Consider the following 120260-nt stretch of genomic DNA (forward strand, 5'->3'; position numbering starts at 1 on the left):
AGAATCTTTCAGTGTTGTAACCAGGAAACCCCCAAACTGTCTCTGAATCCTCTAAACTGCAGCCCAGAGCAAGGCACTGACATTGCCCAGGAGCTGTCTGAACTTCTGGACAGATATCGTACCTAGCGGACTGTTGGTCAGACTGACGCATTTCTGGATAGTCAGCTAGGGCGAGTGTATGAGCTTCCTACTGCTGCTGTGACAAATGTCCACCAGCTTGGTGGCTTGAAACAATATAAAGCTATTCTACACTTGTGGAGGTCAAAATTAGTTTCACTGGGATGAAATCAAGGTCACCAGGATCAGGGTCCGTCCAGAAACTCCATATGACCCAGCAATTTCACTTCTGGGTAGATATTCAAAGGAATTGAAAGTGGGTTCTTTAAAAAAATTTTGGCTGGGCTAGGTCTTAGCTGTTGCACACAGACTTTCTCTAGTTATGGTGCATAGGCTTCTTATCATGGTGGCTTCTCTTGTTGCAGAGAACAGGTTCTAGGGCTCACAAATTTCAGTAGTTGTGGTGCAAGGGCTCAAATGCTCCACAGCATGTAGAATCTTCCCAGACCAGGGCTTGAACCCATGTCTCCTGTATTGGCAGGCAGATTCTTAACCACTGAACCACGAGCAAAGTCCTGAAAGCAGGGTCTTTAAAAGATATTTGCATACCCATGTTTAAAGCAGCATTATTCACAATAGCCAACCGGTAGAAGCAACCCAAGTGTGCATCAGTGGATGAATGGATAAACCAAACAAGCTCATCCATACAATGGAATATTATTCAGCCTTGAAAAAGGAAGGAAATTCTGACACATACTATAACAATATGCTGTGTGAAATAAACTACTCACAAAGGACAAATACTGCTACTTAATGGATACAGAGTTTCAGTTTTGCAAGAGAAACAATTCTGAAGATCCTTTACAGAACACTGTGAATATACATTTTTTGTCAGCACTGGAGGTCCTCTAACCACAGAGGCCTAACCACTGGCCCACCAGGGAAATCCCCAGTGTGAACATATTTAACACCCCTGAAGTGTCCACTTAAAAATGGTTAATGTGGTATGATTACAAGGGAAGAAGAAACGTTTGGATGGGAGGTAGCTCTTTTTCATCACAAAATATATTCATCCTACATATAATACATTTCATAAAATTTTATGAAACATTTCATAAAGTTTTTAATAAAAGGCTGAAAAATGCAAAAAATCATGGTTAACATGGTGAATTTTATCTTATGTGTATTTTTCCACGATTTCAAAATTTTTATTTTCACTTTATTATTCATTTATTTTATTTTTGCCAAGCTGCCCACCTTGTAGGATCCTAGTTACCCAATCAGGGATTGAACTCATGCTCCCTGCAATGGAAATGAGAAATCCCAACCACTGGACCACCAGGGAATTACCCCAAATTTTTATTTTAAATGCACTTATTTGCAAGTTAACAAGTTTTGAGAACTGTATACACCTGTGTATCCACCATTGTACTGCAGATATAGAACATGTCCGTCAGCCCCTAAAATTCCTTCTTGTCCCTTCCCAGTCAGTGCTCATCCTCTTCCTTCCCCCAGGCCACCATGACCTGCTTTCCATCAGTATTGACTAGATTTGTCTTTCCTCAAATGCCATATAAACTGAGTCATACAGTGTAGAGTGCTGTAATTTTTTTCTTTTTTAAAAAAATATTTATTTATTTTTGGCTTTAACAGGTCTTAGTTGGGTTTGGTGTTGGGACTCTAGTTGCAGCTCATAGGCGCAGATGCCCTGAAGCATGTGGGGTCTTAGTTCCCTGACCAAGGATTGAACCCGCATCCCCTGCATTGCATGCTAGACTCTTAACTACTGGACCACCAGGGAAATCCCTGAAGTTTGTTTATTTTCATTGCCAGATCATTTACTATTGGCTGGCTGGACTGCCTTCTGTGTATCCAGTCACCTGTTGACAGATGTTTGGCTTGTTTCCAATATGAGACCATGAATGAAGCTGCTATGAACAATCTTTTTATGGATTTAAGCTTTCGCTTCTCTTGGGAAAATACCTGGGAGGGAGTCAGATAGGAGGTGAGGATTAACTTTATAAGAAATTGCCAGTTTTCCAAAGTGGTTGCACCATTTCTGCACCCCCAATGCTCAGCAATGTCTCGAGCCTGCAGTAGCTGGGAGGCGGGTATTTTTTTTAAGATTGATTTATTTGATTTTTGGTTGTGCTGGGTCTTCATTGCTGCACACAGGCTTCTCTAGTTGCGGCAAGCAGGGGCTACTCTTCGTTGAGGTGCTTGGACTTCTCATCACAGACTTCTCATTGCAGAGCACAGGCTTCAGGGTGTGCGGGCTTTAGCACTTGTGGCTCCCAGGCTCTAGAGCACAGGCACAGTAGCTGTGGCGCAGAGGGCCTTAGTTGCCTCGCAGCATGTGGGGGATCTTCTTGAACCAGGCATCAAACCCGTGTCCCCTGCACTTTGCACATGGTTTCTTAACCACTGGACCACCAGGGAAGCCTGTGGATATTTTTGACCCAACAGAGTCTTCAGCAGTTCTAGAATCAGGTGGAGGGGCTTATCTAGAGAAAAGCAGGAGGGCCGGAAGTGAGGGTGGAAACTGAAGCTGATATTGTGGGAAGGCAGGAAGCACGGGTTGACACGTGCCTGATAACACGTGTTTTCACAGGAAGATGAGAGTGGGGGGCTGGGAAGCAGGCAGTAGGGGAGGGAGTCTCTGCTATTTGGAATGGCACTCACCCACTCACCCCGAGACAGATAGAAGGGTGGTTGACTGCACCACAGAGGGAGGTCTGGGGATGACAATACATGGCACTTCAGCAGACCAAGGAGGAGGCTGGTCCCAGAGAGGAGCTGGAGAGAGGAGAGATGATGGAAGAGCAAGTCTCCGTGAACGAGGAGCAATTTCGTTCATTCATTTAATGCAATCATTCTCTCACCCAGAAACATTTCTTGTGCACTTATAATACATCAGACACTGGCGTTACAGTGGAAAACAAGGGCTCAGCAGCAAGGGACATGAAAGAATCTAAAAAGTCTTAGGCTGAGCAGAAGCAGCCACCCACAAAATATCAATAGTATGGACTCTATGAATCCGTTTATATGAAGCTCTAGAAGAGGCAGATAATCAAGCAAATAGAGACAATGTTGATTGTAGAATCTAAGGATGGGTTTTCATTCTAAAACTCAAGCTTTCTGTATGCTTGGTAATGGTCATAATGAAATGTTGGGGTTCAGGCTGTGGATGCTGCCTTCCTGGGGCTCACAGTCTAGCCAGAAGAGGAGGAGATGGTGAGGTGAGATAGAAGGTGGTGAGTCCACATGGGGAGATTAGAGATGGAACATTCTGGAAACATAGTTCCCCACTCCTTGCCCTTCTAGCCGAAGGATGAGGTAGGGCTTGTGCTGGGAAGCAGGGGGTTCAGGGCAGAAGAGAACCCTTGTGGTTACCTTCTTATTCTTTCCCAGTAGGTGTCCCTACCAACAACCCCTGTGCAACCACATGACCTCACTCTCCCGGGCTGAGTCAGCAAGTCAGAGATGACCTTGGAGCCCAGCCAGAGTTTCCTGAATGGAACAGCCCTATCCATCACCCTCCTTTCCAAGGAAGTGACCTTGGGACAGAATAGCCTGTCCTTTCCAATCTCACTCCCTGAAATTCCAGGAAACCCCCAGGAATCCCCGGGGCATAATACAAGATTGGCTGGGGTGTCCGGGGAAGCCCCCAGGCTAGGACAGAACACATGCTCCTCTGGCCCCCTTGGCAGCCCCTTCCCCATCCACCTCACCTTGCCCCCTGCCCAACCCTTGCCTCTCCTATGTCCCCACACCCACTCTCAGATGGCTCAAATGGATGGATTTCCCAGACACAGGCAGAAAGGCCACAGTGCTTGCTTCTCACTCACAGGGTGAGCCTAGGCACGTGACACTGCCTCCCTGAGCCTCAGTTTTTGCATCTGTCAAGTGGGAACAATAATAAAAACACTCATCTCCTTGGGTACTGTGGTTGGTTGAACAATGGACCCCAAAGATGTCCCCATCCTAGTCTCTAAAACTTCTGAATAGGTAACCTTACAGAGTGAAAGAGACTTTGAGGTGAGATTAAGTTAAAGAATGACCCAGATGGGCCCAATGTTATCACAAGAGCCTTTATAAGAGGAAAGCAGGAGGATCAGAGGGGCTTCTCAGGTGGCTCAGTAGGTAAGGAATCTGCCTGCCAATGCAGGAGTCCCAGGAGATGCAGGTTTGATCCCTGGGTCAGGAAATCTCCTGGAGGAGAAAACGGAAACCCTCTCCAGTATTCTTGCCTGGAGAATCCCATGCACAGAGGAGTCTGTTGAGCTACAGTCCATGGGGTCAGAAAGAGTCAGACATGACTGAGAACAGCAGGAGGATCAGAGTTAGAGAAGGAGACGTGACCACCGAGGCAGAGGCAGAGAGTGTGGAAAGATGCTACACTGTTTGGTTCAAAGATGGAGGGACCACAAGCCAAGGAATGTGGTGGGTGGGTGGGTGGGGAGCTGTAGAAGCTGGAAAAGGTAAGAGAATGGATTCTTTCTAGAATGTCAAAAAGGCAGGACTTCCCTCGTGGTTCAGTGTTTAGGACTCTGTGCTTCCACTGCAGAGGGGCCACGGGTTCCATCCTTGGGGGGGTGGGGGTGGCGGGGACTAAGAGCCCCCAGGCCCTACCATGTGGCCAAAAGAGGGAGGGCCGTTCTGTGAGTGCCTTGATTTTAGCCAGTGAGACCTGTGTTAGGCTCTGACCTCCAGAACTGCACGACAATACATGTTGTTTAAAACCAACCGGTTTACAGTAATTCCTCACAGCAGTCATAAGAAACCCATGCGGAGGCGATGCCTGTAAAGCACCCAATGTGTGCCTAGCCCTGAGCCACAGGCTGGGGACCCTGTGGTGACAATAGGCACAGCATCTCTCTGGAATTCATGTTCCAACAGGGTACCATGCAAGGAAAAAGCAAACCAGACTCATTCACATGTTTCAGGGGCGGGGGTGGTGGTGTTTTTCACTCGCTGAGTCATATCCAACTCTTCGAAGTCCCATGGACTGTATGCAGCCTGCCAGTCTCCCCTGTCCTTCAGTATCTCCTGGAGTTTGCTCAAACTCATGTTCATTGAGTCGGTGTTGCCATCCAACCAGCTCATCCTCTGTTGTCCCCTTCTCCTCTTGCACGCAATCCTTCTCAGCATCAGGGTCTTTTCCAATGAGTCAGTTCTTTGCATCAGGTGGCCACAGTATTGGAGCTTCAGCTTCAGCATCAGTCCTTTCAATGAATATCCAGGGTTGATTTCCTTCAGGATTGACTGGTTTGATCTCCCTGCAGTTCAAGGGACTCTCAAGAGGCTTCTCCAAACCACAGTTCAAAAGCATCAATTCTGCAGCGTTCAGTCTTTTTTATGGTCCAACTCTCACGTCTCTACAAGACTAAAAGACTATTGAAGGGCTGAGAGGCTAGGGACCGGAGTAGCCGGGACCACTTCCCTGGGAGAGCAGAGACCTAGAGGATGAGGAACGACAAGCCAAAGGGCTCAAAAACCAGAAAAGCGTGCGGGTGTGGCTGGAGCCGAACAATGTGGGAGCGGTGCGATGGGGAAGGTGCCAGCTGCACAGGGCCCTGCTGGCTGTGGGGAGTTTGGGATTTTGTCTAAGAGCCTTTGCGCTTTGAGTGTGTGTGTTGGGGAGGGCAGCTATTAATAATGGGAGATACGCAACAGCAACGTGTTTCAGGAAATAACGCTAACTAGGGAGAAGGAAATGGCAACCCACTCCAGTGTTCTTGCCTGGAGAATCCCAGGGACGGGGGAGCCTGGTGGGCTGCCGTCTATGGGGTCACACAGAGTCGGACACGACTGAAGTGACTTAGCAGCAGCAGCAGGGCTCCCATTTATGGCGCACTTCTCTCTATGCGGCGGGAGACACCTTTTTTTTTTTTACTGCGCAGAAGGACTTAGGCACACGAAAACCTACGTGGGGGCATTGTGCGTATCCCCGCTTTACAGATGAAGAAACTGAGGTCCGCAGGGGAGGGGGTGGAGCTAGGACTCCGAGGCCTTCTCTCAGCAGCTCTGGGTTGAGGAGAGTCACCTAGTGGGAGGGCGCAGTGACCAGGTGTATCCAGCAGAGGGCAGCACTCCTACTGACAGATCTAGGGAATCTGCCTGCCGAACCTCCAGATGGAGTGGAAAGAACTCACCAAGCTAGACAAGGTTCCTAAGGGCCTGGGGGCCTGGGATCCTACATTTCTGGGTTCCTGAAAGTCAGAACGAGGGTTGTGGAATCCTGGATCTCCTAAAGGCAAGGGGCCTGGGTCCCTGATGATGGAGCCTGGGATTTTCTGTTTTCTCAGCTGCCTAGAGATTTCTGTATCTCTAGGCAGCTGGAAACTATCTGTTGTCTGGTCTGGTCCCCACACAGTTTCCATCCTCTCTGAGAACCATGGGCAATGTCCCAGAGAAATTCCTGAATCTCCCAGTACAAGCCCTGGAATGCTCTCAGGATTCCCAGGATGGGCCAACTCAGCCCGCTGGTCCCAGGGAGTGTGCTGGGGTCTGGAGGGGCTGAAGGGAGTGGGCCTGGGGCCTGGGAGTCTCTCCAGAAGGAAGAATGTGGACAAGTCAAGCTCTGTGTCCCCCTCACCCTGAGCCCCTCTCCAACCCTTCCCTACCCTCCCAACAACACAAAAGAACAAACCCAGCTCCAGACTCCAAGGCTCCAGGAGATAAAAATGCAGAGCCAGCCCCTCCCCATGCCACTCAGGCCTGCCTTCTTCCTGCTGACCTGTCTCCCACCCCCGACCGCCGGGTGACGAGGGGCTACGTGGCTGTGAGTTCAGGGCCCCTCTAGGAAGGGTGCCCAGGTTCCACCCTCAAAAAGCTCTGGATCCCAGGAGAGCTCATATATTGCAGATGGACTGGGGTAAGAGGGATACAGGGGCCTCAGAGGAGGCCCCCTACCTGGCCTTTGCACGCAGGGAGGTTCCTTGCAAACCGTCACTGCAGGCCAGCTTGATGCCCTAGGAGTAGGAGCTGCCAGTGCAAAGGCCCTGAGGTGGAAGTGTGTACCTAGGGAGTGGGGGTGGGGAGAGATGGGGCTAGAGCAGGTTAAAGCCTTTGAACTCCAGGCAGGGGAGCATGGGAGTGGTGGCTGGAAGCAGGGGGAAGATATGGTCATGTGGCTGTCAGAAAAGGGGCTGCTGCCATTTTCCGGGGGGGGGGGGATGGTGATCAGGGTTGAGGTCATGGAAGAGGAGAGACTCTGAAGGAGAAAATGGCAACCCACTCCAATATTCTTGCTGGGATAATCCCATGGACAGAGGAGCCTGGTGGGCTGCAGTCCATGGGGTCACAAAGAGTTGGACACGACTGAAGCGACCAAGCACACACGCATGCCCACAAGAGGAGAGACAAACAGTGAAAAGATAAGGAATGTGGGTGATGGGGGTGGGGAGGAGCAGGTGATGGTGGGCAATGCTGTGCTCAGCCCAGGGCAGGGGCAGCATCCAGGCTCACTCTGATCATCACACCAGCCGACTTGATTTGCTCCAACACACCCTACACCATCCAGCCCAGGGGATCTCCAGGCCTGGGCAGAAGGGGAAGATGGCAGTTTCACAGGGCAGTGTGGGCTCTTCTTTGCACGTGCTGTTCCCTCTGCTGGGAACCCCTCCCCCATCCATGAAGCTGGGGATTCTTATTTCCTGCAGGGGTCCCAGCCCAACCATTACCCACTCTGAGAGCCTTCCTAGATCACTGTTTAAACAGCTCCAGGGTTTCCCTGGTGGCTCAGTGGTAAAGAATCCACCTGACAACGGAGGAGACATGGGTTTGATCCCTGGTCCAGGGAGATCTCACATGCCATGGAGCAGACAAGCCCGTCCACACAACTACTGAGTCTGTGCTTTAGAGCCTGGGAGCTGCAAATACTGAGCCCACGTGCTGCAGCTCCGAAGCCCTCACTCTCTGGAGCCCATGCTCTTCAACTGGAGAAGCCACCGCAAGGAGAAGCTGGTGCACCACAGCAGAGGGTAGCTTCAATTTGCCGCAACTGGAGAAAAGCCTGCACAGCGATGAAGACCCAGTACTGCCAAAAATAAACAATTACACAGCTCCTCTGACACCCCTCCTCCTGTCTCCTTTATGACTCTTCCTGGCATTCATCACCCTCTGACATTTGTCTGTCTCCCCTGCTAGAACGTCAGCTTCAAGGGCAGAGACATTCGTCCGGTTTGTTCATGACATCGGTCCTAAGGGCCCCATTACGGTGTCCAGCGTCTCGCTGAGTGAATGAATGAGTGCATGACAGCAACGGAATAAAAATTCACATTTTAGGGCAAAACAAGACAAACTGAAACATAAAACTTTCCCTCTGCTCTTTGGCCTCCTCCCTCACCCTCTTGTGTGCATCGGGCACCTGCATTATGTGTGAACCTGACCCCCCCCACAATGGTAGAAATAACCTGCTTCACCACAAAGATCAATTTTCTCCTCCTGCACCAGTCCCCGTAAGTCCTTACACAGCAACATCCCTTCTACAGTCTGAAAGGGTCACGATGACCACTCGCCCTGTAGGCACAGACACCTCCAGTGAACTTTATATATGATGCCAATAAATCATTTTGCTTCAAGGTAGAGATGGATGCAGAACAGACTGGTCAGATGACCTGGGGTGAACCTGGGCTGTACCTAATGGATAATACTTTATCCATTACATGGATTATGTATCCATTATATGGTTAATGTACCTAATGGATAAATACTTAAATACCGAAGTATTTAGCTTAAATACTTACTTATGGGAGATCCAACCAGTCCATCCTAAAGGAGATCAGTCCTGGGTGTTCACTGGAAGGACTGATGTTGAAGCTGAAACTCCAATATTTGGTCACCTGATGCGAAGAGCTGAATCATTTGAAAAGATCCCGATGCTGGGAAAGATTGATGGCAGGAGGAGAAGGGGACAACAGAGGATGAGATGGTTGGATGGCATCACCGATTCAATGGACGTGGGTTTGGGTGGACTCTGGGAGTTGGTGATGGACAAGGAGGCCTGGCGTGCTGCAGTACATGGGGTTGCAAAGAGTCGGACACGACTGAGTGACTGAACTGAACTGACTTATTTATGACCTTATTAATGCCACTAGCTACACGACTTGTAGTCTGCCTATTTTACCAGATGATTGTTTCTTGCATTACCAAATGTGTGATCAAGCCTCAGGTAAATTTAAACATGATTAAATGACTTGAAGGACTTGATTAAAGGTACAGTCCTATAAGATCAATGACTGTAATAGTGTGACTCTAGCTAGGGGAAGAAGCAACAAGAGGAAACAATTTCCTGGATCATAACAGGTGAGTAAGACAGGTGGTACAGGGGCTTTTGGCTGCTGTGTGTTTGTTCTTTTTAAAAATATTTTTAAGGAGCTTCCCTGGTGGCTCAGTGGTAAAGAATCCACCTGCCAATGCAGGAGACACAGGTTCGATCCCTGATCTGGGAAGATCCCACATCCCGCAGAGCGGCTAAGCCTGTGCCCCACAACTATTGAACCTGTGCTCTAGGGCCCAGGAGCCACAACTACTGAGTCTTTGAGTCACAGCTATTGAAACCTACACACCCACACTCCACGAGAGAAGCCACCACATTGAGAAACTTGTGAACCGCCATGACAGAGTAGCTCCCGATCTCTGCCACTAGAGAAAAGTCCATGCAGCAGCCAAGACCCAACATAGCCAAAATAAAGACAATTATTTTTAATTCTTTTTGAAATTTATTGTGTCAAGCGGGCTCAGTCGTTGCGGTGAGCGGGCTTAGTTGTCCCATGGCATGTGAGATCTTAGTTCCCAGACCAGGGATTGAACCCATGTCCCCTGTATTGCCAAGTGGAGTCTTAACCACTGGACCACTAGGGAAGTCCCTTTCCGCTGCTGTTAATAGTCCACTAATAGTACATTGAGTGGCTCTGTCATGAAATCCTTGCCTGATCTGTGTGTGTGCTTAGCTGCTTCAGTCGTATCTGACTCTTTGCAACCCCATGGACTGTAGGTCACCAGGCTCCTCTGTCCGTGGGGATTATCCAGGCAAGAAATACTGGAGTGGGTTGCCATGCCTTCCTCCAGGGGATCTTCCTGAAGACCCTGGGATGAGCATTTCTAGTGCCATGGGACAAACTGGTCACAAAATACCTCCCGAACTTGGTCAAAATTAAGACCAAAAGGAAGAGGATTGTAAAACAAAGAATGTTGTGCACTCTCTAGTTCTACAAGAATCAAGTCATTAGCCACTGCAGTCGCTGACCTATGGCAAGAAACCCAGAGTGAAAATCAGAACGAGGCACTTTGTGCTCTAGGAAAATTGACAGCACTGGCCTTCAGATAGCTAGACAGTTCAGGAGACAATTTTATGAACTCAGTTCCTTGTATTTTCCAATCCTTAGGGAAGCACTAAAACCATTAAGGAACATATCTGTTTCTTGTGAATAGCAGCAACCTTCTATCAAGATGAGTGCTCAAATATGAAATAGGAAAAAAATATGTATAACTGAGTCATTGTGCTGTGCAGCGGAAATCAACACAACATTGTAATCAACTACACTTCAATGAAAGTTTTTTAAAAGGTGAGGGACTTCCCTGGTGGTCCAGCAGTTAAGATTCCAGGCTTCTAATGCAGGGGTTGCAAGTTTGATCCCTGGTCAGGGAACTAAGATGCCACGTGCCACATGGCATGACCAAAAGTAAAAATTAAAAAAATTTTAAAAGATGAATGCTCAATTGTATGAACCCCTCTTCTCCAAAATCACATCTATACCAGCATCCCCTTCTATTTCTTTCAAACAGCCCTCAGAGATGAGAGACTGTCTCCTGGGTTATCATCCTCAGGTTGGCTCTAATCAAATTTTCCATTTCTTTCTTAGATTGATTGTTCATGAGTGTTTTCATCGCATGAACACATGATTCACAAGAGATGCACAGGGCTAAGGAGAGAGATGGTGGAAGTAGAAAGGATGGGGAGTGACTTAAGCCAGATGGTGGTACAGAGGTGGAGGGAGAGGTCCTGAGGGTAAACTGAGCGCTGCAGCGGGGAGGAGGGCTGAGACTAGCAGAAGGGCTGCTGGGAAGGGGCCTGCTTCTGTCCATCAAAACCCTCTATTGAAACAGTTCTGCAGAAGACCAGCAGAGGGCGCGCGCGGACGCGCGCGTGTGTGACTGTGTACCTGTGTGTGTGAGGTGCATATCTGTGTTGTGTGTCTCTGTATGTCTGGGTGTTTTGTTTGTGTGTATGATTTCAGTGCATTTATATGTGTGTTTGTGTTTCTGTGTGTGTGATAATGTGTGTGTCTCTGTGTGCTCACTGGGTGTTTATCTTGTATCTGTAGTTGCATTGTACGATGTCTCTTTCTGTGTGTTTACACTGGCTGTGTGTGTGTTGTGTACCTCTGTGCATTTCTGTGTATCTGTATCTGATTGTATCTATGTGTGTGTGTTGTGTGTGTGTGGTTTGGTGGTGTCCTGTGGTCTGTAACTCTGTGTGCGTGTGGTATAGATGCCTCTAGGCTGTGTCGGTGTGTCTGTGGCACATGTGTGGTTTTGTGTTGTGCAGGTATCTGTGGTTGGATTCTGTTGTTTTTCAGTGTGTGTGAGTCTTTGTACGTGTGTTTTGTTTTAGTGTTGTGTCTGTGTGTGTGTGTTGTGTGAGTGTGGTTCATTTGTGTAGTGACTGTTTTGTTTTTATGTTGTATCTGTGTGTGTGTGTGTGTTGTGTGCGTGTGTTTGGTTCATTTGTGTGGTGACCATTGGTCTGTTTGTTTTGTGTTGTGTGTGTGTGTGTTGTGTGGGTGTGTTTGGTTCATTTGTGTAGTGACAGTCAGTCTGTTTTGTTTTTGTGTTGTGTCTGTGTGTGTGTGTGTTGTGTGGGTGTTTGTGGTTCATTTGAGTAGTGGCTGTCGGTCTGTGGTGTGCCTGTGTGATTCTGCAAGTGATGGTGTTGCAATAGACTCTCATGTCCCTGTGTGTCCGCATTGTTGGGGGCCCTACACCCCATGTCCCTCACCCCACTGAGTCACTCGGGACCAACCCCAGTTCTTCAGAATTCCTACTTCCCCACAGCACTGGGGGCCTGCAAGAGGCTATGACGAGACCTGCGGTCCTGCCAGGGAGGTGCTGACTGGCAACCCAGGGCCTCCAGGAGTCCAGTGCCCTCCTCCATAGGGAAAACTGAGACCTATGGGGTCTGTGTGTAAGTCACACGGCCAAGGTCAGGGGAGGCTGCAGGGCCCCTGGCCCCTCTCTGGGATCTGGGGCCTCTGGGAAAGAATGGTGTGGGTTTCCCCTGACTGTGAGAGCATCCACTCATGACTTTGAGGCTGCAAAGCCCCGGGGAGCAACTGGCAGCATGAAACATTTAGACAAAAGGCCAGCAGCAGGATCTGCTTCTCCAGGGGTGGTCTCCTCCGATGCCCCCTCCCCCCTCCCAGGTTTCTGAGTCCTCCGTCTAAACCAGCTCTTCCTCTGCATCGCCCCCACCCTGCTCTCCACCACCTGAAATTGTCCTGTGGATTGATGAATTTTAAACTTTGTTTTTGTGCTGCAGCAGGGATGAACCTTGGGGACCTTCCACTCAGTGAAGTGAGCCAGAGGCTAAAAGAAAAATACTGATTGATTCCACTTCTAGGAGGTCCCTAGAGTAGTCAGATCCATAGGGACAGGAAGTAGAATGGTGGGGCCAGGGGCTGGGGGAGGGGAGTTTGTGTGTAAGGGGGACAGAGTTTCAGTTTGGGAAGGTGAAAACATTCTGGGATGGATGGTGGATAGCGCACCCCAACAATGGACTTAATGCCACTGAAAATGATTAAATGGTACATTTTGTGTCAAATATATTTGTATGTGTAATATAAGCAATATCACATTTGTGTATACTGTATATACAGAATTAAAACCGAAAGTCTTTTCCTCTCTCAAGAGAGCTGGGACTTAATCCTGTCTGCAGTGTGGCACATGGTAGGTGCTCAGTGACTGTTGAATGAATGAAAGAGGTCAGAGTTTATCTGTCCACGGTGGATGGAGAGAAAGAGACGGGAGACAGAGGGAAACAGGAAAAGCCTGAAACCAGTGCTTCTCCACTGGGAACCTGCTACGAAGCAGTAGTCCTCAACTGTGGTGATTCTGTGCCCCTCAGGGGTCATCTGGAGATGCCTGGACATTTTTGGAAGGGAGAGGGGAGGTGCTAGGCAAGTGGCGAGTGGAGGCCAGTGCGCATGCTCAGTCGCTAAGTCGTAGCCGACTCTTTGCGACCCAAGGACTGTAGCCCGGGCACGCTCCACTGTCCATGGGATTTCCCAGGCAAGTATCCTGGAGTGGGTTGCCATTTCCTCCTCCAGCGGATCTTCCCAACCCAGGGATCGAACCCGCGTCTCCTGCATTGGCAGGCAGATTCTTTAACACCAAGGCACCTGGGAAGACCAGAGCAGAGACCACGGACGTTGCTAAATATTCGATAATACACAAGACCGCTCCCCTGCGACAAGGAATCATCTGGCTCCAACGTCAACCAGTGCCGAGAATGAGAAACCCAGCTTTAAAGACATCTCCGCCTGGAAGTCCTCCTGAATTTGACACACCTACTTGCCTCCCCCACCACACACTCACACACCCTTTCCTTGCCCTCCCAGAAACATCAGGAAAAACTGGACAGGCGGGGTGAGCCCTGAGCTGTGCCAGGACGGGGTCCGGGTCAAGGTCGCGAGGTTCCTCCCTTCATCCCAGCTGCTTTGAGTGTCGGGCCCTGTCCCTGGTGCTGAGATTCTGCGTGGGCGTCGCACCGAGGACTGGTTAGTGTTGGGGATGGGAGCCTCGTGGGGGACGAATCGGGGTCCAGGAGGTCCCCATTGCGGCTGGGATCCCGCCTGAGAATTGTTTACGGTCATTGCCTAATCTCTGACCAGTTCCTACGGAGTCCAGATCCAGGAGTGACTACCAGCGGTGTAGGGATGCAGACCCTGAAAGGAGAACCAAAACTTTCGGGTCACAGCCCACATCCGCGTGGTTTCCTGTTTATCCCCTAACGTCAGTGAGGGACGTGGGTTGACACTGCCGAAGGGAAGAGGGAGCAGGCGGTCTGTGATACGGTCCCCCGCCCCCAGAGTCGGGAGGGGGGCTGTGCCCTTCAAACATCCTCTTGCCTAAATTGAGTCTTGGCGGAGACCCAGGACCGCAGTGAGCCCTCCAGCGCCAGTTAGAACACGGAGGACCAGTGGGCACCAGCAGCGATCGGGGATGGGTGCATCCACCTTCAGAGCTGTCAGAAGCTGGGAAACACCAGACTCCATGACAAGCTTCTACTCCAGCCCCAGCCTGTATCCGGGACTCGGTCTTGAGGCCTAGCCACAGCCCTGCAGGACTTCTTCCCAAACTTTCTCCTCCTCTGCCAGTGTCCTCTCTGCCCGGCTGTCCACCCAGACACTCCAGCCGAGACTTGTCATCTTCCATAGCATCTTCTGAGCATCCGTCCCCATCTCTTTCCCATTACCAAGGCCATCTCACCTCAAACCTACCTGCTTCTCTCCATCTAAATAGCTACTGCCCCCGGCCACCTCCTCTGGTTCCTGGACCAGGTGACAGCCCCCACTATTGTCCCCTTTGCCACCTGGCCCCCATGAAAGTCCCCCAGGGTCCCCACTCCCCAGGCTCCCTGCCATCTTTGTCCATCCAGTGGCTCCCTGTGACCTCTCTCTGATGCCCAGATGATAACTCTCTCCCCAACTTAGAGTGTTTCTCCTCTGTCACTCGGCAAACCATGCCAAGGGTTCAGGCCCCCACAATTAGCCCTCATCAAGGTTGCAAGGGACATTTGGGGGCCCAGTATGAGCAGCCTCAGGCCACCAGAGTCATTCACTCAGTAGACAAATGCTGAAGGCTACTCATCCCCAAGCCAGGGATACAGTGTGACAGAGGAGCAAACGCAGTGATTGCTATCTTGCAGTCTGCCGTCCAGGGACATTCCAGCCAGCCCCTTCCTGCTTGGTGGACAGCCTGGCCTAGTCCTGGTTGGGAAGTGGAACACGGTGGGCACAGGTGGACATCTTTCTGAGAGGCAGAGCATCAGGCCTGGGGCGGGAAGGCAGCCCAACCAGGAGTTCAGCACAGGATGTTTCCCCACTGAGAAGCCTTGGGTTAAGGATCAGGAGACACGTTTCAGGGAGGAAGAGCAGGGTGCATGAGATGTCAGGAAGTTCCCTGTCAGTACAAGGCTAGGTGCATGGTGGGGAAGGCTGCAGACTCAGGACCCACACCACCTGGGTTCAAATCCTGGCTCTGCCATTTGTGAGCCGTGTGACCTTGGAAAGTTACTTACCCTCTCTGTGCTTCCCATCTTTCATCCATAAGACAGCATTGGTAACAAAACTGTCTGCCTCATAAGGTGGTTGGTCAGGAACGTGACATTTGTTAATGCCTCTAAGACACAGAGGACTGTGCCCAACATGGGTTGCTACTAAAATAAACCATATATCAAAACTGTCAGTATTTGACGGGAGGGTTATCGCATTATCTCACATATGTTTCTTTTTCACTCTTCCCTCCCTCCCTCCTTCCTTATTTTCCTCTCTCCTCCTTCTCCCTCTCTCCATCTCTCCCTCTTCCCAGCATGACGATTTAGTCATTTTGGGTTCGAATCCTGACTCTATCTCTTAGTTCCTTTGGCACTTTGGGAAGGTGACTTGGTGCCTCAGAACTCAGTTTGTTCTCCTGAGAGATGGAGCTCAACATAGCAGAGACCTGGCCAGGTGGCAGGGAGCTTCAGAGGAGGCCATGCGTGGACTGGGGTTATCCGGGCGGCGAGCCCATAATTAGGTCTGTGAAAATACAAGCAGTGGGTGAATCTAGTTTCAGAAGAAAGTATCTCTCTGGGTTTAAACTCCTCACCACAGCCCGTGGCTTCTGCCAGCCTCTCCCATTGGCCCCAACTGACCAGAAGACAGCGACACGCTCCAGACTCATGTGAGTGCGCAACACATGTGATTGTGCGTCCGTGCCTCTGAGTCTGTGACAGTGTGTGTGTCTGTGTGTGTGTTTGTGTGTGTGTGTCTGTGTGTGGTAGTTGTGGAAAGTGTAAAGGCTTCCTGGAAGAACTGACCTCTGGACTGAGTCTCGAGGAATGGCCAGGAAGAGGACTGCCTATGAAATGGACGGTGGGCAGGGGGGCAGGTGGGGATGGAATTGCCAGGTGTGTGCAGGGACCAGGTTCGGGGAAGTGAAACCCAGTTGACTGGCATGACTGAGCAAGAAAGATGGGCTCGGTGGGTGCATGAGGGTCTGATTGTGCCGGACCCTGGGGAGCTATGGAAGGTTGTAAGCAGGGAAAGGAGTGCTCGTGTTAGAAAGGTAAGCTGGCATAGGACCCCGTCACCCCAGCCCTCAGCAGCACACACACACCAGGAGGTCATGTCTCCCAGGGGTGGAGCCAATAGGTTCCGAGGTCACCCATTCTGGGTTCTAGGTCCAGTCCCACCGCGGTGTGGTGTGGGCAGATTCCTTCCCCTCTGGGTCCCTTAGTTCACCTACTGTGTACCAGCACCTCCAATGCTGCCTCCAGGGGAGCCAGTGCTGCCGCTTGTCCCCAGTTTACAGATGGGCAAACTGAGTCGTTTTTATAGGGAGAAGCCAGGACTCAGCCCCAGATCTGGTCAGCACGGGCTCGCGCACGTCCGGCCACAGGATGGTGACCCCTTTGGCTTCCTCCAGGATGGTGAAAGACCCAGTTTGAACAACAGCCTGTCTGTCCCATTCTCCGTTTCTCTGAGACTCAGAGAGGGGAAGCGACTTGCCCATTGTCACCCAGCAAGGCAGGGCAGCTGGTGGACCCCAGGCTTCTCTGATGGCAGAGCCCATGCTCTTAGCACCTAGTAGGTACTTTAGAGTCAAGAGACTTTTAAAAACGCCTTGGGCACGTCGGAAGAGAAGAAAGCTGAGGCCTGGGTGACAGAGTCTGAACGTCCCAGCAGGAACTGGCACAGAATGGATGCTTGAGATAGCTATCTAAGACCTGAAGACCCACTGTGTGCAGCTGTGCCACAAGCCTTAAGTCTGCTGTTATCTCATTTGGTCCGACCCTGGCTCATGGGTCACCCCATTTTACAGAGGGGAAAACTGAGGCTCAGAAAGATGGAGTCCTGGGCTGAGGTTGCACTGGCGGCAGCAGTAACAATAGCTGATGGTGTTTTCAGTGCTTGCGATGTCCCAAAGCACTTTACACACCCACCTGGAGCAGACCACCCTATGGAGTAGAATACCTTAATTTTGTCACATGGTGGATGAGGAAACTGGTTTTGAGGTCAAGCCACTTGCCAAGATGACTCAGGTGCACACTGGTGGAACACTTGCTCTGCGCCTCACATGTGATGGGCCCCTGGGTGCCCACCTCTGGCTTCAGGCCCCTCACCCTCCACACCAGTTGCATCCCCCAGTTAACTGCAGCATTTATTTCCAGTCATAGACTAAACAAAACCAGCCAATTGTCACTGCCCTCCTCAAGTCCCAGGTGCTGGCCTGTATGAGTAACTAGAGCTTGACATCTAACCCTCAGCCCCTGTTAAAACCCAGATCCCAGCCAGAACTGCCGCCACTGTGCCTGTCAAGTGGGCTGCCTTGACAGGTAGTGAGCAGCCCATCACTGGGAGAATCCAAGCAGCGCTGCCATGGAGGAAAGTTCCTACTCAGGTGAGAGAACTCTCTGAAGCTGACCCTGACCAGGTCAACAACTCTGACCTCCTATCTTCCACCCAGGAGAGGAGCGGGGCTCCAAGGACCCTATTTGGAAAGAATAGTGAATTTTTAGCAAAAGCCCAACAAGGGAAGGGAGGTGAGCCCTGACTGGGGTTCGTGGCACAGAGCCAGGCAGACAAAGGAAGCTTCGGGCCACTCCCTTCCCTGACGCAACACCCTCAAGACCAAAAGAAACCCAGCTCCAGTTGGGGCACGGGGGAGCCTGATAGACCGACAGCCATATGAAGGGGACTCAGAACAAGTGGAACCCAACACAATGACTCCTCACAGCCGGGCTGAGGGGAGGGCACCCGGGCCTGCAATGGGGCAGCAAGGTAGAGTTCTGGGGGAGCCCAGAGTGGGTGAGGGAAGAGCTTGGATTTGGGGGGAACTGAGACCCAGTGTCTGGTGTTTAGGGAATAGGCATGGGGGTGAGGGCTGGGGGTGGGGGCCGGGAAGGAGGACCCAGTCTTCCTGAGATGGAGCTGGGGAGCCAGCACCGGGGGCAGACAGGTAACTGAACCCACACAAGGGAGAAGGGGCATCGGTCGGCCAGTTGGGGGGGGGTCTGTGGAGGGGGGCTGGCTCTTAGCTCCCGGCTCCCAGACCCATCTCTCTGGACAGTGGCCTGGCACCATGTCAGGCTTGCTGGCTGCTGGAACGTGGGCAGAAGGAGCAGCCGTCTTTGGGCTGGACTGGCAGAGGGACAGACTCAGAGATGCAGAGACAGACAAAGATGGGGGGGCTGGCAATTGCTGACAGACATGAGAGCAGCATGTGGGTAAAATGTCCAGAGGAGGCTGGGGGTCCACTGAGACCCTCTGCTTCACTGTGGGCTCTGGACGAGCTCCCACAACTCTGGGTGATGGGAAGACCGGCCAAGCCGGAGCCTAGCCTCACCCTGCACTCCCTGTTGCTCCCCCTGTTCCTGGCAGAATTCACAAAATTTTCCAGAAGGCGGAGGCCATGCTGTTCTAGGGGAACGCAGCTGGCCCTGCTGGCACTGGTGATGACGGCGCTATGGGCTGGGCTGCTGACTCTGCTTCTCTTGTGGCGTGAGGATACCCCTAACCCCCAAGACCCCCATCTCATGTTCCCTCCCAGACCCCCACTCTCAGATCCTGGGGAGCCCAATTTCCCTGATCTCCCCACCTTGGGACACTTCCCACCCCAAACCTCCATCTCCAGCTGGCAGGTGGGGTGTGGATGGATGGGAACACCCGAAATACATCCTTTCTCTCCTCTCCTCTCCCCCATCACCCCCTCTCCCATGCCCCAGACTGGGAAAACACACGAAATCTAAAACAGCTGGAGGAGACTGCCGCCCAGAACGGTATGCAGGGGCCGAGGGGGGAGGCGCGGGGCAGAGTGGGGCAGCAACCAGGCTCTTGTCTTGCTTCTGCCACTGACTGGTGTGGGATGAGGAAGTCTGGGCTCCAGTGTCTCTCCCAGGATCTAAGGGTCGGTCTATGCTAGCCTGAGGAGGTGGGGTGGGGGATGAAAACCCAGAGACTCTTTCAGGGGCGGCTCTGAGCTGATACCTACCTGCTCTGTACCTCAGCTTCCACACCTGTAAAACAGGCATCATGTTAGTGCTAAGAGGCAGGAGAAAAAAAAAGAAAAAGACTTTTGAAGAGCTCAGAACCGAGTCCAGTGAGCTTTTGAGAAATGCCTGCTGCTTTTGCATTTTGTTCTGGGTGGCGGAAGCGTACACAGGTTCACTGGACTCTTGCCTGCACTTTCCTGAGTACGGGCAGACCTCAGACATATCAAGGGTTTGGTTCCAGAATAAAGCCAATGTCACAATAAAGGAAGTCACAGGAATATTTTGGTTTCTCAGTATACATAGAAGTTATGATTGCATGATACTGTGGTCTGTTAAATGTTTAATAACATTAGGTCTAAAGAAAGTGTATATACCTTAATGTCAAAATACCTTCTTGCTCAAAAAATTGCTGATCATCATCTGAGCCTTCAGCGAGTCATAATCTTTTTTGCTGGTGGAGGGTTTTATTCTGAGACGGCAGCAATTTAGTCTCAGCTTCAGTGAAAGTGTTAGTCACTCAGTCGTGTCCGACTCTTTGCAACCCCATGGACTGTAGCCCGCCAAACTCCTCTGTCTATGGAATTCTCCAGGTAAGAACACTGGAATGGGTTGCCATTCCCTTCTCCAGGGGATCTTCCCAACCCAGGGATTGAACCTGGGTCTCCTGCTTCTTCTGCATTGCAGGCAGACTCTTTACCGTCTTTACTCTTCCCACCAGGGAAGCCGGTCTTCAGGTTCCCCTTCTAATTCGAGTTCTCTCGCTGTTCCCTTCACATCTGTAGTGACTTCTTTCATTGAAGTCTTGAACCCCTCTTGAGGGTTGGAATCAACTCCTCCCAAATTCCCGTTAACGTTGATAGCTTGACCTCGTCCTGTGAATCACACCTGATCTTCATGTCGTTTGGAGTGGCGAATCCTTTCCAGGAGGTTTTCAGTGGACTTTGCCCGGATCCATCAGTGGAATCACTATCTGCGGCCGCTTGATGTGCTTAGTCATTCAGTCATGTCCAACTTTTTGTGATCCCTTGGCCTGTAGCCTGCCAGGCTCCTCTGTCCATGGGGATCACCAGGCAAGAATACTGGAGTGGGTTACCATGCCCTCCTTCAGGGGATATTCCCAACCCTCAGGGATCGAACCCAGGTGTCCTGCAAGTGGAGGATTCTTAGCCATCTGGGCCACCAGGGAAGCCTGGCAGCTCTAGTCTTATGAAATGTATTTCTTAAAGAATAAGACTTGAAAGTCAAAATGCCTCCTTGATCTCTGGGCCGCGGCATGGATGCTGGATTAGCAGGCATGAAAACAACGTGAATCTCCTTGTCTGTCTCCATCAGATTCCTTGCGTTACTGGATGCATTGCCAATGCGCAGTCATATTTTGAAAGGAACTTTCTTCTCTAAGCAGTAGGTCTCAACCAGTGGGCTTAAAATACCCAGTAAACCGTGTTGTAAACAGGTGTGCTGTCATCCAGGCTTTGCTGTTCCATTTATAGAGCATGAGCTGAGTAGATTTAGCATACTTCTTAATGGCCCCAGGATTTTCAGAATGTTAAATGAGCACTGGCTTCAACTGAAATTCGCCAGCTGCATTAGCCCCTAACAAGAGAGGGGCTTGGATGCTTTTTAAAAAATTATTTATTTATTGGCTGCTCTGGGTCTTCATTGCTGCATGTCGGCTTTCTCTACTTGTGGAGAATGAAGGCTTTTCTGGTCGTGGGGCTCGGGCTCTAAGGCATGCAAGCTCAGTGGTCGCAGTGGCTTTGTTGCTCTGAGGCGTGTTGGATCTCCCTGGACCAGGGATTGAACTCATGTCCTCTGCATTGGTAGGCTGATTCTTAACCACTGGACCACAGGGACGTTCCATCCTTTGAAGCTTTAATGCCGGGCATTGACTTTTCCTTTCTAGTTATGAAAGATGGCATCTTCCCCCAATACAAGGCTATTTCATCTACAACAGAAATCTCTTGTTTAGTGCAGCCACCTTCGTGAATTAGCTTGATCTTCTGGAGAACTAGCTGAGCTTCTCACCAGCACTGGCTGCTTTCCCTTTCATATTATGGGGGCGGCCTCTTTCCTTAAACCTCATGAACCAACTTCTGCAGGCTGAACACTTTTCTTCTGCAACTTCCTCACCTCTCTCAGCTGTCTTAGAACTGAAGAGACTTAGGGTCTTGCTCTAGATGAGAATTTGTTGTTGTTCAGTCACTATGTCACGTCCGACTCTTTGCAACCTCATGGACTGCAGCACACCAGACTTCCCTGTTCTTCACTATTTCCCAGACTTTGTTCAAATTCAAGTCCATTGAGTCGGTGATGCCATTCAACCATCTCATCCTCTGCCGCCCCCTTCTCCCCCTGCCCTCAATCTTTTCCAGCATCAGGGTCTTTTACAATGAGTCGGCTGTTTGCATAAGGTGGCCAGAGTATTGGAGCTTCAGCTTCAGCATCAGTCCTTCCAATGAATATTTAGGGTTGATTTACTTTAGGATGGACTGGTTTGAGCTCCTTGCAGTCCACGAAACTCTCAAGTCTTTTCCAGCACCACAATTCAAAAGCATCAATTCTATGGCGCTCAGGCTTCTTTGGCTTTGACTTCATGAAATGTTGCGGCTGGTTTGATCTCTCCAGATCACGAAAACTTTCTCAGTATTAGCTGTGAGGCTGTTTCACTTCCACATCATTCGTGTCTTTATTGGAGTAGCATTCTTAATCTCCTCTGAGAACATTTCCTTTGCATTCACCACTCGGCTAACTATTCAGCACAAAAGGCTTAGCTTTTGGTCTGTTTCAGCCTTCCAGGTGCCTTCCTCACTAAACTTCATCACTCCTAGCTTTTAATTTAAAGTGAGTGACATGTGACTCTTCCTTTCACTTGAACACATGGAGGCCACTGTAGGGATATTCATTGACTTCATTTCAGTATTGTTGTGTCTCAGGGAATGGGGAGGCCCCAAAAGAGGGACAGAGATGGGGGAACTGCTGGTCAGTGAAGCAGTCAGAACGCACACAACATTCATCAATTAAGTTCGCCATATATGGGCGTGGTTCCTGGTGCCCTAAAACCATGATCAGAGATCACTAACCACAGACCATCATAACAGATACAGCCAGAATGAAAAAGTTCGAAAAATTGCGAGAGTTACCAAAATGTGACACTGAGACGGGAAGGGAGCAAATGCAGCTGGAAAAATGGCACTCACAGACTTAACAAAGCAGGGTCGCCACAGACCTTTGTCTTGTAAAACATGCGTTAGCTGCCAAGTGAAATAAAACCAGATCTGCTTGTACTCGTGTCCTTGGAATTAAGAACAATTTTTAATCGCTTTTAAATGAAGCAACAGCTGCGGTCATCCAGATGATGTGATGGGGGTCGGTGCACTTTGGCTGGGGGTTGGGGGTGATTCGCCAACCTGCCTTCCTAGCTCGACAGGTCTTTTCTCCCCCTGCTCCAGTCTCTCAGGTGTCCAAGGACTTGGAAAGACACACGGGTGACCAGATGGCCCAGAAATCCCAGGGTGAGCAAGCTGAGCTTGGGGTCTAAGGAGGCTGGATGAACATGTGGACACAGGGCTCCAGCCCTCCATGAGTTGCAAAATGGGCAAGTGACTTTAAAGACTCAGGTGAAGAGACAACGCTGGTGGCAGGGTTGGGGGGTGGAGAGTGGGAGTGAAGGTGTCAGGAAGGGACTACTTGGGGGTGAGTCTGAGAATTTGCTTACCACTGAGCCCCCTCCCCTGCAACCAGCTGCCCAGATAATGCAGGACGTGGAACGAATCCAAGCTGAACAGAAGAGAATGGAATCTCAGGGTGAGAGCTGGGGGCGGGGTGGGGTGAGGCCTTGGGTTCTAGAGCTAAGGGGGGCCTGTGCAGCTCGGGAGCAACATCCCTGACACCAGCCCTGCCCCCCCCCACCACCCCCATCAGAGTCTGAGCTCTCCTGGAACCTGGATGGTATTCGAGCTGACCTGAGTGACCTGAAGTCCCGCGGTGAGCGGCTGGGGAGGAACAGCGGGGTAGGGGGCAGGGAGGTATGCCTGGATCTGTGCCCCGTCCCTCCGCAAATTAAAAACAAACACTTTTGACTCTTCCCCCGCTACCCCTGACCTAACCACTCAAGGCTTGAATGAGATGCGTCAGGCCTTGGATTCACTGGGAAGACTCCAAGAGGAGGTGGGAAAGTTGTGGATCGAGCTACGCGCGTCCAACGGTGAGCAGGCGCCTCTGTGGGGGGTGGGGGAGGGGGCTTGTCGGCGCAAGCAGGAGACCTTGGGTGCGACCAGTTCCAGCCTGCAGTAGAGGTGTGGGCGTGACAGTGCAGATGGGTGTGTGCTTGTGTGTGTGGTTGGACCGACATGGGGACACTTTAGAAAACCCTTTCTGATTCCAGCAGCCCCGCTCCACTGACCTGGGTGGGGGGCTTGCACGCTTTTTCCCCCTCCAGGTAAAGATGTTGAGCATTCACCAAAAATGGGTTCTCTTTACTGATCTCACCTCTGACCATCTCCACTCAGGGGAGGGTTGTGGGTAGGAGGCCCTTAGCCACAGCCCTCCGGGAGGATTGTCTGACCCAGCCACGGGGCAAAAGAGGGAGTAACCTCACAGTGGTGCAGACCAGGGGAACCACGGGGTCTTCCCAGGGGTGACAATGAGAGAGATGATGCTGGCAGTCCCGAGGGTCATACGGGTGATCCCAGCAAGGTGCAGAAAGGGTTCAATTACTGTGCCTGTAACCTGGGGTGGAAACTGGGTGATCCTGCCTGAAGACCCACCCCCTGGCCCCTCTGTACCCTTGATTTTTGGCCTCTGGGAAGCCCCAGCTAGGTCAGAGAAGAGGAAGGATCTCTGCTCTGTGTGGAGGAGTGCTGTCCCCTGGGACCTGGGGTGGCTGTGGGAATCCCAGCAAGAAACCCCGCCGTACCCTCCACCCCCCCCCACTGGAACCTGGATCTCATTTGATCAGACTCCCTCCCCCAAAATCTGGCCCCGTGGCCTGGGTTCTGAGCCCAGCTCGGTGGCTGTCTCTCCATGATCATGTGACCCAGAGCCAGGGCATCATCCCCCAAAGTTATCTTGAAGGACCAGAGATGCCCTCTTCTGTTTTGACGCTGTTCCCCCCAGAGGGCTGACTTCTGGTTACAGTCCGATGTGTGGGAAGTCTCCCCAGGGCTCCTCAGAGTTCGGTGGACCCACGGCTCCTTAGAAAAATTCCACCCAAGATATGGAGCCCTCCATGAATTTCACTCTAAGAAAATCTAATTTAAATAGCGAGAGAGTCAGTCCAATTAGAGTGGGTTTTAACCTTCTAACTGGCAGTGCTGGTGGTGGTGACAGTGGCTGAGAGTTTCCTTGGGGTTGGGGCAAGGGAAGAAAGATCACGGTGGTCCCTACCCAGCCCTCTTCTCCTACCCCACCCCCACCACAGACTCCCCTGACCAACTAGAAGAAAATCATCTCAATTTCCCAGAAAGTCACCAAGAGTGCTGGTTGGGGGGTGATGACCGTGAGGGTGCTGAGGGTTGCTGTGGGGGGCAGCTGTTGGTGGGGATGGTAGCAGGGAAAGTGATGCTGGCGGTCTTGGCCTCCTCGTGCCGTTGGCACTGGAGACTAAGATGTGGCTGGCTTGGCACTGGCCGTGGAGCTGGTGGTGGAGAGATGCTGCTGGCCATTGCGGGTGCCTGTGGTGGGGGTGCTGGTGACCACAATGTTACTGACAGTGGTGGTGGGCGCGCTGATGGTGGTGGCGGCTGAGGTGCTCCTGCCGTGGGGATGGTTTCACATGTACATCAATATGGGAGCTCCAGAGAAGAAGGAGACTTTCTGTTAGGCCCTGGGGTTGATCTGCTTTTCAGCCCAGACCCCAGGAGAGATGCTGCCACCCACCCTGCCTGTGGGACCCATGGCACCCGCCACTGCACTCTCCTCGGTACCCAACACAGCATCCACCTTGGTACCCACGACAACAACATCCACTACAGCACCCACCATGGTGCCCAGCACCACAGCAATTACCACAGAAACCACCACAGTGGCCACCACAGCTGCCCCCCTCAGCCTCTCCTCCACCCCAGGCTCTGTGTGCAACACGTGCCCCGAGGCATGGATCTATTTCCAAAAGAAGTGCTACTACTTCGGGGAGGGAGCCAAGAAATGGATCCAGGCCCGGTACACCTGTGAAGATCTGCACGGGCGGCTGGTTAGCATCCACAGCCCAGAGGAGCAGGTGGGCCTGGGTTCTGCAGGGGAAGTGGCAGATCCCCACCCCGATCTCCTGTGGGGTGAGGGCAGGGGAGCCCAGGCACGGCTCCCCAGCCCTCCAGCCCTATCCTCCCCAGGACTTCCTGGCCAAACGCGCCAACTGGAGGGGCTCCTGGATTGGCCTTCGGGACCTGGACATCGAGGGGGAGTTTATCTGGATGGACAATCAGCCCCTGGACTATAGGTGCAGAGGGGGGGAATGTAGAGGAGGGACCCCTTGGAGGGGAGGGGAAACTTTCTGTGATGGGAGAGGAGGGTTTTGGGGGTTATGTGCCTTAGGGAGCTTCTGGATGGAACCCAAGGGAGATGGTCAGGGTTTGGATTCAGACTAGACTCGGGGGAGGGAGGGTGGTGTCTCCAGGCTGCTGGGAGTTGTGATGGGGATCCAGTGATGGGGTGGGGAGGGCCCAGGGGACCCTTCCTCCTTCCTCACCCTCTGACCTGAAGCCTTCTGCTCCAGCAACTGGCAGCCGGGGGAGCCCAACGACGCGGGCCAGGGTGAGAACTGCGTGATGATGCTGGGCTCTGGGAAGTGGAATGACGCCTTCTGTGGCAGCGAACTGCACGGCTGGGTGTGTGACCGGCTGGCCACGTGCTGAGCGTTGGCCTGCCACCTCGGCCCTGGGTGCCCCTGCCCACCCTCCAGCTGCACCCTCTGCATCACTCCTCCACCTTGAACACGGGAACAGCCTGACCCACAGCAAGACTCTGAGGACCGCAGCAAGCAGAAGCAGCCGACTCATTCCCATGTGCCCACCAACATCCCCGAGGGCCTGTCCCTTGCCTCTCAGCCCAGCGGGCCGTCACCCCTGCCCTGCCCTCAAGTGTTTGGAGTTCCCAATCTGAGAATCCCCTGCCCTCCAGTTTGGAGGCTAGAAGCCTCCTTCCTTTTGGGGCACAGCGCCTGGCAGCCCAGCCTTCCAGGGAGCAGCAGGGAACGCCTGAGACCCCAGCATGCCCTCTCCTGATACAAACCCATATGCTGGCCCAAGAGAACAGAGACCTCAGCTCAGGCAGCCAATGCTCCCCCCACCACCGACCTGTATCAATAGAATGGGGCCATGACGGCCCCTCATGCCCTCTTCTCAGGGCCTTGCTGGCTCTGGTCTCCAGGTGTAGAACATGGATGCTGGGAGTTGTGGAACATGGTGCCCGGGGCCACCTCTGAGTACCAGGAACTGAAGTGGCATGGATAGTTCCCCTGTTTTTTTTTTTTTTCCTACTTCATTATAAGAAGCATTTACTAGGCAGGGCCTGAAGATGAAGACTCGGGTCTGATGGAGCAGAGAACACCCCTAGACACTCAGGAATATAGCAAGGCAAGGCAGTGGACTGCTGTGAACGTAGTTCTCAGTCCAGAATAGGGCCCAGTACAGAAGGCTGGAGAAGCTCATGGGGGAGGTGGACAGGTCACCTGGAGGCCTGTTTGGGTCCTCAGCTGCTGGTCCCACCCCCATGCAGGGTCTGGGAGGCCAGGACAGCACCAACCCCAGGTTTGACCAAGGTCAGCCCCACGCCTCTGGGAGGCCATGGAGGGAGGCAGACCAGGATCTTAGAATACCCCTGGTTAGGCACCTCACCTGCCCACCCCGAGTTTCTCATCTAGAAAAGGAAGAGCCAGACACGCTCATGTGATTCTCGAGCCCACTCGAGAAAGAGGAGAGACCCACAGTGGGCCACCCAGGACCACGCAGAATCCTGAGTCAAGGGCCAGGCTAAGCCCCAGCCACATGTTTGGAGGCTGTGGAGGGTTCCCTGGGGCCCAGAACAGGGTGGGGAACAAAGCTGACCCCTTGAGTGAAACATGGGCTGGAACCCCACCTTGGCTATTTGCTCTCCTTGGCACCACCCCTAGATTTTTCTCTCCCTCAAACCCTTCCTTGGAACTCGGGGCCAGCGCACAGCTGCCTACCCAACCTCTCCTCATTGGAACTCAGGCTTCTGCCTCCGGGCTGCTCAGGTCGACAGGGGGTCACCCTCGCCACCTCTTTCTCTCACCAACCCCCTTCCAAACCCATCAGAAAGAGCCAAGGCCCCAGTCAATCCATATCCAGAATCCCCTCCTGCTTCAGCCTTGGTGCAGGCCCCCTCCTTGTTCAGCCAGGTCTTCCTCTTCACTGACCTAAGAGTCCCAGAAGCTTCCTTCCAGCTCAGGGAAAAGGCCGGAGTCCCGCTGGCTTCTTTCTGATCGTTTGGACCCCTCCTGCAGGCTGAATCTCCCCAGGTTCTCCCCTGCCAGCATCCTCACTGCTCCTTCAACATTTAGGCTAGCTCCCACCACAGGGCCTTTACACATGCTCCTCCCACCTCCCTCCTGTTCAAAAGGACACCTCCTGACTCCCCATCCCTTCTACCCCACTGTGTTTTTGCACCAAAGCCTCTGTTCCTTTCAGCAGGTTGTGTAAGTTACTGATCTGTTTCTAGTGAGCTTGGGCCTTTGTTTTGTTCTCAGCTATGTCCCCAGAGCCTGGCACAGAGTAGGCGCTCAATAAGTATCTGTTGAATTAAACTGACATGTGACTTGCTCTCGGCACCTGCTTCAGGGGGCTGTGAAATGAAGGATGCTGCCTACCTGCCTCACCAAGGATTGGTGCTGGGTTCATCGTCCTCACTCCACTCCCCTCCGTCTGGCAGCTTCAGTCCCGAGCATCCGAAGTCAGAGCCCCTGTAATGGGAACCTGCAGGACCGTGGCTGCTAGTTCGTTCCCTGCATCCTCCCCTTGCCCTTAACAGATACCTGGCCCCATAATCCTTCAGCTTGTCCCAAACCTTCTCCCTTTGTCCCGAGTCCCTATCCTCTGCAGGGAGCAAAAGACCCTGGACTCTCCTCTCCCAGCTCCCAAGCTCTCCAGCATTCTATGGGGACCAACTGTATCTCCTTCCCCCCTGTCCTATTTCCCTAGGGCAGGGGTCCCCAACTTCTGAGATCTAATGCCTGATAATCTGAGGTGGAGCAGGTGTAGTAATCATAAAGTGCACAGTAAACTTAATGTGCTTGAATCATCCCCAAACTCCCCTCTCCCATCCCCCATTCATGGAAAAATTGTCTTCCATGAAACAGGTCTCTGGTGCCCAAAAGGCTGGGGACCACTGCTCTAGGGCATCCTTCATTGTTGGGCTTCTGAATGGAGCTTGTCCCTCTACCCCCACCTCCTGCCCCTCGCTCCTGCAATCTGGCCCCTGCCCCAGTGGGCCCGGAAGCCTGTCTCTCTAGGGTCCCTGAGGACCTCGGGTTGCTCAGCCCAAAGGTGATTCCCGCGGCTCCCTCTGAAATCCAGCTTCCCAGAGCCTCTGGCTCTCCATCCTCCAGGCACCGACACTGCCTCCTCACCCCTAGTTCAGGGCTGCCACCCCAGCTAGCCCTCTCCCAGCTGCCCGGGGCTGCCTCCCCTCCCCACTACACCCCACCCCAATAGCCGTTTCCTGATCATCTGTGCGCGACACAGGGTTGTTTCTTCTGTCGACACCCAGTACCTCCTTGGCAATGTGCTGAGCCTCATCTCTTGCTGGGATGACTGAAGCTGCCCCCCAACCAAGCCTGGCACCCCCACCCCACCCCCATCTCGTATCCCTCTCCAAACAGTCAGTGGAAAAACTGCACCCGCCCTGCCCTTAAATCCTTCTCATAAGCCGTGAGGGGGACGCAAGCAAAAGTGTCAAATTCCCTCTCAAAACACACTTGTTCAGGTCTTGGGGCTGGGAGAGAGAGGAAGTGAAAATTTGAAGAAATTTCCCCCCTCAAAAGTCCAGAAGGGCTTTCCTTGGGCGGGGTGGGGGAAGGAAGGAGTGATCAGGAACCAAGGGTGGTGGGCACAAGGGTGCAATTCACCTGAAGTGTAATTATTGTCCTTTTTGAACAAGGAAGGTGTCCAGGCATGGCTCACATGTTCAGAAATTAACCGCAAACTATTTTAAGCGCCCAGATGATTTTGCAGTGAGCCTGCCCATTTCCCCTCGAGAAGCAAGTCGCTAGGGCCAGGGTTCTCAAAATGGGCCCCCTCCCCGACATCCCCCCCACCACATCCCCCCCCCCCCCCGCCCCACCTTCAGAGTACCAGCAGTTCCTGGGAACTTGTTAGAGATGCAAATCCCCAGCTGGGGCCGAGCTGCAGAACTGGAAACTCTGGGGAGTGGTGGGAGGGGGGCAGCCACCCCAATGTGCACACAGGAATCCCCTGGGGAGTTCGCTAAAATGCAGACTCTGAGTGGTTAGTTTGGGGTGGGCCTGAGCGTCTGCATTTCCGACAGGCTCTCAAGATGTGACACAGACAGAGAAAAGGGGCCTCCCAAGGGCCTCAGTGCGTGAAGAATCCACCTGCAATGTAGGAGAGGTGGGTTTGATCCCTGGGCTGGGAAGATCCCCTAGAGGAGGGCATGGCAACCCATTCTAGTATTCCTGCCTGGAGAATCCCAGGAGGATTCTGTAGCCTGGTGGGGCTACAGTCCATACGGTCACAAAGAGTCAGACACAAAGGAAGTGACTGAGCATGCACGCATGCAAAGAAAGTAGGTTATTAGACACCTAATCCTGCTAGGTGATTGTAGTAGAAAGATATGGGAGACCCCTGTAAATTAATGATTACTCAAGAAAGCAGATTTGCTTAACCACAAAACTAACCAGGCTTGCTTAGCCACATAACCGTGTAACAGAAGCTCGGGACATGACCCAAAACAATAAAACAATGATGACATGAGCCCCATCTCCTGCCCAGAGAGCTCAGTAAGTTAGTGATTCCTGAGACAAGCTCACCGCACACAAGAACAATAATTTGTGGCCCTACCTTGACCACATGGGGACAAGAAAGCTCCCCTGCCCATCCTGGAGGAGCTGACGCTAGAAGCATGACATCCACTCAAGAAAGACAAAGGAGGTCTTCTCCCCTTCCATACTTTTCCTTTGATTATAAACTGTAGTCCAGTTAAATTCTCAGGGTGCGGCATTTCTCACCTGCCTGCTTGTAAAGCCTTGCTAGTGTCTTGTTCTAATCAATCATTTCTTATCTCTTCGCCACTCACTGAATTCTCTTCTTTGCTGAGACATAAAGGGTTATGGTACCAGAGCCCTTCAGAGGCCCCAAGATGACACCCAATTGGTTTCAAATGCTGATGCCAAGGCCCAGGACCACACTGGGAGTAGCAAGCGTCTAAAAAAAAGTGTGTGGGGGGGGGAGAGCTGACAAACAACTGCCTTCTGCTTGTTTTCTAGGCACACAGCTGCATCCACTCCTCCACTACTGCTGCCCACCCCTATGGGTGCAAAGCAACCAGAGAGAGGCTGGGGGGGGTGGCAACTGCTCACTCTCTGGCCTTTTACATAAAGTAAAGCCAGCCCCTGGTCTAAAGGACTCTCCCTCAGCCTGACCCCTGCCCGAACCCTAATAACCACATCCCCACACCTCTTCTACAGATGGATGGCCTCCAGCTGTGATTCCAGAAAGTGCCAGCATTCCCCCTACCCCACCCCAGCCAAACCAGCAGGGGGCTTCCCTGGTGGCTCAGCTGGTAAAGAATCTGCCTGCAATGAGGGAGACCTGGGTTGATCTCTGAGTTGGGAAGATCCCCTGGAGAAGGAAAAGGCTACCCACTCCAGTTTTCTGGCCTGGAGAATTCCATGGACTGTATAGTCCATGGGGGTGGCAAAGAGTCGGGACTCGACTGAGTGACTTTCACTTTTGGAGCCAAACCAGCAGCTCCCTGGGCCTGGTTTCTCTGCCCTCTGCCCCACCCCCGCATCCCGCCCCACTTCCCCCAATCCCCAAGCTAGGTCAAATCTGCCCCACCCCACTTCTCCACTGTATTAGGCCTCTGGCCACCCTCAGCAGCCTGAGGCAAGGGTTTGGTCACGGCGGGGTTTGTTTAGTTTGGCAGGGCCCTGTGTGGCTTGCAGGACCTCAGTTCCCCAACCACACTCTCTGCAGTGAAAGTGCTGAGTCTCAACCACTGGACTGACCGGGAAGCCCCGGTCTGGGTGTTGAGGGATCTCCGAGGCCCTCAAACAAGACACAAGACACACCTGGGGAGGGGGCTGTCTGCATCCTTTATCTTGGGGGGATCAGCGGCCCTCCAGGGCCCGGTCTCGGGCTATGACCGCCTCCTCGAACTTGATCATCAGCGTGGTGCCCTTGTGCCAGTGCGCCGTGACCTTGGCGGGAAAGCCGCTGTGCGTGAGCACCGCCTCCACGATGCCCGCGGTGAAGCTGGCACAGTTGAGCGTGCTGTTCTCCTTGGGCACGGAGATGTAGGTGTTGATGAGCGGCTCGCGCTCGATGATGTAGAAGGTGCGGGCGTCGTCGTTGGCCTGCTCCAGCTTGTCGGCCTCCTTGCCGAAGAGCGCCTTCCACACGGCGCCCTTAACGAAGAGCAGGGCGCCCAGAACCTTGGTTTCGCGCCTGGCGCCCTTTTCGCGAGCCACCAGTGCATCCAGGACGCGGGCGCCCACCTGGCGGCCCAGCGCGGCCAGGCGCGCCTGCAGCTCCGCCACGGAGAAGACGCGGCTCTGGCAGTGCTGAACCAGCTCGGAGAAGAGCAGGGCAAAGGCACTCAGGCTCACCTCGGTGCGTGGCCGGGCCAGCGCGCGTTCCAGCAGCGCCGACTTCCCACGCGTGAAGCGTGCCTCCATGCCGCCGCCCTGCAGGAAGAAACGTGGGTGTCAGAGGCGGGAAGGAGACCCCCTCCCAACCACCTCCCGTGTGTATGCCATCGCTGATTTCCCATGTGGGAAGAGATGAGAAGGAAAGGAGAATCCACCTGCGCATAAAGCATACCTCCCTTATGAGGCTTATACCCTTGGCCAGGAGAGGGCCTGGGAGGGAGGCCAGTGGAGGGCTTCCCTAGTGGCTCAGATGGTAGACTCTGCCCACAACGTGGGAGACCTGGGCTCGCTCCCTGAGGCGGGAAGATTCCCTAGAGAAAGGAATGGCAACCCACTCTAGTATTCTTGCCTGGAGAATCCCATGGACAGAGGAGCCTGGCTGGCTACCATCCATGGGGTCGCAGAGTCACGACACGACTGAGCAAGTAACACTTCCATTCTCTGGGGGAGAGGGAAGGTGGGAGGAGAGATACCCAGAAGGAGGCACTGGAAACCACCCCAGCCCATGAGTTCCAGGGGATCTTTGTGCATTAAAAGCATCGTCCTGAATCCTTCAAGCCGGTGCCAGTAACAAGACGTGTTCGTGGGGAGGGGGCGGGGCACCAGACCAAGGGCAAGGAGGGGACGAGGGTGAGGGGCCGTGAAAGGACACGGCAGCAATCCTCCCCCACCTCAGGCGCTCCAGCAGCAACAGCGCTGACTTTCCAGGGTGAAGTCAGAAGAGAGAAGTAAGGCGTGTGGCGAGACCCAGGGCTAGGAGGGTTTGGGGCCTTGGGGAACAAGCAAGGCACATGGAGCGAGCCAGAAGAGGATGCTGGCAACCTTTCTAAACCCGCACCCTCGGGCACACCGAATTTGTCAGGCACGAAGCATGCCTCTTGCAGTGGACCCGCGTTGGTAAAAAGGCTGGGGAGGCGGCCAGGGAAGGCGCTGAAAGCACCCTCGTGCTTAGAAAACTAGCTGCACTGTGGGAAACAAGACGGAGGGGGCGGACTGTCGGACCCGGGGTGTTAGCCCGAGCCAGGAGGGGGCGCCGCGATCCTCCCACTCCAGAGCGAGAAGCCGTCGGTGGCGGGAGAGACCCGGAAGTGGGGCTGTGGGGAGAAAACCCCTAGGGGATGCTGAGACAAACGCACTGTGGATCTGCGATGAGAACGGCCGCGGATGGGGGATGTCAAGGGCTCGGAGACACACACACACACACCCCACCGTCAGGAGGGGTAGCTGAGAGCCCCGACCCCCCACTACGCAGGGACGGGACCAGAGGCCGGAAGGGTCCCAACTAGGGTCAGGGTGGAGGATGGAGAGAGCACCGGAAGGAATTTTAGGAACTCCGGGACGTCCCTGCCCCGCTGCGCAGCCGCCTACATGGGGAGGGCCCAGCGCGCGAGATGGGAGGGAGAGCGCAGAAACCCCGCCACCCGGCTGCCAGGGGGTTGGGGAGCTAAGCCACGGGAAGACCGGGCTCCCGTGACCTCGGCGCGGGCCCGGGGAGGAGCCCACCCTCCTCGCGGCCCCCACCCCCGGCGGATGGGACGAGGTGGGGGAAGACCGGGGACCGCGAACACCGAGACCCTGGCCCAGGACCCAAAGACCCGCGGGGAGGGGGTCGGGAAACGGACGCGGCCCGAGCCGGTGAGGGGTCGTGGCGGGCGGGGTCTCACCCGGACCTGCGGCCGCCGACTTGGTCGAGCTGCTCTACGGCGCCGTAAAAGGGGGCGTGCGCAGGCGCAGCGACGGGACGGGCGTGTGGGCAGGGCGCGCGAGGCGATTCCGGAGAGCGGCCGCAGGGGGGCGCGCGTGCCCGTGGAACCCGACTTAAGGGCGCAGGTACTCGGGCCGGGGCCTCGCTGGCTTTGGTTGGCCCACAGTCAAGGGGACAGGGGCATGGGTCATCCCCTGCTCAGGAATGCTCGTCTGATGATAAACACGGGTCTCTATGTCAAGCACATGTGCGTCTGCTCGTCTCGGGGCACACGTACGCTCACCGTCCGGACAAACATGTCCATGTGCATGCCCGTGGGCACAAGTTCTCTGAGGGGACGTACTCTCATGAATACATGCTTTGTGGACAGATAACATGCTGGAGCACAGTACCGTGCTCAGGGGCTCATATGTCCGTAAAGCCATGCACACTTAGGGAGACATTAATGTCAATATCTTGATTCTCTGCGCACCGATGTCTAACAGAAGCACGGAGACTACGTTTTGAGGAGAAAAGAAAAAGGAATTTTATTTTTGCCAGCCAAAGAGGGAACGCAGCTGCCTGTAGCCTCAAGACCATTCCCCAGCCCCCAACCCCATCCCCGGCTCTGGGGAATCAGGAGAAGTCTAATAGGTGGGGCTTCAAGTCCGGGGGTGCGGGTTGGTGGCAAGGATCAAAATGGTGAAAGTCTTGCGTTTCTCTTCTTCCTGCATTATTTCAAAACAGTCATAGCTAGTGTCAGGTGGCTCAGAAGGTAAAGAATCCGCCTGCAATGCCAGAGACCTGGGTTCAATCCCTGGGTTGGGAAGATCTGGAGGAGGGCATGTCAACCCACTCCAGTATTCTTGCCTGGAGAATCCCATGGACAGAGGAGCCTAGAGGGCTACAGTCCATGGGGTCGCAAAGAATCGGACATGACTGAGCTACTAAGTACACAGTATCAGGCAACCCAGTAATTGGGTCCGTTGCTCTCCTGGTTATTGATCCGCAACCTTCTTTCTGAAATGCAGAGTGCTGCAAGGGGTGATTTGCTACAAGGGGGTGTAAAACACCAGGAACAGGATGTAGTTCACACAGAATTACAGTGATAGGCATCAGATGTAATTCACAGAATCAGAGAGCATTAGAGGTTAGCCTTGTGAAGGACAGAGTTACAGACACTACAGATTAGTACATTTAAAATAAAGTTAAGATCAGTTAACTCTTTCAGGCCCGTTTATGCTACTTTTCTAGTCTGTTCATTGTTCCCTTTATTTTCCTTGTTATCAGAAGAAAACTTTCATTTCTGTTTTGGTCCAAGAGCATTGGACCTCTCAGTCCATAAACACTTAGGGGCACAGGGATTCAGTCACCCCTGGGTACAGGTTCATGGACACACAGGGATCCACTGGGTGCCTTGGTTCTCACACCCCCTCCTGCCCCCAGGGCTCCTGGCATCAGGTCCACATGTTCCCCACATGACCTTTCCCATTCTCCAAGTCTGCACACTTACAGACCCTCCCCTCCCAGGTCCCAAAGCCCCCAGCCGCACCAAACAGACTGGAAAGCCATGTGGTTTCCCTTTGGTCTTTATCATCATGAATCAAAAAATGTGGGTGCAGAAACAAAGGGACGCATGCGGGGACTGCTCTGAACACCCTTGGCGGCGTAATCAGGCATGCTCGTGTTGACACGCACCTGTTCACACCAGCATAGTGCGACAGGACACTCATCCACAATTACAGTGATACCTTCCCATGGCGTACCCGCCACCCCACCCCCTCACACCTCCATCACACAACACCCAGCAGGACACATGCGTGTGTTTACGCTGGTGGTGAAATGGGCGCCTGCAACACGTGTCACCGACACCCACACCTAGAGTGACATGCCTCTGTGGTCCCCACAGCTGCACACAGTGACATGAATCACACTCACGCCACGCCACAGCCCACACGTGTGTGCCTGTGTACAGTGAACTGGAAGCACACCACACTCACCATCATCATTCACCCCTAACGCCTTCCTGTGTGACACATTGAAATACCCACCCTCCTCGAAGAGCTTACCCTGACACACGCACGCACGCTCACACATGCAACTCCACAACACTCATTCGCAAGACGTGACTTTCTACATGTGGGATGAAGGGCAGCTTCAGACCAGCGTGGGTCCCCATGTTCCATCTTCACTAAGAAGTGCTGTCTTTCCTCCACGGTGCAGCCAGGGCTGTGAGACTTTCTCACTCACTGAGGTGTGGGACCTGCAGAGTAGGGGCGGGGGTGAAGGATGGAGATCCGAGATCAGACAGATCCCATTCTTGGGAGAGAACCTGGAGCTAAATCCAGGGGCTCCCCTCATTTGCTGCCCCTGGCTCCAGCTTACTTGGTTTTGATGTCTTCAGCATATTGAGGATTTCCTGTAATGTTTTCTTGACTTCGTCTATGTTTGGGACTGGAGTGGTGGGGAGACAGGAAAAAGCTGAGATGGGACACTCTTAGCTTTATTGGAAGCCTTTTCCCTGCCCGACCCCCAACCCGAAAAAGATGCCACACAATCCCAAAATACTTGGAGTTCCCAGCAGCATACATATACTCCCTGAGTGGCTCGTGGTGTGTTTGTGGGGGGTGACATCCATCACCCCTCCAAACCGTGTGCTCAGGGAGGGCAGGATCCCTGCTGTTCCCTCCCCAGATTCCCCGGGACCCAGCCCAATACTGGGCACGGAGGCATGTCCGCCCCAGGGAGGTCTGCCAGGGCACCTGTGGCCAGCTGCCTCCGTTTCAGGTTCCCTTCCTGGATGCTTCTCATGACTGTGTCAATGCTCCGCTTGGCTGCCATGACGCTCTGATTCACGCTGCCCCACTGAGTCTTCTGCTTTTCCTGGTGCTCTTGCACTGAAGTGGAGACTAAGGGTGTGGACTGGACTTGTCAGTGTCACCTTCGCTCCCCCTACTCCCCCAACCCCGACCCAGCTCTTCCCCTCACCGTTCCAGAGCTCCTCTTTCAAGACCATCAGCTCCCTGGACATCTCAGAATCTGTTCAGGATGTGGGGGGGAGGGGCGGGCAAGAAAACCTTAGAAAAACTAGAATCACCTGAGTTCTGCAGTTGGGAGCAACACTGGACCTCCCCAGCTTCTGGGGACCCCTCCACACTGCCCCCAGCCCCTTCCTCCGCCAACAGAAAGAAACACGCCACTCACTCTTCACCAGGACCACAGCTAAGAGGACCACGCAGGACAGAGTCAAGAAGGTGTTCAGACTCATCATGGCTTTAGGCAACCAGTGGTGTCCCTGGGCAGTGTCCGAGGGTGGCCTGGACTCGGCTGGCACTGGGATAGAGGTAGGACAGCTCATCTCCAGGGCCCATCACTGCTGCTCAGCCCATCGGCACTGACTCTAACACCACTGACAGTTCTTCGCCTACTGTTCTCAATACCATCAGCAGCTGTGGCCATCAAACACGCTGCCACCAGCAGGCACCCCAGCCAGCACCACCAGCAGCTGTCCCTAGCACTGTCCCCACGATGCCCTCTTATGGTCCCCATCACCAGCATCAAGGTTTGTCCCTGCCAGCACTGTCCCTATCCACAGGTCATCAGGACCTCATCAATACTTTCATCAGCTCTGTCTAGATGATCCTGTCCTGATCCACCAGCATCACCGACACCCAGACCTTCCTTCACCAACACCTCCACCAACACAGTCACACAGTCCTCACCACCGCCTACACAGCTACCCCCCACCACTGTCACACAAAGCCTCGACACCACCACACCCCCACACTATTGACCCTGACCTTCACACACTGCCCTTTGTCCCTGCGGTGCCCTCCCACAGACCTCTCCCAGGACCGTGTGATAGGGGCTGAGGGCGGGGTGGGAGGGTGGGCGGCTGCTTACCCTTATTCTTGGGTGGTGAATGACTGCCTTTTGGCTGGTTCTGGGTTTTGAAGGTAAAGGTGATATTCTCATAGTTAGGGTCATCTGCAGCTGTGGGCAAGTCATTGAGAGGGCTTGAAGAAACCTGCCCCGGAGCTCTGGGGCAGGGGTGAGTATGGGAGAGGGAGCTCAGACATCTTGGTTTACTGAATCCTCCACATAACAGATTTCTCGGGGCAAAGATAAGGAGTAGGGAACTCTGATCTTCATCTTAATGTGTGTGAGCCTTTGGGTGACACACACACACATTTTTTGGGGGGAGGGGGAGGAGCCCTCCAACCCTCACTTTCAGCTCCTCACTCCTCCCATCCCAACCTCTCCCCTCCTCACCCGAGATGCCTAACCTTCTTTATTGCCTGAGGATCCCCGTCTCTTGTCTTTGAGGGCTACTGCCTGCATCTTGACCTTCTGGTTTATGTAGATTTCCTCAGTGTCTATGATCCCCTGCAGCAAATTTGTCTTCACACAGTCAGTCCCACCCACCGGAAAGTGTCTGGGTAGATGAGGAAATCTCTGGGTTGAGGTGGAGGAGAGGAAGGAGAATGTAGGCTTCCTGTTTTCAGGGATCCAGGAACCTTCCCCCACCCTTGGGGCATCCTCACCCCAGCCCCGGCTCAACAGGAATCTTAGGCATCCACCTGCCAATGCAGGAGACGCAGGTTGGATCCCTGATCCGGGAAGATCTGGCAGTTAAGCCCCTGCACCACAACTATTGAGCCTGTGCTCTAGAGCCCAGGAGCCACAACTACTGGAGCCCACAACAAGACAAGCCACCGCTATGACCATCGCTCCCACCACAACTGGAGAGTAGCCCCCACTCGCCACAGAGAAACTGCACAGAAACAAAGACCCAGTGCAGACAAAAAGAAACTTTTTTAAAAACAAGAGCTTGTTTTAAAAAAAGGATAGTCACAGCTTAAAAACAAAAGAGGCTTAGAAGACCAGCGGTCTCAGGAGGGACAGGAAAAGATTCACACAGATCCAGAAACAGAACAAGATGGTCAGCAATTTGCAGTAGAGGTGTTAACCAACACCCTGTTGGTAGTTCAGATGATAAAGACTCTGCCTGCAATGCAGGAGACCTGAGTTCCATGGGGATCATCATATTACAATCGAAAAATGTATCAAATCAACATATTGTACATCGTAAACTTACACAAAGTCATGGGTCAATTATATTCAATAAAAATAAATTTGAAAATAAGATGGTCAGGAACTTTACAGGAAGCTATAAATGTGTGTGTATACGTGTCCACCTGGATGAACCTCATCCTCCCATCTCTCGCTCTCATGGGAGATACTGTGGCACCCCACCTTTTGTGGCAAGATTCCTAGGTCCCCACACCTACTTTCCCTCTGCCCTGGTCCCACCCCTCAGCTCCACCCAGAGAAGTTCTACTTCTCCAAGGCCCTTTGGAGGAGAAGAATGGATATGAGGCAATGGGGCTAACCACTGGAAGTCCACTACCACATCTGGGACTGAGGCCAGATGTCACCTTGACCTAACCCAGAAGCAGTTCCTCTTCCACCTGGAGACCCCCGGCGAAGGAACACTCAGAAACACATTCACACTCATCCATGCTTCAGCTCGCCTACCCAGACCCACACACACACACTTGCACACTCACACTTCTGAATACCCCCAACTGCACATCTGTACACGTGTACATATGGTGTGTCATTTGCGTGCTTACACATATTCATGTGCACACACTGTCTCCACTCTGTCTAGGTATCTTTAAAGCTTTCCTTGTGTCTATCTGACCTTGAAAACAGGGGATTAAAGTGAGGCTAAGTATACAAGGAATTTTCTCTTTCAGTCTAGAGCAGTTGCCTTCTGTTAGAAGTAAATATAATGTGAAACACATGTGGGTTTTTGGCGGGGCTTTTTGTCTTTTTTTATTTGGCTGCACTGACCTAGATCTTAGTTCCTGACCAGGGATAAAACCCATGCTCCCTACATTGGGAGCACAGTCTTAACTATTGGACCACCAGGGAAGTCCCTGGCAGGGTTCTTAAAAATTGGAATGTAGTTGACTTATAATATTATGTTAGCTCCAGGTGTATAGCATAGTGGTTCAATATTTTTGTAGATTCTACTCCATTTAAGTTATTACAAAATAATGGATATATTTCCATGTACTGTAAAATATATCCTTGTTGCCAATCTACTATATACATATTAGTTTGTATCTCTTAATCTCTTGCCCTTATATTACCCTTCTTCTCTCCCCTCTCCCCACTGGTAAGCACTATTTTGTCCTGTCTGTGAGTCAGTTTCCATTTTGTTACATACATTCCTTTAAAAATTGTTTTTAGATTCCACATACAAGTGATAACATACACTAACAAGACATACAAGTATTTGTATCTCTGAGTTACTTCACTAAGCATGTGCTTGTGTACATGCTCAGTTGCTTCAGCCGTGTCCTATTCTTTGTGTCCCTATGGATTGTAGCACACCAAGCTCCTCTGTCCATGGGATTCTCCAGGCAAGAATACTGGAGAGGGTTGCCATGCCTTCCTCCAGGGGATCTTCCTGATCCAGGGATCAAACCCACATCTCCTGCACTGTGGGTGGATTCTTTACCCACTGAGCCATCTGGGAATCCCACACTAAGCATGATACCCTTTGAGTCCATCCATGTTGCTGCAAATAGCAGAACTTTATCCTTTTTGATGGCTGAGTAATATTCCATTGTGTGTATATGTGTGTGTGTGTGTGTACATACCTGAATACTTCCAGTTGCAGGTCTGCTCATGTGTACATATGGCATGTCCAAAAGTCATCTCTCAGCTGCCAATCAGGGGGCAAGAGCTTTAGGGGGAATTTTAGGAGTGTATAGGTGGAGGGAGGGGGGCTGTGTGCAGAAAGAGTACATCAGTTCTGACAGTCATCCCGAAGTTGCTTATGCAGTGGTCTGATCAGTGTCATCTTGATTGTTTTAAGTACACTTAATCTTCAGTTCCAGGGTTGGATTGTTCCCATTTCCTTGAGGCCAGTTCTTGAAATTGTGTAAGATGTGGCAGCTTATGTCATGGCTACAGTTTTGTCATCATGTAGTTAGTTTCCCCCACCTGGGGGGTTTGGTATCTGTGAAACAGCTCCAAGCATATGACAAAGTATTATCTACAGCCCTTGAGGAGGGACTAAATGTCCTTGACTTAGTTTAATGGTTTATTATTATTTTATTCTGTTTGATAATTTTTCTTTGTTTGTGCACTTTAAAATTTTCTTTGATTAAATTTATTCTTTGGATAAATTTTTTTGTAGACAAGAGACATCTTTTTTTGGGTGTTAGTTCTAAAAGGTCTTGTAGGTCTTCATAGAACCGATTAACTTCAGCTTCTTCAGCATTACTGGTTGGGGCATAGGCCTGGATTACTGTAATATTGAATGGTTTGCCTTGGAAACGAACAGAAATCATTCTGTCATTTTTAAGATTGCATCCAAGTACTGCATTTTGGACTCTTTTGTTGACCATGATGGCTACTCCATTTCTTCTAAGGGTTTCCTGCCCACAGTAGTAGATATAATGGTCATCCGAGTTAAATTCACCCATTCCAGTCCATTTTAATTCACTGATTCCTAGAATGTCGACGTTCACTCTTGTCATCTCCTGTTTGACCACTTCCAATTTGCCTTGATTCATGGACCTAACATTCCAGGTTCCTATGCAATATTGCTCTTTACAGCACCGGACCTTGCTTCTATCACTGGTCACATCCACAGCTGGGTATTGGTTTTGCTTTTGCTCCTGCTCCATCCCTTTATTCCTTCTAGAGTTACTTCTCCACTGAGCTCCAGTAGAATACTGGGCACCTACCGACCTGGGGAATTCCTCATTCAGTATCCTATCATTTTGCCCTTTGATACTGTTCATGGGGTTCTCAAGGCAAGTATACTGGTGGTTTGCCATTCCCTTCTCCAGTGGACCACATTCGGCTGTGGTCCATGTGATCAGATCGACTAGTTTCCTGTGATTATGATTTCAGTGTGTCTGCCCTCTGACGCCCCCTAGCAATACCTACCGTCTTATTTGGGTTTCTCTTACCTTGGTCGTGGAAAATCTCTTCACAGCCGCTCCAGCAAAGTGCAGCCACTGTACCTTACCTTGGACGAGGGGTATCTCCTCAAGGCCGCCCCCCCTGACCTTGAACGCGGAGTAGCTCCTCTCGGCCCTCCTGCGCCCGCGCAGCCACCGCCTGTTTGACGTGGGGTAGCAAAAAAGATGTCCTTTTCATTATAGGGGACTGGAATGCAAAAGTAGGAAGTCAAGAAACACCTGGAGTAACTGGCAAATTTGGCCTTGGAGCACGGAATGAAGCAGGGCAAAGGCTAATAGAGTTTTGTCAAGAGAATGCACTGGTCATAGCAAACACCCTCTTCCAACAACACAAGAGAAGACTCTACACATGGACATCACCAGATGGTCAACACCGAAATCAGATTGATTATATTCTTTGCAACCAAAGATGGAGAAGCTGTAAACAGTTAGCGAAAACAAGACCAGGAGCTGACTGTGGCTCAGATCATGAACTCCTTATTGCGAAATTCAGACTTAAATTGAAGAAAGTAGGGAAAACCACTAGACCATTCAGATATGACCTCAATCAAATCCCTTATGATTATACAGTGGAAGTGAGGAATAGATTTAAGGGACTAGATCTGATAGATAGAGTGCCTGATGAACTCTGGACGGAGGTTCGTGACATTGTACAGGAGACAGGGACCAAGACCATCCCCATGGAAAAGAAATGCAAAAGAGCAAAATGGCTGTCTGAGGAGGCCTTACAAATAGCTGTGAAAAGAAGAGAGGCGAAAAGCAAAGGAGAAAAGGAAAGATATAAGCATCTGAATGCAGAGTTCCAAAGAATAGCAAGGAGAGATAAGAAAGACTTCCTCAGTGATCAATGCAAAGAAATAGAGGAAAACAACAGAATAGGAAAAACAAGAGACCTCTTCAAGAAAATTAGAGATTCCAAGGGAACATTTCATGCAAAGATGGGCTCGATAAAGGACAGAAATGGTATGGACCTAACAGAAGCAGAAGATATTAAGAAGAGGTGGCAGGAATACACAGAAGAACTGTACAAAAAAGATCTTCACGACCAAGATAGTCACGATAACGTGATCACTGACCTAGAGCCAGACATCTTGGAATGTGAAGTCAAGTGGGCCTTAGAAAGCATCACTACGAACAAAGCTAGTGGAGGTGATGGAATTCCAGTTGAGCTATTTCAAGTCTTGAAAGATGATGCTGTGAAAGTGCTGCACTCAATATGCCAGCAGATTTGGAAAACTCAGCGCTGGCCACAGGACTGGAAGAGGTCAGTCTTCATTCCAATCCCAAAGAAAGGCAATGCCAAAGAATGCTCAAACTACCGCACAATTGCACTCATCTCACACGCTAGTAAAGTCATGCTCAAAATTCTCCAAGCCAGGCTTCAGCAGTATGTAAACCGTGAACTCCCAGATGTTCAAGCAGGTTTTAGAAAAGGCAGAGGCACCAGAGATCAAATTGCCAACATCCGCTGGATCATGGAGAAAGCAAGAGAGTTTCAGAAAAACATCTATTTCTGCTTCATTGACTATGCCAAAGCCTTTGACTGTGTCGATCACAATAAACTGTGGAACATTCTGAAAGAGATAGGAATCCCAGACCACCTGACCTGCCTCTTGAGAAACCTGTATGCAGGTCAGGAAGCAACAGTCAGAACTGGACATGGAACAACAGACTGGTTCCAAATAGGAAAAGGTGTACGTCAAGGTTGTATATTGTCACCTTGCTTATTTAACTTCTATGCAGAGTACATCATGAGGAACGCTGGGCTGGAAGAAGCACAAGCTGGAATCAAGATTGCTGGGAGAAATATCAATAACCTCAGATATGCAGATGACACTACCCTTATGGCAGAAAGTGAAGAGGAACTCAAAAGCCTCTTGATGAAAGTGAAAGAGGAGAGTGAAAAGGTTGGCTTGAAGCTCAACATTCAGAAAACAAAGATCATGGCATCTGGTCCCATCACTTCATGGGAAATAGATGGAAAAACAGTGGAAACAGTGTCAGACTTTATTTTTGGGGGCTCCAAAATCACTGCAGATGCTGATTGCAGCCATGAAATTAAAAGACGCTTACTCCTTGGAAGGAAAGTTATGACCAATCTTGATAGTATATTAAAAAGCAGAGACATTACTTTGCCAACCAAGGTCCGTCTAGTCAAGGCAATGGTTTTTCCCGTGGTCATGTATGGATGTGAGAGTTGGACTGTGAAGAAAGCTGATTGCCGAAGAATCGATGCTTTTGAACTGTGGTGTTGGAGAAGACTCTTGAGAGTCCCTTATACTGCAAGGAGATCCAACCAGTCCATTCTAAAGGAGATCAATCCTGGATGTTCATTGGAGGGACTGATGCTAAAGCTGAAACTGCAATACTTTGGCCACCTCATGCAACGAGTTGACTCACTGGAAAAGACTCTGATGCTGGGAAAGGTTGGGGGCGGGAGGAGAAGGGGACGACGGAGAATGAGATGGCTGGATGGCATCACCGACTCTGTGGACATGAGTTTGAGTGTACTCCGGGAGTTGGCGATGGACAGGGAGGCCTGGCGTGCTGTGATTCATGGGGTCGCGGAGAGTCGGACACGACTGAGAGACTGAACTGAACTGAACTGAGACAAGAGACAAGCAGAGGACATGGGGGGAGGTTGCGTCTGTCCTGGGAAGGCCCATAGGGTCCCACTCTTTTAGATGCCCTTTGGAAAAATTAGATTAAAACTTTCTATGTGTGAGAAGTGAATGTGTTGAACTCTGGGAGTTGGTGATGGACAGGGAGGCCTGGCGTGCTGCGATTCATGGGGTCGCAAAGAGTCGGACACGATTGAGCAACTGAACTGAACTGAACTGAACTGAACTTTGGGCTTCCCAGGTGGCGCTAGTGGTAAAGAACCTGCTTGCTAACATTGGAGATGTAAGACACGTCTGTTCAATCCCTGGGTCAGGAAGATCCCCTGGAGGAGGGCATGGCAACCCACTCCAGTACTCTTGCCTGGAGAATCCCATGGACAGAGGAACCTGGACACAATTGAAGTGACTTAGTATTCTTGCCTAGAAAATCCCATGGATGGAGGAGCCTGGTAGGCTGCAGTCCGTGGGGTCGCTAAGGGTCGGACACGACTGAGCAACTTCACTTTCACTTTTCACTTTCACATGTTGGAGAAGGAAATGGCAACCCACTCCAGTGTTCTTGCCTGGAGAATCCCAGGGATGGGGGAGCCTGGTGGGCTTCCGTCTAAGGGGTCACACAGAGTCGGACACGACTGAAGTGACTCAGGAGGAGGAGGAGGAGCATGCTTGCAAGTTTGGAATTACCCCCGAGATCTGGTGAGGATAATGTTCTCTTTCCTGAAGTACTGTCAATCTTGGTACTTCCTGACAGTCAAGTGATTAAGACTCTGAGCTTCCACTGCAGGGACTGTAGTAGAGCCCTAGTTGATGAACTAAAATCCACATGCCACACAGTGCAGTATAAATAACAAATAAAGTACTGCCAGTCTTGTCTGCTCAAGGAAGATCAGTTTAACAATAATTAGATGCCAGCTCTTCCATCTCCTCTTACAAAGAAGTCAGTCGTTGAGAGGTATGGCCTCGCCTCCACTGATGATGCAATAGCTGCAGAAAAGATGGACCAATGGGGAACTGACTCTGTTGTGATGGACAGGCATAGGGGGCAGGTCTGCAGCACTGCACATTTCCCTGACTAAAATGAGGCCAAAACCAGGGTACAGCCTTCTGGACTTGGAGAAAAAGGTAGCCCTGGAAATGAAGACCCACAAGCAATGGTGTCATGGTGGCCTAAGAGAACTCCATGGGGTTGGCTGACCCCATGCTTTCATGGGGCAACAGTCTGAATTTTATTTAAAGAATATCCAGGCCCAGCCAATCAAAGACCAAGATTTGGCACAGAGTGGGTGGGCAAATGAGCCAGACTCAACCAATGAAACCCAGGCCTGGGGTTTTTGTTGGGTAAACCAGGTGAAGGGGCATTCTCTCTTTCCCACTTCTGTTAGACTGCCAGGATATAAGCCTGGAGCCATGACGGGGAGAACTTGCTTAAAAATGAGGTCAACACTAAGGAAAGCAGACATGACAAGGAGTCGAGTCCTGGAGACATTGTCTGAAATCCTGGATTCAGTCATTCCTGAGTCTGTTGTTCTGAACCTGAGCCTCTCATTTAGGTAATCCAGAAAATGTCCTTTCATTTTTAGCTCGAATTAGATTGAGGTGAGGTCTGTGGGGCTGGCAGCCAACAATCTTGGCTACCAGAGGGGGCTGTTGTTCAGTCGCTCAGTCGTGGCCGACTCTGCAACCCCAAGGACTGCAGCATGCCAGGCTTCCCTGTCCTTCCCTCTCTCCAGGAGTTTGCTTAAACTCATATCCATTGAGTTTGTTATGCCATCCAACCATCTCATTCTTTTTTGCCCCCTTCTCCTCCTGCCCTCAATCTTTCCTGGCATCAGGGTCTTTTCTAATGAGTTAGCTCTTCACATCAGGAGGCCAGAGGATTGGAGCTTCAGCATCAGTCCTTCCAATGAATATTCAGGGTTGATTTCCTTTAGGATTGACTGGTTTGAGCTCCTTGCTGTCCAAGGGACTCTCATGAATATTCTCCAGCACCGCAGTTCAACTCTCACAGGGGGCTGGGCAGTTAGCAAAGGAGGAAAGAGACTTAAGAAAGGGCTTTGCCTTTCGAAGTCTACACTCTGGGACAGGAGAAAGACTGTGTTGGAACTGAGAACTCACAAGAGGCCCTTCTTGGGGTCCAGATACAAGGGGACAATTGTGGGTCTTGAAGACAGAGGCATTCACATGAGAGCCTGGGGACAGGGAGGGAGCAGGATGGGCAAGGTATTATGCTTGCCCTCTCTGGTCCTTAACACATTTCTGACTCTGTGATCCCATTCCAACCCCAAGGCCAAAGTGTTTTAAGAGGGAGAACCTGGGAGGGGAATCCCTGGATTGGCATGTAGTGGATTCCATGGGCACCAGAAGTGTTTGTGATCTCAGTTCACAATCACTGTGACCAGACTTGGGGGGGAGGGCATGTACCACCATGGGGGGTGGTTGTCAGTGGGAAGAGTCCAAATCATCCTGAAAACCAGAAACCCACCCTGTCACCCATTCTTCAGCCTCTGGAGTGTGCTGCTGGGGACCGTGCTATTTAAGTCTGGGGTCCCTCTTAAACCTGGGCACCAAGTGTTCTGAAGTCTCTGCATCTCTCAGGGACTGGATTTTAAGACTTCTGGGTTAGGGTTCTCAGGAAACTGGACCTTGAATCAGCTGGATTTGTGCCTCCAGTGATGCTGAGTATTTCTCTTCTGGGGCATTGACTCCAGACTGAGACCAAGGTCATCCAGGCTGGGATGGGGACTTGCTATTGAAAGCACAAGGGTCCATCCAAGGCATACAGAGTTCATGAGTCCCTAGTTGCCTTCCCACAGTTGGCATGTGTGTCTATAGGCCATGGCGTCCTTGAGTGACCATGGTAACTGGGTTGTGTATTTTGTGTGCACAAGGCCGTGTGTCACTGTGTATATAGGTGTAGCGTGTGTACCTAGGTGGTATATTCACCTGTGTGTCTGGTTATTTATTCAATAGACATTTCCTGAACACCTTCAATGTGCCATTCTCTCTTCTAAGCAGGATATACCAAAGAGCCAACAAGTCCCCTACCCGTGATGTCATGTTTGAGTGTTCATGAGGAATAGGAACGAATGTCCCTGTTGCAGGTGGGGAGTGAGGGATGGCGCTCAGGTCTCTGGGTACAGTGATGAATAGGTATGCACCCTGACCCTGAGGCTGCTCATGACTTAGGGCTCTGGAGCGTTTGTGGGGTAGGGGTTGGTGGGGGTGGGGTGGTTCCTGTCCTATCCAGACCCAGATCCCCGAAGAGGCATCACTGTGGGGGAGAATAACCCAGCAACTTCCCAGGAGGCCTAGGACCCTCGTGTGACCGTCAAGGTGGCCTCAAAGGTAACACTACGGGACTTTCCTGACGGTTCAGTAGTTAAGACTCCCGAGCTTCCACTGCAAAAGGCACGGGTTCCATACCTGGTCAGTCAGGGAACTAAGATCCCACATGCCGTGCAGAGAGGCCCCCCACAAAAATAGTCTAACACTCTCTTCTCCTTTGACGAAGACCATGAGCCTTGAGTGTGGATGTCATTAAAGGAAGTTAGGGCCCCATTTTCAAAAGTAGAAGTGGCAGACAACAAGGGAGGAGGGGGGAATAGGGAGAAGAAAAGTTGCGGTTGCCCCCCCACCCTCTCCTGATGCACCTTGCTCCTTTTGGAGACGCCAGCTCAGTCACCCACACCCGACAGAAGACACAGCTCAGGGCCCAGGCCCTCCCCATCATCTTCTCAAGGAGGTTTATTTCCAGCCAGGGCCTGGCCCGGCCCCTCAGAGATATGACCCTGCCCCCAAATGTCTGGCCACGCCCCCCAGACCTGCACCGCGCAAGCGCAGTCTTAGGCTACTGGATCAGCAGGCGGCAGCAGCGAGCCCCAGTCCAGTCCATTCCTGCGCACTGGCAGTGGCACGTGGTCTCAGCACGCACGTCCCACGAGCCACAGGCAGAGCCACACGTGCAGCCAGTGACGGCGAAGCCTGTGAGGGGGAGCAAGGAGGAGAGAGCGTGGACCGCAAGCCAGAAGCTGCAAGTTTGGGCTTCCAGGGGCTGGCAGCGTGGGTGGCGGGGAGGCTGGGGGCCTGGACACCAGTGTCCCGAGGAAATGGGACCCGGGATTTGGGGGAAGGGACGAGGCCGGGAGTGCAGACCAGGATATTAAGGAATTGGAGGCTGGGACTCCGTGGTTCTAGAGAAATGGAACCTGAACACAGTGGAGGGGGGTATGGGGTGCTGAGAATAGAGCCGGGAGACTAGACAACGGAGTTCTGTACCTACCTGAAGGGCAGGTGACCAGGGACCCCCTGGAGGTGACACTCCGGCAGTCCAGGCCAATGTTCCTCACTGCCCCAGAAACTGCGGGAAGGGGTGATGCAAAGTAACTGTGAGACCAAGCTGCCCCAACCCCCTTCTCATGCTGCCTAGGCCCTGGTGGTTTGGAAATGGGCAGAGGGTCAAGAAAACTCCCCTGGGGAAGGCCCAGTAGGTGGGGAGCTCCCCACCTCCAAGGATTGTGTCCTGGGTGGGCGTTTTCGAGGGAGGAGGGTTTTGAGCTGTAGTTAGAGGTGGAGACCGGTGGAGATTGGTGTTGGGTTGGGTTTGGGGTTGAGATTTGGTTGGGGCTGGGGCTGGCTTGATGTTCGCTCCATGTCAGGAATCAGAGGGGCCCCTGAGGGCCTCGCTGAAGTTGGATGGGAGGGTTCTCACATAGGGAGCTGGTGACATCCTGGATCTTCTCACTGATGGCTTTATCTATGGGGCACAGCGACTGGCCACACACCAGCAGCCCCAGGACTGGGATGAAGAGGAAGGAGACAGCCTTCATCCTGCAGGTGCTGCAAGAAAAAAACCAAGAGACCCCCAGCTGGGTCTACCCCTCCCCATCCTGGGGAAGCTCAGACCCACAGAGCATGTGGGATTGGGAGCTGTGGATCCCAACCGAGGATGGGGCTGGAGACCCAGCTTTGCCCCTACAGGCAGGAGCAGCTGTCACTTACCCTCTCTGTGGACTCAGCAGGCCAAATTTTGAACACTAATTCCACGCCCCTGCCTCCACTCCCTCTTTAAGGCTGCTGGGTGTGCAGCTTCCTGTCTTGGCTAAGACCTTTGGCATCCTGGGCCTCCCTTCTCACATCCGGGGCTAAGAGGAAGCCCCCAGGGTAGAGTTCAGGGACCTAGTAATGCCACAGACTCCGCCTTCTGGAACCTTCCGTGCTCACATCTAGGCTGGGGGGCTGGTCCAGAATATAGTGCCTGGTGGAATAATTCCAGGAACCATAGTCAGAAGAGCAGGGAGAGAAACCAGCTTATGTGGAGCAGTGGGGGGGCACACACATGTGACCAGAGTTATGTCCTTGTGTAAGAACTGCATGCTGGGCTTCCCTGGTGGTCCAGTCATTAAGGATCTGCCATGCAATGCGGGAGACACCAGTTCGATTGCTGATCCTGGAAGCTCCCACATGCCTCAAAGCAACTACACCTGTGCGCCACAACCCCAGAACTCACATTCTGCAAATATTGAACCCTCGAACTTAGAGCCTGTGCTCAGCAACAAGAGAAGCCACTCTAATGAGAAGCCCAAGCTCCGCAACTAGAGAGTAGCCCCCACCTCACTGCAACTAGAGAAAGTCCAAGTGCAGCAATGAAGACCCAGCCCAGCCAATAAACAAATAAATAAACAAATCTTTTTTTTTTTTAAAAAAAGAACTACATGCCATGTTCATTCCCAAATGCCTATCACAATAGAAAATAAAACCATGATTTATTCCTTCAAAGGAAAAATGGACAACTGAAGTTGTCAAACTGTGGCCCATGGGCTAGATCTAGCCCACCATCATTTTTTTTTTTTTTGGCTACACCATGCATCATGCAGGGCATAGTTCCCCAACCAGGGATGGAATACCTGTACCCTCTGCAGTGGAAGCTCGGACTCTTAATCACTGGACCACCAGGGAACTTTGCCCACCATCTATTTTTGTACAACTCATGAGCTAAGAATGTTTTTTTACGTTGTTTTGGTTTGTTTTTATTTCCAATATGGATTTTTTAAATACTGTAGTAAGACACACATAACATAAAATGTACCATTATCAAGTGTACAGTTCATTGGCACTAAGACGGAGTAACCACAGAGGCAGACACTGGACTGTTGTGGCCACAAGCCAAAGGATGCCAGCAGCCACGAGAAGCTGGAAGAACTCAGGAACCGATTCTTTCCTCGAGTCTTTAAAGGGAGTGTGACTTGATTTCAGTCACACACAGTGTTGTGTAATCATCACCTCTGTCCATTTCCACAATTTTTTTTAATTATTCTAAACTGACTTTACCCATAAACACTAACTCCCACTTCCTCTTGCTGAAGTCCCTGGTAACCTCTAATCTACTTTTGTTTCTATGAATTTGCCTATTCAAGCCACAAATAAGTGGACTCCTAGGATAGTTACCTTTCTGTGCTTGCCTTATTTCACTAGCATAACATTTAAACATTCATCCATGTTGTAGCATGGATCAAAACCTCATTCCTTTTTCAGGCTAATATTCAATTTTATGTACATACTACATTTTGTGTGTCATCCATTTGTTGATGGACAGTTGGGTTGTTTCCACCTTTTAAAAAAATGTTTCTTTTCAATGAATTTTTTTTTTTGGCTGCATTGGATCTTTGTTGCTGATCACAGGCTTTCTCTAGTTTTGGTGAGCAGGGGCTACTCTCCAGTTGCAGTGTGTGGGCTTCTCACTGCAGTGGCTTCTCTTGTGGAGCATGGGCTCTAGGCACGTGGGCTTCAGTACTTGTGGCACATGGACTTCATTGCTCCATGGCATGTGGCATCTTCCCTGACCAGGAATCAAACCTGTGTCACCTGCATTAGCAGGCAGATGCTTAACCACTGGACCACTGGGAAGTCCTGTTTCTACCTTCTGGCTATTGCCAAAGATACTGCTCTGAACTTGGGACCACGGGTATCCTTCAAGTGACTGCTTTCAGTTATTTTAGGCTTAAATCCAGGAGTGGGATTGCTGGGTCCTATAGTAATTCTTCCAGCTTGTGCTTCTTCCAGCCCAGCGTTCCTCATGGTATACTCTGCATATAAGTTAAATAAGCAGGGTGACAATATACAACCTTGACGTACTCCTTTTCCTATTTGGAACCAGTCTGTTGTTCCATGTCCAGTTCTGACTGTTGTTTCCTGATCTGCATACAGGTTCCTCAAGAGGCAGGTCAGGTGGTCTGGTATTCCCATCTCAGAATTTTCCACAGTTTATTGTGATCCACACAGTCAAAGGCTTTGGCATAGTCAATGAAGCAGAAATAGATGTTTTTCTGGAACTCTCTTGCTTTCTCCATGATCCAGTGGATGTTGGCAATTTAATCTCTTGTGCCTCTGCCTTTTCTAAAACCTGCTTGAACATCTGGGAGTTCACAGTTCACATAGAGTTGGACTGTGAAGAAAGCTGATCATTGAAGAATTGATGCTTTTGAACTGTGGTGCTGGAGAAGACTCTTGAGAGTCCCTTGGACTGCAAGGAGATCCAACCAGTCCATTCTAAAGGAGATCAATCCTGGGTGTTCATTAGAAGGACTGATGCTAAAGCTGAAACTCCAATACTTTGGCCACCTCATGCGACGAGTTGACTCACTGGGAAAGACTCTGATGCTGGGAAGGATTGGGGGCAGGAGGAGAAGAGGACGACAGAGAATGAGATGGCTGGATGGCATCACCAACTCGATGGACGTGAGTTTGGGTGAACTCCGGGAGTTGGTGATGGACAGGGAGGCCTGGCGTGCTGTGATTCATGAGGTCGCAAAGAGTCGGACACGACTGGGCGACTGAACTGAACTGAACTGATAGCAATTCTATGTTTAACTTTTCGAGGGATTCCCAAACAGTGTTTACATTTTAAAATCATTGACAGAAATTTAATATTTAGTGAAATAGAGTATGTGCAATTCAAAGTCAAGAGTGCATATCAAATTTTCTCAAAACACAGGCATGCCCACTTTTGAAGATATCATCCATGGCTGCTTTTACGAAGTCACTCACAAAGATACATATTTTACAGTAAGGGAATACAGGTGACTATAATAATTATAAAGGAGTATAATCTATAAAAATTTCAATTTTTGAAATTTTACAATTTAAAATTTTTATTTACAATTTAATTTTACAAATTTTACAAATTTAAATTTTACAATTTACAGCTATGTTGTACACCTGAAACTAAGGCAAAAGTCATTTTTTGAGTGCTCTGGTTTTTTCAAACCCTTTAGTCTCAGATAAGAGCTTTGGAAGGAAGCAAAAGAAGTGGGCAGCTCTAACTACAGGAGAGGTGAAAACCAAGGACTGTGTATAGAACCCCCTGTGATTCCCTGGAGACGCAGTTTGAAAACCCCTAGTTCAGTAGCAGGAAAGAGGTTTACATGCCCTGATAAAAGAAATGTTCACATACTGAGGTTTGGAGAAGTCATTCTGGCTTCTACATGATTTAGCTTGATTTTTATGCTAGCTAAAATAGCCTGCTTGTGACCTCTCAAACCTACATTGTATACTTGCTTTAATTATTAAAGAAAAGGGCACACTGACCAGAAGTCAAGAAAGATTAAATGCCTCCCTTCCTGCAACGTCAATGCTGGTCCTCCTTTGGTGATAAGACTCCCTTCCCAAGCTCCAAGGCCATACTGGCTGACTATGCACGTGCTGGTCTTGTTTCTTTGAAACTTTGAAGGAGTGTCTCTCTGACTTGTCTGACATTCTTTGCTCTGACAAGACATAAAGTGAAAGTCACTCAGTCGTGTCCAACTCTGCAACCCCACGGACTATATCAGTTCAGTTCAGTTCAGTCGCTCAGTTGTGTCCGACTCTTTGCAACCCCATGAACCGCAGCACACCAGGCCTCCCTGTCCATCACCAACTCCCGGAGTTCAACCAAACCCATGTCCTTTGAGTCGGTGATGCCATCCAACCATCTCATCCTCTGTCGTTACCTTCTCCTGCCCTCAATCTTTCCCAGCATCAGGGTCTTTCCAAATGAGTCAACTCTTCGCATCAGGTGGCCAAAGTATTGGAGTTTCAGCTTCAACATCAGTCCTTCCAATGAATATTCAGGACTGATTTCCTTTAGGATGGACTGGTTGGATCTCCTTGCAGTCCAAGGGACTCTCAAGAGTCTTCCCCAACACCACAGTTCAAAAGCATCAATTCCGCGCTCAGCTTTCTTTATAGTCCAACTCTCACATCCATATATGACCACTGGAAAAACCATAGCCTTGACTAGACAGACCTTTGTTGGCAAAGTAATGTCTCTGCTTTTTAATATGCTGTCTAGGTTGGTCATAACTTTCCTGTCAAGGAGTAAGTGTCTTTTAATTTCATGCTGCATTCACCATCTGCAGTGATTTTGGAGCCCCCCAAAATAAAGTCTGACACTGTTTCCACTGTTTCCCCATCTATTTCCCACGAAGTGATGGGATTGGATGCCATGATCTTAGTTTCCAGAATGTTGAGCTTTAAGCCAACTTTTTCACTCTCCTCTTTCACCTTCATCAAGAATCTTTTTAGTTCTTCTTCACTCTCTGCCATAAGGGTGATGTCATCTGCATATCTGAGGTTATTAATATTTGTCCCGGCAATCTTGATTCCAGCCTGTGCTTCCTCCAGCCCAGTGTTCCTCATGATGTACTCTGCATATCAGTTAAATAAGCAGGTGACAATATATAGCCTTGATGTACTTCCTATTTGGAACCAGTCTGTCACTCCATGTCCAGTTCTAACTGTTGCTTCCTGACCTGCATCCATGTTTCTCAAGAGGCAGGTCAGGTGGTCTGGTATTCCCATCTCTTGAAGAATTTTCCACAGTTTATTGTGATCCACACAGTCAAAGGCTTTGGCGTAGTCAATAAAGCAGAAATAGATGTTTTTCTGGAACTCTCTTGCTCTTTCGATGATCCAGCAGATGTTGGCAATTTGATCTCTGGTTCCTCTGCCTTTCCTAAAACCAGCTTGAACATCTGGAAGTTCATGGTTCATGTGCTGCTGAAGCCTGGCTTGGAGAATTTTGAGCATGACTCTACTAGGGTGTGAGATGAGTGCAACTGTGCAGTAGTTTGAGCATTCTTTGGCACTGCCTTTCTTTGGGATTGGAATGAAAACTGACCTTTTCCAGTCCTGTGGTCACTGCTGAGTTTTCCAAATTTGCTGGCATATTGAGAGCAGCACTTTCACAGAATCATCTTTCAGGATTTGAAATAGCTCAACTGGAATTCCATCACCTCCACTAGCTTTGTTCGTAGTGATGCTTCCTAAGGCCCATTTGACTTCACATTCTAGGATGTCTGGCTCTAGGTGAGTGATGACACCATCGTGATCATCTGGGTAGTGAAGATCTTTTTTGTACAGTTCTTCTGTGTATTCTTGCCACCTCTTCTTAATATCTTCTGCTTCTGTTAGGTCCTTACCATTTCTTTTATTGAGCACATCTTTGCATGCAATGTTCCCTTGGTATCTCTAATTTTCTTGAAGAGATCTCTAGTCTTTCCCATTCTGTTGTTTTCCTCTATTTCTTTGCATTGATCTCTGAGGAAGGCTTTCTTATCTCTTCTTGCTGTTCTTTGGAACTCTGCATCCAAATGGATACATCTTGCCTTTTCTACTTTGCTTTTAGCTTCTCTTCTTTTCACAGCTATTTGTAAGGCCTCCTCAGACAGCCATTTTGCTTTTTTGCATTTCTTTTTTTGAGGATTGTCTTGCTCCCTGTCTCCTGTACAATGTCACAAACCTCTGTCCATAGTTCGTCAGGCACTCAGTCTATCAGATCTAGTCCCTTAAATCTATTTCTCACGTCCACTGTATAGTCATAACAGATTTGATTTAGGTCAAACCTGAATGGTCTAGTGGTTTTCTCCACTTTCTTCAACTTCATGGAATTCTCCAGGCCAGAAAAATGGGAGTGGGTATCCTTTCCGTTCTCCAGGGGATCTTCCCAACCCAGGAACAAAACTCAGGTCTCCCTCATTGCAGGTGGATTCTTTACCAGCTGAGCCACAAGGCAAGCCCAAGAATACTGGAGTGGGTAGCCTATCCTTTCTCCAGTGGATCTTCCCAAGCCAGGAATCGAACAGGGGTCTCCTGCATTCCAGGTGGATTCTTTACCAACTGAGCTATCAGGGAAGCCCTGACAAGACATAAAACTGCACTGAAAAGCCATACTTCTCCAGAGCACTTCCTCAGAGTAATCTGAGAGGCCGTCTTCTGTGTTATAGTCCTCAGTTTGGCTCCAATAAAACCCTATTCTATTCCTATTATAGATGTTTATTGATTATTGTCATCGACAGTCCCTTAATTCTCTTCTTTTAAAAAATATTTTTTATTTATTTTATTTTATTTGGCTGCACTGGGTCTTAGTTGCAGCAGGCAGGATCTTTAGTTAGGGCACGCTAACTCTTAATTATGGCATATGGGATCTAATTCCCTGACCAGAGGTCAAAGCCCGGCCCCCTAACTTCACAGGGGGTCTAAGCCACTGGACCACCAAGTAAGTCCCACTTAATTCTCTTTTTAAAAAATCCTTTCATTCTCCCTGATTTCTACCAACAAAACTGAGCTCTAGTGGCTGTAATTTTACATCTAATACTACCTAATAAAATTCTAGAACTAGGTCTTTTAAAAGTACAGTAGGGCAATCACCCACCTATAATTTTTAAAAATAGATTTTGTGTGTAATTTCATAAAATATGTCTATCTTAAGTGTTCAGTTGTATGCATTTTGACAAGTCTATATACCTGCACACTGCATCAGTGTTTTTTTTCCCCAAGTATTGGGTTTTATTTTTAATTGTGTATAATTGACATACAGCAAAATTCACTCTTTTTACTGAGTTCTATGAGTTTTGACAAATGTGTACAGTTGTGTAACCATCGCCACCAAATATTTATAATTCAAATTATAATTGGAAAAAAAAGGAGTCTTTCTTCAGAAAGAGCTGAAGGTAATGTGTGTCCTGAAGTCACACAAAAGAAGGATTTTTCTGCCCCAAACAACTGTTTTTTTGTCCTCTACAGATCCCCTGAATATTTGTCAGTGTTACCACTTGTTCTTGCCACTGTTAATATACATCTGCCCTTGAAGTAGTTTTGAACAAAGAGGCCTGTATCACTTGGAAGATGGGAAACTGTTGCCACTTCCTGTGAAACTGACTTACAGAAGCAACCTGCCATTCTGATTGGTTACTCCCTTGCTGCATAACTTGGCTAATGCTGATGTAGCAATGACAGGTAGCCCTGCCAATCAGGAAAGAATCATTGACACTTGCTTCCTGTCCCACATGAATGACAGAAGATAAAAGTAAAAGTCTTGATAATTATTAGAGAAATGCAAATCAAAACCATAGTGAGATACCTCATCCTGGTCAGAATGGCCATCATCAAGAAGCCTACAAACAATAAATGCTGGAGAGAGTGTGGAGAAAAGGGAGCCCTCCTACACTATTGGTGGGAATGTAAACTGGTGCAGTTCCTATGGAAAAAAGTATGGAGCTTCCTCAAAAAACTAGAGTTGCCATAACAACCCAGAAATCCCAGTCCGGGGCATATATCTGTAGAAAACTAGAATTCAGAAGGATACATGCACCCCTATGTTCATAGAAGCACTATTCATAATACTCCAGAAACAATCTCAATGTCTATCCATCAACAGATGATGGATAAAGAAGATTTGGAATATATATTCTGTTGACATATCTATGTCAATTAAATATTACTCAGCGATAATAAAGGATGAAATAATGCCATCTGCGGCAACAGGGATGGACCTAGAGATTCTCATACTAGATGAAGTCAGACAAAGCAAGACAAATACTATATGATACGGCTTATAGATGGAATCTAAAAAAAGATACACAAATGAACTTGTTTACAAAACAGAAACGGATCCACAGACACAGAAGACAACACTATGGCTACCAAAGGGGAAATCAGGGAAGGATAAAAGGTTAGACTCAATACACACACAGTACTGTTATAAACTAGATAACCAACAAGGACCTCCTGTATAGCACAGGGAACTGTACTCAGTATTTTATAATAAGTTATAAGATAAATGAATCTGAAATATACATGTGTGTATATACCTATGTTATATATCTAACTGAATCACTGTTCTGTACGCCTGAAACTAACACAACATTGTAAATCAACCATACTTGAATAATAAGAAATAATTTTAAAAGAATAAAAGATAATGGTGTGGGGGCAGAAGGGAAAGCCTGGCCAAAGCTTCCTGAGAGCCTCCACCACGTGCCCCCTTCCACAGATGGGAAAACTGACGTTGGGTGAGACTGAGTCACTTTCAAAGGGAAGATTTCGGATGCAGATTTGTTAGGTGCCAAGGTGCTTAGTCTGTTTTTTGGCTGTGGCGTGGGTCTTGCGGGATCTTAGTTCCCGGACCAACGACTGAACTCATGCCCCCTGCAGTGGAAGCACAGCGTCTTAACCACTGAACCACCAGAGAGAACCCTCAAAGTCCTTACTTTTAACCAAGGCATTTCCCCCCACACCATGAGGTGGGGGGAACACATGGAGGACAAAGTAAGGGGCAGTCCAGCTCTTGGGGTCCTGCTGGCCCAGGATGGGCTGTCTCTCCAGCCCCTTCCTGCTGGGCTCCCCTCCACCCCGCACCCACCCTGCCCAACATATCCAAACAACAAGAGCAGATGCCAAGGAGCTTTGAGGATGCTGGGGTGGTGATGTCCAGCCCCCTTCCTGGAAATCCCAGCTCAGCCATTGACTAGCTGCATGGCTTTGAGAAAGTGGCTGAAACACCTCTGGGCCTCTGTTTTCCCATTTGTAAAATGGGAGTGTTCTCAGTGACCACCTCACCCAGCCCGGGTGATGATTGAGTGCTCCTCCTCCAGCAGCTTTACCAAGACACATAGCACTGCGTGGGTTTAAGGGGTATAATGTGATGATGTGACATGTGTCTGCTGCAAAATGACTACTACACAAGGTTAGTTAACACCTCTGTCATCCCCCATAATTATCTTTCTGTGTGTGTGGTGAGAACACTTAAGACCTACTCTCTTAGCAACTTCCCAGTACACAGTACAGTGTCACTGGCAATCACCGTGCTGTATGTTAGTCCCCAGAATTTATTCATCTTCTAACTGAAAGTCTGTCCCCTTCAAGAAACATCTCCCTATGTCCCCGTCCACCCAGCCCCCTGGTCACCACCATTCTGTTCTCTGTTGCTCTGGCTCAGCTTTCTTAGATTTCACAAATAAATCTTTAAAAACAAAATCAAACTCATAGAAAGAGATTGGCGTTTGCCAGGGCCTGGGAAGTAAGAGAAAGGGTTAAGGCTTGTTGAAAGGTACAAACTTCCAGTTGTAAGAGGGATAAATTCTGGGGGTGTAATGTACAACATACAGACGATGGTTAACAATACTGTATATTGTGTATTGAAAGGTTCCTAAGAAAGGAGAACTGAAAAGTTCTTGGAAATTCCCTGGCAGTCCAGTGGTTAGGGCTCCACCCTTTCACTGCCAAAGGTGCTGATTCAATCCCTGATCCGGGAACTAAGATCCCAGGAGCTGGGCAGTGTGGCCAAGGAAAGAAATAAAACTAAAAATTTCTCACCACACACCAGACAACTATATGAGGAGATGGATATACAACCTAACCTCATTGTAGTTATCATTTTGCAAAGCATTGTCAACGCAAATAATCAATAAATCATTTACGTGCGTGCTGTCACTTCCATTGTATCTGACTCTTTGCAACTCTGTGGACTATAGTCTGCCGGGTTCCTCTCTCCACGGGATTCTCCAGAAAGAATACTGGAGTGGGTTTCCTACTCCAGGGATCTTTTTCACCCAGGGATCAAACCCCCATCTCTTACATCTCCTGCATTGGCAGGCAGGTTCTTTAACCAGTAGTGCCACCTGGGAAGCCCAAACCATCTCTAATAGAAATAGAAAAGAGTTTGGTTTTTGTTTTTTTGTTTCTTTTGGCTAACACCACCCAGCTTGTGGGATCTTAGTTCCCTGATCAGGAATCGAACCTGGGCCCACAGCTGTGAGAGTGCAGACTTCTCACTACTTGACTGGTACGGAAGTCTCAGAGAAGAGTTTTATTTGCACCAAACTGAGGAATATAGCCCAGAAGACAGCCTCTCTGATGACTCCGAGGAACTGCCTCAGAGAAGCATGATTTTAGCTCTGTTGTATGTCTTGTTAAAACAAAGAACATCAAACAAGTCAGGGAGACACTCCTTCAAAGTTTCAAAGAAACAGACTGGCACATGCACAGCAAGTCAGTATGACCTTGGCAGCCAGGAAGGGAGTCTTATTACTGAAGGAGGACCAGCATTGGTGACCCAGGAAGTGAGGCATTTAATTTTTATTTTGAACATGGACATTCTTGACTTCTGGTCAACGTGCCCTTTTCTTTAATAATTAAAGCAGAAGTACAATGTAGCTTCAGTAGGCTACAAACAGGCTGTTTTAGTTAGCATCAAGTTAACCCAGGCAGCCCAGTGGTAAAGAATTCCGCCAGCCAATACAGGAGACACAAGTTTGATCCCTGGGTCAGGAAGATCCCCTGGAGAAGGAAATGGCAACCCGCTCCAGTATTCTTTGCCTGGAAAATTTCATGGATAGAGGAGCCTGGCAGGCTACAGTCCATGGGGTCGCAAGGAGTTGGACACGACTGAGCACACATGTAGAAGCCAGAATGACTTCCCCAAACCTCAATAATGAGAAAATTTCTTTTATCCGTATATACGTATTAAATCACTACTTTGTATGTTGTAAGCTTATCTCAACACAGCTGGGGGGTGGGGAATGGATTCCACAGTTAAGTGAGATCAAACAGTATTTGTCTGTCTTCCTCTGACTTATTTCACCCAGTGTGTAATTTATGTGAACCGACATAGACAATGCATGATGACTGTTTCATAAACTTCTTTTCTGTTCATTATTTTCCCAGAAGTTTCCCAACTGCTGACAGGGATCGAAGCTCCAAGAGGTCACTGAAGGTGGAGGGGCCCCCAACCCAGACTTCCTCTTCCTGTCCCAACCCCTCGACACCTCAGCCCTGGGGACTCCATCTTGGCCCCGTAGGAACGGAACTTTCCCACTCTTGGGGCTATTTCCACACCCCCAGGAGCCTTTTCACAATATTCTTAGCAGGATCTGTTGGTTAATTTCTGTTTTCAGATTTTGAGCAACTTTACAGAAAAAAAAAAAAAAAAGGAAGCTTGCTTTGCTTCCTTGACATCTACTGGGTTACCCAGAAACCCTCAGCTCCTCCCCTGGAGGACTTGGGCACTTCTTGCTCTGCCAGGGTTCCTGGCAGGGGGCAGAGAGTCACCATCCCACCTCCACCATCCTGGCTTAGCTGGCAGCTCCAGTGTGTCCCAGACTCTCACTTTTTTGTTCTTTTTAAAAGCAACTTTTGTTGTTCAGTCACTCAGTCATGTCTGACTCTTTCCAACGCCATGGACTGCAACCCACGAGGCTCTCTTGTCCTTCACTATCTCCCAGAGTTTGCACAAACTCATGTCCATTGAGTCTGTGATGCCATCCAACCATCTCATCCTCTGCTGCTCCCTTCTGCCCTCAATCTTTCCTAGCATAAGGGTCTTTTGCAGTGAGTCGGCTCTTCACATCAGGTGGCCAAAGTATGGGAGCGTCAGCTTCAGCATCAGTCCTTCCAATGAATATTCAGGATTGATTTCCTTTAGGATTGACTGGTTGGATCTCCTTGCTGTCCAAGGGATTCTCAAGAGTCCTCTCCCAATACCACAGTTGGAAAGCATCAATTCTTCAGCATTCAGCCTTCTTTATGGTCGAACTCTTACATCCCTACATGACTACTGGAAAAAAACATAGCTTTGAGAAAAGCTTTATTGAAGTGTAATTTACGTGCTACAACATTTATCCATTTCAAGTATAGGACTTGGTGACCTGTAGTCAAATTTCACAGGGTTGCACAGCCATCACTGCAATCCAACTCTGGAACGTTTCTGTTGCCCTTAAAAGGAATCCTGTGCTGCTTTCGGTCACTGTCTATTCCCACTCCCATCCCTAGGCAACCACTCTCTGTCTGTAAATTTGCTTATTCTGGACAGTCCATATAAATAGAATCATGTGGTGTTTTTTTTTAAGATTTCTTTTATGTGGACCATTTTGAAAGTCTTTATTGAATTTGTTACGATATTACTTCTGTTTTTCATGTCTTTGGTTCTTTGACCCCGAGGCAAATGGGATCTTAGCTTCCTGACCAGGGATGGAACTGTCACCCCTGCATTAGAAAGCAAAGTCTTAACCACTGGACCATCAGGCAAGTCCCCAATATGTGTTCTTTTGCATCAAGCTTCTTTCACTTAGCATAGTGTGTTTGAGGTTTATTCACGTTGTAACAAGTATTTGGGGCTTCGCTGGTGGCTCAGATGATAAAGAATCTACCTGCAACGCTGGAGACCTGGGTTTGATCCCTGGGTTGGGAAGATCCCCTGGAGAAGAAAATGGCAACCCACTCCAGTATTCTTGCCTGGAGAATTCCTTGGACAGAGGAGCCTGGCATGCTGCAGTCCATGGGGTCACAAAGAGTCAGACACGACTTAGCAATTGAGCACACTTTTTTTTTTTAAGTAGAGCAAATTCAAGACCACAAACCTTTCCCTCTTGTCACTTGGGGGAGATAATACTTTAGAAAAGCCCCCTGCCCTGCATAGCATGGACTGAGAACCAACCCCTGCTATGATGTGTTCCCAACCCTACTCTAGAACATCAGTGCTCACCACCCCAGGGATGCCCTCCTGACCTTCCCAAGCCCTGCTGCTGACCTGAGGAATCCCTTTCTCATTTTGTGGGGCTCTCCTTTGTACATCTTGAGAACTACACTGCCCAGCCCAGAGCCAGACCCCTTTTGGGTATTCAATAATAATAATGTATTATTACATCAAGACTACTATAGTCTATATTAATATTACATCCATATATTCTCATCACTGTGGCAGCCAGAGGTTCCTAAGTGTTGCTTCTAAGGTTATACTGTGACCCAACAGTGACTCCAGGGTCTGTTTGCACCCCAGGCCTCCCTGATGAGCTCACATGTTCAGTTGCCTCCTGGGAATCCTGGGGACCTAAGCCACACCCACAAGTAATAGGTAAAAAGCCTTAGGTTACTACTTTCCCTACAAACCAATTACAGTTGTTTCTCCTTTCAAGAAGGGTTCCAGGGACTTCCCTGGTGGTCCAGTGACTAATACTTCATGCTCCCAGTGCAGGGGATCTGGGTTCAATCCCTGGTCAGGGAACCAGATCTCATATGCTACACCTAAAGACCTGGTGAGGCCAAATAAATACATATTAAAAAATTAAAAAGAAGGATTCCAGCTGATTCCAGTGTGAGGAATGACAGGGATGAAAATAATCCTCAAGAGTTATTGGCAATAGATAGGTATATAGATTGGAGTAGGAACTGGCAACTCATTTCAGTATTCTTGCCTGGAAAATTCCATGGACAGAGGAAGCTGGCGGGCTACAATCCATGGGATTGCAAAGAGTCTGACATGACTGAGTATGCACACACACAGTTACATGAAAGTGTTAGTCCCTCAGTTGTGTCCGGCTCTTTTGTGACTCCGTAGACTGTAGCCCACCAGGCTCCTCTGTCCATGGGATTCTCCAGGCAAGAATAATGGAGAGGGTTGCCATTTTCTTCTCCAGGGAATCTTCCCGACCCAGGAATCAAACCCAGGTCTCCTGCATTGCAGCCAGATTCGTGACCGTCTGAGCCACCAGGGAAGTTTTAAATACTGGGGAAAAAAAAGATTTAGGAATTCCCTGGCTATCCAGTGGTTAGGACTCCTTGCTTTCCCTGCATGGCCTGGGTTCACTCTCTGGTAGGGGAACTAAGATTCCTCCAGACACCGCCAAATAATAATAATAATAATAAAATTTAAAAGGGGAGATGAAAGGAATTCCCTGCGGGTCCAAGGTGCAGGGGACAAGTTTCAATCCCTGGTAGGGGAACTAGGATCCTGAACGCACCCAGGCAGAGAAAAAAAATTTAAAAAGTATAAACTGGCAGGAATCCACGACTGCTAAAACCTTTATGTGGAGACTTGTTGGGAATCAGAGACCTCCCCTCTTGCCCTCACCCCAGCCACCGACCAACCGTAGGGACATGACATCATGGAGCCCCTGACATAATGCATCATGGAACGCAGAGAGGTTGGAGTTTACTCTTCTGAGAGGGTTGAGAATTCTGTGCAACGCGTGTGGGGCACTTGGCGTGATGCCTGCGGGCGTGGTCGGGACTGACACTACTGGCTGCTCCGGTCCATGATGGGTGGGGTCCGTGGATATTCTTAGAATAAAATGCCCTTACGTGGGAGATTTTACAACATCACTTACGTAGAAATAAGGGGCCGAGGCCGAGGCGATTTAAACAACAGAGTTTCGTTGGTACTGAGAACTACAGAGTAACTCATGACCTACTCTCCCTCCTCCAACTCCCCTCCCCACCCCCCGCCCCCGGCGAGGTCTCTAATTAGGGTCACCCAAATTCCCGGTTACAGACGCTTTTTGATCTTTCGATCAAAGGAACCGGCAAGTTGAGCGACAGCGCCCCCTTGCTCTCAGAGCGCTTACCTGCCTAAGCGGCCCCGGAGGGAACACCGTGGCTTCCCAGTTCCGTTCAGTTCAGTTCAGTCGCTCAGTCGTGTCCGACTCTTTGCGACCCCATGAATCACAGCACACCAGGCCTCCCTGTCCATCACCAACTCCCGGAGTTCAACCAAACCCAAGTCCATCGAGTTGGTGATGCCTTCCAGCCATCTCATCCTCTGTCGTACCCTTCTCTTCCTGCCCCCAATCCCTCGCAGCATCAGAGTCTTTTCCAATGAGTCAACTCTTTGCATGAGGTGGCCAAAGTATTGGAGTTTCAGCTTCAGCATCTGTCCTTCCAATGAACACCGAGGACTGATCTCCTTTAGGATGGACTGGTTGGATCTCTTTGCAGTCCAAGGGACTCTCAAGAGTCTTCTCCAGCACCACAGTTCAAAAGCATCAATTCTTCGGCGATCAGCTTTCTTCACCATCCAACTCTCACATCCATACATGACCACTGGAAAAACCATAGCCTTGACTAGATGGACCTTTGTTGGCAAAGTAATGTCTCTCCTTTTAAATATGCTATCTAGGTTGGTCATAACTTTCCTTCCAAGGAGTAAGCATTTTTTAATTTCATGGCTGCAATAACCATCTGCAGTGATTTTGGAGACCCCCAAAATAAAGTCCAACACTGTTTCCACTGTTTCCCCATCTATTTCCCATGAAGTGATGGGACCAGATGCCATGATCTTAGTTTTCTGAATGTTGAGCTTTAAACCAATTTTTTCACTCTCCTCCTTCACTTTCACCAAGAGGCTTTTTAGTTCCTCTTCACCTTGCTCGGGAAGCCAGAGAAATATTAATAACCTCTGGCTTCCCGAGCAAGGTTTAAATGTTAAATTTTGGGGACTTCCCTGGTGGTCCAGAAGTTAGAATCCACTCTTCCATTGAGGGGAGACACAGGTTCCATCGCTGATCGGGGGAACCAAGGTGCCCCACGGCCAAAAATAAACAATTTCTTTTTAAGTTAAACTTTTAAAACCATCTCCCTCCCATTGTGTCTCCCACCAGTTGAAAGGCTTCCCTGCTGAGTCTGTGAAGGGAGCCTAGAATCCAGGGCGGGATGTCTCAGGGGTCCGAGATGACCCACTTTCTTCCCTGCATTCTACCTACTCCAGGGCCTTGCACGTCCATCTTTCTACCCTGTTAGGAGTTTCATGTAAGTCTTAGTTGCTGCTATTGTTGTTTAGTCGCTCAGTTGTGTCCAACTCTTTTGCGACCCCATGGACTATAATGCTGCCAGGCTCCTCTGTCCATGGGATTCTCCAGACAAGAAAACTGGAGTGGGTTGCCATGCCCTCCTGCATTGCCAGGCAGATTCTTTCCCACTTAGCCGCCAGAGAAGCCCTGTAAATCTCAGACGATATGCTGAATTGGAGGGGGTTTTGCTTCTCCAAGGCCCCACCTGCAAAACTCTGTGTGATTTTTCTGGGAAGGGTGTCTTTAAATTTTTCTGAATTCTCAAAAGGAGAGGTGACCTCAGGACTTCCTTGGTGATCCAGTGGTTAGGATTCCATGCTCCCTATGCAGCGGGCAGGACTTCGATTCCCGGTTGGGGAAACTGGGATCCTGCATGCTGCACAGCCTGCCCCCACCAAAAAAACAAAAAGGATAGGTGACCTCAAAATCAGGGCCAAGTCTTCGGTGGGTGGGAAAGGAGGGGCCTAGGTGTCCCGTGTCTGCCCACACTCTCTTGGTCCCACCTTAGATGGGCCACAACTCCAGGATTACAGGTGGGGTAGTGCTCTGCCTGAAGGGGGGTGGTCACGACATTCAGCTTATCCTCCCATCAGGGTCCCCTCCCCAGGCACCCATCCCAGCTGAGCCCCATCACCCACATTACACTTGGACCCCACTTGACCCTGCTGAGATCCCTTCTGCAGTTTCCCATCACTCCAGCAGGGGTCATATCCAGGGGTCATTTTCTCACTCAGGCCCCAGGTGGTTCTTAGACCTTGTCCCCTCTCAAGACCCTTTCCCACTGGCTCCGTTCTGCTGTCTTGCTTTTACCTTCACACACCCCTCCATTCCCAGGCAACACCTCTTCACTTTCTCTTCACATTCTCTTAAGTGCCACCTCCTCCAGGAAGCCTTCCCTGACTACCCCAGGCTGAGTGGATTATGGTGTCCTCAGGGCTCCCTTAGCCCCATGTGGTACAGGCTTCTGACCAGGCTATGTGTCTGTGCCCCGAGAGGAAAGGGCCTTCATAGCTCTTATTCACACTGTAAGATTCACATCTGATTTTAGCTGAGGGTTATGGACTGAACCGTGTCCCCAGAAAATTCATATGCTGGAGTCCTAAGCCCAATGCCTCAGAATGTGACTCTATTCGGAGATGAGACTTGCAGAAAGATCATTAAGTTGGGACTTCCCTGGTGTTTCAGTGGCTAAGACTCCATGCTCCCAATGCAGGGGGCACAGGTTCCGTCCCTGGTTGGGGAACTAGATCCCACATACTGCAACAAAAGATCCTGGGTGCTGCAATAAAGAGTCACTGCTGCTAAGTCACTTCAGTTGTGTCCGACTCTGTGCAATCCCACAGATGGCAGCCCACCAGGCTCCCCCATCCCGGGGATTCTCCAGGCAAGAACACTGGAGTGGGTTGCCATTTCCTTCTCCAATGCATGAAAGTGAAAAGTGAAAGTGAAGCCGCTCAGTCGTGTCTGACTCAGCGACCCCATGGACTGCAGCCTACCAGGCTCCTCTGTCCATGGGATTCTCCAGGCAAGGGGACTGGAGTTGGGTGCTATTGCCTTCTGCAAATTAAGAGTCGCTTCAGTCCAAAAAAAATTTTTCTTTGACAGTGTCAGTCGGGGAGAATAAATCAAAGGGATGATCCAGAATGGAGAAAAGTGATTAAAAAAAAAAAGATAATTAAGGCTCCAAATGAGGTCAATAGTGTAGACTCTAAGCCAATACGACTGGTGTCCTTAAGAGGAGATTAGGACACAGATACGCACAGAGGCAAGAGCATGTGAGGACACAAGGAGAAGACAGCCATCTACAAGCCAAGGAGAGAGGCCTTTTAAGACATCAACCCTGCCGACACCTTGATCTTGGACTCCTGGTCTCCACAAATGGGAGAGAATAATTTCTGTTGTGTAGGTCACCTGGAATGTGGGACTTGGTTACGGCAGCCCCGGCATACTAATCCACCCAGTAAAGGCCCTGGTAAGTCCTGCAGTTAGGAACGCTGTGAATACCCTGCCAGAAATGGAGAGGAGGAAGCAGGAAGAGCCCTAACTCTCTGGGTTGGGAACTGGGTGGGCATCGTTTGCCTTGTTCCTATCCTCACACGAATGCCAGTCCTGATCTTAGGAAGTGGAAGAGACTCCTGATCTGTATGGCTGCAAGTCCCAAGGAGACAGTGCCAGAAGGGCCGGGGAAGTCCGTTTGGTCTGTTGATACTCTACTACTGACGGTCCCATCAGAGTGGCCAAGAGAACCATCACTGGTTCCCAGGTTCTGGACAGGCCAACCCAAGATGGCTGGAACCTGGAAGCTAGTAGATCTTGGAGTCCGTGTTCACCTTAGAGTGTGGAAGGCCCTCTGGAAGAACAGAGTTGGGCGGGGCCTGAGGCACAAGGTCAGGGGATGGGACCCAAGGGAGGTGGGCCCTATATGGCTCCCTTGGAAAGAAAGCAAGGTGGGTGCCAGCTGGCGGAAAGATGGGAGTTTATTTCTCTGGAAAGGGACGCAGCAGGTCAGGTGGGGGTCAGGGCAGGGAGACACCCTCTAGCTTCTGGTCCAGAGTCTTCAGATCATCCAGGAAGCGGGTCGGGGTGAGGATGTGCGAGGAGCCTGGGCAGGAGGGAGGGGATGCGGGAGTGGCCTTGGCCCCTGACCCTTCCACCCAGAGGGTCGTTCAGGAAAACCCTGACTCTCAGAACTCAGGAGTCTCACCTCTTGGAAAGGGAAGGGTCCACTCCCAGGGGACCCCATCCCTTGGAAGCCACCTAACCCCTCTCACCTAGGGCTCCCAGACACCAGCCCTGCAGAGGCTCCAGGGTTTGAGGACCCAGAAGGCACACATCTATCAGTTCCCCCAGGAACCCACAGGTGGGAGAGTCGGGCTCCCAGCCGCTGCCCAGCCCAGGAGACCCCAGTCTTGGCCACTCACCAATGAGCACCTCCCACTTGCCATCAGTGGCCCTGGTCACTTCGTAGGCGGCCCGCATCTCTGACATGGCCACACCACCCACAATGTAGACAATGAGCCGGGGCCCTGCCCGGGCCTCCACGCCTGCCTTGTTCTTGTGCCAGTGGCCGAAGCGGGCACTGTGCGAGGAAGAAAGCCAGAGGTCAGACCGGGTAGCAGATCACCCCCCGACCCAAGCCTCACTTCCTATGGGTCTGGGCGTGTCCCTGGCCTCACCTGACGGCAGCCTGGGAGCTGGGTGTGGGGGCAGGGTCAGACACAAAGGGCCACAGCTTTCGGTCCAGTCGGTCTTCCACAGCATCCTAGGGCCGGAGAGGGAGGCTGAGGAGAGGGGCCTGGGCAATAGGCCCAAGGTCTGGAGCCTCTTCCATCGGGTATGTTCATGGGCCAAGATTCTGGCAGACAAGGGCTGCCACCTGTACCTCCTGCCCCTTAATGACCCAGGACCCGGGGCTCTCAGCTTCTTAAGGACCCTGTTCCTGCTCAGCTCCTCAGGGACCCAGGAGTGTGGACCTCCAGCCCCTGGAGAAGCCAAGATTCTGAGCCCCCCACCCCTCAGGAACCCAGAGGTCTAGGCATCCACGACCCATAGGGATAAGGGGGCCTCCAAGCAGGCAGAGATGCCAGGACTCCATACAGATGGCAAGCAGGCAGAGATGCCAGGACTCCATACAGATGGCAGGAAGAGGGAAGCCAGGTCCCTGGCCAGGTCTTTTAGGCTGCTGCTGCTTTTGGCTCCTACAGTGGGGCCAGGGCTGGTATAGGCAGGGCAAAGGGGAACCCAGGTGGCGTCCTGGGGGGCAGGAGTGAATAGAGGGGGACAGAAGAGGGGACCAGCAAGTGGAGAGAAGATGAAGCTCTTCTCTCTCTTTGCGCCCCAGTTCCTCCAGTGTGGGATGGGGTTGCCCCCGGGCCCCAGGCAGAGCCACGGGGATGCCCATAATGAGGGATTTTCTCTTAAGCCCCGGGGCTTAGGACAGTGAGCAGGGAGGGGGCTGAGCGTGGCCTGGATGGGGAGGTCAGGTCCCACCCCTACCAGCGGTACCTCCATCACGTCCTTGATGACGGGGGTCCAGCGAGACAGCTGATAGGTGGGCTCTGAGCGCTCCCTCCGCTCCAGTCGGCTGGTGGCCCCAGAGCCCTACAGGTGGGGCGGGTGGGGTGGGTGGGGGAATTAGGGAGAAGGAGGCAGGTCACAGATGGGGCTTGTCGGGGGGGTGGAGGTTGCAGACAGAGCAAGGAAGGGAAAACGAGCGAGAGGGAGGAAGAAACACACAGGAGATGAGACCAAGATGAGACAAAGAGATCGGGACTGGGAGGGAGAGATAGGGATGGGCGACGGAGGACGCAGAAACAGGGGAACTGAGAGGCGGTGGACAGGGTGGCAAACGGGGGCCTGGGAGAGAGGCAGAGCACAGGCGGGGGGAACGCGGGAGATGCCTGGAGTCGAGTGGCAGCGGTGGCAAGGTCGAGGGAGGAGGGCCGTGCCGAGAGCCTAGCCCAGGAAGCTGCTGTGTGTGTTCCAGGTGGACTGGTGGCCCTGAGACCTCCAGGAGCCCAGGGTTGACCGTGTGCCCCATGCTGGGCACCCAGCTGTCTACCTGTGGGACTTGGACCGCACGCCCCCCAGGGCAGCACCACTCGGACTCGGGCTCTATGCCTTGTGGCTTCACTTCTCCTGTGACTCTGAGACTGGGAACAGCCCTGCTGCCTCCAATCCCCAGACCCTACTCAGGGCTCCCCGTGCTCCAAGAGCCACATCATGCCTGGTGCATCCCCGCCCGCATGATGTGCTCTCTGACCCCAGCCACTCCCCTCTGACTCAGTGCCCTCTCCCCAGTGGGCCCCCACCCCTCTCCCTGCCCAGCCTACCCCGGGGTTGGTGACAGTGCCCCCCAGCTGCTCCAGGTTCCTGATGAGGCTGCTGTGCGCCTGCACGTTGGCGTGCTGAATCAGCTTGGCCAGGTTCTCCTCGCTCACACCTGGAGGCGGCCGGGGGGCGGGGCTTAGTGGAGGCTCCCAGGGTAGTGCTGGGCAAGGGGGAGGGTGCAGAGGTGGCCACGCAGGCTTCTGGGTTGTGTGGCTCGGGGTGGGGCATCCAGCAGTCAGGAGACCCTCGGGACAAGGGGAGCCACCCAGGCTCGCAGACAGGGCGGATTCCTCATGTTAGAACTCTGGATGGGAATCCCAGAGGGGCTGGTAGATTGGGGGAGCCTCTGGAATCAGTTGAGAGGGCCAAATTTGGAGGAGTCCTAAAAATAGATTCAGAGGGTCTCCATGCCAAAGGAGGCCTATGGAGGGTGGCCCAAGGTCCAGAGGGGTATCTGCGGGGTTTGGCGTGCCTGGTGTGTGGGGGCATCTGCGGGGGTGAGAGCCTCCCACAGTCACCGGAGACCGGGGTGAATGGCGGTATACCAATCCCCCGCCCCCAACTCCAGGCCCCCTATCTACCATTCCGTAGCAGGATGTAGAGCAACAGAACCCGGATCTTGTCGTAGGCTGGTACTGCAGCGTCCAGCAGCACCGGTACAATCAGCTTCATGGCGTCCTTGATCTTCTCGCCCTCTGCGTCCGAGCCCATGGCTAAGTCCTACGGGACATGGGGGTCAGCCACCACGTGGGGGGACGGGGCAGGGCAGGGACGTCCCCATGGGCCTAGGCAAGACCTCTGGGCTTCATTTTGCTCTACCAGTCTCTGAAGGTTCTACACCTGTTCGCCGTGAGGCCCCACCCCTCACACAGGCCCCTCCTCGCCATAGGCTTCACCCTCTCGGAGGTTCTGCCTCCTCCCCTACAGGCCACACCCCTCGCACAGGCCACACCTCTCCACAGGCCACACATTTCCAAGGGTCTGCGTGTTAATTGGAGAAGGCAATGGCAAGCCACTCCAGTACTCTTGCCTAGAAAATCCCATGGACGGAGGAGCCTGGTAGGCTGCAGTGCATGGGGTCGCTACGAGTCAGACACGACTGAGCGACTTCACTTTCACTTTTCACTTTCACACATTGGGGAAGGAAATGGCAACCCACTCCAGTGTTCTTGCCTGGAGAATCCCAGGGATGGGGGAGCCTGGTGGGCTTCCGTCTATGGGGTCACACAGAGTCGGACACGACTGAAGTGACTTAGCAGCAGCAGCAGCAGCGTGTTAATTGCTCAGGATGTCAGGCTCTTCCTAACCCCATGGTCTGTAGACCACCAGGCTCCTTTGTTCATAGAATTCTCCAGGCAAGAATACTGGAGTGGGTTCCCATTTCCTTCTTCAGGGGATCTTCCTGACCCAGGGATCGAACCTGGGTCTCCCTCATTGCAGGCAGATTACCATGTGAGCTCCTTGGGCCTGCCCTCCCCACAAGAAACTGCCTCTCCAAGGGTCTGGCCCCCACAGGCCCCACCCCCACACTCCCAGTTTCCTCTCCACAGATCCCACCACTCACACAGGCCACACCTCTCCAGAGGCCTCACCCCTTACCCAGGTCCTACCTTTTTCCAGGCTGGGCCACCCCCAACAAATCACAGACTGCCCCAGAAATGCCTCTCTACAGGCCGTGTCCCCCCCGACTCCCAGCCCAGCCCATACAGACCCCACCCCTGCCCAGAGCCCACCCACCTGCTCCACGCTGCACAGCTTCTCCACGCAGCCTTTGAAACGCTTCATGCAGTCATCGGCTAAATGCAGGTGCGTAGAGTACTGCAGGGTAGGTGTAGGAGTCAGGGGTAATGAGACCAAGTCAGGGTGGAGACGGGGTGACAGCTGGAGGTGCACAGGCTCCCAGTCCCCGCTTATCGCTCACCTTGTTCAGCTCCTTCTGGTACTGTGGCATCTTTTTCAGGATATGGGACAGATCTTTGATGTTGGCCTGGGAACAAGGCTGAGCGTGAGGCCAGGCCCTGCCTACCCAAGGACCCCAATCCAGGCTGGGGCTCCAGACTGAGGCCCCGCCCCTCCCAAGTGGCCCACCCTGCCCCAGGCCCATACCCTACACCCTACAGCCTACCTTGTCTGTGGTCAGCCTCTTGCTCTCACAGAAATTCTTTAGGAGCTCCGTGACCTTCCTGGTGGTGAGAGTGGAGAGGGGGTAGGTTGGGGACTGGTCCCGAGATGGTCATTTGAGGGCAGAGTTGGGGGGTGGGGGAGTCACATGGCCCGGGAATGCCAGCCAGGGGACACAGGTCGTGTATGAGCCCGCACTGGAGAGGCATGGGGAGGCCAGCAGAGGGGTGTGGCTCATTGACAGGCATTCACGGAGTACCGGGTCCACAATGGGAGGGAGGGGTGGGGACTGCATGCCAGAGGGCCCAGAATCCCGGTGCCCAATGTGAGCACACGCACACAGACGCACGTACTTGGACACGTCCGCAATGTGCATGTGCCGAAGCTCGACCCACAGGTCATCATCCTCGTCCAGCAGCACCGCCTTCTCCCGGGCCTCACTGAGCCCGGTGGTCTCATATCTGGGAAAGCCAGAGACATGAAGGTTGCGAGCACTCGCTGAAGACCGGGGACCCAGGTCTGCAGTGATGGCACAGAACAAGTTCCAGGGTCTGCCAACCTGTAGGTGTCCTGCTCGATGTCCAGCAGGTCGTAGGCCATGGCCTGGAAGGTGAGCTCATGCAGCAGTGGGGACACGGGGTCGGCTGCCCGGTCCATGATGAGTAGTTGTGAGCGAGTCTTCTCAGGGCCCTGGGATGAAAGGGGTGGGCAGGGGGATGAAGTCACTGACTCTGACCCTGGCTGGGGCCTCCCTCCACATCCCCAGAAAGCCCCCTCACCTCGCCCAGATTGGGAGTGTCTGCCTTAAAGGCGTTCAGCTTGGCTAGGACAGCGTGGGCCAGCTGTGCCGTGTCCTCTGGGCCCCTGGGGGTGGGGTGGACAGACACGGGGTGGGTGCCTCAGGGTGTGGGCTTGGGGAGGGCCAGTCAGCACAGACTGGGAGTCAGGGATGGGGTTAGGGATGGGAGTCAGGGGTCAGGGTGAGGACTGGAGCTGGGGTTGGAAGAGAGGTGCAAGGTTGGAAGCAGGATGGGGTCAAGGTCAGGGCGGCATCCAGTTGGGGACCCACTTGCGGTAGCGGATGGCTGGGTACTCTTGCAGCGTGGCGCACAGGGTGGCGATCTGCTGGGCCAAGGCCTCCAGCTGCCGTGCTCGCTCGCCCGCCCGGAAGGGGCAGTAGAGGTTGTAGGTGCTGTGGGGGGCATCCAGGGAGAACACCTGCGAGGGCACAGAGCCGCCACCGCTGGAGATGCGCCCCTGCCCAACTCCAGCTGCGGCCATGTGCCACTCCCTGGGGCTTCCTCTGGTCTCTGGAGCCTGCTTTGAAGGCCTGGGGCAGCCCCCTAACTACTATTCTGTGGAATACCCCAGCCCCCTCCGCCTTGGGTGGGAAGACAGAGCAGTGAGCTGTATGCTGCTCCCTGCTATTGCCCAGGGAGACAGAACTGCAGGTGACTACCGCTAAAAGCTCATTCCACCGGTTGTTAGCTGCTTCCCTTTCTGATTCAGCACCCCCTTTACTTATCGCCTTGCCTATTTCCGAGGGAACCTGGGATATTTGGTGACGAAGCCCTGCTTCCTACCCAGAACTAGGCTGGGCTATACCTGAGCTTCGTATGGGAGGAAGGCAAGGTGGATCTCTTTCAGCGTCTTCACCACCTTTGCCAGACGGGAGCGACCCAGCTCACTGAACAGGGGCTCAGGGCAGGCTGGGAATGGGCAAGACGGGGCATCAGGCCAGGGCAGCCCTCACACCCCCTTACCCCGACCCCCACACCGCACCCCAACCCGGCTCTCCTCACTCACTGTCGGTGAAGAAGACGTGTGCTGCTTTGTAGGTGAAGGTCGGGGTCCCCCGGAAATCTGCAATCAGGGCCTGTACCGACTGGGGAAGGCGGATCACTCTCCAGGCCTGGCCCAGTACCCTTAGACAGACCATCCCCTGACCCAACTTCCCGGCCGCTGCCTGCCCCCCATACACACACAGACATGCATACCCGCACACACGCATGCACACACACACCCGCTATCATAGGCACCTTCTCTGTGGGGCTCAGCAGATAAATAGCCTCCAGGCTGGGGATGGGTTCTCGCCTTTTATTGATGTCCTCCACAACTAGTAGGAACAGAGAAAGTGGACATGTGTGGATGGCACTGGGGCCAGGGCACATGCAGAGTCGCACACTCAGGGAGCTGGGACACTTGGGGTGCAGAGGCAGGAAGGGATATGCACACTCCCTGAGGGTCCTGAGCTTCAGGGGACACATCCATGGATCACAGGGCTAAGAGCTACATGGGCAGGGCTCTGCACATTTGGGAATCACACAGTCATCACCTCTTGGGGATCGACCTTAGAAAGTTACACATTCTTGGGGTCACACACTGAGAGTCCCACATGGAGTTCCACACAAGGGGTTGCACAGCTGGGGAAGCTGACCCCGTAGGGGTTGCAGCGGGGGAGCCCCTTGCGTGGGAAGTCTGCCTATCTAGGGGTTGCCATATCAGGGCTGTCTGTACAGGAAACTGCATCCTTGTAAGTCCTGGACAATTTCAGGGGATCCCACACTCTGGTCCCAGCTGGGCAGCCTGGGGTTGGGGTAGCCACTCACTGGTGATGCCCTCAGCCAAGATGTCTGACATCTTGCAGCAGGATGACAAAATGCGCATGCTTGGGTGGTCCATGATGAGCACCTGTCCAGATGGATGGAATGGACAGAAAAGAGGGTGGGAGAGGCTGTCCCCGAGGAGGGGCTGGAGCCGTGGGCAAGTCTCTCAGCTTCACGAGTTGATTGAACAAGAGGACCCAGGACCCCACCCAAGCCCATCCCAGACCCACCCATGTGACCTCTGTGGACCAGCAGCCTCCTCGGGGAGCTGGAGGGGGGGTGTCCCACATTCAGGGCCCCCCACCATGGGTTTGGACAAGGCATTCTATCTTGCCCCTACCTTCCACTCCCCATCTTTCTTGACGCTCCGAATGACTCCGCTCAAAATTTCTGCAGGGAAATGAGGGGCAGGCTCAATATGTGGGGTCCTCTGGCCCCACGATGCCCCCAACTTTCTGGGTCCTGGGTTGGACTTCCATCTGAACTCCCATTTACTCCTCCCCCTCAGTCCTTTGAGGTAGCTCCTGGTCACCCACAAATTACAGACAAGGCCACTGAGGTTCAGAGAAGAGAAGTAAGTTGCCTAAGGATCCTCAGCACCTAAGTGGCAAGTGCCTGGAGCATAAGTAGTAGATAAATATGCTTTAGATAAACGAATAACTGGAAAGCCAAGACTCCTATAACAGGTCTACCTGCCTCCAGAACTGGGTTCTCCGTCCCCCTATCTACTGGAGTACTCCTGGCATGTAGATTTCAGCCACACCCTCATTCCACCTCCATCGTTTACCCTGAACCAGAACGCAGGACCCCTGGATCCCTGTCTGAAACGTGCCTGGTTGTGGTCATCCCATTACCCAATATCCAGCCTCAGTTTCCTCATTTGTAAAATGGCATCAATGGCTCTCCTGTCTCTCCATCAACCCCTTCATAGGAGGAGGCTCCTTTCTCAGTTGGGGTTTGGGGAGTTTGAGCGACACTCGGCTCTGCCTAGTGGAAGGAGTGGGCAAAAGGGCCAGGGCGGCCCCGCCCAGCAAGAATGTCATGTCCACTGTTATCAGGACTGCCAGGGCGGAAGGACACTCTGAGGCCGGAACTACCGGAGGTGGGGGAGGGGACGACCTGCACCCCCCCGCCCCCCGCAAGAACCCGGCCCGCATGGACTGGATGCCAGGGTCCCCAGGCTGCACGGGACTCTAGGGGGCCAGGCAAGGAGCAAGGCGATCCCCGCCCTTGGATCTGCATTGGAGCCTGGACGCGCATCCTGAGCACTCTCACCACCTGGGGTCGCTGACCAGCGCACCCGGGTCCGGCCGCGGTCCGCACCATGGGGCCCCAAGAGTCCAGCCCGCCGGACTTTGCCCGGCTCAGAGACCCGGGAGCCTGGCTGTCCAGCGGTGCCCTCCCCACACCCATTCTCTAGGGGGTCCAGCAGTCCATGCCCAGCGCCTGTCTACGCCACTCTTAGTCTGATTCCTTTGGGTCCCCGGAGTTTAGTCTCCCAACTTTGTTCCGCTCCCTCAAGGGAGAGCCAAGTCCCCGCCCACCCCCTCGAGGGTCAGGTGCTCGACGCCCAGCCAGGTCCCCAACTCCCCGCCGCTTGACTCCCAGAGTCCGTGCGCCCCCAGCCCCCCGCCCCCAGGGGGCGGCACTCACTTTCCCCTACCACCGCCTTCAGCCCCGAGGGCGCCATCTTTCCCTAGGGGCGCCGCTGCTTCCGGGTCTGTCCCAAGGTGGGGGCGTGGCCCTGCGCGTCATCCACGTGCACCCCGCCCCGCGGGCCCGGGGCACGCCCCCTGCCCACCTGGCCCCGCCCCTCCACCAGTTCTTGGAGAAGTTGCATTCCCTGCTGAAATGACAGGCGAAAGCGTCCCTGCAGACACCTTCAAAGTCGCCGGAGGAGCACGCCCGGACGACACGTTCATAGACGTGAGCTCAGACACACTTCCCTAGCTTGTGTGCAGCGAGAAAACGGGATCTCAAGGCAATAATAACCCGTTTATCTTCCCCAGGCACAGTTCCACCCTGGCAGAAATTTCTCCCCTGTGTCTAAAGGATACTGTGTGTGCCTACCTGGAGCTGCTGCTGCTGCTGCTGCTGCTAAGTCACTTCAGTCGTGTCCGACTCTGTGTGACCCCTTAGACGGAAGCCCACCAGGCTCCCCCATCCCTGGGATTCTCCAGGCAAGAACACTGGAGTGGGTTGCCATTTTCTTCTCCAGTGTGTGAAAGTGAAAAGTGAAAGTGAAGTTGCTCAGTCGTGTCCGACCCTTAGCGACCCCACGGACTGCAGCCTACCAGGCTCCTCCATCCATGGGATTTTCTAGGCAAGAGTACTGGAGTGGCTTGCCATTGCCTTCTCCACTACCTGGAGCTACAGGACCACAAACCCGTAATCCACTTACCTTCTGTTCCTGAGTTTAGTAGCAGCAATGGGCTTGGGCAATGCTTGATAAGGAGGCCTGGGGGAAGGTTGGAGCTAAGCCAGCAATTATTGGGTGCTAGGTTCTCAGTCGGGGCTTCTCTGGTGGCTCAGATGATAAAGAATCTGCCTGCAATGCAGGGGTTCGATTCCTGGGTCGGGAAGATCTCCTGAAGAAGGAAATAGCAAACCCACTCCAGCATTCTTGCCTGGAGAATTCCACGGACAGAGGAGCCTGGCGGGCTACAGTCCATGAGATCACAAAGAGTCTGACACAACTGAGCAACTAACACACACACACACAGGTTCTCAGTCGACCCTGCAGAGGCCCTGATGGGCAGTGCAGGTTGGACAATGAAACCGCAGCTCAGACTGACCCTTGTCCAAGGCCTGGTGATAAATAGGCCTATTGCAGTCTGAAGTATGAGTCGGTCCCAGGAGGTATGCTAGTCACAGCTGATGCACACGTGAACTCAGTGGCATGTTCAATCACTTGCACACATACATACACACACATCTCAATTTACACTCGACTTGAAGTATCAGGGCCTGCCCTGTCTGTGTGCCAGGAAAGGGCTGACACCTTATCACACAGCAGGCACAGTCCAGTATCACCTTCTCCTTTCGATGAGGATTTAAGGTGTGAGACTTGTGTGTGGATGCAGACTCCTGAGCTGGCTCAGTCCTGAACGCGTGCTTTTATTTGGCTGTGTTTTTTTAAGAGTTTAGCCAGGTGCCAGGCCCTCTGCCATTTTCACAGGATGGGAATGGGACCGACCATAATGAATTAAGACCAGAAAGCCTGCCAGGCACACTTAAAGTTGAATGGAGGAGGAGGGGAGAGAAAATGATCAATTATGCCTTAAGGAAATAAAGTGACATGATAGCAAATTTGGGGGTGGGGTGGGGGCACTCTATTGGGGGTGGTGCCAGAGGGGTATCCTGAGGGGTTAATCTTTTAACCCTGAATGATATTAGGGAGCAGCCGTGTATAGAGAAGCAGGGGGTGAGATTGGAGGAGTGGCTGGAGTGAGATGAGGGTGGGGATGCCCCCCTCCCTGACAGAAGCTGAGGTTGGAGGGGCCACAGAGACCAGACCCCAGTGGGACATGGTAGGACTAATGTAGCCCAATTTGCATGGGATTGAGAGGTTTTCGGGACCCAGGGCTTTTAGTGATAAAACTGGGACAGTCCTGGCCAAACCAGGAGGGCTGGCCTCTCTACAAAGGAGCTTGGGTTTTTTAATTTTGTTTCTCTCTCTCATCTTCTTTCTCTCCCTCTCTACCATCCTTTTTTTCCTCTTTGTTTCTTAGCTTTATTACAATATAATTCACATGCAATACAATTTAACCACAGAGAGGGGACAATCAATGGCTTTTGCCATATTCACGGCTGGGTATCCATTACCTGTCAATTTAAAGTTATCTACTGAAGTATAGTTGATTTACAATGTCAATTTTTTACTTTACAGCAAATGATTCAGCTATATATGCACCTTCTTTTTCATATTCTTTTCCATTATGGTTTATCAGAGGATATTAAATAGTTTTGTGCTATACTCTGTATAGAAGTTTGCATTTGCTAACCCCAAACTCTTAATCCATCCCTCCTCCACACCTCCTTGCATTTGACAGCCACAAGTCTCTCTTCTATGTCTCTTAGTCTGTTTCTGTTATGTAAATAATTTGTGTCGTATTTTAGAGTCCATACATGAGTGAGATCAGATAGTATTTCTCTTTCTCTAACTTACTTCACCCAGTATAATAAGCTCTAGGTCCATGTTGCTGCAAATGGCATTATTTCATTATTTTTAACACTTGAGTAATATTCCACTGTGTAAATGTACCGCATTTTCTTTATCCATCCATCTGTTGATTCTCCATCTGTTATCCATTCATCTGTTGTTTCTGTGTCTGAGCTATTGTGACTAGTGCTGCAATGAACACTGGGGTGCATGTATCTTTACAAATTATAGTTTCGTCAAGATGTATGCCTAAAAGTGGGGTTGCTGGATCATATGGTAGCTCTATTTTTAGTTTTTTGAGGAACCTCCAATACTGTTCTCCATAGTTACTGCACTATCTTACATACCAACCCACAGTGTAGGATGATTCCCTTTCCTCCACATCCTCTCCAGCATTTATAAGATTTTTAAATGATGGCCATTCTGACTGGCATCACCAGTCAAGTTTAGAACATCTCCACGATCTCATGGTATTTGGGTTTTCTCCTGAGGACAATGAGGGCCAAGGGAGAGTTCTGAGTTGGGGAGGGAGGGGACCCCTGTGGTTCCTGGGAGGAAGGATGGTTTGTAGTGGTAATGGGGGGGAGGGGAGGGAGCTGGAAAACCCAGAGGAAGCTGGGACCACCTCTAGCGTCTCAGTCTGTCCCCTGGTGGTGAGACTCTGTAGGGTCTGGCCTCACTCTACCAGGTGAGGATAATCAGGTCTTCTGCTGCTATGGGCTCAGGGGTGTGCTAACCACCCCTTGAAGGAAAAAAAAAAAAAGTATGTTACAGTCCTTACTCCCAGTACCTTAGAATGTGCCCTGTTTTGGATGTATGGTTTTTGCAGATGCAGTTAGTAAAAGATGAGGTTGTGCTGCGGTAGGGTGAGTATCCAAAGCAGTGTGACTAGTGTCCATGTCTTAGGACAGCCGTGTTAAAACAAGGACATGATGGGGATGTCTGTGATGACAAAGGCAGACACTGAAGTCCTGCAGCAACAAGCCACAGGACACTAAGGACTGCCGGCAGCCACTCGAACCCAGGGAGAGGCAAGGAAAGAGTACTCCGCGTGGCCCTGCCAACACCTGGATTTTGGACTTCTGGCCTCCAGAACTGTATGACAATAAACGTCCACTGCTCTAAGCTACCTCATTTGGCACACTTCACTAAGGCAGCCTGGGGAGGAGCAGGACATCACGTTGGCATTTGGGGTCATGGGGCCACGGAGAGGATGTGGACAGGGCTCCAGAGGGCAGTGGGCTGTCTGGGGAGGAGGACCAAGCTTTACAATTGGGCAGAGGTGGTCATGGTGCGGCCCCTTTATCCTGAGAAGAAACTGGTTTCCAGAAAGGCATCCTGGGGAGGAGGTGGGGTGAACATGGGGTCCTCCCAACAGCACCCTCTCCCGGGGCACTGATGGGGAGCCACAGCTGCTCAGGGGAGGGGGTGGGTTTCCTTCTTGCCTCCCTCGCCAGGACTCTAGCCTCTCAGCCCTAATTGGGACTGGGGGAGGGTGTCAAATGGGAGGAGACAGGCCAACTTGGCATTGGTGATGGGGAGACAGGTGCTCCCACAACTTACTGTTTTTTGGGGGGATGGGGTGGGGACAACCAGGCCTGGGGACAGTAGAAGGGGTGGCCAGGAGACAGAGGTGGAGCCAGGCTAGCTGGTGGTGGCTCAGGTGTCCTTGAGCTTCCCCTCCTCCCACCACCTGTGGATGGCCACTGCCTTCCCAGCAAATGATGTGGGCAAGGTGGATGCAGATCTCACTCGAGCTGTCCCATGGTCCAGTCTCTCCCAAGGAGGTCCAGTCAGCTCAAGCTCTCCACTGTGGGGACCCAGCACCCCACCCCAGAGTCCTTGAGGCCCAGCGGGTCCTAAACCCAGGTCACCCTGCCTCCTGCCCCCACAGTGGCCCCGGCCTCACGCTGCAAAAACAATTATCTGGATCATCTTTATGGGGCTTAAGCTTGGGTGGGAGCAGATGGGGCATGAGCTGGGGATTTGGGGCTGGGTATCCACTACACACACCCCGCCACCCCCCACATCCCAGTCTCTTAAAAAGCCTTCTCTGGCCTGGGGCCGGGGCAGAGGCCAGCGGAGAGGTAGACGGGATCCAGGGGAGGGGAGCAGGGACAATGATGGACCAGGAAGAGGAGGATGTGGGCTTGGCCTGCAACAAGGTAAGCAGGCCCCACCCCCCCATCCCCCACTCAAGGGCCCGTGAATGTCAAGACTAATTCGTTTGTAGGGCACCTAATTAGCAAGGAGTCTTCTGGGACCCCTAACCCAGTTGCCACCTAAGAAGGTGCAGGAGGGCACTTGAGGTTCTGAGTGCCTAATCCAGCCCCCAGCAAGGTCAGGGCTCTCAGTGATGACCCCATGGGGGGAGGGGGCTAGGATAAGAGAGTGGCCCCCGGGATGGTCCCCTGGCTAGTGTCCCAGTCCCAGGCCACCCTGCAGTCAGGCCCCTATGTAGGACGTCAGTCCTCTCTCTTGGGGCAGCGCTGCAGTCACATGACACTGCTGGTGGGGCCCCCTGGGGCGGGGGCCAGGGCGAGATTGAGAAGGAGACTCATGTCTCATTTGGAGCAGCTCTGCAAAGCAGCACATCGGCAGTGACCATGGTGAGAGCCACGGAGAAGCTCAGGGCGGGCCCGGGAGCCAGGCGGAAGCTGGCTGGCTGGGTTGAGGAGTCTCCTGGCTGAGGGCTGGCTGGACTGAGCATATCTGTTCCCCAGGCTGGCTCTCCAGACCAGGAGGGCTTCTTCAACCTGCTGAGCCACGTGCAGGGCGGCCGGATGGAGGAGCAGCGCTGCTCACTGCAGGCGGGGCCGGGTCCAGCCTCTGACAGCCGTGAGAGTGGGCAGCAGGGTGTGCAGAAGTGGCTGTGATGTGGGTGGCCGGGCATGAATGGGGCAAGTGGCCACCTGGGGGACCTGTGGGCAAGAGTCTGAGAATGAGCCGGTGACTGGGGACAGAGATGCCCATGGGTTGGGGGTAGATACCAGCATGCTTCTTGGAGGATGTGAGTTGGGGATGGCAGGGTGGGCTGGGGGGCTCCAGCTGGGCTGTCTGAGCTCCCCACGGCCTCGGCTCCAAGCAGAGAGTGGCCCTGCACCCGAGATGGACAGTCTCATGGACATGCTGGCCGATACCCAGGGCCGCCGCATGGATGACCAGCGAGTGACGGTCAGCGCTCTGCCTGGCTTCCAGCCTTTGGGACCGAAGGTAGGTGATGTTCTGCCTGGGCTGAGGAGAGACCAACCAGGCTGAGGCCTTTAATCCTGCCTTCCATCCCCCGCCAGGAGTGCAAGGGGCCCCACCCCCACCTCTGTCCATCCATCATCTGGTAGGAGCACTCATCCTGAGTCCCTGCCAGTCACAAGACCCCGATGGATCCAATACCCCGGTTCAGAGGGAGGGCAGAGGCCCAGACAGGGCTGAAAAGGGATCGAGGTCATGTCCGGGGTATGTTCAAGTCAGAGACATGGCGGGAACTCACGGCTTCTGAGCCCGAGTGTCTGAGAGCTATGAAGAGGTGACAGAGAATAGACCCCTTTCTGGGAAGGCACCCCAAGGGTGGAGGACAGGTGAGCTTGTGCACAGGACACATTCAGACCCCCACATGTCCACATCACACAAACCTGCCCACAGCTTGGGTTCTGATCAGGACCCCAGTGAGGCCCCCAAGACCCACCAGCCCCAAAATACCACCCTTAATATTGAGTAACCAAGGAGCACAGAGGCTCAGGGATGGTGGGACCAGGTAAGCGGAGGGGGGAGGTGTGACTCAGTTGCCATCTGCCACCTCCCTCCAGTGTCTGTGTCCCCCTCTGGTTGGCACTACCCTCGGCCCCTCTCTCTGGTTGACCCCTTTGTATCAACAGGATGGAGTGCAGAAACGAGCTGGGACCCTCAGTCCCCAACCCCTCCTCACCCCCCAGGACCCAGCTGCTCTCAGCTTCCGTCGGAACAGCAGCCCCCAGCCCCAGACACAAGCCCCCTGAGAGCCTGAGGTGACCTGGGCCCCACTTGGCCCCTGACAGCCGACAATAAAGCACTTCCATGAGCAACAAAGAACCGTGTGTGTGTTATTCTGTGGGGCGGGCTGGAATTCCGGCACGTGGAGGCCTCAGGGGCTTTGCTGGGCAGCACGAAGGAGTTTCTCCTCCCGCTGCTTCCGTATCCTTTCTTTGAATTCTTCTAGCTCCCGGCGCTGGGGAGGTGAGATGGGAAGGAAGGAGAGGAAAATGCACCTCAGGGCCTGGATCTTGTTCCCAGCCCACCTCCCCTTAACCCCCCAGACTGTGGCTTCAGAGTTCACTGTCTACAATGAAGCCTGTGCCAATTACAACCCCAGATTAGCCTCAACCTTCACGGGGTTCCCTGATAGCTCAATTGGTAAAGAATCCACCTACAATGCAGAATACCCCAGTTCAATTCCTGGGTCGGGAAGATCTGCTGGAGAAAGGATAGGCTACCCACTCCAGTATTCTTGGGCTTCCCTTGTGGCTCAGCTGGTAAAGAATCCGTCTGCCATGCGGGAGACCTGGGTTCGATGCCTGGCTTGGGAAGATGCCCTGGAGAAGGGAAAGGCTACCCACTCCAGTATTCTGGCCCAGAGAATTCCATGGACTGTATAGTCCATGGGGTCACAAAAAGTCAGACACGACTGAACGACTTTCACTTTCAGGGAGAGGGCAGTTAAGGAAATCATATGTCCCTCCACTCTAGGTACCTGCCCACGACTGAGGGTCCCATCATGGCCACAGGAATCCAGGCCCCTCCCCCCTCCGGTGGGAGGAATATTACATGGCTTACCTGGTCCTCCTTCTCAGGGGGCCACAGCTCCCTCTGTAGGGACAAAATCACAGCTGGAGTCACAAGCCAGAGCCTCCAGAGCCCCGCACCCAGGGCAGGGTCAGCTCAGGGGAGGCTGACCCTGGTCCCTCATACCCTTCCCCACCCCCTGGAATGAACCGGTGCCCACCTTGCGCTGTATGACATAGTCCTCAAACCACTCGGCCTGATTGGCAATCCAGAACATAGCCACAGGGAAGGTGAGGTAGATGGTCATCTGGAAGGGAAGGGGAGGGACGAGTAGTCAGGAATTACCATCCCCGCCTCCACCCCTACTGTACAGAGGATTCTGAGTCTGGAAAACCATCCTCTGGCTGAGACCAGAGGTGTTTCCTCAGGGCCCTTCAGAACCCCAAAACTCCCAGCAAGGGTACAGAAGTCACACACCTTGAGGTCTAATCCCCAGAATCCAAGAGTCACCCCCCCACCCCGAAAGCCCCCTCCAAGTCTGGAAGACTCTTTCTCAAAGAAACATCGACATACTAGCCTCAGGAGCAGAAGAGCTCGTACTACAATAAAGGCATCTCTCTGAGACCTCAAACCACCCCCAGCTAGATTCCAGACCACCCTCAGACCCAGAACTCATTCTTCAGAGTCTAGGAGTCGGTCTAGGAGAAAGACGCACACCCACTGTAAACCCGAGAGCTCCGCCAGAGCCTGAAGTCTTCCTTTTTACAGCCTCCTCCCCAGGCCACATCTCTCAGAGAGCTTTCCTCACACCTGCCCTCCCAGAGCCCCTAACCCAGCGCCCCTTCCTCTGCGTCTCCAACCGTAAAGGTCCCTTTCAAATCAATGGAGCTTTCGCCCCAGAGCCCCTCTCTCGGAGGCCCCCCTTTTCAGAGCCTTCTCCTCATCCAGGAAGAACCCCGCGCCCAGCCTTCTGACCGCTCCGTTGCTCACTGACCCGAAACACCTCAAGCTTCACCCCCATGTTTCTCCTCTTAGACTTCACAGCCGCTTCCGCCCAAAGCCAACCGTCCAACAAGACAGTAGGTCATTGGGAGTCCGCGGGCTCCACTGCTAAAGCTGATTGGTCCGAGTAGCTTAGTGATGACGTCATCTGAGAGCGCTCGCCTCTACTTCCGGTAGCTGGGGCGGTCGAACGGAAAGTCAACAACACCTGGCGCATGACCGGGAAGAGTTCAGCCAATGGGAAATTAGTCTGGTTCGAGAGAGCAGGCCTTTAGGCCTAGAACGTCATCATACCGCGACTCCTGTACGTATCTGGAGAGCCTGGAAAATGGTGGTGATGGCTCGGCTCTCGAGGCCCGAGCGGCCGGACCTTGTCTTCGTGAGTCCGCGGCGGGCCGGGGGTGGCATTCATAGGGGCACCGGGGCTTAGATACCTCAGGGGATTGGGGCTTGGCCACTCGGGGTATTTAGGCTAAAACTGCCAGTCTGAGAGCAGGAGGACCCTTACGGGCCGAAGACCGGCTCGTGATGTCTGGACCAGGCTGATCAGGAGCAAAGATCTGGTGCCGGAGCCCAGGTGACCTGAGTAAAGAGCAAATGGTCGAAGTTAAGGGCCTGGCATCCCGGACCTGGGGCGGAAATGGGAGCACGCGGTGTGTGGGCGGAAAGGAAAACTCATGTAGCTAAACTTTGAGAGGCCTGGTGTTTGAAGTAAAAGCATGGTGACTAGTTCAGGGCTGGTTTCACTGGTAAGATCTAAGTGTTCAGGGTAACGGTCCAGGTCTGGTCCTGAGCGTTATAGTTTCTGGGATAAAGGCATGGTGTCTGGACGGGGAGAATCTTGGGAAAAGAAGTAAAGACCTGGTGATGTGAAGCTGAGTGGGCAACTGCCAGTAGAATCCCAGAGAGTCAAAGTCTTGGTGTTTGGAGTAGATGCGTGGCATTTTCACTAGATTGATTCTTGATGTCTCAAGTTAAAGGCTAGGGAACTTGTCCATACCTTTCTTCCTGAGATAAGGATCTAGCTTCCAACTTCTGGGGCAGAGTGGAGCTAAACTGGCTGTGGGAGCCTGAGATGCCAAAGGTCTGGTGTCCTGGGAGTCATGCTCTGAGGAGTTAAGACTTGGTGACTCGGGCAGAGGCCTAGCGTCGGACCAGAACCTCGGTGTCTGTAGAGTCTGGTGGCCTGGGCCAGAAAGTGGGTAGCTTGATTCGGAAGGCCAAAAGAGTGATATCTGGGCGATAGTCTCAGGCCTGGCCTGGGGCCCAGTGACCAAGGAGTCTGATAGTCTGGGTCACGTTGTAGGTCATCAGATTCTGAGAGGTAAAAGTCTGGTCCAGAGTCCTGGTTATCTGGGTGACTGGGCTCCAGTGGTGAGCAGTGGCATCTGGGACCTGGGTAGGGGTCCCAGTAGGAGTGGTGCTGTGCGCAGGCTCTGAGAGTAGATCTGTCTTCTCCCCATACCCCGGCCCTGGCAGGAGGAAGAGGACCTCCCCTATGAGGAGGAAATCATGCGAAACCAGTTCTCCGTCAAGTGCTGGCTCCGCTACATCGAGTTCAAGCAGGGGGCCCCCAAGCCCAGGCTCAATCAACTGTATGAGCGGGCACTCAAGCTGCTGCCATGCAGGTGAGATTGGCAGCAACTGCCCTGCCTGCCCATGCCCCCTGCCCCACCCTATCTTATCCCATCACACCAGAACTGGCTAGTAGGTCCCAGGTCCCTCCTAGGTGTTGTGTCAGTGAGTAAACATCCCAGGAATCGCTGAGCACACCTTCCCTGATGTCCTGGCCATCCTCCTCAGGCCCCTGCTCCCAGCAGTTGTCTCGTAGGGCAGAGGGAAGGGTCCCGGGAGTCCATAAAAGCTGACCAGTCACTGCCCCTCCCTCCACCTCCCAGCTACAAACTCTGGTACCGCTACCTGAAGGCCCGCCGGGCGCAGGTGAAGCATCGCTGCGTGACCGACCCCGCCTTTGAAGACGTCAACAACTGCCATGAGAGGGCCTTTGTGTTCATGCACAAGGTGGGGAGGGGGCGTGGCTGGGCCAGGGAATGAGTAGGGAGGTGGGGCTCAGAGTCCATGGAGGTGGACAGAGCAGGGGTGGGAATTCTGTGACCTCTGTGCATGCCAGGCTGAGCAAGACTTAGTTCCAGGGGCACTGGGGTTCTGCGTCCTGCTGCAGGGGACCTCCAGCATCCTGGGGCCCAGTGGTGAGGCTGGCAGCTCAACTCCTCCTCTCCCCACCCCTCCAGATGCCCCGGCTGTGGCTCGATTACTGCCAGTTCCTAATGGACCAGGGACGTGTCACACACACGCGCCGAACTTTCGACCGGGCCCTCCGGGCATTGCCCATCACCCAGCACTCTCGTATTTGGCCCCTGTATCTGCGCTTCCTGCGCTCACACCCCCTGCCTGAGACTGCCGTGCGGGGCTACCGTCGCTTCCTCAAGGTGACCCCCCCTAAGTGGGCGAGATGGGGCCAGGTTCAGGCAGGTGGACCAGTTCCCCAGGTCAGGACTTTCCATAAATGGGCTCTTTGGGGGCACTGTCTGTTGTGACAGACAGGAAATGGGAACATGGCTCATTGAGACCAACAGGGTTTTGTTTGTGAGTTCTGTGTTCAATCTCCAGAGAGTTTGCGAGCATCTGCTCCACGTCAGGCATTGGGACACAGGTGCTAGGGACAGCGTGGCTAAGACAGTCCCTGCTTGCACGGAGCTTTTAGTCTCACCTGGCAGACAAATGCTTGCGACCTGACTGCATAAAACAGTAAATCTGCAACCATGAGAGGGCAGGGAACAGGAGATAAACACATAACACGCAGCAGGGGCAAACAGTATGGAGGCCTCATGCGGTTTCCCCAAATTTATAGTCTCTTATGCATCGTGAAATCCTTAGTGCAGTGCTGTTTTAGGTAGGGGGCTTGTGATGAAAGCAAGGCCTGGTCTGTGCAGGCTGGACCACTGGTGTCTAACCCAGACCAGTGAGGGCTGGAACTGGTCTGGTGAGGGCTGGGGCTAGACAGGTGTGGCTGGGACTGGCAGTGCAGCACTAGCTCCTGCCCAGGACAGTGGTGGGTGGCTGACCGGAGGTGGGGTAAGAGAGGGCATGGTGATGTGGCCCTGTGGCCCCACTGATGGCTGGTGGTGTGTGGGTGCCCAGCTGAGCCCCGAAAGCGCTGAGGAGTATATTGAGTACCTCAAGTCAAGTGACCGGCTGGATGAGGCAGCGCAGCGCCTGGCCACCATAGTGAACGATGAACGCTTCGTGTCAAAGGCTGGCAAGTCCAACTACCAGGTGGGCCCTGGGGTACTGGCCGGGCGGGAGGGCTGGCCCCTTGGGGCCAAGGCTGACCTTCCCTCGCCCCGCAGCTGTGGCACGAGCTCTGCGACCTCATCTCCCAGAACCCTGACAAGGTGCAGTCTCTCAATGTGGACGCCATCATCCGCGGGGGCCTTACCCGCTTCACTGACCAGCTGGGCAAGCTCTGGTGTTCGCTGGCCGACTACTACATCCGTAGCGGTCACTTCGAGAAGGTGCCTGGGCAGGCAGGGGTCTGGGAGTAGGGCGGGGCTGCCCTCCAGCACTCAGTCTTTGGGGACACCTGTGGACGTGCATATGAGCAAAAAACACATGCCAATGTATTGCCAGTGCACACCTTTGCACATGCCTTCCTGAAGGTGGGGCAAGGCAGACTGCCTGGCCGTGCCAGAGAGCGCATCCACCTTGAACCAGTGAAACCTAGTTTTCCATACTGGCAGCCTTGGACCTGTTTTAGCTGGGGTGTCCTCATTTGCTGAAGTTTCCTGAGAATGAACTTTTGAGAGTGACAGTTGCCTTCCCACCTATTGGGACTCAGGCTGGAGTCTGGGTTTGGTGTGAGGATCCCTCCTGAGGTGTTGGTGTTACCATCTGTTCATGTTGGCTGTTCTTGTGACAGTGGAGTGGCAAGCTTGGGGATGGGGGCAGTGTGGGGAGGCTCTGAGAGGTCCCTGGAGGGGCAGGCTGGGGCTGTGAGGGTGGGGAGGGGTGGGCCAGGGCGATCAGAGCAAGAGGGCGAAGCTGGAGTCGGGGCTCAGAGGGGGCTGTGCAGGCCTGGGGGAAGGGGGAGCCCTGCAGGCCAAGAAGGGGCCGACTGTGTCCCACTACAGGGAGCTACTAGTTAGCCAGCCGTGAGCAAGACACAGGCCTGACCAGCTGTGCGTTTTACAAAAATACAAAGACTCTTCGGTCACAGTGTCACAAAGAGACTTTGAGTGAACCTCATAGGCCAGGGCTGGCAGCAGGAGACTGGCCAGACACGGGCAGAGTGATGGGGCCTCCCACCACTTTCCTTTCATACTACCCATCCCGTCGAGGTTTGGGGAATGACCGGGAGAATGTGTGCTGGAAAGAGGGGTCAGACTGGCGTGAGGGGTACTTTGTAGCAACAGCTGAGCCCTCCGTGGCCTGCTGAGGGTTCAGGTCCTGGCAGGGTGGTTGGTCCCCTCTTGGGTCCCACGGGGCCTGGGCCATCGTCATGTATCTCACTTGAGCCGCCCCATGGTGACCGCACGAGGAGCTGTCCCTCTGTTTAATGATGAGGAGCTGAGGTCCCCAGATCATCTGGCAGAAGAGGGGAAAGGAGAGCTCCAACCATTGTTGGGTGCTGGCAGGGCTGGGCAGGCCCCAGGAAGTACCCTGCGGGGATTCTGATTTGGGACGGGTGCTCAGAGGCCAGTTCTGTCAGATGCCTGGAGTCCCTGTGGTGGGCACAAGTGCCTCTCCCCTGTACTTTCCTTACACCACCCCCCCCCGCAACTTCCCTTCCCTGCAGGCTCGGGACGTGTACGAAGAGGCCATCCGGACTGTGATGACTGTGCGGGACTTCACCCAGGTGTTTGACAGCTACGCCCAATTCGAGGAGAGTATGATCGCGGCGAAGATGGAGACCTCCTCAGAGCTGGGGCGGGAGGAGGAGGGTGAGTTGGGGGTGAGTGGGTCTTGGGGTCAGAGGCCAGCAGCAGGGGAGTGTGAGTGGGTGGGTTGCCAGGATTGGGGACACTTTCAGTGGGGCTTGGGATGAACGCTGGTGGGAAGGGAGAGCAGGGTGGACAGCGAGGTGGAGAGGGGCCTGGGCCAGAGCTTGGCAGGGAAGGAGGGCTGGTGGGGGGGGTTGGGATTGAGGGGTTTCCAGGGTAGCCTGGACCCTGCGCAAGTGTGGGTTCAGGGTGGCCCTGGGGCAGCTCGGGAGGGAGTGCCCAGATGCACAGCGGGGGCGTGGGGCTAGGGAACAGCTGCGAGCAGGAGGCGCCCCGGGGAATGTGAACTGACCACCCTGTCCCGATTTCCCAGATGACGTAGACCTGGAGCTAAGGCTGGCCCGCTTTGAGCAGCTCATCAGCCGGCGGCCCCTGCTCCTCAACAGCGTCCTGCTGCGCCAGAACCCGCACCACGTGCACGAGTGGCACAAGCGCGTGGCCCTGCACCAGGGCCGTCCCCGGGAGGTGCGTGACGGCCCCGCCTCCAGAGCCTGTCTTCGCCCTGCCCTCCTGCGAGGCCCGCCCCCTCCCCACCAGGTCCCCACCCAGCCTGACCCAGCCCTTCCCTCCCAGATCATCAATACGTACACGGAGGCTGTGCAGACAGTGGACCCCTTCAAGGCCACCGGCAAGCCCCACACGCTGTGGGTCGCGTTCGCCAAGTTTTACGAGGACAATGGACAGCTGGATGATGTGAGTGTGGGTGTCGCGTATGGACGTCTTATGGGTCCTCTGCCCCTTCCCCCCTGGTGGGCGGGGTCTCAGCCTGGCCTCTGCCCGCCCGGCAGGCCCGCGTCATCTTGGAGAAAGCCACCAAGGTGAGTTTCAAGCAGGTGGACGACCTTGCCAGCGTGTGGTGCGAGTGTGGCGAGCTGGAGCTCCGGCACGAGAACTACGACCAGGCCTTGCGACTTCTGCGGGTGAGCATAGGCCGGCGAGGGGTGGGCTGGGCGGGCTTGGGCACTGCAGGGTATGCGGTCAGGGTTCCGGACACCCCCTGAGCATCTCCCCCTGCTGTCCTTGCCCCTGCAGAAGGCGACAGCGCTGCCTGCGCGGCGTGCTGAGTACTTTGATGGCTCAGAGCCTGTGCAGAACCGTGTGTACAAGTCTCTGAAGGTGTGGTCCATGCTGGCTGACCTGGAGGAGAGCCTCGGCACCTTCCAGGTGAGCCCCTGGGACAGGATGGGGGTGGGATTGCACCTTCCAGCGGAGCCCCTGGGATGGGGTGGGGGAATGGGGCGCGCTCCCGGGGAGGGGAAGGGGCTGATTGCATCCCCGGGTGCGCCACCCTGTCCCCGGCCCGCAGTCCACCAAGGCAGTGTATGACCGCATCCTGGACCTGCGCATCGCCACGCCCCAGATCGTCATCAATTACGCCGTGTTCCTGGAGGAGCACCAGTACTTTGAGGAGAGCTTCAAGGTGAGGCCTCCCTGGGAGTCGGGCTGTGCTCCCGGCTCAGGCCGCCCCACAGGCGCCACCCCCTCAGTGCTGCCCCACAGGCGCCGCCCCGGCAGTGCCCCCCACCCCCCGTGCAGTGCCGCCCCCCGCAGTGCCGCCCATGGGCAGCGCCACCCGCGGAGGCGCGTTTGCTGCCTCATGGAGGCCCGCAGTCTGAGACCAGTTGGTGGGCAGGGTGGCTTTCCTCCGAGACCGCGTCCCTCTAGCTTGCAGAGCTCGCCTCCTCGTGGTGTTCTGGCGTGGCTGCCTCTGCTGTCAGGAGGATGTCCGTTGTATTGGAGTGAGGTCGCCTCAGTCATCTCATTTGCACTCAAGTTACATTTTGTAAAATTGTCTTCCAAACACAGTCTTGTTCTGAGGTACTGGGAGCTAGGGTTTCGACTTGAATTTGGGGGAGCACAGGGACACGGGTCAGCTTGTGACAGGCACAGAGTTGTGCCTGTGTGTGTGTGTGTGTGTGTGGTGGGGGGTCCCTGCCCTGCTGCTCAGATTGTGTGCACTTGATGAGTTTTCTGTATGCGTGAGTACATGCAGAGGGGCTTTGCCACACTCTCTGAAGCTTTGGTTGTGTACACGTGGGGACCGTGCACATATCTGGACGGTGGGGGGTTTGTTGTACACACGTGAGTGCCGCCTCTGAGTGTCAGGCCTGACCCCTGCCTGGGTGATGACCTTTCTCCCCAGGCTTTGGTGTCTGTGGAGCTGAGGATCTACTCCGTCTTCAGCCATAAAGGTGCTGAGTTACCTTAGTGAGTCCTAGTCCAGCTCTGTCTAGGGTCCTGGCAGTCTGTAGAGGGAGACAGGCCACGCATCGGCTGCCAGGCTGGGTTTTAATTGCGTGATCATGGCGGGGAGCAGAAGGGAGGGGCGGGGAGGCCAGGGGCCCGCTGAATGAGCCAGAAGGGGACATGGGCGTGAGGGGTCCTCCCGCTGAGGGCTCACACACAGCACCCTCTCGGGCAGGCATATGAGCGTGGCATCTCGTTGTTCAAGTGGCCCAACGTCTCGGACATCTGGAGTACCTACCTGACGAAGTTCATTGCTCGCTACGGGGGCCGCAAGCTGGAGCGGGCACGGGACCTCTTTGAGCAGGCGCTGGATGGCTGCCCTCCCAAATACGCCAAGAGTGAGGGGGGCCAAACGGTCTTGAGGGGTGGGTCGTGTCCCGGGCCCAACCGCTGACGCCTAACCCCAGCCCCTGCTTCGTCCTGCTGCAGCGCTGTACTTGCTGTATGCACAGCTGGAAGAAGAGTGGGGCCTGGCGCGGCACGCCATGGCCGTGTATGAGCGCGCCACCAGGGCCGTGGAGCCTGCGCAGCAGTACGACATGTTCAACATCTACATCAAGCGGGCGGCTGAGATCTACGGGGTCACCCACACCCGCAGCATCTACCAAAAGGCCATTGAGGTGCCTGCGTGGGGAGTGTGGGGGGAAGAAGAGTGTCTTGCAGGCAGGGAATCTGAGCAAGCCTGTGTGTGTGTGTGTGGCAGAGGGCAGGCCCACTGCCCAGGGGCCAGCCTGGTGTGCCCAGAGGGGTGTGTGCACCCCCGCCCCCAATCCCAGCCTCCCTGACCCCTCCCAACCCCATCAGGTGCTGTCTGATGAGCATGCCCGGGAGATGTGCCTGCGGTTCGCTGACATGGAGTGCAAGCTCGGGGAGATTGACCGTGCCCGGGCCATATACAGCTTCTGCTCGCAGATCTGCGACCCCCGGGTAGGGACGGTCCTGAGCCTGGGGAGGGATTGGGGGGTGGGAGGTTGTGGCCAGCCTGATCAGCTCATGTTCCTGCTACCCCCGTCTGCAGACGACTGGGGCCTTCTGGCAGACATGGAAGGACTTCGAGGTCCGGCATGGCAATGAAGACACCATCCGGGAGATGCTGCGGATCCGCCGCAGCGTGCAGGCCACATACAACACACAGGTCAACTTCATGGCCTCGCAGATGCTCAAGGTGTCGGGCAGCGCCACGGGCACCGGTGAGTGAGCGCTTGCTGTGGGCGCTGGCCTCCCAGGTCTGAGAGTGTCAGGGTTCACCCCATCCCCCGTGCCTCGGCTGGGAACTCCCTGGGGGACCGGGGCCTCAGGCTCACGTGGGGGGCGCCCAGCAGCACCCAGAGCAAAGCAGGCACGGTCCCCACGGCGCCTGACCCCCACGTTCCCTGCCCCCACCCCCAGTGTCCGACCTGGCCCCCGGGCAGAGCGGCATGGATGACATGAAGCTGCTGGAGCAGCGTGCTGAGCAGCTGGCAGCAGAGGCGGAGCGGGACCAGCCCTCACGGGCCCAGAGCAAGATCTTGTTTGTGAGGTGAGGGGTGTGCCCTGAGGCCAGGACTTGGAGCCAGCCAGCTCTCAGGAGGGGAGGCACCGGGAGGTGGGGGACCACCGGGCCTGGCTGAGCAGTGTGGCCCCCACCTGTCGCAGGAGTGACGCTTCCCGGGAGGAACTGGCCGAGCTGGCCCAGCAGGCCAACCCAGAGGAGATCGAGCTGGGCGAGGACGAGGATGAGGATGAGATGGACCTGGAGCCCAACGGTGAGGGGCCCATGAGCCAGGTGGGGTGGAGGATGGGGGCGGGACCCCCTCCCAGAGAGTGACTGAGTCCTTTTCACACCCCACCCCTATCCAGAGGTGCGCCTGGAGCAGCAGAGCGTGCCAGCAGCTGTGTTCGGGAGCCTGAAGGAAGACTGACTCCCGCCCCTGCCCACTCTGCTTCTTCCCTCAATGAAGCTTGTGTTTGTACATCCTGGTCTGAGCCTCCTTTCTGCCTGCCCTCTCCTGCTGCCCAGGTGCCTGAGGGGTTTGCCAACTCAGCGCCCCGCCCCCCTCCACCCCCAGATTGGCTCCTGTGGGAGGTGGGGCAGCTGGGCTCCAGGCCAGGGCAGGCACCCGCCCCACCCTCACCCCACTGAGCCAGTTCTGGACTCTGAGAGGCCAGTCTCTCTGCGGCCTGAGGGCCTGATCCTGGAGGGGCCCTGCCCCGCTTCCCATCAGCAGGTAGACAGCACCCCACCTCTAACCCTCTCTGGGCGAGGGCAGCACCCCTTCACCTTTGGGAGGGGACTAGACAGAGCTCTGGAGGCAAGCAGGCCCTGACCACCTCTGTGATCTTAGCAAGGCTGTTCTCTACCTGGACAGCAGCCAGGAGCCAGACCTCGGCCCTGGGCCATGGCCAGGGTGTGGTCCTTAGTCCTAAGCTCTGGGAAGCCATTAGCGGGCTCTATGCTATTAAAGGATTTGAAGCATTCAGGGACTTAATCAGATTTGTGCCCTTAGCAGGCCAGGCAGGCTGCTGTGGGACCGGCTGGTGGCAGGAGGTGACTGGGGATGCGAGGAGTCATGGGGACAGAGGAGTGAGTGAGCAGGGAGGCCTTCAGGAGGCGAACATGCAGGATCAGGTGACCCTGGGGAGGCCGAATAGCTCCTCCACCTGAGACATCCTGGGGGCCATGCCAAGGCCACAACCTCAGACCTGGAGCTCGGAGGAGAGAAACAGGACCCCCTGGCCCAGAGGCAGTCACCAAGCCTAGAAACGTAGGCAGGCGGCTGGGAGAGAGATCAAGTTTAGCAGTTGGCCAAGGACCAAATGACAGGAGGGGCCGATAATAACAGCCAGGCTGAGGGGGAAAATGAAGCCAGTGGGGGTGGGGAGGGCTGGCCGGAAGCCCCAGGTGCCCAGGAGTTCAGCTAAGAGGCAGCTGGGAAGCAGCCACGGGGCCCTGGCAGGGGAGTCATGCCAGACCTTGGCAGGACTGCACCAGAGCCATTGAAGGGGGCAGACAAGAGGCTGGAGCAGGATCAAGAGAGAATTGGGAGACAGGAAATGGTTGGCAAGTCTGGGAAACCCTCTCCTGCAGAGATGTCCCCAGCCCCCCAGCCAGCCTCGGGGAGATGCCAGTAGTCTCGCTCTCTTTAAATTACTTTATTCAAGAAGGTGGGGAGGACAGACAGTCGGGGGGGACTGAGCTGAGCCCTGAGTCCCTGAACCTCCCAGCTCAGCCCCCACAGCAGGACGGGACAAAAATTAGGGGGTGGGGACTCCAGCCCCACCCAGACAAGGTCGGGGACAGACAGGACCCAGGAACACCGACTGTCCGTCCTCCGGGCTGGTCCCGGAGGGGATGGTGGTCGGAGTACACAGGACCCGGCCTGTGGACCACCCAGGACGGGGCTATTTGGGGGTGCTGCTGCCCTTCTTGGGGGTGGTGGGCTTCTTGCTCTGCCAGAGGTGTCCCTGGATGGTGAAGGCATCCACACTCATGGACATGGTCTTGGCGGGGATCTGCGTGAAGCGCTTGCGGTCTGAGTTGTACTTGTAGATGCCCTCGACCATGGCTGGTGTGACTGTGCGGGGGCCATAGCCCGCCAGCCGTGACAGCTCCTCTGTTTCTGCGGACAGTGTGTACAGGGCCCGGAACTGGCAGCTCGAGTCGCGGAAGAGGATCAGGAAGTGGTTGGCCTTGCTCTTCTCGATCTCCTGGTGGGCAGCAGACACAGTTAGCCAGGCCACCAGAGACCCCCCCCACCTGCCCCTGATCCCCCCAGCAAGCCCTGGTGAGGGCCTACCTCGAGAATGCGGTTCTTCTGTGGCTCATTCACCTTGCCCGCCAGGCAGCAATGTGACAGGGCATTGTGGATGATGAACTTGTTGGACTTGGCACTCGGCTCCTTGTACAGCCGCGGACCTAGCAGGCAGGGCAGTGAGCAGGGACTGGTGGGGGCTAGTGCTCACCACCCCCCCAGCCCCAAAAGTCCCACCACCTACCCGTGTACTCAGGCACTGAGGCCGGGGAGGATGCGTTGCTGCCATTGTCCCACTCACGTTCGCGGCTGCCGGGCAGGCGGCTCGGGGACATGAGACCAGATGGAGATGGAGCCCTGCGGGGGTAGGTGGGGTAGGGTGGGAGTGAGGTCAGTGGTGGACGAAGTCAGTATGCAGTGAGACCCAGGAAGGGTGCACCCAGGACACTGCAAAGCAGGATGTATCCACAGATCCCGTCTGTGCTCCCAAGTCCCTGCAGGGCCAGGTCCCAGCCCTGGGCACGCTGAACGTGGGGGCAGAGAGGCGCATCCTTGGGTTCCATCTCAGGTGTGTGACCATTCGTCTCTGGCAGTAAACATGTACCCATGTACACATCATGTACATAACATGTACACAACATGTACACATCATGTACACATGTACATAACATGTACACATCATGTACATATCGTGTACATAACATGTACATAACATGTACCCATATCACACTCCCAGGCACACATTCACACCCACAAACACACGCACACTCTGAGAGGCCACCTGGCACATAAGCACCCGCACGTCCAGGCCAAACTCACCGAGACGTGGGCCTCTTCACGCCAAGGTTACTGGGGGCCTCATTAGCCACCGTGGACAAAGACAGGGTGGACTGGGAGTAGATTTTGCTGAGCCGAGAGCCTGGGAGCAGAGGGCGTTCGGTCAGGCACCCCCCACCAAGCCCCCTTACCTCCATGTATACCCAGGGCACCTGACCTGGCCGGTTGGAGAGGGAACATGGGGGTCAACCCTGCCTAAGACCCTCACCCCACACTGACCGCCCCCTGTACTCCCTAAGCCAGGCTGTAGGGAAACAGTGCCTGAACTGTTAAGCTGCGGAGAGAAGCCAGTACCCTTCACCCTGCCGTGGCCCCACATCCTTCTGGAAGCCTTGATCCCCAACACCGCAGCCCTGTGTGTGTACCCCAAGCTGCCCCACTTGCCCCGGGGGTCCTCACCCAGCAGTCCACGGGCTGGGCTCCGAGCCAGGGCCGAGTCATCACAGCAACCAGAGCGTGGCCGTGGGGCCCTCCGACCGCCGCGGCCCGGCCCCCCACTCCCCGCTGCCCGGGGCCGCAGCACCTTCTCAAGATCGTCCATCAACTTCAGCTGGGCCCGGCGTTCATACTCCAGCCTTGTGAACTCCCCTCGCCGGGGGCCCACCTCCTCCTCAGCGGGGGCCCGGGCAGCTGGGGCTGGGGTTGCAGCAGAGGCCATAGGAGCTGTGGGTGCAGGGGGGCTGGGGGCCACCTCCTCCTGGGCCGGCCTACACAGAGGAGATGGACACAGTCAGACAGGTGGCAGGGTTGCCTGGGGGCAGAGGTCCTGGGGCTGGGTTCAGCCTCACCTCGAGGCCTCCTCCCTTCGCTGCTCCTTCTCGGCCTCCTGCCACTGTTTCCTCCGCCGTGCCTCCTCTGCCCGCCGTTGCTGCCGCTCCAGCAGGCTAGCCCGCTTTTGGGCCATCTCATCCTCAGGCTTGTCTTCATCCTGGGGGCAGGCAACAAGTGTAGCAGGCTGTCCCTTCCCGGTTCGGCTGGAGTCTGTTTTGGCCTAGCCTGCCAGCCACTGAGTTTTTGTGAGTTTTTTGTGTTTTTTGTGAGTTTTTGTGATTGGTCTGAAGGCATTTGGTGGGTGCCTGCCGTGTGCGTGATCCCATGTTGGGCTCTGGGCACACAAAGGCCTCAACCCAGCTAGGACTCAACACTGGTGAGCACACTGGTGGGGCAGGATCTATCCTAGTCTGGGGACACCAGGAGAGACTTCCTGGAAGAAGCAGCCTCGGAGAATGAGGTGGACTGAACTAGGTGGGGTTGAGCGGTGAGGAGCATTCTGGGGAGAGAACAGGAAGTGCAAAAGCCCTGAGGCCAGAGCAGGTTGAGCAGGTGTGGAGCAGGGAGGCCAGTTTATTCTAGGAGCAAAGGGGAGTCACAGGAGGATTTTAAATAGGGCAATGTGTGTGAGTCGCTCAGTTGTGCCCGACTCTGCGACCCCATGAACTGTAGCCCGCCAGGCTCCTCTGTCCATGGAATTCTCCAGACAAGAATATTGTAGCAGGTTGCCATTCCCTTCTCCAGGGGATCTTCCCGACCCAGGGATCGAACTCCAGTCTCCTGCATCGCAGGCAGATTCTTTACTGTCTGAGCCACTGGGGAAGCCCACAGACAGGGGAGTGACAAGGTCCAATTTACATTTTAAATAAATGCTAACTGCTCAGTTCACAGTGGCCAGGGATTGGTGTGTGGTGAGGGGTGGGCAGTGGAGACCAATCAGGACAGACTGCTGGTGTCCAAGTAAAAGGTGCTGGCCCAGGCTGGGGAGGCCGACAGGAAGAAGAGTGATTGGATATGTAAGTGTCAAAAGAGGAACTGGCAGGGCCATGCTGGGGGGAGTCGGGAGGAAAGAACGGGAGAGAGGGGATGCCGTGGAAGACACTAGCCGCACCCGTCGATCTACCTGTTCCTGTTCATCTGTCCGTAACCCACCCACACACCCATCCATCTACCGGGCCACCCCGTCCATTGCTCTACCACTGACTTCCTATTCACCCACTAGCCACCCCATCTATATGTCCATCTGACCACACACACCTTGTAGGTCTGCCTGCTCCCACCTGGCTAACCATCTATCCATCTCCATTCCCCTACCAGCTCTATCTGATCATACACTGAGAAAGCCCCATCCATGCAACCACCTGTCCTGTCTGCCCATCCATTGATCCATCCATCCACCCACCTGGCCCCGCCCCCACCTGCTCAGGCGCTCACCTTATAGAAGAACCCCAGTCCGGTGCGGGGCTCTCCCTCTGAAGACGCTTCCTCCTCTAAGGAATCCTCAGCCCCAGGGGGGCTCCCATCTCCCTCCTCCTCAGCCGCTGGCTCCTCCAGGCTGCTCAGTGGGATCTCAATGAGGCCGGGCCGTGCTGTGGGCTCCTCAGGGGGTGGCCCCTCGGCCAGAAGGATGGAGGAGCGCGTCTGCACCGGCACCTGGCTCGGTGAGAACTTGCGCAGGTGGGGGAGGCTGTCCACATCGTGTGGGGGTGTGAGCACCCTGGTTAGGGGCGCCAGCCGCAGCTCTGCTGGCCGCGCGTGTTTGGGGCTGCGGGGTGTGGGGCTGGGCCCGGGGCTGGGACCTGGCCCGTGGCTGCGCCGGGCAGCTGGGGTGCGCCGGGCAGGGCTGGGAGATGCAGCTTTGGGGCCTGTTGTGGGACCGGGGATGACCCACGCGGCGGCAGCGGGAGTAGGGGCGGCCGCAGAGGACTCAGGTGGGGCCAGGAGCCGTTGCTGCTGGTCTGTGAGCCTCTGCATGTCCCGTTGCAGAGAGTTCAGCGCTGCGCTCAGCTTGCTCACTGCCCGGTTATAGTCCCCCAATCCTTCGGGGGGCACCGGGCCCAGTTCTGGTGAGAAGGTCACCGCCTTTGGCCGTGGGGATGGCTCACCCTGGCCCTCACCTGCTGGCCGCTCCCCGCCAGGGGCCAGGCCCAGCTCTGCCTCCGCTTCCCCACCGGCCTCCCGGGGCTGCACCTGCAGGAAAGCATTCTTGCCCAGTCGCTGGCGGTGCTTGGCAAAGATGGCCTCGATCCGTCGCTTCTGGGCCTCGATGGCCCGGCGTTTCTCCTCTAGCCGGGCTCCAAGCTCACTCATCTCTGAGCTCAGGGCCTCTGGTGCCCCCGGGGTGGCCACTGGGGACCCGGCCTCAACCTCGGCCTTCACCAGCTGCTTCTTGCGTTCAGCAAAGCTGGTCATCTTCACTTCAGAGTTGCTGGCTGCTGGGGACGAAGCTGCCACCTTTGGAGAGCCCTCAGGTAGGGCTGGTGGTTTTGCTACCTCCCCGGCTGGGCAGGGAGCTGGTTTTGAGGGGCCCTCGGGGTGGGGCAAGTAGGCGGGTACTTTGGTGGGCCCGTCAGGCAGTGGTTTCGAGGGCCCCTCTGGTGGGTAGGGGGAAGCCAGCGGCAGTTTGGAGGACCCCTCAGGGGAGTGGAGGTAGAAGCTGCCGTCGGCAGCCCCGTCTGGGAGTAGCCGGGGCTCGGCACTGTGGATGATCTGCAGAGCCTCTTCAATAGTAGGCAGGTCGCCAGTCTCCGGGGGTGGCTGTGCGGGGGTCCGGGCTGGCACAGGGCGCTGGGGACCCAGGCTGTCTGAGCTGACGGAGCGCAGTAGGACGGGGTCTCCCATGACAACATCCACATCGCTGTCCAGGCCAAAGGGGGTGCTGAACGACACGGCCTGGGAAAGGGGACGGCTGGGCGGCCGGAGGGAAGGGTCAGCCCCTGGGACAGGTCCAGGCCCCACCCTGGCCCCTTGGACTCCACTGCCCGGGCCCTTTCGATGTGCTCACCTGAGCTGACGGTTCCAGGCTTTGCCAAGGGCCTCCATGTGGGACATGGACGGGGAGGACTTTAGCGAGCCTGGGGAGGGATGATGAGTGGTCATTCTGGGGTCACTGGGGACCCTGGGTGGGGTGAGCCATGGGGTGTCAGTGGGTGAGTCACTGATGGGGCATTATGTGGGTGGATAGCTGGGGGCCAATGTGGTGTCACTAGGGGGTCCTTGTGAGCCCCTGGGGAGGTCACTGTGGGGGCCAGTGAATGTCACCAAGGAAGTTATTCAGGTACCAGACAGACCCAATGGAAGGGTCACAGGTGCCCACATGAAGTCAGCAGAGGCAGTCTTTGTTGGGGGTGGATCTCCAGTGATGAGCCATCCCCCTGCCCTCACCTGTGGATCCTCGGAGTGGGGACTGGGGGCCACCAGGTGAAAGAAGTGGATGGCGGAAATTGAAGACAGGAGAGCTGCCAAAAGAGGTGCGTCAGCCAAGGATCCCCCCATCCCCCTCCCCTACCCGTCTTGGGAGTGGAGACCAGGGTACCCCCCAACACACCTCCCCACTAGCCGACCCAGCAGGAGGAGGGACCCAGCAGGAGGAACCCATCGTGGCTGGGAAGTCTCCACCCACCAGGGGATGTACCTGCTGCCACTGTTGTTCTGGGGAGTAGAGGCCTCTGTGGCCTGCGGGGAGGCGGCTGCACACAGAGCAGAGGGTCAGGCAGGGCTTGGTCTTCTCCCCACCATCCCCCTCAACCCTACACCACACCAGGCCCAGGGCCAGGCCTTACCGTGACCATCAGGCAGATCCTTGACCTGCACAAAGTCGGGTTTCAGCACCTCGAAGCACATGAACAACTCAGCCAGCAGCACCATCAGGTTGATCTGGAGGTGAGAGGCAGGGTCAGCCGGCCGGACCCACGGCCCCGGGTGCCCATGAGGCCCACGAGGTAGCCTTACCTTGAGGGGCGGTGGGACATAGAGAAGGTCCTCCAAGGACAGCGGGCAGCCCCGAGGGAGGCGGGAGGCACAGAAATCCTGCACCAGCTGGAGGTTGTACAGGCTGTCCGCCACAGACATGGGGTCCTTGAGGCATACCTCTGTAGGGACAGGATGCCTGGGTCCCTGGCTGTCCGGAAAGGAGGACGGGGTCCCAGCACACAATATACACGGACATCTTTGACTGATGAGCTGAGCCGGGCCCCCTTCATAAGGTGGGTGTCATGACAGGCTGTCTGTCCCTCAGGTCTTTGCATCTACTATCCCCACCGCCTGGAATGCCAGTCCCCCTAGAACTCAAAAGGCTTCTGACTACCCAGCACCTAACAGAGTACCTAACATCCAGAACATTCCTCTAGATGAACTTATGGTTCATTCTCTTTCACTAGGATGTGAACTGCCTGAGGCCAGGGGCAGGTCATATTGTTTGGCTTGGCTCTCTTGCTGCCTAAAATAGGATCTGGCACACAGTTTGTACTCTACTCACATTTGCTGCGGGACTGAATTATGAAATTAAACAGTATGGCTCAGATGGTAAAGAATCTTCCTGCAATGCAGGAGACCTGGGTTCCATCCCTGGGTTGCCAAGATCCCCTGGAGAAGTAAATGGCAACCCACTCCAGTATTCTTGCCTGGAGAATCCCAAGGGCAGAGCCTGGCAGTCTACAGTGGGGTCACAAAGTGTCAGACACGACTGAGCAACTAACACACACCGAATTATAGGTGGCACAGAGAGGTTTAGACACTTGGGCAAGGTCACACAGCTCATTAATAGGACAGGTTCAAACTCAGGTCTGCCCATCCTGGGAGCTACACTTACAATCTCCACGATACCCTGGGGACAGGAGCCAAGACCTGGGTGCCAGGCTCATTGGGACAGGATCTGGCTCGGACCCGTTCACTCACCCTCAAGTCGCAAGAGCTGGGGACAGTAGCAGTGGATTGTGGCGGCCAGCGCAGCCCCACTTGCCAGGTCCTGGAGGCTGGTCACCGTTGGAAAACAGGGGGCGCGTCGGGCCACGGCACGGTCCTTGCGATATCGAATCTGCAGGTGGGAGCCGTGTCAGGTCAGAGGTCAGGCTGGCCCCCAAGTCAGTGGTCATGCAAGCTGTGTGGGGAGGCCTGGGGTTTCTACCACGAAGGGGCGTGAAGCCGGTGGGGGGGGCATCCCAGAGCCAGAGTGGGAGGGGGGCCAGCCTGGAGCAGGGTGGGGAAGGGCAGCAGCAAGAGGCAGAGGAGGTGTCCGCGAGCAGCCAGGCCAGCAGCGGGGGCTGGGGACAGGGACTCCTGAGACCCTGGGGCGGGGGATACATTACCATGGGGGGTTTGCTCCCCGACTCCTTCAAACAGAAGGCAATTGCGTGCTGGGGGGAGAGGAGCAGCCGTCAGCGGGGCGGGAGGGGTGCTGACTTGCTGGGCCCCCAAGCATACCTCCGGGATGGGGGACGGCCCTGACCCCTGTCCTGAGCCCTGGCCGTCCAGCTCCCTGGCTGTGCTCTGGCCGGCTTTGGGGACCCCAGCACCTCCCAGCACGGAGGGACCCAACAGAGCAGCCTCTCATGCATGAAGTCCTCACCCACCCACTCAAAAGACCCAAGTCCTGGCTGGGGGAGGGGATGCAGAGGAAGCAGGTAGGCAGAAGAGGAGCACCCGACCCAGGCCCTAGGGTAGGGGGAAGGAGGAAGCCCTGAAGTGAGCAAAGGCAGGGGCTTCAGCCCAAAGCACCCCCACCCTCACCCCACTTGCAGTGGTCACTTTCCCCTTGTTGCACTTCAGGGATGGACACCCCACTGCCTCCAGAGGTGGGAGCAGGGAGCTGTCCTTACGGAAGCTAGACGCTCAGTTAGGAAGGTTCCTCTCCCCTCTTTTGGGTTTGAGACTCTTCCTCTTGGCCAGAGGGGGCTTCTCCCTGTGCCCTGCCTGCTGGGGTCAGGACCCATGTGTCTGATGGGATGGGGTCCTCCGTTCAGAAGCCCCAGAGGTCTCCCCACCTGGGCTCAGGTGGACAAGCCTCTGGGTTACTGGGAGGGGAGTCATGTACCAGGGGAGAAATAAGAGTAGAGATGACCCTCTTGCCCTGGTTCCCCAAAGGGCTTCTCTCTGTCCCCCAGGGCTGGGTCCCACTTCCTTTGCTCATAACTGGGAGCAGGGGAGAATAGGAGAGGGAGTGGGACAGGCAGGCAGAAAGAGACACACAGACAGCAACAAGCGGGGCAGGCAGACAGGGCTGAGAGACAGCCCCACTTACAGGAACCAGCTTCCAGTACCAGCGTGTGGGGCACTGATGCCAGAGAGGCAGAAAGGAGGGTGTGGCAGGAGTGGGCAGAGGCAAGGGGGCAGAGAGACAGAGAGAGTCACTTCCGGCCCCCCAAGAGCAGGAATTGCCCACAGCCCCGACCGACCCCTCCAGCCCTCAAAGACCCGCCCCTCCCTCCTTCCATCCTTCACCCCAGCCTCACCGAAGGCTGCGCTGGGGCCACCCCATCTGCAGGGACCGCTGGAGATGCTCTCTGGGCAGCTTCCTGCTCCGTCTTCTCCTGCAGCCGCCGGATGGTCTGCGGAGTAGGAAAAGTTAGCACTCCAGTCACTAGACCGGTCCTGGCCCCCACTCCTCCCAAATCTTGGCCCAACCTCCACCTACCGTGTCTACCCAGAAAAGGAGCTTGTGCTCCAAGCTGGCTAGGGCCAAGGGACCAGGCAGTGTCTTTGTCCACTCAAAGGCGAAGGCAACCATGAGGGCATCAATGACAGCTAGGTGGGCTCCCTGTGGGGGCAAGGGCTGAAGGGTGAGCCCAGAGCGCACGTTGGAGGCTTCCAAGGGAAAAGAAACAGGAAAAACCTGGAGGTGGGAGGGGCTTACAGTTGGACGGGCTTGGGAAGCAGGCCAAGCTATAAAGGGAAAGTTAAAGTCGCTCAGTGTCCAACTCTTTGCGACCTCATGGACTATACAGCCCATGGAATTCTCCAGGCCAGAATACTTGGAGGTCACAAACTAGGCCTTAGCAATCTGGCGGCCAGAGTAGCGCCTTTTTGGGAGGTGCCAGACTTGGTAGGAGGAGCCAGGCCTGATGGGCGGAGCCTTGGTAGGGGAGGGACCTTGTCTGGTGGGGCGGGGCCTGGCTGGGCAGGGGCGGGGCCTGGCTGGGCAGGGGCGGGGCCTACCATGAGGATAGGCTGGTGCCTCAGGTCAGCCTCCTGCACCGGGCGCTCCGGCAGTGCGGGGACTGTGCCCCTCCGTGCCAGCAGTGCCAGAAGCGCAGAGGGGCTAGGGGGTGTTTCGAGCTGCGGCAGCGCCTGCCGCCAAGCCCGGCAGTACAGCTCGGCAGAGAGCAGCAGCCGTGTCACCGGGGGCTTCACGTGCTCCTGGGCGTACTGATCCGTGTAGAAGGGCTCCCACAGCTCCGAGGGCACATGCTCTGCAGGGGTGGAGTGGGGGTAATGGCAGGGTCAGGGCCACGGGGTACCCCCATACTTGCAACCCCATGGACTGTGTAGCCTACCAGGCTCCTCTGTCCATAGAATTCTCCAGGCAAGAATACTTAAGTAGGTAGCCATTCCCTTCTCCAGGACCCAGCGACCAACCCAGGGATCGAACCCGCAACTCCAGCATTGCAGGCAGATTCTTTCCCATCTGAGTAACCAGGGAAGCCTTTACATACAATTACATGGCCCCAATTAAAGCAGGGGGTGGGTGGGGTATGGGTTGGGGCAGGTCTGTACCAAGGAGGATGGCACCAAGATGGGAGAATAGGGGAGCTGGGCTAAGACAAGAGGCGCAAATGTGGAGGAGTTTCCCAGAAGAAGGGATGACGGTGTTTCTGGAAGGGGGATCTGCATACAAAGGAGAGACAATGGGACGGAGCACCGTGCCTAAAGGAGGTGGCGGGCTCTTGGACCCAGAGTGGAAATGGAGGTCAGATAGGCGGGGTCTTGTAGCCACGCCTCTCGCCCTCACCTAAGGACAACAGTGATTATTAGAAGGGTTAATGGACCTCCCTGGTGCTTCCCCTTACAGCAACCCTAGGAAGAGGCAGCCTGGGCACACGTCGTAACTCCGCTTTATAGATGAGGAAACCTAGACACCAAGGCCACACAGCTCATCAAGGCTAGGACTTTGGTACTTCCCTGGTGGGCCAGCAGCTAAGACTCCGCACTCCCCTGATCAGGGAACTAGATCCCACATGCCACAACTAACAGTTCGCATGGCGCAACTAACTATCCAAACAAATAAATATTAAAAAAAAAAAAGGTTGGGACTGGGATTCAAACCCAGGTCTCAAGGAGACTACACCGTTACAGTGGAGGCTGGAGGTGGGATGAGCTGTGGAGTGGGGGGCTGCTGGAGGGGCATAGAATGGAGGAGGGGACAGACTGCAAACACACTGAGGACTGAAGGGAGGGGATGGGGGGAAGAGAGGCACTCAGAGCCCTTCTGGAGGGGGAAGACAGACGGGAGAAAGAGGGTGTTGGCTGAGATGGGGGTACAGGAGGGCCTGGGACTTAAGAGACAGCCACAGAAACTCTGAAAGAGAGGGGCAAGGTAGAAGAGGAGGCTTGAGGAAGCCCCAGGGGGAGGGGGCAGGAGCAGAACTCCAACCAAGTAGAACCCAAGGGTGAGGAGGAGAAAAATCAGAGCCACTAGGAACATTCGGGAGGTAGAGAAGGAGGATCCAACTTGGTTGGATCTGCCCTCCTGGGCCTTCCAGGGAGGCCCCGAGTCTTATCCCAGTCAGAGCCACTGCTCTGTACACTTGGGTTCTGCCTGTGTTGGAAGAATGCGAGGAGGCGGGATTGTACCGCTTAGAAACATTTGAACGTGACATACCAGGCCTTCTTCAGGTGCCTGAATTCACAGCAGTGCTCCCCTGAGGTCCCGGCCCTCAGCTACAAGGACCCAGGCACCCTTGCCTTCAACCCCTCCCTGTCCCCCCTGATCTTTCCCCACCCCTTAAACTCACACTTGACCTTCCTACTTAATACCCAAACCTTGTGAAGAGTTGGGCCATCTCCCTGTCCCTTGAAGGAAAAGTTCTCCAGAGCAAGAGATTATATTATGTGAAGTCAGACAGAGAAACACAAAAAATCAAACCCCCATCGCTTGGAATATGTGGAATATTCCATATGTGGAATCTAAAAAAATGATACAAAGGGGCTTATTTACAAAACAGAAACAAGACTTACAGACACAGAAAACAAACTTAGGGTTACTAAAGGGGAAGAGGGGAGCAATTAATTAGGAATTTAGGATTAACATATACATAGTACTATGAACTAGATAACCAACTAGGACCTACCACAGAGCACAGAAAACTATACTCAGCATCTTGTAATAACCTATGCTGAAAAAGAATCTGAAAACGAGTGTGAGTGTGTGTGTGTGAGTGTGTGTGTGTGTGTGCAGTCGTGTCCAGCTCTTTGCAACCCCATGGACTGTAGCTCGTCAGCTCCTTTGTCCATGGAATTGTCAAGGCAAGAATCCTGGAGCAGGTTGCCATTTCCCACTCCAGGGGATCTTCCCAACCCAGGGATCGAACCCATGTCTCTTGCATATCCTTCCTTGACAGGTGGATTCTTTACCACTTCGCCACCTGGGAAGCCTATATATGTATGTATAACTGAGTCACTTTGCTGTTTATGTGAAACTAAACACAACATTGTAACTATACTCCAATTAAAAAAAAGAAAAAAGAGTTCTCCAGGTTCTCTTTCCTTCCACCCTACTCCCCTTCCAACCCCTCCCCATCTGTTCCTTCCCTTGTAGCTCCCAACCTCCCCAAGGCCAGCAGTGGCCTTCCAATGCCCACTATCTTGCCTGGGCTCTCTGCCGAGCACCTCCTTCTTTGGGAAGTCTTCCTCCCTCTGGTGTCTCCCAACATCCTATCTCTTTTCTCTTTCTCCCACCACTCAAGCCTGGCTGCCTGCCCCCATGCCTTTTCATTGCTGGGCTCCTGATAGCTCTGCCTGAGCAGCCCTGTCAATGGACATGCTTCCCCCACCTCCTTCCCACCACGATGATGGCTTCCATAGTCATCTGAGCACTGCCTCCTGCTGCAGCCCAGGCACTGCCGCTAATCCTTAGCATCTTTCTCCTTCTTTCTGTTCCCATCACAGTGAGAGAACACCATCCCTCCTTCTCTCTCCCCACCTCCAACATCCTGTCAGTCACTCACCAGGCTTCACCTCCTGGCATCCTCTGAAGCCAAACCCTCCTCCCTCTCTCTCTAGCTCCTGGTTTGTCTCCTGCTCTCATCAGCAAAACGAAACAAGTTTCTTTCCTGCAGGACTTATCAGGGCCTTGAAGATGACAACTTGAGCTGGAGCTACCAATGGCTACTGTTTATTAAGGGGCTTCCAAGGTCAGGGGCTTCCCAGGTGGTGCAGTGGTAAAGACTTCACATGCCAATGCAGGAGGAGACACAAGAGACATGGGTTTGATCCCTGGGAAGGGAAGATCCCCTGGAGGAGGGCATGGCAACCCACTCCAGTATGCTTGTCTGGGAAATCCCACGGACCGAGGAGCCTGATGGGCAACAGTCCATAGGGTTGCAAAGAGTCGGACACAACCAAGCACACGCAATGTTTATCAAGTACTTAGGTTACACTAGCGTGTCTCTGCAGAGGCATAAGTGGCACTTGGGGCTGGATGATTTGTGTTTATGGGGCTGTAGGTGTGGGGAATCGGGGCAGGGGATGCTGTCCTGGGCATTGTAACATGTTTAGCAGACTTCCTGGCCTCTCCTTGAGAGCTGACAAGAGCACTGTCCTCTCTAATGGTGACAACCAAAGATATTCCCAAACATTGCCACATGGCCCCTAAGTGACAAACTCATCCTCCGTTGAGAACTGCAGCTCTATGCTATAAAATGTTTATTGGAGCATTTAATACTGTCTGACAGGAACAGAATATGAGCCACACAAGAAGTTTAAATTTTTCTATTGCACCCTTTAAAAAGCAGCAAAGAGTAACAAGACCTTACAATATATCTCACCCTATATATATATTGGTAATATATATCTTAGTAATATATTTCACCATATATATATATATATATCCAAAATATTATTTCAACATGTCAACACAGAAACATTATTAATGAGATGTTCACATTTGTTTTTTTGGTACCAGGTCTCCAGAAGCCACTGTGTATTTTACATTGACAGCCTCTCATAAGTCCTATCAGCCACATGTTGCTCTGGAGAGTCCCTTGGACTGCAAGGAGATCAAACCAGTCAGTCCTAAAGGAAATCAACCCTAAACATTTATGGGAAGGACTGATGCTGAAGCTGAAGCTCTAATACTTTCGCCATCTGATGCGAAGAGCCGACTCATTGGAAAAGACCGTGATGCTGGGAAAGATTGAGGGCAGGAGGAAAAGGGGGCGACAGAGGATGAGGTGGTTGGACGGCATCATCAACTCAATGGACATGAGTTTGAGCAGCCTCCAGGAGACAGTGAAGGACAGGGAAGCCTGGTGTGCCGCAGTCCATGGGGTCGCAAAGAGATGGACACGACTAAGTGACTGAACAATATGTTGCTCGTAGCTACCACACTGGACAGCGCGGCAAGCCCTTGGACAACCCAACTTATGTGCATCTGCTCACGGCATTCCTTTTTTTTCAACTGGAAGATAACTGCTTTACGATGTTGTATTGGTTTCTGCCATACACCATGAATCAGCCGTAAGTATCCATATATCCCGTCCCTCTTGAGCCTCCTCCCACCCCCCTTGCTCATGGAATTCTTATGAAACTTATATTTTACAGATGGGAAACCATAGACCCAGACAGCTAAGATGATTTGGCCAAGATCAAAGAGCTAGTAAAGGGTGGAGCCGACGGGACCCTAGTTCCCTAGAGCATCACAGAGAGGTTCTGGCGGCCTGAGGGACTGCATGCAGTGTTTCCCAAAAAGATGGCACCCTTCCTTATCTTATCTCTGAGCTCACTGTGGAGCCCACTGGCCTGCATTCCTGCCCAACCTCCTCAGGCCTGTGCCCCGGGCCACCAGAAAGACCCCTTCCCCCTAGCCATTTTTCCCCAGAGGGGCAATTGCATAGCTGATCTCATCTTGTCAGTCCCCAAACACCTTCCCCGGCTCCCCAGGGCCCTCAGATCCCCATATATGGCCTGAAAGGACTTCTCCAATGGCACCAGACTCCCTCATCGCCCCCAGACACTCCTGGGCATGGCACAGAGAACTCCCTATGGGTCTCCTCCCCCTAGAAAACTCCTACACACTCTTCAAGATCCAAACGCTCCCTCCTCTAGTGAGCTGTCTGTCCCTTCTCCTCCCTTTCCTGGAAGATTTCTAGGATTTCCTCCCCCAGCCCCTCTGCAGGGCTGGCAGCCCACTTCAACACTGCTTGGACATCACCGGCTTTATCACTAGAAGAAGCAACGGTCTGGTTTCAGGTCCGATTATCCTCTCTCCAGAGTTCATCCCCATCTTTTCTGTCCTGAGCACCCAGCACTGGCCTGGCACCCAACAGGTATCAGTAAAGAGTTCCAGAGTTCATGGATCAAGCAGGGGTCTGCTCACCACTTCCTGCTTAGAGCCTGGGGTCCCCCCTTCATCAGTCCACTCTGTTCAGAGAACATGGGTGAGGGGACAGACTGAACTTGACCCTCCAGGACCCTATCACACAATTTGGGGGAGCTGAGTCAGTGAAAACAGAACCGGGTGAGTCAGGGCATCCTCCTAGAGACCTGACTTTTCTTTCTGCAAAATGGAATAGTAATTTCTCTTCAGTCCCCTGGCCAGATGACAAATAATATTATCATTAACAAAAAATACCATGGCAGCAGAAATAGCAACATTCGCTTAGTGTGTACAGTGGGCCAGACAGAGAAGAATCCCACGGTCTATCTGTCTTACCTTGTGAAAGATGGGACCCCACTCACCCCAGCACTGCCCTGGGACTTAGTAGACAATTGTAAAATGGATAATAAAGTGAATACATGCCTTCTTTAACAGAGGACTCAACAGAAGCTTAGAGAACTGGGTTAATTCGCCCACATTCTGGGGGAGCGTGGCACTCAAACCCAGCTGATTCCCAAAGCTGAGTCCTCTGTGGCCTCATAACTTGGGATGCCGGGGACTGGGGCAGGCTGGGCTCTCTCCCTGCCAATCCGTCCTCTCTTCCTCAAGCAAGTATTCGGGGGTGGGTGGGCCCTAGAGTAGGCCCTGCCTGGGAGACTGCAGGGAAAGAGACTGGGAGAAAAAGACAGGCTCAGGCGGAACCAGGAGACAGACGGACAGCTGTCACTAAGACCCACACCCAGAACAGGTTGATCTGGGAAGGCCACTGAAGGGTGGATGGGCTGTGCTCAGCTGGTGCCAAGACCAGTGGGCAGGACCCATAGGCGGGCAGGGCGTCCCCCCAGAAGGCCCAGACCTTAATTAACTCCTCTTCCCCATGGCCAGGCCCTGACTCCCGGCTCTGGCATAAGGCCATGACTGAAACTGCCCTGGGCCTCAAATCCTAGGGATGTACCCGCATCCTCCTCCCCCGTGGGGGTGGCCAGAGGTCTCCACACATGTGGGTCTTGGGGAGGAAGTGGGACAAGGCCCCACACCTGGGCCCCGACTCCCGGCGATCGTGGATAAGCCACTTCCCTTCTGCCGGGCTCGCCGGCCTCCTCAGTAAAATGGGGCAATAAGTCACAGCTGCCAGCCGCCGGCCGCGGCCATGGAGGCGAGAGAGGGGCTTCCTGGAGGTCCCCTCGCCGCCCGCAGCGCAGGCAGGGCCGACGCGGGGTATGTGTGTCCGGCCTGGACAGGGGCGGGGGTCCTCGCGGGCGTGTTACGTGAGGGTGTAAAGGGTGGGAGGAGGCCGTGCCAGAGGCGAGGCTCGCACTGGGGGACACCATTCGGCCCACAGACCCTGCCCGGCTCACCTGGGGACCCGGACGCCCCGGTCGTGGCGCGGAGCTGGGCAGCCGGCCCCACCCCCACCGCGCTCCCGCAGCCGCGCGGGCAAAGTCCACCGCCCGGGCCGAGCAGGAAGCCCAGAGGCCCGGCGCCGAGGGGCCCAGGCCCGGGGACCCCCCCCGCCCCCGGCGGCCGGCGCTATTGTTCCCACGGCCCCGGCCTCCCCAGCGCGGCGCCCCGCCCCCCGCACCTGCCGCCCCCCTCTTCCCCTGGGCCCGGTACCTGCGCCCCCGAACGCGGCCCGCAGCACCCACGCCAGGCTGGCCGCCGCCTTGGCCCGCGAGAAATCGTACTGGTCCAGCGACTTGATCTCGGGCACCAGGAAGGTCCTCCGCAGCGGCCCGGGCCCCGGGGGCGCCGCCTCCACCATGGCGGCGCGGGGGCTGCGGGCACCGGCTCCGCGCTCGCTCGGACTGGGCTCCGCCGCGCTCGCACCCGGGCCGGGCCCGCCACCGCCACCACAGCCGCCACCGCCGCCACCACCGCAGGCGAGCCAGGTGCGGCCGCTCGCGCTCACGACGCTGCGTCGGCCCCGCCCCGGGGCGGAGCCCAGGTGCGCCCCGCCCCCGGCCCTGGCCCCCGGCCCTGTCCCCTCGCCTGACCCGGTCCCCTCGCCTCTGCCGGTCCCCTCGCCTCGCCCGGCCCCTCGCCGCCGCAGGGTGGGGCGGGCCCAGACTGCGGTGGCGGCCCGGGAGGCTGCGGAGGCGTGTGTGTGTGTGCGCGCCCGCGCGCGCTTGTCTGTGTGCGCGCACTGGGGAGGCTGAGGGACCCTCGGCTTGCCGGTGTGTGTGCCGGCACAAGTGTTTCCTTAGATGAGAGTGTGAGCTTGTCATTCCTGGCCCGGAGGCAGCGCGCGCGTGGGTGCACCTGTTTCTCATTGTGTCTTGGGAGCGTCCATGAACGGGTGTCTGTGTGGTCTCTGCACGTGTTTGGGTGGTGAACGAGTGTGTTTGAGGGTGTCTGCACGTGCGTATCTGTGTGACTGTGTGACCACGCGTGTGTGTCCTTGATTTTCTTGAGTTGTGTTTTCAAGGATCTATATTGTGTAGGTGCCTGTGTCCTTAGGATTACAGGAGTGTTTGTGTTTTGTCATTGTGCTTCTGAGTGTGCCTGTTTGTGAGCATTTAAATGTACTTGTGTATCAGAGTGTGATGAATGTCGGTGAAGGAGGATATGTGAAAAATTGCGTATGTGTATTTATAGAGGAGTGTGATGGCTTGTAACTGTGAGTGTGTTTGAGTGGCTGCTACTGGGTATATCTTTACATATATATTTACATTTGTGTGTGGATTTGTGGTGTCAACAGAATTGGCTGGGGGCGGGGCTCCAACTGTGTATAGATGGGGATTGTGTATTTGTATCCAAGTGCATTTGCATATGAGTCTATAAGTGTGATTGTGTGCAATGGATGTCTATGGGGGGAGACATGGCAGAATGTGCTTTGTGCATATATGTGTATTTACATGTAAGTGTATTTGTGGGTGACTGCGTTTGGGTATATGGTGTAAACCAAGGTGATGTGACAGGGTGTGTAAATCGTGGAAGGGGAAGTAATTGTGTAAGAATGGCCATTTCTTGGATGCATTTATGAGTGTGCGTGCATGCTAAGTCCTTTCAGTCGTGTCTAACGCTTTGCGACTCCATGGACTGTAGCATACCAGGCTCCTCTGTTCATGGAGTTCTCCAGGCGAGAATACTGGAGTAGGTTGCCATTCCCTCCTCCAAGGGATCTTCCTGACCCAGTGATCGAACCCATGTCTCTTGTGTCTCCTGCACTGGCAGGCAGGTTCTTTACCACTAGCTAGCACCACCTGGGAAGCCCTTTATGAGTATGTGTGCCTATTTCTGTGGGAACTGCAGATATGTGTGAGCAAATCTGTGTGTGGTATGAGTCTGATTGTGTATGTTGGCATGGAGCTGTGTGTGTATGTGTGAATATATGTGTGTGAGCTCAGATATTTGTGTACATGATGCAATTGTGTGGATGTTACTGGGTGTACTTGTAAATGTCTGAGCATCTATTGGTGAATATTTAATATTTGCTTGTGTGTTCCATAGTGTTTTTTTAAATATATATATCGACTGTGGGCCTCTTGCTGCTGCTGCTGCTAAGTCACTTCAGTCGTGTCCGACTCTGTGTGACCCCATAGACGGAAGCCCACCAGGCTCCCCCATCCCTGGGATTCTCCAGGCAAGAACACTGGAGTGGGTTGCCATTTCCTTCTCCAATGTGTGAAAGTGAAAAGTGAAAGTGAAGTCGCTCAGTCGTGTCCGACCCTTAGCGACCCCACGGACTGCAGCCTACCAGGCTCCTCCATCCATGGGATTTTCTAGGCAAGAGTACTGGAGTGGCTTGCCATTGCCTTCTCCGACTGTGTGTAATTGTGGACACAGGAGTGTTTGTGAATGTTAGGTATTCGTGTAGGTCTAGATGTGTATATCACAGTGCAGTTTTGTGTGTATAGTAAATGTACATATCTGTTTGGGTTTATATGTTATCTGTTTATATGAGCATTGACCTGTATTGCTGAGTGTATTGTGTGTATATTTGTGTGTGTGGAGCTGGTGTTTACCTCTGTGTGGATTTGTGGATATTGCACCTGTAAGAGTGAGTGTATCTGGTTTCTAAATGTAAACTGAGTGCCTGAACGTATCTCTTCACGTATAAGTGCTTTTGTGGGTGCCTGGTTGTGAACATATGGCTATAGTGTGTGTGTAGGTGTATGTGTGTAAGAAGTCATACTTTGAATGGCTTTGTGGGTGAATAAGGGTAAATATTTGTGCATCTAGATGCACTTGGGTGTCATATATAAGCGAGACTGGGTGGGTGAATTCCGTGTAAGGGAATGTAAGTGAGTCTATGCATTTACAACTACAGAGGGGATTTCAATCTATACACACACACAGAACAGTGTTTTCTTGACTGTGTAAAATTCTATGAGATGAAACTGACTACAGAATGTCAGTCTCTTGAGAACCCCCCATAGGGGTCCCTGAGCCCCATCTTTTGTAGAATTGCCCATCCGCTTAACATACAAGGTACAGGGGTGCTTGAACAGTGGGTCTCCTGGTCCAGAGCCTGTGGGGGGCAGGAGGTGGGTGTGCCCAAGGGAGGGGAGCTGGGGCGTGGGCCCTCGTGTCTGGATGTGCCCGTGCAGGAGTGGGTGTGGGCGCAATCACAAAGGGGCCAGTGTGGATGTGTCTGAACACACGTGTAGGATGTGTGTGGCGCACGTGCCCTGGCCCCTATCCCAAACCTCCCCCACAACCCCCTCCAACCACCTCCGCCCCGCGCCTCCCGCCTGAAAGACTTGGATGAGTCCTTTTTCCCTTGGGCTTCAGTCCTTTTCCCCCTGGGCTTCGGTGTCCCCATCTGCAACACTGTCAGGGGATCCTGGGCTCCGGGGCGTAGGGAGGTGACCTGGCGGGGACGGGCGTGCCTGCGTGCCCTGCCCCTCCCGGGAGCGTGGCGTGTCCTGCCGGCGCACACGTGTCTGTGCTTTCCCTGGGGAGGTTCTCATGACCTTTGTGGACCCCAAGGGCAAACATGGGTGAAGGAGGTGCCTCCCGCTTGTAGGCACTTTCCCGGGGGACGCACTGTGACCACGCAGCCAAAGGCTCTCCCGCCTTGGGAGGCGCCTCCGCTAGCCCTCAACCGTCCCAGGGTGGGAGAGCCAGGGGGCTTCCGGTGGTGTAGCGAGCCGGAGCCAGTGGCCTCCTGGCGCCCAGCCCCCACACTGGGCGGACTGGAATGCCTGGCTGGGCTGGACCGCCCCACCCACGCCTGCTGGAAACCACGTCCCACCTTTCCCCCCCGGGGGCTTGTTCCTGGGGCCCGGGAGGCTCCAGACTTACTGGCTCTCCGGTGTGCACCAGGCGCCCCGTTCTAGCAGCCCCCTCCTGCCCTTCCGGCATCTTTGCCTCCAGCCTCCTCGCTCACCTGCGGGCCTGGCTCTCAAGCCTCTTAACTCATTTGATGGGCCCTGGTTATTGAACGGGGGTGGGGTGGGGATGACGTAGAGGCTTTGTAGGTCAAGGGTTCAGAACTAAGTTTAGGGAACTGATGAACCCCGTAAAAGCCATCTGCAAAATTCTGTATGTGCAGTGCACTTTCGGGGATTGTGCTAACAGATAACAATTTCTGAGAGTATGATATGCCCGGCACAGTCTCATTTAATCCTCACAACCACCCTAGCATAGTATCATACACATTTCACAGACAGGAAGACTGAGGCCGAGCACCACGAAGTCCTGTGGCAAGGACAGTGTAAGGAGGCTTTGAGCCCAGTCACCAGGATCCAAGCTGCATCTCCCTGACAGTTACGCTGCACTTCCATTCCAAGGCTGGCGCACATTCTCTACATATCTATGAGCCTTCAAATAGAGTTGGGTGAGGCCTCTAGTTTTGGGCATCTCAGAGTGGAGGAAGAAACTTGTGGCCCCTTTTATGTACCTGCAGCCTATATAGCAAGCTGTGGTGATGAGATTCAGGTATGGTCAGTGATTCTGTCCTCCACATCCCCACAGTATTCCCCTGGTGGTCCCTCCGAAGTTTGGCCAGAGTAGAGGGAGATTATTATCAGACCTCCAGGGGCCTCCAGGAGACATTTCTAAAATATTTCAAAATAACATCTTTTAAAGCTAAAACGCAATGGTGCATTGCCCAGGGTTGTCCCTGCCCTCGTGACACTTCCATGCAGAGGCAATAAACAAATCCATCAAAGATATCATTTCAGCAAAGGACAAAGTAGTGAGACAGGAATGAAACAAAGTTGGGGGGGGGGGTAGCTGCTTCAGTTTGAGACCAGGAGACTTTTTTGAGGAGGGGGAGATGGAGCTGAGACAGTATTGATGACCCAGAGCAGTTGGAGGGAGAGCATTCTAGGCAGAGAGCTGCCTGGGCAAAGGGCAAAGAGGGGTGGGGAGGCAGGTACAAGCTTGGTGCTCAGGACAGGTCCCTGGATCTGGTGTGAGTGAGGCAGGCAGAGGAAGATGTTAGAAGGTTTTGGAGTGCTCCTTAAATTCTCTGAAATGCAAACCTTTTTTTTTTTGCAATCCCTAAAATGCAATAGAAATTAATTTCTAGGAAAATAAGATTGAAAATGAGATTGAAAAAGACATGCATGGGAATACCCTGGCAGTTAGGACTTCCAAGCTTTCATTGCAAGGGGCATGGGGTCGATCCCTGATCCAGGAACTAAGATTCCACAAGCCATGTGGCATATGGCCAGAAAGAAAGAAAAAGATGTGCTTAGAGCCAGAAAGCAAGGAACAGCTGACAAGGATCAAGGATGAGAGGATATCATCCACAGGAGTCAACTAAGAGTTTCTGGAGGACAAAGCCAGAGCCATTTGAACAAGAAAATTAATCAAGGATTGGGGGACTTCTGTGGTGGTCCAGTGGCTAAGGCTCCAAGCTCCCAATGCAGGGGGCCTGGGTTTGATCCCTGGTGACAGAACTAGACCCCACATACCACAGCTAAGACCCAGCACAGTCAAATAAAATAAATATTAAAATATATATATATAGTATTGGATTATAACCCAAGGAAGACGATTTCCCTAGTGGTGCAATGGGTAAGAATCTGCCTGCTGATCCCTGGTCTGGGAAGATCCCACATGCCTCAGGGCAACTAAGCCCGTGCTTGCCGCAACCACTGAGCCTACGCTCTAGGGCCTGCAAGCTGCAACTGCTGAAGCCCTCCAGCCTATAGCCCGTGTTCCACAACAAGAGAAGCCACTGCAATGAAAAGCCCGTGCACCGCAATGAAGAGTAGCCCCTGCTTGCTGCATCACAAGAAAGCAAAGCAGAGAAGACCCAGCACAGCATCCCCCCAAAAAAAAATCAGGAAGAAAATAAATGTCCATGAGTTTGTAAGTGATACACAGAAATGATGGAATACATTAACACATGAAGGACAGGTATGGAAGGTTCTCAGATAATTTATGTAAGTACTCCACCCCGAGGGATAGTTACAACTGCACACAGTGGGTTCCTTCCCAGAAGGAACAGTGTGCAAAGAGGGGAAAGAGTAACTTTTCAATGGAGAAAGCTGCCAAACATGCTATATCACCTGGCTCGGTGTTCAAGGTCAACACCAACAGTCGAAATTGTACTCTTGATCATATGCACTCTTGAGATGATGTGATGAAAATGTCACTTTACCTCTGTGATCTTTCTCTCCCCAAACCCATAACCCTAGTCTAAATATGAGGGAAATAATCCAAAAGGTCTCAGTTGAGAGGCATCCACCTGTATGCATGCATGCATGCTAAGTTGCTTCAGTCATGTCCCACTCTTTGTGACGCTATGGACTGTAGCCCTCCATACTCCTCTGTCCGTGGGATTCTCCAGGCAAGAATACTGGGTTGCCATGCCCTCCTCCAGGACATCTTCCCAAACCAGGGATCGAACCCACGTCTCTTACGTTTCCTGGCAGGTGGGTTCTTTAACACTAGTGCCACCTTGGAAGCCCCATCTTCCTGTATACTTGACCATGAACCTCAAAACTCTCAAGGTCATCAAAGACAGGGGGAGCTCAAGAAACTGCCCCAGCCAAGAGAAATCTAAGGAGACATGTCAATTAGTTGTCATGTGGGCTCCTGGACCAGAAAAAGTATATTCTGGGAAAACTGAAGAAATATTAATAAAGCATGAACCTTATTAATGATAATGTATAGATGTGCTGTGCTTAGTTGCTCAGTCATGTTCAACTCTTTGTGACCCCGTGGACGTAGCCAGCCAGGCTCCTCTGTCCATTGGAATCTCCAGGCAAGGATACTGGAGTGAGTTGCCATGCCCTCCTCCAGGGGAACTTCCCAACCCAGGGATGGAGCCCAGGCCTCCCGTATTGCAGGCAGATTCTTCACCAGCTGAGCCACAAGGAAAGGCAAGAATACTGGAGTGGCTTGCCTATCTCTTCTCCAGGGGATCTTCCCAATCCAGGAATTGAACTGGAGTATCCTGCATTGCAGGTGGATTCTTTACCAGCTGAGCTATCAGGGAAGCCTTGGCTCACTAATCCCAGACTAGTGGAAGGTGTTACTTCCACTAGTTACTGGGGAAATTGTATGTGTGTATGTTGAGGCAGGAAATATATGGAAATAGTACTATTTGCCCAATGTTTCTGTAAATTTTAATTTGTTCTAGAAAAGACTATTAATTAAAATAAATAATTTTTATGGAAAAGAATCTGAAAATGAATATTTATATATGCTTGTATAACTGAGTCATTTTGCTGTGCACACAGAATTAACACAACATTGTAAACTATTTGTTGTTGTTCAGTTGCTAAGTTGTGTCTGACTCTGTTACCCCATGGACTGCAACATGCCAGGCTTCCCTGTCCTCCACTATCTCCCAAAGTTTCTCAAATTTAGGTCCATTGAGTCCGTGATGCTATCCAACCATCTCATCCTGGGCCGCCCGCCCCTTCTCCTTTTGTTTTTCAATCTTTGCCAGCATCACGGTCTTTTCCAATGAGACAGCTGTTTGCATCAGGTGCCCAAAGTATATGTCAATTTAAAAAATGTTTACAAAAAAGAATTTACAAAACATTCAAAACACAAGCCCAATAGTTCATGAAATGACTATGGCAAGTTGCTATAAAGTTTCTAAACGCTTATTCTTTCCTTTTAAAAAAGATATCTATTTATTTCTCTGTGCCTGCGTAAGTCTTTGTTGCTGCAAGCAGGAGCTTCAGTTGCATCATGTGTGGTCTAGTTCCCAGATCAGGGATCAAACCCAGGCCCTCTATATTGGGAATGCAGAGTCTTAGCCACTGGATCACCAGGGAAGTGCCTCTTTATTGTTTTCTATACCCTCTTATCTGGATGGGTAATCAGCTGGATGGGACCAGCGCTGGTCTGTGGATTGATCTGAGCAGTTCTAGGTCAGTGGTTCTCACCTTTGGCTCTGTTGACATTTGGGGAACAGATCAGTTTTTGCTGTGCGGATCGGGCCTTTGCATTGTTGGATGTTTAGCAACATCCCTGACTTCTGCCCACCAGATACCAGTAGCAGCCACCCCTTCAATTGTGACAACCAAAAATGTCTCCAGACATTAACAAACATCCCGTGGGCCACCTGAATCAATCACTCGCCCATTGAAAACCAAGCATGTGTGCAGGTGATGAGGTCAAATCTGGTAACAGTCTAGAAAGACAGGCATGTCTGTGACCTCATGGCTGCCTTAAGGGGCTTGGGAGCTCCCAAACAATCCTCCTTGTGCCAGGTGGACCACAGGAACATGTCTTAGGAGACCAATCGTAGGGCTTGGCTTTGGGACTAGATAGAAAGCAAGGATTCAGAATGTGTTGAAGAGAGAAAATTGAGGGGTTTCCCTGGTGGCCGAATTGTAAAGAGTCTGCTTGCCAATGCTGGAGACACCGATTCCATCCCTGGTCCAGGAATATCCTACAGGCTGCAGGGCAACCAACCCCATACAACTACTGAGCACAACTACTGAGCCTGTGCTTTAGAGCCCACGTGCCACAACCTCTGAAGCCTGACTCACCTGGAGCTCATGCTCTGCAACAGAAGAAGCCACCACAAGGAGAAGCCCACACTCCACAACTAGAGAAAAGCCCGTGCAGCAACGAAAACCCGGCGTAGCCAAGAATAAATAAATAAAATTATTTTAAAATGAGAGAGAGAGAACTGAGGGATTTCCTGGCAGTTCAGTGATTAGGACTCAGTGGTTTCACTGCCCAAGGTGAGGGTTCAATGCCTGGTTGGGAACTAAGACCTCGCCAGCCTCCTTCCATGGCAAAAAAAAAAAAAAAATAGAATTGACAGGACTTGCTGACTGATGGGAGGAGGAGGACAGAAGGAGAAGGGAGGAGTTTGGAAGATGCCCATATCTTTCCCTTTCACAGCTGGGTGGGTGTGGAGTCATCAGCTGAGATGGG

At 53.3% G+C, this 120260-nt stretch overlaps 9 protein-coding genes across 16 annotated transcripts; 3 read left to right on the plus strand and 6 right to left on the minus strand.

Annotated features, from left to right (window-relative positions):
• Positions 1-15880: 15880 nt before the first annotated feature.
• FCER2 (Fc epsilon receptor II) lies at positions 15881-27915 on the plus strand. 4 transcript variants are annotated; one of them, XM_088838966.1, is made up of 11 exons: positions 15881-16005; positions 17608-17724; positions 18705-18824; positions 19049-19102; positions 22765-22827; positions 23057-23119; positions 23237-23299; positions 23430-23519; positions 25162-25532; positions 25645-25751; positions 26028-27915. In XM_088838966.1, the coding sequence occupies exons 2-11, from the start codon at positions 17703-17705 to the stop codon at positions 26164-26166; spliced, it is 1092 nt and encodes a 363-aa protein (XP_088695092.1). In that variant the 5' UTR covers positions 15881-16005; positions 17608-17702; the 3' UTR covers positions 26167-27915. The 4 variants fall into 4 exon arrangements, with proteins under 4 accessions (XP_088695092.1, XP_088695093.1, XP_055286919.2 ...); XM_088838967.1 differs by having other exon boundaries at positions 25381-25532; XM_055430944.2 differs by lacking the exons at positions 15881-16005; positions 17608-17724 and adding an exon at positions 17960-18104.
• Positions 27916-31584: 3669 nt separating this feature from the next.
• Positions 31585-33922, minus strand: TRAPPC5 (trafficking protein particle complex subunit 5). 2 transcript variants are annotated; one of them, XM_055431155.2, is made up of 2 exons: positions 33830-33922; positions 31585-32195 (listed from the first exon to the last, which is right to left on the minus strand). In XM_055431155.2, exon 2 carries the CDS (start codon positions 32184-32186, stop codon positions 31620-31622), a length of 567 nt encoding a protein of 188 aa, XP_055287130.1. In that variant the 5' UTR covers positions 32187-32195; positions 33830-33922; the 3' UTR covers positions 31585-31619. The 2 variants fall into 2 exon arrangements, with proteins under 2 accessions (XP_055287130.1, XP_055287131.1); XM_055431156.2 differs by having other exon boundaries at positions 33824-33922.
• A 443-nt stretch (positions 33923-34365) lies between these two features.
• Positions 34366-38282, minus strand: MCEMP1 (mast cell expressed membrane protein 1). Its single transcript, XM_055429695.2, has 7 exons — positions 38130-38282; positions 37747-37836; positions 37048-37176; positions 36832-36882; positions 36606-36752; positions 36229-36297; positions 34366-36106 (listed from the first exon to the last, which is right to left on the minus strand). Exons 1-7 carry the CDS (start codon positions 38182-38184, stop codon positions 36090-36092), a joined length of 558 nt encoding a protein of 185 aa, XP_055285670.2. The 5' UTR covers positions 38185-38282; the 3' UTR covers positions 34366-36089.
• A 9917-nt stretch (positions 38283-48199) lies between these two features.
• On the minus strand, positions 48200-49628 carry RETN (resistin). Its single transcript, XM_055430476.2, has 4 exons — positions 49472-49628; positions 49182-49309; positions 48753-48830; positions 48200-48454 (listed from the first exon to the last, which is right to left on the minus strand). Exons 2-4 carry the CDS (start codon positions 49297-49299, stop codon positions 48321-48323), a joined length of 330 nt encoding a protein of 109 aa, XP_055286451.1. The 5' UTR covers positions 49300-49309; positions 49472-49628; the 3' UTR covers positions 48200-48320.
• Positions 49629-67805: 18177 nt separating this feature from the next.
• STXBP2 (syntaxin binding protein 2) lies at positions 67806-76660 on the minus strand. 2 transcript variants are annotated; one of them, XM_055430764.2, is made up of 19 exons: positions 76557-76660; positions 75244-75293; positions 74907-74988; positions 74337-74413; positions 74104-74182; positions 73903-74006; positions 73367-73515; positions 73077-73161; positions 72857-72987; positions 72651-72758; positions 72302-72359; positions 72098-72163; positions 71914-71994; positions 70758-70896; positions 70179-70288; positions 69352-69447; positions 68523-68608; positions 68268-68425; positions 67806-67948 (listed from the first exon to the last, which is right to left on the minus strand). In XM_055430764.2, the coding sequence occupies exons 1-19, from the start codon at positions 76591-76593 to the stop codon at positions 67863-67865; spliced, it is 1782 nt and encodes a 593-aa protein (XP_055286739.1). In that variant the 5' UTR covers positions 76594-76660; the 3' UTR covers positions 67806-67862. The 2 variants fall into 2 exon arrangements, with proteins under 2 accessions (XP_055286739.1, XP_088695091.1); XM_088838965.1 differs by having other exon boundaries at positions 69343-69447.
• Positions 76661-81185: 4525 nt separating this feature from the next.
• PCP2 (Purkinje cell protein 2) lies at positions 81186-83144 on the plus strand. The gene is made up of 4 exons (XM_088839316.1): positions 81186-81230; positions 81789-81903; positions 82154-82278; positions 82938-83144. The coding sequence occupies exons 1-4, from the start codon at positions 81186-81188 to the stop codon at positions 83055-83057; spliced, it is 405 nt and encodes a 134-aa protein (XP_088695442.1). The 3' UTR covers positions 83058-83144.
• Positions 83117-84941, minus strand: PET100 (PET100 cytochrome c oxidase chaperone). Its single transcript, XM_055429676.2, has 4 exons — positions 84815-84941; positions 84041-84127; positions 83872-83904; positions 83117-83266 (listed from the first exon to the last, which is right to left on the minus strand). Exons 1-4 carry the CDS (start codon positions 84839-84841, stop codon positions 83183-83185), a joined length of 231 nt encoding a protein of 76 aa, XP_055285651.1. The 5' UTR covers positions 84842-84941; the 3' UTR covers positions 83117-83182.
• Positions 84942-85053: 112 nt separating this feature from the next.
• On the plus strand, positions 85054-94042 carry XAB2 (XPA binding protein 2). The gene is made up of 19 exons (XM_055429943.2): positions 85054-85201; positions 86302-86450; positions 86721-86844; positions 87075-87272; positions 87985-88119; positions 88194-88358; positions 89639-89783; positions 90157-90308; positions 90417-90536; positions 90632-90763; positions 90876-91007; positions 91150-91263; positions 92266-92428; positions 92520-92710; positions 92895-93017; positions 93109-93280; positions 93480-93609; positions 93726-93835; positions 93930-94042. Exons 1-19 carry the CDS (start codon positions 85151-85153, stop codon positions 93989-93991), a joined length of 2568 nt encoding a protein of 855 aa, XP_055285918.1. The 5' UTR covers positions 85054-85150; the 3' UTR covers positions 93992-94042.
• Positions 94043-95209: 1167 nt separating this feature from the next.
• CAMSAP3 (calmodulin regulated spectrin associated protein family member 3) lies at positions 95210-111857 on the minus strand. Of its 3 annotated transcripts, none has more exons than XM_055429942.2 (18): positions 111573-111857; positions 104582-104835; positions 104061-104183; positions 103879-103974; positions 102736-102783; positions 102326-102464; positions 101381-101520; positions 101212-101305; positions 101064-101118; positions 100814-100887; positions 100434-100503; positions 98864-100286; positions 97447-97586; positions 97058-97365; positions 96641-96740; positions 96066-96178; positions 95867-95985; positions 95210-95777 (listed from the first exon to the last, which is right to left on the minus strand). In XM_055429942.2, exons 1-18 carry the CDS (start codon positions 111718-111720, stop codon positions 95472-95474), a joined length of 3750 nt encoding a protein of 1249 aa, XP_055285917.1. In that variant the 5' UTR covers positions 111721-111857; the 3' UTR covers positions 95210-95471. The 3 variants fall into 3 exon arrangements, with proteins under 3 accessions (XP_055285917.1, XP_055285915.1, XP_055285916.1); XM_055429940.2 differs by having other exon boundaries at positions 98864-100337; positions 111573-111855; XM_055429941.2 differs by lacking the exon at positions 102736-102783 and having other exon boundaries at positions 98864-100337; positions 111573-111855.
• Between the last annotated feature and the right edge of the window lie 8403 nt (positions 111858-120260).

This window comes from Moschus berezovskii, chromosome 8 (assembly GCF_049115385.1).
Source record: "Moschus berezovskii isolate FMDL1 chromosome 8, NW_MosBer_1.0, whole genome shotgun sequence".
NCBI classification, from domain to species: Eukaryota; Metazoa; Chordata; class Mammalia; order Artiodactyla; family Moschidae; genus Moschus; species Moschus berezovskii.

What these genes read in the sequence shown, in the direction of transcription:
- FCER2 (XM_055430944.2), top strand. Translation starts at nt 18,047, where the DNA reads ATGACTCCTCACAGCCGGGCTGAGGGGAGGGCACCCGGGCCTGCAATG. An exon ending in GCCTGCAATGGGGCAGCAAG is followed by an intron (nt 18,105 to 18,704) that starts GTAGAGTTCTGG and finishes TGTTCCTGGCAG; the next exon opens with AATTCACAAAATTTTCCAGA. An exon ending in GGAGACTGCCGCCCAGAACG is followed by an intron (nt 19,103 to 22,764) that starts GTATGCAGGGGC and finishes CCCCTGCTCCAG; the next exon opens with TCTCTCAGGTGTCCAAGGAC.
- TRAPPC5 (XM_055431155.2), bottom strand. Translation starts at nt 32,186, where the DNA reads ATGGAGGCACGCTTCACGCGTGGGAAGTCGGCGCTGCTGGAACGCGCG.
- MCEMP1 (XM_055429695.2), bottom strand. Translation starts at nt 38,184, where the DNA reads ATGCAGGCAGTAGCCCTCAAAGACAAGAGACGGGGATCCTCAGGCAAT. An exon ending in AGCTGTGGTCCTGGTGAAGA is followed by an intron (nt 36,883 to 37,047) that starts GTGAGTGGCGTG and finishes CATCCTGAACAG; the next exon opens with ATTCTGAGATGTCCAGGGAG. An exon ending in GAAAGAGGAGCTCTGGAACG is followed by an intron (nt 36,753 to 36,831) that starts GTGAGGGGAAGA and finishes CCACACCCTTAG; the next exon opens with TCTCCACTTCAGTGCAAGAG.
- RETN (XM_055430476.2), bottom strand. Translation starts at nt 49,299, where the DNA reads ATGAAGGCTGTCTCCTTCCTCTTCATCCCAGTCCTGGGGCTGCTGGTG. An exon ending in GGATGTCACCAGCTCCCTAT is followed by an intron (nt 48,831 to 49,181) that starts GTGAGAACCCTC and finishes CCCTTCCCGCAG; the next exon opens with TTTCTGGGGCAGTGAGGAAC. An exon ending in CCTGGTCACCTGCCCTTCAG is followed by an intron (nt 48,455 to 48,752) that starts GTAGGTACAGAA and finishes TCCCCCTCACAG; the next exon opens with GCTTCGCCGTCACTGGCTGC.
- STXBP2 (XM_088838965.1), bottom strand. Translation starts at nt 76,593, where the DNA reads ATGGCGCCCTCGGGGCTGAAGGCGGTGGTAGGGGAAA. An exon ending in AGAAAGATGGGGAGTGGAAG is followed by an intron (nt 74,989 to 75,243) that starts GTAGGGGCAAGA and finishes CCATCTGGACAG; the next exon opens with GTGCTCATCATGGACCACCC. An exon ending in CTACATCCTGCTACGGAATG is followed by an intron (nt 70,289 to 70,757) that starts GTAGATAGGGGG and finishes GGCCGCCTCCAG; the next exon opens with GTGTGAGCGAGGAGAACCTG.
- PCP2 (XM_088839316.1), top strand. Translation starts at nt 81,186, where the DNA reads ATGATGGACCAGGAAGAGGAGGATGTGGGCTTGGCCTGCAACAAG. An exon ending in TGGGCTTGGCCTGCAACAAG is followed by an intron (nt 81,231 to 81,788) that starts GTAAGCAGGCCC and finishes TCTGTTCCCCAG; the next exon opens with GCTGGCTCTCCAGACCAGGA. An exon ending in GGGTCCAGCCTCTGACAGCC is followed by an intron (nt 81,904 to 82,153) that starts GTGAGAGTGGGC and finishes GGCTCCAAGCAG; the next exon opens with AGAGTGGCCCTGCACCCGAG.
- PET100 (XM_055429676.2), bottom strand. Translation starts at nt 84,841, where the DNA reads ATGGGGGTGAAGCTTGAGGTGTTTCGG. An exon ending in TGAAGCTTGAGGTGTTTCGG is followed by an intron (nt 84,128 to 84,814) that starts GTCAGTGAGCAA and finishes CTTCCCTTCCAG; the next exon opens with ATGACCATCTACCTCACCTT. An exon ending in CCCCTGAGAAGGAGGACCAG is followed by an intron (nt 83,267 to 83,871) that starts GTAAGCCATGTA and finishes TCACCTCCCCAG; the next exon opens with CGCCGGGAGCTAGAAGAATT.
- XAB2 (XM_055429943.2), top strand. Translation starts at nt 85,151, where the DNA reads ATGGTGGTGATGGCTCGGCTCTCGAGGCCCGAGCGGCCGGACCTTGTC. An exon ending in CCTTTGTGTTCATGCACAAG is followed by an intron (nt 86,845 to 87,074) that starts GTGGGGAGGGGG and finishes CCACCCCTCCAG; the next exon opens with ATGCCCCGGCTGTGGCTCGA. An exon ending in GATGGACCTGGAGCCCAACG is followed by an intron (nt 93,836 to 93,929) that starts GTGAGGGGCCCA and finishes ACCCCTATCCAG; the next exon opens with AGGTGCGCCTGGAGCAGCAG.
- CAMSAP3 (XM_055429940.2), bottom strand. Translation starts at nt 111,720, where the DNA reads ATGGTGGAGGCGGCGCCCCCGGGGCCCGGGCCGCTGCGGAGGACCTTC. An exon ending in GGCCGCGTTCGGGGGCGCAG is followed by an intron (nt 104,836 to 111,572) that starts GTACCGGGCCCA and finishes CCACCCCTGCAG; the next exon opens with AGCATGTGCCCTCGGAGCTG. An exon ending in GGATCTGCCTGATGGTCACG is followed by an intron (nt 101,119 to 101,211) that starts GTAAGGCCTGGC and finishes CTCTGTGTGCAG; the next exon opens with CCGCCTCCCCGCAGGCCACA.